The sequence below is a fragment of the Oreochromis aureus genome, linkage group 10, assembly GCF_013358895.1.
Source record: "Oreochromis aureus strain Israel breed Guangdong linkage group 10, ZZ_aureus, whole genome shotgun sequence".
NCBI classification, from domain to species: Eukaryota; Metazoa; Chordata; class Actinopteri; order Cichliformes; family Cichlidae; genus Oreochromis; species Oreochromis aureus.
In genome coordinates, this window is record NC_052951.1 from 23,135,191 (window position 1) to 23,279,369 (window position 144,179).

At 38.4% G+C, this 144,179-nt stretch overlaps 4 protein-coding genes and 1 long non-coding RNA gene across 11 annotated transcripts; 2 read left to right on the plus strand and 3 right to left on the minus strand.

Moving 5' to 3' along the window:
- Positions 1–979: 979 nt before the first annotated feature.
- jakmip2 (janus kinase and microtubule interacting protein 2) lies at positions 980–29,461 on the minus strand. 4 transcript variants are annotated; one of them, XM_039618858.1, is made up of 24 exons: positions 29,326–29,461; positions 15,787–16,034; positions 15,335–15,589; positions 14,945–15,187; positions 13,158–13,367; positions 12,653–12,751; positions 12,388–12,534; positions 12,140–12,280; positions 10,498–10,554; positions 10,057–10,179; positions 9,693–9,821; positions 9,001–9,084; positions 8,817–8,879; positions 8,626–8,724; positions 7,488–7,589; positions 7,303–7,356; positions 7,154–7,219; positions 6,997–7,065; positions 6,397–6,474; positions 6,136–6,186; positions 5,564–5,716; positions 5,371–5,436; positions 4,971–5,047; positions 3,334–3,420 (listed from the first exon to the last, which is right to left on the minus strand). In XM_039618858.1, the coding sequence occupies exons 2-23, from the start codon at positions 15,913–15,915 to the stop codon at positions 4,997–4,999; spliced, it is 2,469 nt and encodes an 822-aa protein (XP_039474792.1). In that variant the 5' UTR covers positions 15,916–16,034; positions 29,326–29,461; the 3' UTR covers positions 3,334–3,420; positions 4,971–4,996. The 4 variants fall into 4 exon arrangements, with proteins under 4 accessions (XP_039474789.1, XP_039474790.1, XP_039474791.1 ...); XM_039618855.1 differs by lacking the exon at positions 4,971–5,047 and having other exon boundaries at positions 980–3,420; XM_039618856.1 differs by lacking the exons at positions 4,971–5,047; positions 29,326–29,461 and adding an exon at positions 16,303–16,375 and having other exon boundaries at positions 980–3,420.
- A 2,440-nt stretch (positions 29,462–31,901) lies between these two features.
- Positions 31,902–45,877, plus strand: LOC116309373 (sodium- and chloride-dependent GABA transporter 2-like). The gene is made up of 14 exons (XM_039618859.1): positions 31,902–32,194; positions 32,300–32,434; positions 33,033–33,173; positions 33,343–33,424; positions 33,720–33,852; positions 36,214–36,348; positions 36,457–36,560; positions 36,668–36,792; positions 38,157–38,269; positions 38,361–38,495; positions 41,605–41,707; positions 41,881–41,981; positions 42,188–42,358; positions 44,679–45,877. Exons 1-14 carry the CDS (start codon positions 31,999–32,001, stop codon positions 44,811–44,813), a joined length of 1,809 nt encoding a protein of 602 aa, XP_039474793.1. The 5' UTR covers positions 31,902–31,998; the 3' UTR covers positions 44,814–45,877.
- A 1,534-nt stretch (positions 45,878–47,411) lies between these two features.
- Positions 47,412–65,847, minus strand: p4ha2 (procollagen-proline, 2-oxoglutarate 4-dioxygenase (proline 4-hydroxylase), alpha polypeptide 2). Of its 4 annotated transcripts, none has more exons than XM_039618705.1 (15): positions 65,706–65,847; positions 59,999–60,098; positions 58,120–58,216; positions 57,812–57,963; positions 56,542–56,679; positions 55,833–56,072; positions 54,161–54,357; positions 53,161–53,337; positions 52,735–52,805; positions 52,037–52,136; positions 50,302–50,355; positions 49,660–49,725; positions 48,862–48,930; positions 48,384–48,480; positions 47,412–47,942 (listed from the first exon to the last, which is right to left on the minus strand). In XM_039618705.1, exons 2-15 carry the CDS (start codon positions 60,078–60,080, stop codon positions 47,872–47,874), a joined length of 1,611 nt encoding a protein of 536 aa, XP_039474639.1. In that variant the 5' UTR covers positions 60,081–60,098; positions 65,706–65,847; the 3' UTR covers positions 47,412–47,871. The 4 variants fall into 4 exon arrangements, 3 of the variants coding, with proteins under 3 accessions (XP_039474639.1, XP_031581820.2, XP_031581819.2); XM_031725960.2 differs by lacking the exons at positions 49,660–49,725; positions 65,706–65,847 and adding exons at positions 49,787–49,846; positions 65,123–65,248; XM_031725959.2 differs by lacking the exon at positions 65,706–65,847 and adding an exon at positions 65,123–65,244.
- Positions 65,848–89,196: 23,349 nt separating this feature from the next.
- On the minus strand, positions 89,197–95,415 carry LOC120442265. The gene is made up of 3 exons (XR_005614606.1): positions 95,294–95,415; positions 92,803–92,925; positions 89,197–91,388 (listed from the first exon to the last, which is right to left on the minus strand). It is a non-coding gene; the product is annotated as an uncharacterized LOC120442265 (long non-coding RNA).
- A 167-nt stretch (positions 95,416–95,582) lies between these two features.
- Positions 95,583–139,082, plus strand: pdlim4 (PDZ and LIM domain 4). Its single transcript, XM_031725937.2, has 7 exons — positions 95,583–95,829; positions 105,248–105,399; positions 115,456–115,537; positions 126,701–126,966; positions 128,853–129,010; positions 134,995–135,133; positions 136,645–139,082. The coding sequence occupies exons 1-7, from the start codon at positions 95,737–95,739 to the stop codon at positions 136,847–136,849; spliced, it is 1,095 nt and encodes a 364-aa protein (XP_031581797.1). The 5' UTR covers positions 95,583–95,736; the 3' UTR covers positions 136,850–139,082.
- The last annotated feature ends 5,097 nt before the right edge of the window (positions 139,083–144,179 follow it).

Consider the following 144,179-nt stretch of genomic DNA (forward strand, 5'->3'; position numbering starts at 1 on the left):
ATACAAGCACAAAGGGGAGTTTCATTTAACTTATTTAGAAGTGTTTTCCCCTCTTTTATTCAGTTATAGGAGACAGTTGTTCAGTCAGATGATACACTAAATATAAAAGTGACCTCTGTGTAAGTGGTGAAAGGAGGACAGATAAAAGTGCTTTCATGACAGATGTACTTTGGCAGAACAAAGCCTGGCTCAACCTCTGTTCTCATCAGGATTGTCAAGAACAGCCATGACTCCAATTTTTTTTTAAAAAGGCAGACTCCTAACCCGGACTGACTCTTCTCTTTGTACCATACAGCTTAGAATAAGCTTAGAGTATGAAAAGCCTACTATTTAGTAAACTAATGAGGAAACTGGAAAGCTGAAGCCTTCAGTGTCATCTTCTTTAAAGTAAGAAAATGACTCAGCAATGCTGAACCAGACTTTTTACCCTTTAATATTAAACAACTTAGAGAAGCTCCACTAAACATGATATTCTGTCAATGATTTCTGTCCGTTTTTGAGCTGTACGTGCTCGGAGAACAAAGATGTGAGAAAGCCACCCACCAATTACAGCTCAAAGCCTGCGCTCTCTTTTTATGAAGGGGAAGGAAATCTTGTTACAAACAAAACCAGTGTGAGAAAAAGATGTTTGACACGATGATACGGGGAGATATAGAAATTCCTGACTTTGGAAATAGTATGGAAAAAAGAAACAGCTTTTGCTAAACACTTAAAAATATTTGAAATACATAATAAAGCAACAACTAATTGAGCGTGAAATGGCAGATTACATGTCATTAAAAAAGGAGTGTAAAAAAAGCAGCTGTTTTGCATTTTATATTTTTTTTTAACAAATTCAAAGCAGGAATACAGTGCATAAATAAAGAATATTTTAGCAGTCATTCCTCTTGTAATGTACACTTTCAAGACAACATCCCAATCAGTGTTTGCAATTAAGGTGCAGAAAGAAGACAAATTAGTCTTCAAGGTCATAGGCCATACTTTTTTATTAGATTTTTTTTACAGCATTACTTTTTTTTTTGTTTATCAAATAATCTAAATGAAATTAGGAGGGATTATATATTCTCCTTGGAAGACAGACAGAAGAAGGAGAAAAGAAAATCTCTGTAAAATAAAAATAAAAATGAATACACATTACATGTAATGTCATGCATTACATTCTCGTAATGTATATTTGTGAGATACATAAATGACCTGGAAAAGAAAAAAATAGATTAAACATGGAAATACGGGCAGAAAAAGGGGGGAAAGTGCATTTAAGGCAACTGCTGTTGAGTTTGCACAATATTTTCAGTCACCCCCCTCGATAAGTTAAAGTGAATGTGCTGGGCTGTAGTTACTGTGTAATGAGATCCAATGAGAAGATACCCTCGGCCTTACAATAGGTGATTCGATGGCAGATACAGTAGCTCGGGTAAAAAGGGGAGCAGGCAGAGTATTAGTAGTAAATATTTTAGGGACTGGGCAGAGTCAGCTTGGCAGGAGAGAAGTGAAGCAGGTGTCGTGTTGCATTCACTTTCTCCTGTTTCTTTTTGGGGGAAGTGGACACCTAAGTGGCCAGCAGAGTTTAGCAAAACAGGGGCATTAGTATCAAAGATGTTTTGGTTAGTAGAAAAAGAGGAGACCTGCAGTTTTCTTGGGATAAAGGAAGGACTGATGTTGTAGTGCTGTTTTATCATTTTTTCCTTTCATCCTTACAAAATTCAGAGTATGGAATGAAATTTTGCCCAACAAATAGAGACAACATAACTGTTACATGTTGTTTTGTGACCAGAGCTCATCGGAAACCAGTTTGAAATATTTACAAGTTTGGTAAAAGGTCATGTTTCTTTAAAGGGCGAATTGGGAAAGTCGCACAGGTGACAGCAGCACCCCCTGCTGGCCAACCGGAGCAACACAATATAGACAGTAGGACAACAAATCAAATACACGGTATGTGATAAAGGATGGGGGGAAAAGGAAAGGGGTGGCAAATATTTATATTATTCCACATTCATATTAAAATTATTTTTTTCATTTATAATTTTCAAGGAAACAATGTTCATCTTTGCAGCCATCACCACAATAAAACAGAGCAATTTACACCCTTGTCAAGTCATTTCTGAACTGCCAAGTACATCAACTGTTCAAGCTGCATCAGAGAATAAACAAAAGTTTCCACTATTCACAGAAAAAAGGGGAGACTACATGAAATTATTCAGACACATGTACATATTAACAATGTATATATTACAATACAGAATGGGGATGTTTTCTCTTGGGCTGTCAGTGGTAGGTGCTGTAAAAAAAAACCCAGAAAGGAGGAAAAAAAGACAACCAGGGGGTAAAGCTTTTACAGTCTGCTGGCTTTTGAGAAAAAATGAAGATGCAGTTTGACAATCCTTATGTTCTCCTGTACAGATCCAGGCTGAGTGGAGCTGGATCCAAGTGTGGCATTTCTCCCAAAATCTATTTTCACCTTCCTTCACTCAAGTCTGTTATATGTGTCCAGTGAAGACATGTCAACCTGAGTGTCCCGTATCTCCCATTAGTGTCTGTACACACCAGCTTCTGCAGTGTAGCTGTGTCCTTTTGCAGACGTGACCTCTGGAGAGTGCAAGCAGTGTGTAAGCACCATTCTCTGAACAGCAATGTCAGGGCAGTTGGTTGAAGAAACCAGGTCCCGAAAGTTCCTTGTTATAATCTGACCTGAGACCAGCACTGTTTAAATGGCCTCTGCGTGCGTAAGGCCCTGAGTTGGCTCGCTTCAGTTCACCGGGTGGTTGCATTCAAGAAGAACTTCTTTTCAGGTTTGAACGCCAAAAAAACAGAGGGGGAAAAAGAAGAGCGGCCTGTGGTCTGGTGGTTTGTTTTCCTCGTTGTTTATGAGCTCTCTGTCTGTTTATATTCCCACTGGGGCTAAATGTTGGTCAGTGATGTATTATTACCCTGCATGGCAGAGAGAACATATCCCAGGCTTTGGTTTTTAAATTGTCAAAGCATGTGTTTGCATCTGCATATATCTGTAAATGCATGTGTGTCTGAAAACTATTTATATGTGTGTGTGTGTGTGTGTGTGTGTACGTGTCTGAATGCACTATATCTGTTTTCCCAATTGCCTGCCATTCCTTGCAGTCTGTTACAGTATTCTCAGCTGCTTGGAGAGATATTTAATGTCCAACACGGCTCTAAAAATATCATCCTGGGCAGCAGGATGAGAACCAACCTCACCCGGTTAAAAAACAATATTAATAATAATAATAACAATAATAATAATAAATCTGAAGTGTGATCCGACCAGCACACAATACATCCAGCTATACCGACAGCAGTCTCTGATGTTATGACACGAGCAGCCACTGCTACACACACCGTTTCACACTTGTCCAGAAAATAAATAACACTGCAGTCACAAACAAGATCCCCAAGCTGACATACCACCTGAGAGAAAGAGAGAGACAGAAGTCATGAAAGATTAGATTAGAACACACAAAAACGTGCAGCATGTGGCACATTTTTATCATATTTAGATATCGGTATGCTCAGTCAGTAGCAGTAGAGTAGCCCCTATGTCCTAAAGATTATAATCTCTGTACTCAGCTGTCTCTCATGAGAATATTAGAATTTTACTACTAATTGTTTTTGCTTTACACTCTACGACTAAACTCACTGGCCACTTTATTAGGTATGCGTTTCTAGTGCTGCACTGTGGTCATAAAACGATGGATATGGTAAGCAGCAATATTTAGGGAGACACTTGCGTTGAAGCAATCCTCAGTTCGTACTATAAGGCAGAAAGAGTGTCAAGAAAATATCCCCCACATCATTACACCATCAGCAGCAGCCTGTACTGTTGATATAAGGCAGCATGGTATGGTTTCAAGTTGTTTACGCCAAATTTTGACCCGAACCTCCAAATGTTTCAGCAGAAATCGAGTCTCATCAGATCAGGTATTCTTCTACTGTCTAAGTTTGCTGAGAACGTGCAAGATGTAGCCTCAGTTTCCTGTTCTTAGCTGACAATAGTGGCACCTGGTGTGGTCTTCTGCTGCTGTAGTCCATCCGCTTCACGTTTGGCATGTTATACACTCAGTTCAAAGTCATTCGAAGTCACTTAAATCACCTTTTTTCAGCAACCTGATGCTTGATTTGATCGTCAGTGGGTCGTCTTGAACATGTCTACAAACCTAAATGCAATAAGTTACTGCCATGTTATTGGAAGATACGTCACTTGTGTTAATGAGTGATTGAAGAGGTGTGCCTAATAAAGCGGCCGTTGAGTGTTCTTCCCAGTATTCTTTCCAGTCAAAGTGCTTTTCCTTTCTTTTACACCTCTTGTAAACCAACTGTAAAATTTCTAACCTTCCATGCACAAACAGCTGAGCAGCAGAGAACAAACCAGAGCGAAAAGGTTAGTGAACACTGGACTTGTTATCTTCAGCTAGATGGGAACATGAATTTTTTCTCCATATATTGTTTTTACATCAGCCATAATAAATTAATTTAGTGGTAACTTTAGTTTTAGTCTATAAAAAACATGAATTGCTGGGTGAAAAACAATCATCTAGAACAATTCACAAACCCCAAAGGGTTTCTGCAATGCAGGTAAAAACAATGGTTATAACCAAAGAGTTGACAATGAAGAAATATATGATGGATGGAAAGGTGCTCATGGTATCTGCTACCAAGACGGTAAAAATGGAATGAAACACAGAAAACATGGAAAAAATACCACAAAACTGTAACAAAACTACATAGGTGGAAAGATGACGAGAGTATAAAGAAAAAGAAATGACAGATGAAGGAACGGTGGGAGAGTGTGCAGACCCGGGTCAAATCTTTTCTTGATTCTGAAAGACACAGAGCCACCCAGTGGTCAATTTGTAAAACTGTTTGAGGTTTATGGCTTTCCTCAGTAAAATTTTTAACCAAGGTCAAAAAGAGGGATGGCAGTGATTTGAATTTTCTACCGAAAGCCCAACAGGACTCACCTCTGCTACAGGACACGCCAAAGACTTCAAGGCCAAAGGATAAAGGCAAGAGAAAAGAACAAGAACAGAAACAGAAACTATAGGAAGGAAGAAAGATGAAGGAGGGACAAAGGAAGAGAAGAAGAGAATTAGAGGAACACTTGAGACATGTTAGTCACAGCAGGGACAGGAACAGAGGTTCACTGTGCAGCGGGCGTGGCTCATTGTGAATTATGAAATCATATTTATGAATATCACATGCTTTGAGATTTGAGGCAGATTCCCTCTTTATCTTTTCTCCCAAACTATCAAAATTCAATTAGTGTTCCTTTATGAGTGTATAGCCAAGCTGCTGATCATGAGAAACTAGATCATTTCTGCATCCAATTGTTTTCACATTAGGCCATCAAACACATCCTACCTTTTCCTCCAGGTCTTTAATCTGCCTCCTCTGGATTTCTGTCTTATCTTCAAGGTCACGAATTCTCTGCAATCATTTAGAGAGGGGAAAAAAATAATAACAATACCAGTATAAAGCATGTGACCTACAAACCTACTTCCACACAAAGCTCTACTGTATCATCAAACAGCCACATTTACAGACAGCAACAGACCTGATGGGCCTGGTGCAGAAGTTCCATCCTCTCCTGGAGGATCTGGCAGTCGTATTCTCGACTCTTCCTCAGCATCTGCCTCCTCAGCTTCTCCACCGCCGTCCGCAGCTCGTCCCTCTGAAGCTCATCCAGAGGCTCGCCGTACTTTATCACCTGGTGAAAAGAAGACAGGTGTGAAGCACAAATACTGGATTGTGATTGATTTGAAAGACTCCTTACACCTCCAATGTTACTGCTCTTTATCAGCTTTAGTGAATCATAAGACTCCTTGACGGCTTGTAGAAGCCTTTTTTGTTTCTTTATCTCTGTTAATAATCTCACACCAGTCATTTGTTTACCAAGAACTAGCTGTGCCAACAGCTTTGATGATCCAAATTAGTTGGGAGGAATTTGGCATTTCTTATCTTAATTAGATAAACCTCACCCACTGTATCAGATGACTGTGGTGACATTTCAAAAGATGGGTGAGACTCAACAAAGCTACAACTGTTTTTGTTTTCTTTTGCCTTTTTTGGGGGTAAAAATTTATGGCTGTACGGCAATGCATAAATACATGATGGCAAATAAAAGACCTTGTCTTGCTGCAGGGCGTTGTATAAGGTTGCTTCCAACTCCTGAATTTGCTGTGAAGAGAAGCAATGTAGAAAAGTGTTGTTAGTTAAGTTTGTAAGAACTTATTCACTTATCTTCAAACGGCTACACACCTAACAATACTGTCGCGATTCTAATCATAAGAATTATGTGTCACCTTGGGAACTGAAATTTAGACCCCAAATAAAACGAGGCACTGTTTTCTCAGCCCCAGATGTACATGAGACAAAAAACACACCCACCATGTATGCCTGATCCAAAGCCTGTTTTCTGTAGTCCAGCTCCTCTTCCAGATATCCTTTCTGTTTGCAAAACATCTCCTGTACACATGGAGCATATTAGGACCAGTGTTTAGCAGAGAAAGAAGTGATAACATAAATTTAAACCACATCCTAACATGTGGTTTAATTGTTTGAAACTATAGGATATGGATCTGTGAAGAAAACCAAACATCAATGGCATATTTTTTGTTTGTTTGGTTTACTAGTCATAACTTACAGGAAGGATCTGGGTACAATGTGGAATATTCAATAAACCATCGTCAATATTTCTCTTTTTTCCTTTCCTATTTATTCTTTTTTTTTTTTTTTACTGAGCCCAATGCCACTAAGTAACATTTAACGCCTCCCTGTTAAAGTGTGGTGCAATGGTGCAAGTCTAGAACTTGATGTGCAGCAGGCACACTGTGCTTCAAATACTGGTTATGGAGACTCTTCGGGTGTGGTGTGACTTTATCTAAAGAATGTTAATTAAATGGCTTAAAGGCAGAAGGTTAAGGAGAAGAATCAGTCATATCACTAATCATAATCATGAAACAAAGTCTGCCCCTTGTTGTGTCCCACCATCTCTATCTCCAGGTCCATCATCTTCTGGTGCAGTGCTGCCTCTGTCCCTTCAATCTGTTGAATCCACTGGAAAATAACAAGCAACAAAACATGATTTATTAAACCACAGAACAATCTGATGTTAATTTGAACACAATGTAGCTTCCAGCCTTACCTTTTCCGCAAGTGACAAAACAGTGCTAGCCTGAATAATAGCCACTTGCTCCTCGTTCCTTAAGTTCTGCACAAAAAAGACAATCAAACCTTAATAATGTAAATGTTTTAGTGACGGAAAATGAAATGTTAAGTTCTCTATGAATTTACCCCGTTGTCTCCGAGGATATCCAGCAGTTTGATGAGATCTGGTATGCATACATCCTGTGGAAAGAACATAATAAAACTGATTAGGGGGTAAATACATATAATTTCCTTTAATATTTAATCTTTACTGTTTTTAGCTACTTAACAATAAATTATGATAAAGCATCAGAGTCCTTCTCACTGCGCACCTTAACTCCTTCCTTCATACAGTAGATCTGCAGTGCACTGACTCCCTCAGAGAAAGGATGCATCCTCAAATGGTTGAATGGAGGAGACCTCCTCTCACGCTCCTAAAACAGCAAAAAAACCTTTTTTATTATGCAAAAAGTCTTCTGCAAGCCTCCTATGAATTATAACAGCATTATAACATAGTCTCTATCATAGGAGCCTAAAATTAATATTTAAATCAGGAGAGAAAAAAACAGGACAAGTGACAGTCTTACCCAGAGTTCTGATGATGGATTATATCAGTCCCTATCAGTGATTCTCTTTGCATGCTTGAGGTTTAGTAAGCGGCACTGTCTTTGTTCAACTACAAAGTTTCTAACTTGGTTCACAAGTTCATTGCAAACGCTGTCATCTGACTAATGACATGCCAAACCTGACAGCAGTGCTGGAGGTTTTTAGTTGAAACCGAGGCTGAATCACTTTGATGTTGCCAGAGGTGAAATCAGGTGAATGTGCACAGCACGTCCGAGCAAGAACTTTTCCTCTGTGTTCACTAGGTGGCAGCTAAAGCCTTCGTAAGGTGCTGTCAGTCACTGCACCGAAGCGAAGCCAGAACACAGAAACCGCTGTCAGCTGGTTATCGAGCTTGGAAATCAGAGACTCTTGGAGCCATTCCAAGACATGAGGCATGCACCCTGTTAAACAACGCTTCTGCTCTTCTCCACAGTCCTCGAGTTAAAGCAGGGATTAGGTTGTGTTGTTCTTTTAAAACGTCACTGTGTCCAACTCAAAGTTTACCTTGTACTTTTACAAAACTATATAATCCCCAGCCTTCAGAAAAAATTTGATAATTTCAGACAACATTTCTTTTCCCCTGTAAAGTGGCTACAGTCTCTCCTGATATGCCATGAAATATTTCACTGTGGTTTAATTCACTTTAATATAATCTATCAAATGTAAAACCAACGTGGCTGCTTTAATCATCAAAGTGTTGTTTGTGTTAATTACACTAAAATCACTTTTTCTCAGCTCTTGGGAAAGCAAAATGTTTCTAACTCAGTAAAAAACACACAAGTTATTTAGGCTCACCTGATTATTAGGCACAAACATTCACAGACAACCCTTATATTACTTGGTAGAAAACCCTTTGTGACGTACCTCTAGCTCCAGTATCCTAAACTCTAACAGTTCATTTTGGTCTTTGGAGTCTTGAAGCTCCTGCTGCAGCCGATTACAGTCTGAGTCCAACTTTTCCACCTGGGTGCCACAAAGTATCAAAATGAATGTGTCTGTTTTTATTTCCACTTTTTTATTGTAAACTGATTATCCAAAAAAAATGTGAGTCCAACCTTTTCTAACAACTCCTGATTCCTTCTTAGGAAAAGCTGCTTTTCTTCAACCCATTTGGAGTCCTGATTGGTGGAAAGGTACACATCATTTCATATGTTTATTAAACAAATATGGTTATTTTTTTCAATCCCCTCATACACACATGCAAACACCTTCATTCACACGTGTGTTTATGCATCCTACCTGTCCCTTCAGGGTTAGTTCCTTCTCCAAGTCCTCTATCTTGGCTTTATACCTGAGAACCTCTGCTTGGAGCTGTTCGTGAGCCTGAACCAGGAGCAAAACAGATGTTTTTCAAATCTTGTAAGATTTTAATTTTTGTCTGGCATTCACTCCTGACTGGAGTTAGCCTCTATAATGGGATCTGTTTAAAGCCACACCTAAAATTTCAACCCAACATACAACGTACATAATGTCGCTATATGCAGACATTAAAAGAGAATGACTTAAACGTCTAAAAGAATGTTTTGTGTCCTGGTCAAGCATGGGACATTACCCAATCAATGACGGCAGCTGAACTAATTAAAAAGTACATCTCACATCCACATGATGTGGCCACGAACAAAATGACTCTTTCACAGCCTCATACAATAGAATAAATGTCAAAAAATGATTTTTTAAATTGTGTGTTTAGATGAATACTTCAGACTAGTGGTAATCAAATTCTCGATAACTGAATTTCTCACTACTAAGGCAGCCAATGGGCAGACGTAACCTTGAATGAACCGTGTTCTCAATTGTTGTATCTCCAACTTAAATAATCCTTGGGGGGACATAAGAATTTTTGGGGCATTGTAACTTTACAGTTTCAGACTAGATCAGAGGTTTCCAGACTAACTGAGCAGTAACTAATTAATTAATCTTTATACATGTACCTTAGCTTCGATTTCAGCATCCAGTAGGCCTCCTTTCTGTTCCTGCAGCAGGGCGTAAGCTCGCTGTAAGGCCTGGTATTCCCTAGTGAGCTGACGGAAACGTAGCTCTGATTCCTCGTTGGCTAGACTCTTGATTGATACACACAGGAAAAAGATCAAAGGTTATGATTCTAGGAGACAGCATCATTATACTGATACATCTGACGAGCTAACATTACCCAGCTGGTATGACTGAACAAATTCGATGTTGATAGCAGAAGTTTAAAAAGTTAAAACACAATTGAAGGCCCTGATGTGAATATAAATGAGAATACTGACATTAATGCTAGACTATCTTTTGGATATGATAAATATAAACTCATACATCATCCAGGTCTTCATCAGGAGTAGCAGGAGTTCTGTCCATTCGAAATGAAGCCACTGAGGATGTCTCTGAGTCCATAGACTCTTCATCATACCCAAAGAAAGTATCAACCACGATATGCCTCTGCAGAAAATAAATACTAAAATATTTCCAGACCCCAAAATCTTTCACGATAGAGCAATCAATACACTTTTTTTTTCCTTTTGGTGCTTCACATTTAACAAAAAGCCCCATGTTTTGCATTAAATACTGTCAATTTTTAGTCTTGTTTCCTGCATTATTAACAGGTCCAGTGTTTCCTTCCACTCATTCATTTGTTTAATTACAGTCTTATTGAAACAATCTGCTCAAACAGAACTGACTTCCATACTTTTTTTTAAATGCACACTTTCTACACACACTTTAAATTAAGCAGCCATTAACAAATTTAATTTATCCTACCTTTATCGGCCTTGAACTTCTTTTATGCCTTTTCTTTCTTAGGAGTTTTTCTCGGTCCTGGAAAATCAGACAGATGAACAACACACTTTAACACTACGACTAAAGACACAGTTACTTTTTTTGATTTTCTTTCTTTAGGCTACATCATCAAATTTATAGAAGCAGCAAAATTACAAGAGCTACCCCATAGCAAAAGTGCTATAGGTGTGCAAAAGTCATGAGCCACCCCTCATTTCTTTATATTTGTATCCAAGGAAACAAAAAGTGGTCTTGAGCAACAGTTCTCCAGGCTTTCTGAATATCTGTGAATGTTTCTGAATGTTTACACATTAGTTTTTAACTTATTTTCAGTCCAGTACTAATTATTTTCAGATAAACTTTTCGTTTGTTTGTTTAAACACTTAACACTGACCTAAGAATCATCCAAGCATAGAAAAGGCACCTAACTCAATGGACAAACCAGTGATGCATTTCTTCAGTTGAATATAATAAAAACATGATGACGATAACACAGTTTGATAATATTTTTACACCAACGAGGTGATTCTCAAAGAGCTATTAGCAAAAAACCTAACATATCTGGGCATGGTGTACCGACCGTGTATCCTTGAAAGAAATTAGGCAGCTGAACAAGTGAAGGACAAAAGAAGAAGTGGCAGGCCTAAAAAGGTTTCTGCAACAATATGTGAAACAGAAACAGATCCATCAAAGACCTGACACAGGATCTGAGATCCAGCTAGTCCTTCAGTTGATCCATCAAGCCTCATCAGAGACGGTCTCAGTGGAATAGCAGCTGTTTCCTTCTTAAGGAAGGGAAAGAGAAATTCCATCAATTTTGATTATGAATTGATGGAATTATATAACTTGAAAAGTATCATCGATATTTTTATTTACCACGCAATACCACCTGGAAAGGCTCAGACTGGCAAGAGCTTAATTTTATTTTCAGCATGATGATGATCCCAAACACACTACCAGTGCAGTAAAAGCATATTTAGATAGAAATGTTGGCCTCCCCAGAGTCCGGACCTCAACATTACTCCAGCAGTGTGGCATCATCTTGACAGGTAAAGCAACAAAAGGCAGCCAAATCCATAAGAGATTTGGGATGTCCTTCGAAAAGCTTGGAGAACTATTCCTGAAGACAAAATGATGGGTGGCTCAAGACTTTTGCAAAGTAGTGTACTACAGATGTGAACAACAAATATGTGGTTTTAGAATATGTGTGATTAAAACACCATCAAAATCAATGATTGTAGACAAAAAACTCATCTGAAATTCCTGCTATGGGTCATATTTATCAAACCCAAACATATAAACTGGGATAAGCTCTATACTGTGCTTGATTTTCTAGTTTTCTAGTAAGGATATGGTAATACATTTTCACAAGATTAACAAGCATTACACCAATTTTCAGCAAACTATGTCCTGTTTGGAACAGGTCCTTAGTGTGGGTCATCTTGACCATAATGTCGTAATAGTTCATTAACCTCTGAGAATACTTTCTTTTCATATGAATCTATCTGACCTAAGCAGAAAGATTCAGTGTTGTATCAGACCTGCGTCAAAATGTTAGAGCATCACAGCAAGAAGCCTAACATGGCTTACTTGATAAATTACTGAAACACTATAAGAAACATACTCTTGTCAGTTCATCAATCATGCTTTGCTGCTCCAAGACTTGAAGCTTGAGAAAGGCTATTTCCTGGTCATCATGGGCTTGGTCCAGGTCATTGAGAGACTTTAGCTTCTTCAGTGGAGGATGAGAGTTTATCCTCTCCTTCTGCAGATTCACAAAAAACACAGAGAAATGTCCACTGAGATCACACTATCCAACTGTAAGTCAGCGTGTGTATATACAGAATGAGGCTACTGATACTTTGTACAGACCATCTCAAGGTTTTCTTTCATCAGGCTCTTGAGCTTCTCCTCCAGCTTCTGGATCGTCTGGGTCAAATCGTCATTCCTCTTACTCAGCAGCTTGTTCTTGTCCAGCAGGGGCTTACACTGCTTCTCTGACTCTCGAACACGTTTCAGCTGGTGGGGGAAAAAAAAAATCATAAATTTAATTTAAATGGTGATTAAGGAAGCTGGGAACTTTCAAGGAAAAGCAGAAACATTAAAAATGAATTTAGTTTCCTGAATTTCATCGTACCAGTTCATTCCTCTCATCCCCCAGCAGCGAGTTGCGGTCCTCCAGCTTGCGTATAGTCGAGTTGAGTTCAGCCATACGCCTCTGGTTTCTCCTCATGTCCTGAAACAAACAAAATGCAATCCTTTATCATTTGATCAATCAAGTCACAAGTGTGAGGAATACGTGATGTAATGGACTGCAAAACAGCACAGTCCATCCTGTCTTGTAGTGGTTTTGTTTTGCACTGATTAAAATTAAATTATAACTTGGAGTTGATTCATGTGTGGACCGCCCCTCTCTTATAGTCTTTTATAGTCTGGCACTTACAGAAATGCATAAGTGTGTACATGACATGGTTTCCATTTTGACTACTAGACTTTTAAAACAATCTAAACCAAGTGCACTCAAGTGCTTCAGCAAAAGTAATGAAGTGAATTCAAGAAGTAAGACAGTTTCTTTTAAATTAGCAGTTTAATATTATTTGTTTTAATTCCCTGAGCTGCTTCTCGATGGTTTCTCTACTTACTGGGCTGCCACAGTGCTCTGCACCATCTCCAGCTCTGCCTGGAATTTCTCTTTTCGGGCTTCCCAGGCCACACTCAGCCTCCTTAACAAGGAATAACTGTTCATCCAGGGCATCCTTCTGAAGCTGCAGCTTCTGTAAGTAACCCGATGTCGATTCCAGCTCTTTTTCCAGAGCGAAAATGGTGCGGTTCTTACCTTTGATTTCGTCCACCTGTGGTGTATGAGAAGGAAATGGAAACATCATTAAGTAATGGCTGAAAGGAAGGCGTTTTATTTCCGATGCTATCCTAATTGTTCCCATCACTGTTTATGACATTATGATCAGAATTAGGGTTTTAAATGTTAGAACAGAAAGATTACTATGATTTTTGCTTGTATTTTCTTTTAATGTATCTCTAAAAAACTAACAAACAACTGTAGAGAAACCAGACCCACTTATACAAGTAGAGAGGAACAACAGACCCATAAATGTTTTTATGCTTGTACCGTGAAGTAATTACGAGAAAATTGACATTTTTTGCAAGTGCAGTGTTTATTGAGGCTTCTGATGAAATTTTAAAATTAAATAAATATAATATAAATTTGAATATATGACTTTTAATTTGTATTATTTTTGCTACATTTGGCATTGTCGTGCAATCTATCACTAAAAGAATTTATTGCACAAATTATTTTGCAATTATTTTGTTATTTTGTTATTTTCAGGGCTTAATCAGTATTTTTAAAGCTTGTTTTAAAGGTGTGAGAGGATTTTATGCAGATATTTTAATACCATGTTGTTGTTGTTTTTTTATTGGCTAAATAAAAACTAGTTTTAGGCATTTCGACTGACAGATAAATTACAAAGACTGCCTTGATAGCGATTTGGAGGGAAATTTACAGCATTAGATTTGTCCATAACTAAACTCTCTCAGCACCAGGTTTCTACGTTATGCAGGTTACAAATGAAAATGTTTTCCCTGCTGCTCTTTTGTTCTTACATAGGTTGCATTAAACACAAATGTAGCTCATTTAAATAGATAAAAATCTACCCCGCTTTTCTCTATTTCACTCGCACTAAAGTGCGGACTACTGTATACTCTGTTGTAGACACAGACTAGCTGGAAAAACTAGTCAAGTAATGATTCCTGTTAAAATTCTTTGAAGACTTCTCGAAGCCTCCTGAGGGGCTGAATGCATTATAGAGTTGTGTCTACTAAAGCTCAAACAATAAAAGATTTTAAAGAGTATACCAACACGGATCTTTGGTGATTTAAAAATCAGTTTTTTTTCTTTCAAACACACAAAACATAAATAGATTTCCCTAACGTTTTTTATGTGTAGTTATTTATGAGTCCTAAGATAACATGACAATGCAATTTTAAAATCTTCTTGTACAGTAATAACACAATAAGTCATGGGTTACTCGTTTATGGTTTTTATGACTCTGCTCAGATCAGCTGGTTTTGTGTTGCCAACACATTTATTGATTTTACTTTATTAATTTTCATGTATCGAAGAGTATAAATGCAGATACCAACATAATGGCAAATAGCAAATATCGGCTGATATGTCGTCTGACATATTGGTGAGACCAATATATCAGCAGGACAAATATATCAGTCAGGACTCTAAGGTCAATGTACATGACTCTGCATAGTGACAAAAAATTAGCAGGCTTTTATTGACACCTGTAAGTCACAGACTCACGGACGCAGAAATTGTGACATGCTCATTATTCATATGTTGAAGATATATCTGAAACCTGTTACTAATTTTACGGTGGTTATTTGCAGTGGCTGTTCATACCAGTCTGCGGATGTCTCTCTCACAGTCCCATTTGATCTTAGAGATCTGCTCCTGGTGCTGCTGGTGCTCCACCCGCAGGTCCCCAGCCTTCATCTTGTCAGCCTGGATCATGTTGCTGAGAGCCTCGTCAGTCTGCTTTTTAGCAGCCTTCAGCTCTCCTATCTCCTGCAGGAGTTTAACTCTCTCCTGGTCAAAGAAACGACGTGCGTCCTCCTTGGCTTCAAGAGTCAGTGCTGTGCGTACCTGAAAAAGTGAAGGCAGAAAGAAAAAGGTTGACTAGGTTGATAAGGGTTTTATTTATTTATTCTTTTTACATTTTTCTGAAACACAAGTAAGTGTAGGGTGGAATGAAAATCTTAAAATCTGTTTAACGGACATCTTTAAACTCACCTTCTCTCCGCTGCCATCACGCATGGCATTCAGTGCTGCTTTCAGCCTCTGGTTTTCCTGGTCTTTGATTTTAGCATGGCGGGCCAGTTCTTGCTCATGCTGCCGTGTCAGGTTTTCCCTGAGAGCCTGGAGCTCCTTTTGCTTTTCCTCATGCCACTTTGCCCGCTGCTCTGTTAGCATGGCAGTATGGCGGTGCTGCTCCTGCTCTCGCACCCGCTTCACCTCTTGCACCTTGTCTCGCTCCAGTTTGCTCACCTTGAGAGGAGCACAAAAGGAAGGGTTTGGTTATTTTTCATAAATGGCTACTATAAAAATTTCTTAAGCTGTCCTTGATGGTTCTGAACATTTTATCATTTAAACTTTAAGGTTTTAAAAATACTGTATTTACACAGAAAGTGGTCCAAGAGATAATAGTCCAGATAAATATACGTATATGAGATGTAGTACAGTACCTTGCATTTTTCTTGGTGCAGCTCTATCTGAATGTCAGTCAACTTGGACCTGAGATCTTCATTAGCTGCCTGTAAGGCAGAAATAAGGGCTTCGGGCTTCTCGCCCTTCGTACGCCCTTTCTTAGCCATTGATTCAAGAACTAGAGAGGCTGTTCCAATGCTTTCATTGAGACTTCATATAAGCTTTCCGAGGTGCTCCCAAGGTTTCCAGTTCCTCCTCTTCCTCATTCTCCTATTAGACACAAGGGCTTGGGGTAGGAGCAGAGACAAAAGAGTGACAGAGTTAGACAAAGCAAGTCCAGATTTACTTTAAACAGAGTATGAATAAGATTCTTGTACTTTGAAATCATAAAATCCTGGAAACATAGCAACAAAACTAATGTTTTGCCCCGTCAGACTTCAGACAAGCAAACCAAAAGGTATGAAATCACTGTGGGAATCACTGATTAGGTGAAATACAGTGCTTTAGCAAGCTTGCTACACTGTATAAGCCCAGATAAAAAACACTGGTCTCACCAGGATTAGGACAACCATGCATTGTTAACACCGCAAGAGCACATGGAGGAGAGAAAGGGAGGTGTTAATGCTAGGCTATAACCTAGCTAAAACCTAGCCCTAACGCTAAGCTCCTGAAACCCATTTCCACCACCAACTTGCTGGCTAACGAAGGCTATTTCATTTTTAGGTAATTATATAAAAATGATGAATGAAGTCTAATCTTATCTAATTTAATCTGAAATATTCAACTGAAAAATACAGTAACAAACTTGGAAACAGTGCATATTTGGGTTAAATCCTAACGCCAGTTAACAGGCTCAAAATGAAAACATGCACCACCTTAGTTTATTATCTTAACAGTGATAAACACTTATTGTTTGGTAGAAAAAACAACAATTATTAAACGTCAGTATAAATGGTAAAAATATAAATACACTACAATTTTGTTGGGCTTTTCAAGTCTGATTGACCACTTGGGACTTTTTACTGTATCTATCTATCTGTATCTATATGTCATCTGTTCAACATGCAGACACCACTGATACAGTTTTAAAACTACCAGCGTAGTAATTAGTGGTCAACCTCTACTTTCTGAGTAACAGTTACCCAAACAGTCATGGACCTACTAAACTCATTAGGACTCCCCTTGGGGAGACCCAGCTTTCTTGCAGTTTGGCCACATGCAGTTGAGAAGTTGTGGAATTAACATGGTAATCCTTCAAAGCCACACTGCTAGCATGGCATAAAAAATGGAGATGAGGGTTTTTTGAAGAATTTAGTTCTAATTTGTTAATATTCAGATCTGCCAGCAACCCATTTAAGGTTAGGGGTAGGATAAGGCTAATATTAGCCCCATGTTTATGGAATTTTGCACTTGGCTTACCTAAATGGAAAAGCTCATAATTATGACAATATTAACTTGAACGGCAACATCGGTTACTTTCTGATCTATATGTTTGAAACCTCCTGTGAGCAGTTTCCTCTGCACTTATGCAGATTTATCTCAGGAGCTCCTGCCTTTCTGCCTTCAAAACCATGTGAGAAACCTTGTCCTTTAACTGGGACCTGTGAAAGGAAAGCCGGAGTTGGTCCCTGTTTTTTTTCCTCACTTTGTGGCATAAAGCAGTTTGATGCCACTTCCTAGAAGTGTTTTGCTCTCAGCCTTATTGAATCTGTTATATTCAATATTTTTTTATGCCTGTAAATTCTGCATGTCCATAAAAAGCTACATAAAACCTTTTAGAACTGTAGTTCGTTGTGACTGTTGCTGGGTCAGCTTCTTTCATGTGCATTCGATTTCTTGTTTGACTACAACTGTTACTTACCTAGTTATAGTCACGGAAGAAGTTATACTCACTCATTAACATAACAAAACAGCAGTATACACAATGCACACAATAGAAACATCCTCATAATTTTTTCCTTTCAGTATGATGACCTACACATGCATTATGTTATGGTAAATCTCTAAGGTCATACAGATCCAGACAAAGAGAAGCCAATAATGACAATTTCTGTGGCAACAGATTTCCATTTGAGAAATTTCACGGTGTAAATAAAACCTGAACAAGCAAGTAGGAAGTGAAATTGTCCTGATCATATTGGCTGATTATCAAACCGAAGTGGTTTTGGAACAGATGGTTGTCTGGATATGCCGAGTCAGTGGTAATCCTTCCTGCCCCACAATCTGACTTTTGTGCTGTTTGTGCACAGCCTGAGGTCAGCTGAAAGCCAATGACCTGCTAAAAGCCACAGATAGACTTGTGCAGCAAATATAGGACATTTGGGCTAAAATAAGACTATGAAAGACTTGTCCTATCTGTTTACTGAACCCAGTCTATTTTCACACATCCTCACCGTAACACATTCACACACTAGTCCGGGGTAAAATAATGCTCAGTTCATTTCAATATTATTCATATAGGACCAAATCACAACAACAGTCACCTCAAGAAGCCAAGGTCGCCTAAAGATGGCAATGCAGGCCTACCGCACTTACTGCACCTGCATGTAAGATGTACAGTAAGGCTTCAATGTCTTGCTCAGTGGTAGAGAAAAATAAATGGTAAACTCATGAGCCAAAAGGACGGCTTTTAGCTCATATATATGTTGTTTTACTGATTAAAACAGACATTGTTCTTATGGCAATCAAATTAATTACATAAGAAGGTAAATATAGGCTTTATCTCGACCAATCTGTCTAGAAAAAATAATAGATACACAAATTACCATTTGGAGTTGCAGTCTAAAGATTACAGGTTTGGTGCCTTTTCTAATGTATTATGCACATGTTAACATGAAATATGTTAATTATGAAAACCAGAGTATGATGTATTGTGTGTGAGTGTGTGTACAACACACATGTTGTATTTAATATTAGACATAAAAATTTATTCTTCAAATTGTCTGTGCACTTAACAGGGTTTATAGAGTATTTTGTGAGACTGCTGAAATTTTAACTTTACTTTTAATACTCTAAAAGAACTATTTAGCTGGATATTTGTTTTATTTTGTTAGATATTTTTAATATCTAAAAATACCTTATGAAGAACACAGAAATAGATAGTCCCTTGATGATTTGGATGATGAAGGTTAGCAGTTATTAGGCTCATGTAATGGCTTTGCTGCTTTAATTCTTCTTAAATGGCATATATATACATATACGTATGACTTCCAACTATTCGTGACTTTGCCTGTTCTATGCAGATTCAACGACAGATTTATAGATTAAACTGGTTCTAAACTCTTTGGAAACACTGTTAGAAGGTCACGGTTTTATCACATTTGTAGAGACATGCAGACTGTTTTCCTCTAATACACTACACACAAAATGTTCATATGAAAGTGAAAAAGACTGTGCATCATCACAATGACTCACAAGGAACTGGACTACATCCCTCATAATCTGAAGTGGAATGACATAACATTGCTTAACAGATTTGACGATGCAGATTAGAGATGAAGTAATCATCACGTCTAGTCCACATGGGCTCCTTATTTTGCAGTTAGTTTACAGTGCGGCTTTTCAGAAGTACTGCTGACGTTATTAAGAATCACTTCAGGAGGCTGTCCAAAGTAACACTAATGAAGTAGCAACAAGTAGCAACTTCAAAAATGATTTGCAATAAGAGTTCAGGACAGTTATGTAATGTACATTAGCATTTTAACACCACTGTCTGTAATCTGTGAATGAATTTGAAAATGTTTGCAGAGGAAACTTGAGCTTATTTGAGTTTGCATCTGCAGTAGATTTCTAAGTATGATGTGAAAGAGTAACCAGATTTACACCCTTAAACATGAAATATTCCAACAGACATTTTTCCTGCCAATTCAATTGTATATATATATATATTTTAATATTTAATTAATTAGATCGACTATTATGAAATAATTAAATATTTGGCCATATTAACAAGTCTCTATAACAATTTTTCCAGAGGCACAAGTGATGTGAAAAACACTTTATGGAGGATTTATGTAGTTTTCATGTTGTTTCGAAGGGAAACCGGGTTGCTTCTTCACCCATTGCGTGTGTTTTTGAACACAGAAAAAGCAAATGTTGACCGGAAAATATACATTTGATATAAATTTAAATTGGTGTATTGTACACAAGTTTTTATAATATGGAAAATACTAAGGCAGTTGAGGTACTCTACATTTACAGAAACACTTCCTGTTTCTTTGATACTCACCATGTTGTTATACAATGTACAACACTCTCCATGGTGGCATGAGTGCAATACCCATATATCAAAACTCTAACAGGCTGTTATCATTTCATCAGAGTCCACGGATCTTCATCTGACAGGATGTGTATTTAGAGTGGGTTTAACATTTTAACACACAGCGCTGAGCGAGCACAATCCTCTTCCATTAAAGGAAGTTTTACCCCAAGCCTGCCCCTTTTGGGGCGATCTGGCAATAACCATTCCCATACTTATTTCTGCTATTTCAAACATTTGTACACCTGGTGCTCATTTAATTTCTAAAAATAAAATAAACATTTTTTTAAATCTGTAAAACATTAGCCATTTTTTAGACAATTAATATACAAATAAGTTAAAATGTACCACAGGTATGCTGGGGGGGCAATAATAGTAATGCTGATAATTCATTGATAAGTCATCTCTTGTCATTTTGGTTAAGCTGACTAGACCATCATCATGCAAAGCCAACCGCCTCACCATGACTACTAATACTGTATTAACCTACAAACCATCCACAGAAGCCAGATACTGTTCTGGAGGAGTAGGCTAGATATGTATTTGCGATGAGCCTAACTCAATCTGATTGAGGTCACATTCCCCAGCAGGGAAATGATCTGTTGGCTAGCCAAATGAGCATTATTCACCCACACAGAGGCATTATAGGTCCCACTGCTCAGTGCAACACAAGTACCCACTTTCTAACCTTACAGACTTCTACTTCTAGTTTTCAATATATCACTTTCAGTATCAGGCGTCTTTGGTGACTCTTAACAAGATTTTTAGGGAAGGATTGTGATTCATGTTTCCTTGCTTGTTAACAAATAGCAGAAAAATCCTTCAGAGCTGTCATTTGTGATCTATATTTCCCTCAGGAACACCCAAGTAATATTCTTACTCAGCACTGTCCTCTTTTCCAATGAGAGCCAGTTTAATATTTAAACATGGGGTTTTATAGCGGGAAGCCTTGCATATAAAGTAAGAAATTTTTTTGGAAGCTGCTAAATGGCAGGTAATGGACAATTTAAGCTAGTATGAGCAAGCTTAGAGGCATCTCTAAGACTTATTTTAGTATTATATTATGATCAAATTATAATGCTGTGATTGAGGATCATCATCATAAAAACTGTAGCTCACTAGAACACTAAACTCTAAACCTCTATCTTATATTTGGACAAAGCTGACTGGTTACAAGCCATTTAGCAAATAATTCATGTTTTATTTGCATAAAAAGTTTAAATAGATTCAAATGAGGAAATAAATAAAACAATAAAGGATGCTAAGACAACACAAGACTCTTTTGTAAAGAGACAGATTTCAACCCTAATACTGCAAAAAAATTACAACTTGCTATGATTTTAAAAAGTGCAATATTTATACTCAACATACTTCACACAACACAATCACTCAAAATCTTTACAACAATATTAGCAATCAACATCACACAAGACTAAGAAACTATATAAAAGAAAATCTTAGAGTATCAGTACCTTATACAAGCTTCCTGGTAGCTGTCAGAACTAACTGTAAGAAACCCGACAGCTACAGCAGCCTCTTGGATAAGAAATGACATAACTGAGTAACACTTTATGGACTCACAGACTAACACAAGTTAATGAAAATGCATCTTTCATGCCAAGAAGGGTTTAGGGAACCAAATCTTTCAAACTCTGTTGACAGTATTCCTCTAAGAACTAGTGAGCACTCAGCAGATCAAGAAGATCAAGCATCCATCACAGTAGCATCACTTCAATAATACATTTTTAACTATAGAGATTTAACCATTATCTCTAAAATGTATAACTCATGTGAGCAAACCAGGATGCTAATGCTATGAGATCAAATATATGTGGTGAACATACCTCTTTAATCCACAAAGACCACTATTTTATGCATTTGTGACCCATCACGTTCACCTTCAATGCAGTGATGATATTTAAAACATGTTTCTTGGACTGCTGTCTATGTTCCCAGTGTTTGTAACTTATACAAGGATATCTTTATAGGTCAATACTGCATGGTAAGCAATCGACTTGAGTTATGTGGAAATGACAGACATGGAGATGCCAACCAAGTATAAAAAACCCCTTTAAAATACTCAACAGCAATTTCTCCAACAATTAAATGGTCCGCAATTCTAATTCAACAATTGTTTAATTGCACTTGAACAAAGATGGACATTTATTTATTTTTGTGTCAGTTGATTATTTGAAGTTTTTAACAGGGTCCTAAATATTGTTGATATAATAAAAATATATGCTTAATATCGATTAGAAATCAAACTTACCAAAATATTTTGTCTCACAGACAGATAGCAAAAGCAATTATTTTGTGTCACGGTGCTACTGTACACCTGACAAGCAGAGGGTAAAGTGAGATTTGGCAGGTGTGAAAAGATTGCGTGTAGCAGTGTATGGGGAAAAGAACCACCTAGAAATAAGTCACAGTAATTTTCATTGTGAGATTTGTTATGTACAGGCTGTCATCGACTGACCAGTCCTGCTGCTGCTTTCAGATTCTCTGCTCTTTGTGGATTTAGTCAACTGAATTCAACCAAATAAGCAAGGTTACATGAGCTCTCGTGGCTGCTTTCCAACACCTAGACAGCATAAAGCTAGTGCAAAAGAAAGGATTTGGCAAGGGAATCTAATCAGTGTCATCACCTTAAATTTAAAGTGATGTCTGCAATCCTAGATGTAACCTAACACTGAACATGAACACCACAGCCACTCTGCATCCAACATATAGTGGTGCATTACTGGAAACTTCACCGCAGTCTTTCAAGCTAGTGACTTCAGCCTGCTCTAAACGACAACCTCTGAAAAACACAAAGTTCTTATACTTCACTTTGTTTGGAATGACTTTCACAATATGAAAAAAAAAAAGAAATTTGCAACATTATGTATAGATCCGAACACTACAAAATGAATTAGGACATTACAAGAAGCTTTAAAATTCCAGTTTTTCAAATGTCCTTGCAGTCTCTACCTTTGAAAACAATCTCTCATCTTTCACACCTTTCCTCACTTTCTTACATCTTTCTCCATCCCTGAAAATGTCACAGATGTTGTAATGTAATGGATTTTTTTTTCCACTCCCTGAAAAATAAACCGACTGTACGTCTACCTAGCAGACCCGCTGTGGCAAGCTCCATTAAAACATGTTTTTGTGTTTCGTGATATTTGCTTTTTTAAAAGTTGCATATGCATTTACCTTACCTAAGAAAAACTCCTTTTACTGTATTATCCATAAATCCCCCTATCAGGTTTAGTTGCTCTTTAACTGAAGGTGCCAGAATGCCATTAATAACTACAGTGGCTTGCAAAAGTATTCGGCCCCCTTGAACTTTTCCACATTTTGTCACATTACAGCCACAAACATGAATCAATTTTATTGGAATTCCACGTGAAAGACCAATACAAAGTGGTGTACACGTGAGAAGTGGAACGGAAATCATACATGATTCCAAACATTTTTTACAAATAAATAACTGCAAAGTGGGGCGTGCGTAATTATTCAGCCCCCTGAGTCAATACTTTGTAGAACCACCTTTTGCTGCAATTACAGCTGCCAGTCTTTTAGGGTATGTCTCTACCAGCTTTGCACATCTAGAGACTGAAATCCTTGCCCATTCTTCTTTGCAAAACAGCTCCACAACTGCCCTGTGATGGCCTCAGAGGTTGTCTCAGAGAATATTGGGAGCAACAACACCATGAAGTCCAAAGAACACACCAGACAGGTCAGGGATAAAGTTATTGAGAAATTTAAAGCAGGCTTAGGCTCCAAAAGATTCCCCAAGCCTTGAACATCCCACGGAGCACTGTTCAAGCCATCATTCAGAAATGGAAGGAGTATGGCACAACTGTAAACCTACCAAGACAAGGCCGTCCCACCTAAACTCACAGGCCGAACAAGGAGAGCGCTGATCAGAAATGCAGCCAAGAGGCCCATGGTGACTCTGGACGAGCTGCAGAGATCTACAGCTCAGGTGGGGAATCTGTCCATAGGACAACTATTAGTCGTGCACTGCACAAAGTTGGCCTTTATGGAAGAGTGGCAAGAAGAAAGCCATTGTTAAAAGAAAACCATAAGAAGTCCCGTTTGCAGTTTGCCACAAGCCATGTGGGGACACAGCAAACATGTGGAAGAAGGTGCTCTGGTCAGATGAGACCAAAATGGAACTTTTGGCCAAAATGCAAAACCCTATGTGTGGCGGAAAACTAACACTGCACATCACTCTGAACACACCATCCCCACTGTCAAATATGGTGGTGGCAGCATCATGCTCTGGGGGTGCTTCTCTTCAGCAGGGACAGGGAAGCTGGTCAGAGTTGATGGGAAGATGGATGGAGCCAAATACAGGGCAACCTTGGAAGAAAACCTCTTGGAGTCTGCAAAAGACTTGAGACTGGGGCGGAGGTTCACCTTCCAGCAGGACAACGACCCTAAACATAAAGCCAGGGCAACAATGGAATGGTTTAAAACAAAACATATCCATGTGTTAGAATGGCCCAGTCAAAGTCCAGATCTAAATCCAACCGAGAATCTGTGGCAAGATCTGAAAACTGCTGTTCACAAACGCTGTCCATCTAATCTGACTGAGCTGGAGCTGTTTTGCAAAGAAGAATGGGCAAGAATTTCACCCTCTAGATGTGCAAAGCTGGTAGAGACATACCCTAAAAGACTGGCAGCTGTAATTGCAGCAAAAGGTGGTTCTACAAAGTATTGACTCAGGGGGCTGAATAATTACGCACACCCCACTTTTCAGTTATTTATTTGTAAAAAATGTTTGGAATCATGTATGATTTTCGTTCCACTTCTCACGTGTACACCACTTTGTATTGGTCTTTCACGTGGAATTCCAATAAAATTGATTCATGTTTGTGGCTGTAATGTGACAAAATGTGGAAAAGTTCAAGGGGGCCGAATACTTTTGCAAGCCACTGTATTAGTCCAATATCCACTTTCCTTTTTTTGGTATAATTTTCATCAATTCCTGGAAGAGAAAAAATCTACATCTCTAGTGTCTAAATGCTCAACTATGGTTTCAAGCTAGTTGCTATTTTTGTCGGCTATTCGGTCCTAAACAAGTTCCAGGTGAGATTGAAGCTTCACTAAGAAATGCATATAAAACAGAAAAAGTCACAGCTGTACTGAGTGACTGCTACTGCCTTTTGAAGCTGTATGGTAAATGTGACATCTTAAAGACTTCTGGTATTCATTTTGAGGCAAATTTTAGACCACCTAAAAAAAATAATATTGTAACTGTCCAATTTCTAATGCAATACTGAGAAACAATATGGGGATCTAAATGTTCATGCAATTTGTTGCTGAGCAAGCAGAACAACAACCTTATGTGAGCTTTTTAATGATAGTAGGGGTCAGAAGCTTCAAACGGAGTTCATTAGAGTGTCACGACTAAGCCATGCAGTCAATACACTACAAAATACATTAGAATACACAGAACAGAGAGCTAAAACGTGAAAAAGCTCTAAGGAACTGCACAGCTGGACAATGGCCTGGGAGTTTTAAAGTGTGATGGCAGCATTCAGATTATAAAATGTCCCTAAGTTAGGCTTCAACAACCACTGGTCAAACACACACTAAAAACAAAACCATGTAAGTGGAACACGTTTTGTAGTAATAGTACTGTGATGACTGGGAGATATGATTGGTAAGTCTTAACTAAAACCATCCACGCTCACAGGAACTGATTAGCATGGACAGATTTTTTTAATATGAAAAAAATAACTAAGAGTGAAATAGAACTGATGGCCCATTTCCTCTTTGCACTCTGAATGAGAGTGTATGTGCATGTATCATGGTGTTGGTGTATCAATGTGAGCTTGTGTGCATTAAATACTATAACACGAAGCACACTGGCACCATGACCCACTTTTGACTCCTCAGACATTAAATTTGGTTGTTAGCACTGGATTTTCCAGCAGACTATCAGAGGGAGCATTGGAAATACAACCCGCAGCTTCAGTGTGACTGAAAATAGAGTTAAAACACAGAAATGATTGATGGTCACAAGGACGCATTTTTGCTTTGTTTGAACAATTGCTAGTGATTTAATGTTAACCTGGACTACATGCTGATTCTGCATATAGCAGTGTGTGTTACAGTTTTGCCAAATTCATTTAAATCAATGGCAGCTAATTCACTGCCATTGATTTTATGTATCATAAAGAGATTACATACATTTTTTTGCTCCAAAACGGTACCCTACTGATTTCTGCAAACATTTATTTATACAGTATGTGGTAAACAGTGCTCAACCTTGAAGATGACTGAAATAATCCCTGTATATGTAAACTTACTCTTGTGGTAAGGGCATGTAAAACACCTTGTCTTTTTCAGAAAACAGGTGTCACCACTACTTGTAGTGCATATCCTCACAGTAGTAAACAAATAAAGGACAATAAGCTTTTTACAGATGCGAGAATTCTGTGGATAACATCCTGAAAAGGTTAATTTTCCCCATATCGTGATTTTCTCAAAGCCTAGCCAAGCATTTCTTCCCTAACCCTGTCCAAACAGTCACATGGTTGGAAGTCTTTTGTTTAATATGTGCCACCACCAAGTCTTCCACCTATTAATGTGTATTGTTACACTGCTTTACTATGAACACTCGTAGTGCAAAACTGAAAACATACATGCCAGCCACTTTTTAGGTACACATTAGTAGTACCAGATTGGACCACTATTTCATGCAGAAAATATCACATTAGCATCACACCACCACCAGCAACCTGAACTGTTGAGGATGAATGGATCCATGCTTTCATTTTGTTTACATCAAATTCAAACATTCGACAGTTGCAGCAGGAATCGAGACTGATCTGACCAGGCAACGTTACTTCCAATCTTCTATTGTCCAATTTAGATGAGCACATATGGGTTGTAGCCTCAGTTTGCTGTTCTTAGCTGACAGAAGCAGCACCTGGTGTGGTCTTCTGCACCCACAACCCATTTGCTTCAAGGTTCAAGGTATTATATGTTCAGAAATGCTCTTCTGCATACCTTGGCTGCAACAAGTGTTTATTTGAGGTATTGTTGCCTTTGTTATTAGCTCTGTCTGTCCATTCTCCTCTCTAACTTCTGGTCCAGAGAACTGTGAATCTGATAATTCAACTGTCTTGACCATGTCTACATGCAGGTATGACGATGTGTTTCTCATATACATAATTCTCTGCCAAGTCAAAGCACACAGGAATAAATACCCTACTGTATGTTCAGTCATTCAATATGATTCATTAATGTCACAATCCACCTAACAGTTATCACTTAAGACTCAGATATATGATATGATATATGTAATATGATTTTGTAAACACAGACGGAACACTGTTGGCAGCTCGTGTTCCAGATGTGAAGCAGAAATCCAACCTCCTCCCTAATACCAGACCTAGACACACAGACTGATCTCTTTAGCAATGTTATGTCCACGTGTTTGTGACAGCTCAACCAACTGTCACTTTCAGCTTTATCTTTCTGTCATGTTCATTTTTCAGCAAACACAATCTTGCATTTCAGGACTATTTTTGATTTAGTTAATCCCTGTTATGCAACCCTCTCAGTAAAAGTTAGCTGGACCAATGCCAGTATTGCCCCAACATCGAGGGGCAAACTAAGTTTAATCATTCTGGTTTAGAGCTGTGACATAATCTGGTTCAAAGTGCCATCACTTTGGCTAAAGTGAAGAAGAACTGTTCTTCTTGTTTTTGGATTACATTTCAGTCCTGACCAAAAGATGCTTTCTAATCCATTTGCCTGAGGTCAAAATACCAACCCTGTGTATAAGCAGAGCTCTGCTAATGCTGGAAATAGTGCAGGAAATGGATCTAAATGACTATGGTGTACATCTGCTCCATGTTTAAAATACTTGGTTTTCTTTCCATTTTTTTATTTAATAATTCATATTTAAACAAATTAAAGTTCGAAAAAGTAAATATAATTCTAAAACAATAGTTGTATTAATAAGAGTGGGAAATAAGGTGTATCTTGCAAGATTAACAAATTGGAAAATACATTTGTTGAAACAGAAAACAGAGATGGTGGTTTGTAATATTTCCTGTATGCCTGGCTAAATGTCCACAAACATTATAACATCTACAATACAGCTGTAATGTAGTGATGCCTTGCAATTATAGTATGGTGTTAGCATTGACTGTTATGTTAAAGCTGCAAGCTTCTGTAGTTGTTCGGGATAATAAATTCCTCTTTATGCCCAAAGTAATCCTTGATGATGCATGGATAAGATCTGAAAATAGATTCTAGACTTAATGATACAGGGATATATATAACTATCTCACCTCTGCTCAGCTGGTTCTGACAACAGCAACATATTTAACAAATTTATAGAGCATTATTATTAGTAATAAGCCCACAGGTCAACCAAAGAAAAAAAAGGTCTCATCTCATTTTTTCCTGTTTTTGTCATCTCCTTTTGCCACATTTTGCTATCAGTGTTTTCTATTGGATGACTCTTGCATTTATAAAGCGATCTATAAACAATTAGCTTGTGGTCAGTCATTAGCCTGCATCTGCCCTGGCCATAAAACAATACTGTGACAAACACCTTCCCAGCTGGGGTGATGTCTGTTAAATCAGGCCAGTGTAACACCCTGAGGCAGTTGTAGGCTACAGACTCTGAGCCTCGATCTGGAGGCCCTGCCAACCCACTGTGGACTAGCATCCTCTTGCAGCATCACTGCAGCATCCTTTCCTTTTACGACACGGCCAGCAATGTGTAACGATCTGTCAAGCAGAAGAAGAAGGATGAAAAAAGGAAACCCACATCCAGAATTACTACACGTGCCTGATAATTATAGAAAAGGATGCTTATCTGGCTTTACCCAAAGGCACAAGCAACACCACCTGGGATCCTCACTGCACAACAATCACGGCTACCAAAAGCTCGAAATATGCTCGATGCAGCGTGAGCATCCGGCTCTGCATGGCGAGGAAAACCCCGAAGCGGACACAGGCTCCATCCCCGTCATCTTTAAAGGGTTTGCTGGTGTAGGCCGAGCTCTGCCACTTCCGACAGGCAGGCTAAATCTCTGCTGCCGGGCTAAATAAGACATGCTTTAGGGTTTTATACCACAGTACGCGATGGTGGCCTCTCCTCGCTCCAGTGTTACATTTTTTTTTTTAAAGCGGAGGTGAGATTAAACAAAAAACAAAAACAGTCTTAACATCTCTCGCTTCGCTTCTGGGATGATCAGTGTGAGTCAAGCCAACAGGCCCGCTAGTCTCAGTAACTCCCAGTTCAGACGGTGATAAACCTCAACTACAGCAGCCACACTGCCGACAGATTCCATCGCCTTACCTCACAACATATTCCCATCCAATGTGAAGACCTAACGGGTGAGAAACCACATCCATGGCATGCTTCCGTTACTAAATAAGAGAAACACAATCGCCTGCTATGGTCTCTGCATCAGCAGCAGCCCCGTACAATGAAGTGATGGCCGGTGGTGATGATGCTGGGAGCCCCGCCCTCCTGTCAGCGTAGCCAGAATGAGCTCACTGATTTTCAGCCCAGCCGGCTCCAGTAGCGCTGCAGTCCACCAGTGCAACAGCACTGCTGTACAAAACCTGCAGCTTTTCTTTGCCTTTAATTTTTTTTCCCAGTAGTTTGTTTCCCCGTATTTGCCAGATGACATACAACGCTTAGTTAAATTACATGCACGTCTTAAATACACAAATGTCTGGATGACTTCTAATTTTCTGCTTCTAAACTCAGACAAAACTGAGGTTATTGCACTCAGCCCTGAAAATCTTAGAAACACGGTGTCTAACCAGAGTCTAGATGGCATTACCTTGACCTCCAGGAACACTCCAATTAAACTTTGAGCCATTTTTGACCAGGCGATTTTCATTTTGCATATTAAACAAATGTGCAGAACCAAAGTTTAATTTAATATCCTTCTGTTCAGTTACCAGGTCTTGAATAATCACACTCCATTATATTTTAAAAACCTCATAGTACCTCACTGTACTAAGTTCTTTGCTCTCAGACTGCTGACTTACGTGTGGTTCCTATAGTTTCTTAGTGTTTAATTTGCAGCAGAGCCTTCAGCTTTCAGGCCCATCTTCGGTGAAATCAGCTTGCAGTTTGGATTCAGGACACAGACACCTTTACTTTTATGATAAGGCTTAAAACTTTCCTTTTGGATAAAGCTTATAGTTAGGGCTGGATCCAGTGACACTGAATCGTCCCTAAGTTTTGCTGTCGTAGACTTAGACTGCTGGGGGCTTAGAGTTTCTTCTTTGTTCATCAGTTTTTTACTTAGTGAATAATTTTTAACTCTCTTTCATAGTTTGTCTTTTCTCCAGTCTACCTCTGCTCTGTTCTTTTTCCCCTCATCCCCATTCCAGCGTGGCAGATGGCTACCCCTCCCTGAATCTGCTTCTACTTCTTGATTTCTTCCTGTTAAAAGGGAGTTTTTCCTTCCCACTGTCACCAAGTGCTTCGTCCCTCCCTGCTCTAACACACTGGGATCTTTAACCTATAATATAAAAAGGTAACTTTTGAGGTGACAGCTGGTTTTACTTGTCACTATATAAATACAACTGAATTGAATGATGTGGCATTTTGCAAAAGTACACAGTTGGGGTGCTTCAGTGTCATCTTTCTGCCTCTGCATCATTTTCAGATCCTTGGTATTGAGTATTAGTGCAGTTTAAGAGTAAGACAACTTATCTGGATCAGAAACTGCCAACACATGATAATTCATGATAAATAACTATAATGCATAACAAATAATTCTGCCCTGCCTTAAATATTGAATTAATTTTAAGGAGTCAAAGTTCTGAGGCTTATTGAGTTAGAGTGTTGCCCAAACTTTTTTTCTGAGTTTGCAGGAGTAGTTGCTTATTTTCTCTACAATAAATAAATACATAAATAATGTCAAGATGCCTGTTAAAGTTCCAGGGCATGTCTAAATCTTTACATTACTTTATTTATTAGCCAAACCAATAAAATAATCAGAAAATTAAATGCATATTATTCTCAGTGTAACATTTGGACTTTTTTGTGTGTTATAGAGAGCTGTGTGGTACGAAAAATAATGTTATAAATAGTGCCACCTAAAGGTCGATCTAAGAATTGTGCGTAATTGGCAGAAGTTATGCACAATTCTTAGGTCCATTAGGAACCATTGGCTGGACTCCGATTTTCTTATACAGAAAAACAAGACATTTAATGCTAAACCAAATTACTATGATAAATGTTGCTAAAGTCTTCAGATGTCTGCATCTATTTTTGACATTTTTTTTGAGTCAAAACAGCTTTAAATGTCTTCTCTGAGTTCGAGATCCAAGTAAAGCGTAAAAACCTGTTGTTTTTTCTGCATTTATTTGTTTACCGTACTATGAGTTAAGATGAGGCCATATAAAATAATAATAATAATAATAAATAAATAACCTCCTGAGAACCAGTCTATTCATTTATATCATCTGTAATGGACATTTGTTTTTTGTCTTTATCTTTCGAGTTATTTGAGCTACCCTAAGTCCATAGCTACATACTAAATAGAGGAAATCCCGGGATTTCCATTGGTATCTGATTTTGTGTGTCTTTTAGCTCCAAAGAGGAGGGAAATAACAAAAGAAAATGTTTAATTGAAAATATTCTTTTTTCCTTTGTTCTCAGGAGGATGAATAGTGTGTAGAAATGTTCAGTAGGCTACCCCAGGGTTTGTTTTGCTGTCGGTGTCGGATGAATTAAGGCGGAGCAGTAGACCCCATCACCAGCTTCTTTCATCACTCTTTCCCCCCTGCACCCCACAAAACACACATTTCTCTGCAGCTTAAGTAGGCGAGTACCCCTCTCAGCCAATACAAGTCACAGTAACAGGGCCAGCGTATCAGAGCCGCTGCCACATTAGGGCATCTTTAGCTTCATATTCGTGTGACCAACCCCGTGTGAGGTTTAGTCCAGTGCGCGGGGAACTTTACACAGAAACAAAGGAAATCTGGCACCAAGTAAACCATTTAAATGGGGGAACAGATGAACGGCAAGAATGGCACCTCCACAGCTCGTGTGCCAAACAGTCACCCAGAGAAGGCTGAAGAGGTGGAAGGAAGGGGGCACTGGGAAACCAAAGCCGAGTTTATATTGACTGTGATGGGTGCGATCATTGGACCCGGGAATGTGTGGAGGTTCCCCTACCTGTGCTACAGAAACGGAGGAGGTGGGTGATACTGTAAAGAAACGCTCTTAGTTGTCAAGCACATTTTGTCCAACGGTATTTTTTTCCTCCTTGTGTAAACAACGAAAAATTCCGCCTTTCTTACAGGTGTGTTTTTCATCCCATACATCTTGTTCATATTCACGTGCGGGATCCCCCTCTTTTTCCTTGAGACTGCCTTGGGACAGTACACTAGCCAGGGGGGAATTACTTGCTGGAGAAGGATTTGTCCGCTCTTTCAAGGTAATTAAAATGAACGTCCCCAAACTTTTCTCCGAAATGTCAGTCATAATTTATACATATTCAGTGAGTCCTTATATCTACCAACGGGCTTGTATCCTAGTCTATTTTTTATGCGTGCTCGATTATTCCCCTAGAAACACCGCTGAGACCGCCTCCGTGTCCAAAAATGGTCTCGGTCCAACAACAAACAGTGTTGAGGCAAGGTGCCAGAGGGGAAGTTGTTTACACTTCCAGTAGGAGGGTAATCACTGCTACTGGAAGAGGAAGAGTGATAAATTATTTATGCTCATGTAAAAAGATTACTACACGCATGATTGTTAAGTGTATGAACCACATGAATGCATTTCATAAATATGTTGGTTACATTCCAGTTATACTCCTGCTTTATCGCACAACGACCTTATTTATATACAGTAGACCTATGCGAAGAGAAAGTGTTTACACAGTGTTTCGACTGACATTACACTTTTATATAGCTTACGTCTGCGGTGTTTCCTTTGCGCACCTTTTAGCTCTCAGACTTTAGGTGCTGTGCAAGAACAGAACTGTTTCAATACTTGGCCCTTACCAATTGTATTTATTTATTTGTTTATTTTAGGCATGGGCTATGCCAGTCACTTAATCATCGCATTCAGTGCAACATCTTATATTATAATCCTGGCATGGGCGTTCTTTTACCTGTTCCAGTCTTTCAGTGGGGATTTACCTTGGGCCACATGTGGACACTACTGGAACACAGGTACTACAGTACTGGTATATTCTAAAAAGCAGTGGCTATTGTATGCCTGGCATGTTGTGTGCTGTAAGAGTTTTGAATATAGAATATATGAACTATAATTTGAAGGCTACACCTTTGACACTGTAAATGGGCATTTTTACCTTGCTGATGTTTTATTTCCCTATACCAGACTCATGCTTGGACTTGAGCCATCTGAATCTGAGTATGATGTCCAGACTGAACACTACTCTTCCTGTTGTGGAGTTCTGGCAGTAAGCATATAGTCAACTCACACAAGTTAAACAGAATGCCTTTTTCCCCTTTTTCACTCCCCTCCCTTACTTGTCTCGTTCCCTCTCTCCTCCTTTCTTTATGATCATTTTCAGATGTTTTCTTTTAACTCTCCACTTCCTCCCACACTGTTTTTTTGTCATCCGTCAGTCATCCAATCTGGCACTCAGTTTTCCTCCCTCCCAATTTCCACATGTCCTTCCCTTTCACCTGCCGTTCATTTGTGGTCTCCCAGTCTCCCTCTCACCCACATCATTGCTCCCTTCATTTGACCAGGCGTCGGGTTTTAAAGGTCTCTGGTGGTATTGAGGAAGTCGGGGGCTTGCGATGGGAACTGGTCCTTTGTCTCATCCTCAGCTGGATTATCTGCTACTTTTGTGTTTGGAAGGGTATCAAGTCGACAGGAAAGGTTAGTAATTTAAAAACTGAACATTTTATTTTTAAAAATTTTTTCCTTTAAAAAAACAAACAAGAAAATTCATAATATCATATCATAAAATCATCCTAAAAAGATTTTAAAAGTCCTGATAATGTGGCCTTGTGAAAGAATGTACACTAAAAAAATAACAGAGGTTTTAACCTAGAGCCTTGTGGAGCACCGTGCTTGTGGACAGCAAACAAAAAACGAAAAACAGTGACTCAATACAAAAATCCAAGATGTCTGAATTAGCAATAAAAGAGCCTTTATTAAAAATCAAATCAATCTTTATTAGAGGGTTGCAGAAGGTATGTATTTCCACATAAAATTTGTATAAATCATTGGGTTGTTTTATATTTGAAGGCTAAACCAAGGTTATTAGAGCTAACTAAAACTAAACTAAAAACTAACATGAGGCAGCTTAGTTAACTAAAATAAAAATAAAAACTAGGCTTTTGAAAAAAAAGAAAAGAAAGTAAAATGTTTTGTGAAATTGGAAATAAAAATAAAATAAAATATTGAGGGACTCACCTTACTTTTAGTATTTGTTCATTTTAAAATTTCAAACTAGCATAATAAGGATTTGATGTGCGTGTTTATTGAGACTTTGGATGTCTAAGACTGACTTTCTGAAATCTTGCTTCTGACCTATGCCTTCTATATAATCTTAAAAAGACTAAAACTAACACTAAAACAAATAAAAATAAACTGAAACAAACAGAACATTTTCAACATTTTCAAACAATAAAGACTAAACTGAAATCATCAAACCCATTCTAAAAACCAAATAAAATGCTATAAAAAATAGAAAATGCAAAACTATAATAACTCCACTCATGCTTTAGCTTCTGGTCAAATTACACAGTATCAGCTGTATAATTGGCAATTAGAACCATCCATTCATGTATTTTTGAAGACATTTTCACATAGTTATAAAGCAAATAACTGCACTGTTGCATTGTTAATACACTAACACAGGAGGTACAAGCAACCATTTAAAAAAAAAAAAGTATTTTCTTCTGATTGTTGAAACTTTTGGCTTGTGGCTGCTGTAGCTTGCATGGTGCACGGGGTGAGTATTGCCCCATGACACAAACTGACGTCTGCAAACACATCCTGCAATTCTCTATGCTAATGCATGCATTAGAAACACTAGAATAAAGGCACACAAGCACAGTAGCTACTGGAGGGCACAGCACATTAAGTCAGTGTGTCATTACCCAGTCTTACATAGCCATGCTTGATCAGGACTTGTTTTCAAATTTTGATCTACTGCTACCCTTTTATCCACATTTTTTTCAATGTACAGTACAGTTTGATAAAAGTTGCTCAATAGGAGTTGCTCAGTAGAAAAAGCAGACAACATGATACAGCAGGGAAAAGCACTTTGCACATTCATCCAAAATTGAATGTGACAGATGTGACACCTGCAGCTTTTTCCTAACCCACTTATATGTCCAAGCACTGGTCTGTCTTCTACTCCCAGTTTTCCTGTATACCCGTATTATAAGTGTCATTATTGCCTGATGTAATTGTCTGTCATAGCTACCCATCTCATGTCATTTATCTTGAATTTTGTTGCTAGCAATGCTTGTTGTGACACGTGCTGTTGTCCTCTTTTATGAAGAAGATGAAGGAACTCTTTTTCTGTCTACATACATGAATATACACAGCCAGATTGTCTCCAAATAGTCAAATGAAATAGTCTCTTCCTTTACATTCAAGATGCTCGCATGAAAACCATCTATGAACTCATTTGAATTAATCTGATACTGAAGTGTATGGTTTTCGAACTTGTCATCATGTAATTTATGAGTAATGGAGACAATATTCACTGTTATGTGTGCAGGGTGTGACAGATTTCTTATTGTAAGATCTAAATGGTGCAAAACCGATACAAAGCATAACTTGGCTAGGGTTAGTTGAAGTTTCTTTCAACTTTCCAAAGAACAGTTTTGGTAAAGTATTTAGTAAGCTTTAGACCATATTTTAAAGCACTGATTAGTAATATTTGAGGCTGGCCAGACACTCGTGTTCAGAAGAGCAGCTATAAAGAAAAGCTGTTGGTGTGATTTTTATCCTTTCAAAAGGTAAGTAATATTCACGTTTAAGCCAAACATTACACTGGAAGTTATAGTGATCTGATTAACGTTGTGGGAACTGTTTATTTCAAGAGTAATACACCCAAGATGCTACTAATGTGCCACACCAAAGCTGCATTTAGGAAAGCAAGCATGCGATACAGTAAAACTAAAGGAAGAAATATGAATAAACGAATGAAATGAGAGGTCAAAACAAACTATAACTTTCTTTACACCTTTTCTTTTCTCTGTTTTATTTTATTTTTTTCAGGCAGCCTACTTTACAGCAACCTTCCCCTATGTCATGTTATTTGTTTTGCTTATACGTGGTGTTACCCTCCCAGGGGCAAAGGATGGGATCATTTTTTACCTCTACCCTGACATCTATCGCCTGTTAGATGCCCAGGTAAAGAAAGCACATAGTATTCTGAGACCAGAAAAGCTAGAGGTTTTACAGTGACATTCATACACTACAGACAGACACACACACAATGATTTTGTTTGACCTTTCCAGGTGTGGATGGATGCTGGCACTCAAATCTTCTTCTCTTATGCCATTGGCCTTGGTTTCCTCACTTCTCTTGGGAGTTATAACACTTACAACAACAACTGTTATAAGTAAGTCCAGTACTAACTGTCATAAAGATCATTATGATCATCTTTTAAGTTGAGCATCAGCATCTACAACACCTGTATTTCTACTTACTATATTCATTTTATTGCAGGGACTGTTTCTACTTGTGTCTGCTGAACAGTGCCACGAGCATTGTGGCAGGCTTTGCCATTTTCTCTGTGTTGGGTTTCATGACATATGAACAAGGAGTGGATATTTCTGAAGTAGCAGAATCAGGCATGTACTGTTTCACTTCAGTTCAACTATATACTGGACATGAGAGTGGCAGTTTCATACATTTTCTTTGAGGCTTTCTGGTGTTGTAAAAATAATCAGGAAACCTGCCCCGGGAGGAGGCCCCGGGGCAGACCCAGGACACGCTGGAGAGATTATATCTCTCGGCTGGCCTGGGAACGCCTTGGTGTTCCCCCGGATAAGCTGGAGGAGGTGGCTGGGGAGAGGGAGGTCTGGGCTTCTCTGCTTAGGCTGCTGCCCCCGCGACCCGGCCTCGGATAAAGCGGATGAAGATGGATGGATGGATGGATGGATAGATGGACCTGCACGGCAGCAAACTTTTCACCCTTTGGGAAGATCTTGTGATGCTTCTTTTCTTTCTTTCCATCATAAGAAGCTTTCTGGCAGAGCTCATATGTCGCTCTGCCATTTTTTTTCTCTTTTGATATTTTGGCTTAAACTTGAATCATCTTAGTTAAGTGAGTCTGATTAATGCTAACCAGTGGAGAGTAGGAATGCAGAGCTAAATAGGCTAAAAAAAGAGGCTAAAGTTGGCAACCCTGTATTATTATCAGCAGATAATAATACAGGGTTGCCAACTTTCAGGCTTTTTGGGAAGGTGGCTAATGGTTGAGGCATGTAACTATATTTATTATTGGCAATTAATTGGCATTAATTCATTTTTGGTACATATATATATAAAGAAATAATCTGGCTCATCAAACCTTTAAATGTTTCTTTTTGAGGGAGTCAGTAAGACAATAATGCCAAATTTGTTTCCACACCTAGTACACCAGTATGGCTAGACAATAAAAGACTCTATGACGCTAGAGACATGGTTGAGCAGCTGAACTAAAATAACAAGCGAAAACTGGAACTTTAAATGAAAACCCCCCACATATATTCATATATATTACAAAGTGCTTCCTTTAATCTGCTGCAACACCTGTTTCAGGAGCAAGTCTGCAAATCCTTTTCCCATAACTAAAGCATGAGAGATGGCAGCTGTGAATAATTATGATTTAGATTTTAGGAATCATAAAGCAGTCCCTGGTATGTGATGATGTATATATTATTTTGGCAACCAGTCAGAGCTACATCAACACCTGTTTATACTCATATGTGTAGACTATGTGCAGGCTTGTGTGGATTGTACTGCGGACCACAAGGCAAACTGCTGTGGCTGACAAAACAACAACAAAAAAGGATGTTTTTGTAAAGAAATTCATGGATCCCTTGGCCTCTCCTTTAGCACCACAATATTGATAAAAATCAATAAGACAATATACTGTAGTTTCCACACATAACAATTCCTGTCTGTGTCCTATAATTTACATCTATGCTGTATTTACATTATTTGTTTGTAGGTCCAGGGTTGGCATTCATCGTTTACCCACGTGCTGTAGCCATGATGCCAGTGCCCCAGGTGTGGTCGGTGTGTTTCTTCCTCATGATCATTCTGCTTGGGTTGGATAGTCAGGTACTAATCAACCTTAAAGTATGTATGAATGAAGAAATGAAATACTATGTGACTAACGAACAAACCGTGTGTTGCAATTGGTTCCTTACAGTTTGTTGGTCTGGAGTGTCTGATGACATCACTGGTTGATCTTTTTCCTTGCCTGCATCAAGGCTATAGACGTGAGCTGCTTCTGCTGGCTGTATGCTGTACCTGCTGTTTGCTGGGACTCTCCTTGGTCACTGAGGTACGTATTCAGTACAGACGGAGCTACACGATAAGAAAACATTAAGGAAGTTTTTGATACTATTTGACCGATATAGCTCTTAATGTGATTTGTAGTGAGACTGAAAGAACTATATAAGGTATGTAGTCAACTACTAACTAAACCTTAGTTATTGACACTACATGTTTTAGTGTACAGGTAGAATCAAGGGAAGTGGCCTCTACTGGAGCATATTTAAAACATAGGGATGAAACAGTGGGGTTAAATCCATGTATTCTGGGGGGCTAAGACAGATCTGATGAAAAATAAATGAACAGAATTAACTTATGCTTTAAATCTTATATCTAAACATTTAGTTTTACCTAAAAATGAGACCGCTATGGTGTGCTAACTAGAATACAGTTCGTATTTAGGAGTTTTTTCCCCAAGGATCCAATTTCCAAGTATGGAAAAATTCTTTTACATAGCAAGAACACGTATGTGCTCCAGATGTGAGTTTGATCAATTTTGGTTTTGGTGTAACACTATAACCCGCAAGTGAAATCCTTTACTCTTGTCACTGTGCAAAACAAGTATTGCATGTTGCATTCTTGCTCTTTTATCTCCAGGATTACTGCTACAGTGGTGTATACTTCATGAATGACGCCTTTGAGTTGGGGGAGTTGTATCTGGGGATTGCGTGGGTTTCGTTTGGCCACAGTTTCCATGCTAAGTAGACCAGATGCAGCTGTCATGACTGGTGGTTGGGTATCACTTACCTTTGTAACACTGCCTTTTTATACTGGGACCAGCTTGGTATCTTAGCAGGGTTCCCACTGCACTGGAACCTCTACAGCTCCAGCTGTGACTAACGTTTCCTTCTTTTGACGTTCCAGCTCTAGGAAACAGCTGCATTTTAATTATGTATTTGGGTCTTCTGCTCATCTAAGGTTCCTGAATATGTTGCTGTAGCTTCTCAGTACTTGCCCATATGTGTCTTGTTGTAGTGATGCACTTTCACCAGCATGTCCTGCTTGCCTGACATTCAATGCAAAGATTGCGGTTCGACGCTTTAGCAATATTTCTCTTGCTCATGTTTCAGTGTAAGCTTGTGCATTAATCAAGGCTTTATTGTGTTCTTTAAATGAATTAATGGCTTTGCTGTATTATTTAACCTATTTAACACAAGCTAAAGTTACATTTAAGGTGACAGTTAAATATGACATATATATGGTTCTTAATTATTGTTGTTATTATTGTTTAGCCATAATGCACAGAGTCACAGCTGTCAAGCAAGTCATGAAGTTTACATTACTTGCTGGAGGAGGGGTGATGAATCAGGCTTGCTATGCAGCTACACACACCTTGCAGTCATTGAGCAGAGCATGCCGTAGTATTTTAGAGTCAATGTGAGACCACCTTGAAACTAAAGCTTGGCTGAAACTGGGCCATGCAACAGGATAATGATTCCAAGCACAACAACAAATCCAAAACAGAATGGCTGACAAAGAAAAAAAAATCAAGACGCTGCAATGGCCCAGACCTCAAACAGACTGAAATGCTGCAGCGGAGCGTTAACAGAGCTATGCATAAATAAATGCCTGCAAACCTTAATGAACTAAAGCAATGTTGTAGGGAAGACTGGGCTAAAATTTCTCAGAATCAGAATACTTTATTAGTCACTGAGGAAGACTGGGCTAAAATTCCTCCACAATGACATTAGAGACCAATAAAGAAGTTATTGTTACTAAAGGTGGTTTTATAAGCTGTTAAATCATGGGGGTGCAGGCTTTTGGATTGAGCACTCATAACAAGCCGGATGATCCATTTTTTCTTTAGCCTGGAGCATGTGGTGTCTGTGTTTTCCAAAAATTTCAATTCATCTGACCACAGAGCAGTTTTTTACTCCATGTCCATGTTGAATGAGCTCTGGCCCAGAGATAACAGCAGTGTTTCTGGATTGTGTCCACATAAGGCTTTTTCTTTGCCTTCATCTGCATTTGTGGGTGACGTGGCAGACAGTGATGTCTGGAAGTGATCCTGAGACTATGCAGTGATCTCCGTGACAGAATCATGCCTGTTTTTAATGAAGTGCTGTTTGAGAGCTTAGTGATCTCAGGCATCTAATATTAAGAATCAGCCTTGTCCATATTCAGTCTTGTTGACAGACAACATGTTATGTACACATAGATGATAAGTTGTTTACAGTCTTCACAATTTTACAATTTTCAATTTGAAATTGTGAGATGGAACAGTTGGAAAAGTGATGATGAAATTTTCTTGTTGAATCACTGAATATTGGAGAAGTAAAAATGTTTTTTAGCTGAAAGATCCGGTCTTTTAGGGCAACTAAACTGGCCAAACGGAGCTCCAACACAAGCGTAATGTAATTAGAGTACCATACCTGGAACGAATGTAGAAAAACATTAAAAGAGATGTCTGTTATCTCAAAAATCTCTTTAAAAAAAGACCACAGGAGAGAAGTTTCTATGATGAAGCACAATGCAGAATCTGGTAGCTAGAAAATGAAAACCACCAGCTTTACTAGGTAGCTGTTACAAGTGCTAAATTATAAGAGATGAAAGCTGGAAAATGGCCTAATCTACATGATTTTCCCCTTACCATAGGGAAACTAACTTTAATGATGCTCTGATTTCCTAAATTTTAACAGAAAGAAAATACACTGATCATCGGAGATTTCATTTGATAAGGTGGATTTCAAGATTCTGGCAAAAGGTCTATAATATTTACCCCTTTCTTGGAAAACGACATAATTAGGCAACATACACGGGAGCTACAACAACTTATTGTTTTCTGGTGTAATATACAATTTTACAGTATTACCATGGCAACCACAATTAGAATAAACATCAGGATTTTTATAAGTTTGCATCTAATAGGTATAAAACCATCAAACTGCTTTAGTAAAATTTTAATTACTCTAGTAAAATGTAAATTGCTCCAGTAAACCCTTAAGGAAGAAAAAAATGCATTAGAAAGTCATGCCAAGGGACATGACCAAGCATGCTTGTGTCAACTGTTGTGAGTGAGACTGAGTATGTTTGTGCTTAGCTTTATTTCCTGACTTTCTTTTTATCATTTGATTTGTACGACTGTATATTATTCCTTCTGTCCTTTTTTGTTTTTTTAGGGAGGAATGTATCTGCTCCAGCTGTTAGATCATCATGTCTGTAGTGGCACCACTCTGCTGCTTCTCTCTTTTTGCCAGTCTGTGAGCATTGGCTGGGTGTACGGTAAGTCACAGACAAATAGCCAACCAATTGCAGACTGTGTTGTGACAAAAAAAAAAGACACTGCTCAGATTCAGAACAATTTTCATTGAGACACAGACCAGAGTGTGCTTGTTTGGTATAATTTAGTTTGAAATAAATGGCTGGTCTTTCTAATAGCTCTCTTTTACCTAAAGGTGCTGACCGTTTTTATGGTAACATCTCAGACATGATTGGCTATCGTCCACACCCATTCATGAAGTACTGTTGGCGCTACATCACTCCTTTCACCTGTTTTGTAAGTCATGTCAAATAATAATGTATAATTTGTGTTTCCCTTTTTCTTTTACACTGCATTGCAGTATTTGCATGTCACAGTATGTTTGAGTTCAATTTATAGAGAATTTTAGATAATGTTCAATTTCATAGTTTTGTCACTGCAGAGTATTCACACTTTTCAGTTTCACACTGAACAATAATCCACTTTGTCTTTTCTCATCACAGGGCACCTTTATCTTCTCCATTGTCAGAAATTCCCCGCTGAAGTTCAGTAGCACTTATGTTTATCCGCTCTGGGCCAACATCTTGGGCTGGTTCATTGCCACAGTCTCCCTCTCCCTCATTCCACTGTTTCTATTATATAAAATAATCCAGGGAAAGGGCACTCTTCGACAGGTGAGCCTTTTTTTTTTTCTCAAAAATGATGAAATCACTGTGAGGTAGCTTATATTTGATGGGGGAAAGGATTGATTTCTTTCTGACAAAAGAAAATCTTTAACTTAAGACAGTGGTTCTCAAAGTGGGGGGTGCGGTATGAATAATAATTTTAAAAAAAAATGCTTGGACACTGCTAGCATAATGGACAGGTTTTTTGACGGGGCTCCCACACAAACGCAAAGCAGAGGTTGAAGCATCGCCAAATATGCTTCCAAACCAACTTCCTTCCAAGCCAAAGACTAGAACATATGATGTTGATGAAGCATATCTTGCCTTTGGCTTCACCTGCACAACAGCTGTCATGCCAAGGTAGGGATCCCCGACAGAATTTGCACACGTTGGGCTGTCCAAATCACGGACAAACAGTATCCCAAATTCTTGATTTTTAGTTCACAAACACTTCTTATAACGACTAAGTACTCCGGAAACTTTGGAGGTTTTAACTCTTTATACAGTAAAGTTACAGGAGGATAAAAAATAATTATCAGGCAATTTATTAATTATCAGTCCTTCGTTTGTTAAAATAATCCCGTCCAATACCATGTAAGAACAATAAATATATAATTTTCTGTTGTAACCCTCAAACTGAATGGTAATGTAACAACACTCATTTTTCACCTTTTCACAACACTAAAACATCACTACTTCCCAGGGGCGTAATTTCCAGGGGGGTTAGGGGGGTTATGACCCCACCAATAATCAGACCCAACCAATATAACCCCCCCAATAAAATTATGAATTATCTTGCATAAATAGGCTGTTGATTTTCTTTACTCATTTCAGGTATTCCCAGCAAAATAGTTGCATGTTTAATCATCTAGGAATTTACCCACAGTTATTTATTTATTTAGACAGAAATCTTGATCCCCTCAATGTTCAGCACAAAGTTACACTGATGCTACTTCCACGTCTAATTCTCTGTAATGGAGGCGGAGTAAACTGGATCGGCACTCCGTGCCCAGTGAATGCTCGCGACGCAAGGGGAACAAATTTTGTTAGTGACACCTACCTTGGCACAACACTGATCCTGCCACAATTTGTTCCCCCGGTTCAAATCACGGACAAACGGTATTCCACAATTGTTTTGTTAAACCCATTTTGCACAGAGAGACATTTTTTTGAAAAATGTATTGATAGCAATGTTGAATATTCTTACACAGTAAAAAACAAACAAGCTATACGTAAAATAATTACACCATGAAGATGGTTTGTTTTTCTGTTATTTAAAAGAGGTAGAGGCTTATTTAACTGCAACCTGTAAGTTATTGCGGTTAACTTTTATTTGTTTAATTGTTTACAAAAGGTTTGAGGTGTGGAATAAACTGCAATGGAGTTTGAAAACTAAATATGGGGGTGTGTGTGTGGTTGGAGGATGTGTTTGTGCGTGTGGGGGGAGTTCTTGTAAAACAAGGGGGCTAGCAAAAAAATGTTTGGGAACCACTGACTTATGACATACATTGAGTATTTTGGTGAAGTAATAGCCATAGAGGAGGGGGTTTTTTTATCAGCTGTTAAATGTATGAAAATGCAGTTAAAAATCCAATACCTGTGACCATGTTCACATTTTCCAATGTGAACATGGAAAATGTCCAGTCTGAGTTGGAGACTTTGGTTGGCTGATTCTGGCCCCTGGGCCATTTGTCTGAGAAAAGTGTTTGGATTTTCCCACATTATTCAATTCATTGTTTGACTATTTTGAAAGAGTTTTGATGAATGACGTAATTGAATGTATTTGTGCTTTTTTTGTTTAAATCTGGGCAGTTATACAGAAACAGAGGTCTTAAACTGGGTATGTTCAAGAGTTGTTAAGTACAACTTGGACTGTATAAACTGAATCCCTGGCCTTTCACCAGGAGTATCAGCAGGAGATCTCAAATCATCTTCCATAAAAATGGGTTTATAGAAAACACTTGTAGAATTAATGCAGGGAAAACAATGGACTCTTTTTTTATTTCTGTTAAATTAGCGAGCCTTACTCCACCATAATGTGACCGTGGCCTCTGAGTTTCATGTTAAGTCATACTTATCAGCACACTAAATGTATTTTACCTGTTTTGTGTTTTATTACGTCTTTATGGTATGTCAAATTATAATATCGTAATACTGAATTGTTCTTTTACAGGAAAACTGAATGCAATTCTTTCATTGGTTGTAAAGTTTCAAGATTGCATTTAATTGCGCCTCATATCTTCCAAAAATGTTAATCAAAAATATATTTAAAAATGGCTTTTTTTAAATACTTAAAACAATTACAATCTACAATTTTTTCTTTCCTCAGCGTTTCTTAGAGCTCTGCCAGCCTGTAGACGAACTGCTGTTTGATCAAAAACTTCTTCCTGCTTTGGGACGAGATGGTATAGCAGACCACACAGAGCTCGCTCCTTTATCATGCAACGGGGAAAACGCTCAATGAACACAATAACATATCGGACATTGTAAATTACTTTGTGCTCTTCTGAGCTTTTATCCATCTAATGAAACTTAAAGAGTGCTTTGAAAAGAACAAGCATGCCCTGAAATTTTTACCTACAGCTTTCACATTTGTACCTTACCTTAGTTTACCTTTATCTAATTATATTTCATCTTTAAGCTTTAATATCTTCAATAGCAATAAACATATACTATCAAAATATATTAGAACAAGCTTATATACTGTTTGTATAGTTTGCCTTAAGCGAGCTGAATAATAGAACTGCACACACACACACACACACACACACACATATAATTTTAAGCTGTGTTACCATTTCATATGAATAAATAAATCCCATCCAGTGATGGGATCAAAATGCTGGCATTCTGATCCATGAGAAGGCAACTCAGTAGTCAGTACTACATTATTCCATGACTAAAGTACTCATGTAGTACCTATCTGCAAACTCAGGCATAGTTTTGAACTCATATGTTAATTCTTGTAACTGTATCTTGACGGTTGACCAAATCTGCCCAGACAATTGTTACTATTAATTTAATTATTATTTTTTATTATTTTGTATCGGTATTTTGTTTGTTTTGCTTAGTCACTTTGTTCATTTCAGTTCAGTTTCAAATATTTAAAAGTGTTTGCTTCTTCATTTTTTTCATAACATGGAGGGTTTTGTATTAAATTCAGACTATTATTTGCAATAATGACATCCCAGTCTCAAAAAACACATTCTTCTCGTGGTGTTGTGTTGATAATTTTGACCAAAGGGACAGACTAGAGCTGAAGAAATTTTCTGTATAATATTATTATTTTAGTTTAGATTCAATAAGATACAAAAAGTGGAAAAAGCAGCCAAAATCTACAGAAAGGCTGAAGACCACTTAAAAATTCTACAAGAATATTTGGCTCCTTGTAGGGTAGGTAACTGTATTAATCCCACAATGGAAATTGTTGTGTTACCGCAGCAGTATAAAGAATAGGAAGCAAAATATGAAGAAATGAGGAGTGGCTTCCAACGTACTGTAAGTTGTTCTGTTTCGCAATTTCTTGAATAAAAAATTATCCCTATACATTTTTTTGCGCAGTAAAGCAGATTATTAAATTATTTTATTAAAATGTATTTGAAGAGAAAATAAATATTTTCCACTTAGTGAACCAAACTATAATTTTTTTTATATATAATTACAAAGTGTGTGTCTGTTGGTAAAATAAGTGTTGGACATGTCACCAGTTTTCAAAGTAAATATATTTCTAAAGGTGCTATTGACATGAAATTATCACCAGATGCCAGTAACAACTCATCCAATCTACACATGCAAAGAAATAAAAACATAGATGTCTATAAAGTAATAAAAAAGTACTGAACACACTTCCTGAAATTTATTTACAAAAGCCTTTGTTGGTGATAATGTTTTCAAGATCCTGTATGGAGAAACTTGTCTCATGCATTCCCCCGAATGGATTTTGGTCCATTCTTCCACACAAACCATTTATACTTTTTTCCACTCCTGCACAGTGGGCCTGGACCACCCATCATTTTGTTGCACATATAAAATGACAATAAAGGGCTACTCTATTCTAAATCCTGACTGTTCTGTGGATTCAGGTGACTGGCTGGGCCATTCCACCAGCTTTAATTCCTTCTCTGAAACCAACTGAGAGTTTCCTTGGCTGTGTTTGTATGGTGAACTGGCGTTCTTTTCACTTCCTGGATTATGGCCCCAACAGTGCTCACTGGAACCTTCAGTAGCTGAGAAATTAACCAGTAACCAACACCATCAGTATGTTTTGCTACCATAAGGGTGCCAAGGTCTTGAGAGAACTCGCTGGTTTAACCCATCATTAGATGCTTCTTGTGTGTGAAACCTTGGTATTTTTTATAGCCCATCAGTTGGACTGAACCAGCTGATAATGATTTACACTGAGTGGCAGGATTGCTTTCTAATGTGTGGATTAGATGGATTATTACTGACATCTGGTGAGAATCTAGTGAGAATTCCATGTCAAAAGCACCTTTTGAAATATATATTTACTTAGAAAACTGGTGATGTGTTCCCTACTTTATCTATTTCTATATCTATATATAAATTCCCCACTCATCCCTGTAGGCAGTCCTTACCCTTTAAGCTCAGGTTCTCTACCCGAGGCCTGGGAAATTGAGGGTCCTGCACTGTATCTTTGCTGTTCTTAGGACTGTGCTCTTCTGGACAGAGATCTCGAGTGGTCCAGTTATCCCTGAAACCCCTTTTCTGGTGAGCCTGGTGAATGAAAGAAATGGGCTGGGGCTAGAGGTGCCAAATTCCACCATTCCCACCTCCCTCCATTGTGATGACCATCTCACACAGGCCCAGAGAGCAAATGTTGCTGCATTGCAACAGCATTTTGCAGATGTGTTCTCCCCCCTGCCCGGCCATATAAATCTCATAGAGCATCATTTTGAAATGCGCCATGGCCTCCACACGCTGCATATGCTGCCTTCTTGGATGACCTCATCATCCACAGTGACACCTGGGGCGGAGCATGTGCACTGGGTGGCCACGGTCAATACTTATGCTGGAAAAAAAAAACACAACCCCCCCCATAAAATACAGCTTTGTGTTTTTCAGTGTTTATTTGTTAATTCCATTTCAGGACACAGTTTGCTTCAGTCTTAATTTAAATTGCCCATTTAATGATGCGTGGTTGGCATGACCATGCGCAACAAAGATCTGAGTTATTTTTCAGTAAAAAAAAAAAAAACAACAACAACAAAACAAACAAACAAAAAAAATCTCAAACCTCCCACTCAGACTTGTAAAAATCATTTTCTGGGACAGGATGATAAACAGAGCAGTGGACACACAGTTAGACAGCTGGACTGACCAGCAAGTGAGCGGGTGAGTCAGTTCACAAAATGCAATCCATGTATAGAACAAACAAACAAACAAAGCACAAACAAACAAAACCCAAAGAAAGAAACAAAAAAAAGCAACATTTTACAACTTCAACCTAAAGCGCTCTATCTATGCAAGATAGCACGGGGTGCTGTGTAGGAGTAAAGTCAGTTTCAGTCCACTTCTGTCAGGCCACAGGGTCTTCTGAACTCTTGACCTCGCTCATGAATCCACTTATTTGAGACTGACAAAAAGACAAGACAAAAAAAAATTAACCAAGTAAAGCAGCTTTAACATGCTGTCTAATAGCTTTTGACATTTTAAATCATATGAACACTTTTACTTTTTTGTAAATAAGCTTGCACATCTCAAGTACCTAAAGTAAACCACATTTAAGCCTGCTGGATTCTTCTCTTATTTATAATTAATTAAATATTTATACTTGTACAAATGGAAAAGCTAGCAATTATTAGATTTTATTTTTTACAGTGTATTAGGGAATTAGTTTTGCTTATTATAGTGCTGTTTTATCATTATTAGTTTCATTTCCTAATTGTGCAGCTGTAATTGTCATTGACCTCCTGTTTTCTGTTTTCTTGTCTTTATGTATAATGAGAACGTGGCCGTTTCCAAACCTATTTGATGAATCACAAATGTGGCTTTATACATCTGAACTACAGCTTACCCCATTTGCTTCCTACTAGGACAGGACAGGCTGCATGTCTGGTCCTATAGTCTCCCTCTCCGCTCCTGAACAAATTATACCAGAACACCGATGTTCCCTGTGGAAAAATAAATAGAAGGCAAATATGATGATAAAGTTGAGTGTCCAGTAAATAAGAGGTTTAAAAGGACTTGGAGTAAAAATGGCTTACTGCTCATGGTATGGTAAAAAGTCAATGGCACCAGAATAATTCTGGACCTGAATTAGCTTTAAAAAAAAATTAAAAATCTTTTTTTTTTTTAAATGCCTAGGAAGTGTGTTTGTTCAGCTGTCTTTGTTAGATCGTAACTATTTCTGATTTTGTTAAAAAACAGTTTAACTATAAAGTAAACACTAATAGCCCGAGGATAGCAGTAGTATAAAATAAAAAGACGAAGGGAATAATGCAGGTCTTCACACAAGCTCGCTCACAATCAAAGAAACATACAAATGTCATCACCTTTCTAGGCCAAATTGCTGCTCCAAAGTCAGGGAAGACTGTGGCACCTCCTGCCTCAACATCACTCATCTGAAAAAAGACAAGATAATTTATAATCACTTGTTATCACTTCTCATAAGATGCTATTCCATACTACACCATGTCTCAATAAGTTACATAAAAAATAAGAAAGTGTGATTGTTCATGTTGTGAAGTTCTTCCCTCAATGCGGTTAGTTTTCTTTCATCCTTAAACTTGTTTACCAATTGTTACCAATTTACAGTATAGATAAATATGCACATTGTATGATGTATGAATTTAAACCGTGAACGGGGGTGGGGAGGTGGGGTGCAGCAATCCATACACTACATGCTCTACATCATTCAAAATTAAAATCTTGTCTCATAGGCAGCTCAATGTTAGCAAAGGCAAAAGAAGAAAAAAAAACAAAAAAACCAAGGTTCTTTGTCGGCCTGTTAATGGCGCGCGGACAACAAAACTCTCTACAATATGTACCAGAACTGATTGACAGGTAAACATCATTTTTGCTATGTATTGATATTATTCAGTATTATTGCCAAAGAAATGTTACAACCTTTTGCACTAATTCTTGATTGTGAACTTAAAAATTATGACAACACACTGCAGGTCAATTAATGCCATTATCAGCAGTGTCTATGAAAGTCAATCAATCCAAGTCCAACATTGAGCCAGAGCTTTTGCTTATGCCCATGAAGCCGGAGTGAAACGATGGAGAGTGGATGCCAGGAGACGGCCACCACTGCCTTCAATCAGCAGTGAACAGATACGTGTACTTACGTAGTTTAAAAAAGTCGCCACACGATTTCCAGTGCCTAATCTTTTGAAAGCATCTGGCTCATCTTTCTATAAAGATAAAATTTAAGAGTGAAGATACATAATAACAAACTGCACACACATTACTTACGTAGTTTAGGAAGGTAGCAAGTCTATTTCCATCGACGTGGAGGTTGCTGTCAAAAGGACGCTGCAACAGATGTTTATTTAACCGATCACCAAATAGACTCAAAATTAGAGCCTGCCATTAAAGGCACAAACTACATTCAAATTAAATGTATTATTTATCTGTTATTTGTCAGACGTTTATGTTTTTTGCTTTAATTTGAGTTAAAGACAACTTTTTATATATTTAATAAATTATGTCTTCAAGGGAATAGAAGAGAATCACTCTTATTATTTAGCGCATTCTTACCCTCAACTAAAAAAAAAAAAAAAAAAAAAAAAGGTATATATGTATATGGATATATATACACATATATACACACACTCTCATGTATTAGTCATTCTGTAACACAAGTAATTCTGTTCACAAGTAAGACATATTTAAGTTAAGTTTCGGAAAGTGGGAAGCATGCCAAGACAAACCACGGAAGTTTTCACATCCACAGTGCACACAAACTTTCACCTAAAAAGTGAACTCACCCTGGAGAAGTCAAAATGTGGCTCATACTGTCCTCCCACGCCATAGTTTGCAACCTGGTCAGCCAATGACAAAAATGACTCTTAGATAGAGGTGATAAATTAACTCTCCTGTCCACTGAGAACTGAATCAGTAACTCATTTTGTTGCTCTGTGTGTTATTTAACTTGTGCAAAACAACTAAACTACACTACATAAGACTACAAATCCAGAAGACACAAAGTCTCAATAATGGCAAAAATAATTAATCGATAAAGGGAAATTTTCCCAGCTAATTCTGCATCATTATTTCTAACACACTTTTGAAACTTTTTTATTAATTATTTATATCTCATCTTTTAACATTGCAAACTCCTTTACAATACTTTTAGTGAGTAAGAAACTTTGATTCATGCAACCTTGTTAAAGGTCGTCTTTATTTTTTTACTTGATTCATTTGTTTGGTTTTATTCACATTATGTGCCAGAGGGTTTTTTTTTTATTGTTTGTTTGTATTTAAAGCCATGTAAAGGTTATTATTAATTCATATAGAACATATTTATAACTTGTATAAATATGAATTTTACTTTGAAAAGTACATGTCCTGTGTGTGAAGCTGTTGCATGTTTTTAGTATCGGTTTGATGGTTTCATGAGTAAGCTCTGACCACTGTCCTCTAGTGAATTTGGCACTTCAATCAGAATTGCTATACCTCCCTTAGAAACTATGAAAACAGAAAATAACCAACTTATGGAACGGTGATGGTTTGGATTCGTCTAAAGACACTCTTAAATAAACCAGATCAAATCAAGTAAAAGTAACAGCATCATTATCTTTTCTTCCATTATTTAAGAGTTAGCATTTAATTTACAAGTTTAAAATAAAGTACAGTAAGTATATGTAAAAGGTATGAGCAACTCAAAAGGAACCCCATAGAGTGAGCCCACAGGCTGCTGTGAGATAAAGCAGATGTACGATGTAAACATGGTCAAAGCTGTAAGTGATTATCTGGGGTTAACGCCTCTATTTGGCAAAGTCACCGGTCTCAGTGGAGCCTTTAGGAGTACAGTTACCTCTGATTTCATATGGGACTGCACATTGACATGAAAAACCATATGATGAGATAAGAACATCTGAACTGGATAGCATTGTTTACCTGTTCCTCTTGAAAGAAAGTGATATTTCATTATAAGACTATTTCATATTATTCATCTGTGATTCATTTTCTGCACATGGGGAAAACTAGTCGCGCCCATCCCCATATTACATGCAGTCACTTTAAGGCTTGCAGAAACTAAATGCTTCTGTGTAAAATTGGAGTAAAAGACAAAAACTAGCTCTCAAAGAGATAGCGAGGTTAGAAATAAAAGACAAGACCAGAAGTCTCCTGTTGGACTATCTGTTTGTAGTTTAGATAATCTCGGTTTCAGCTGGAAAAATGGATCCAAAGAAGTGATGGTGCACAGGCAAATCTGAAGTGAAGACTTAATTATTTAGAGTCTATTCATATATCATTAACTCTACTTTGGGTTACGGAAATCTAATTAAAGAGAAATGCTGTAATAAAAAATAAACAAATAAACAAACGAACAAAAACATATTCTGCCAGGTGAAAGTACCAACTATTTATTTCTATTGAAGTTAAAGAGTAAAAACAGTATTTTTAAGTGTCTGAGTAGGATTTTTGACTTCCTGAGTCAACACTCACTAACTACACAGGTTAGGCTAAATATCAAATGTGTGAAACAGACTCGATTACCTGCAATAACTCTGCAGTTTCTACTGTGAGACCGGTGATGGCTTCTATTCTCTGATTGACTCTGTCAATGACGGGGTCCTCCTCTCCTTCTAACCACGCACTGAATAAACAAACATGTATTAAACGTGGCCCACACACACACTTAAAAACAATTGGGAATTTAGAGAAACAAGACTTGATATACAACAAATGAGGGAGATGACAAAGTTTTACTCTGACCTTGTTGTATAAAGTACTCTGAGTACACGAGTAGAGTAGAAAAGCATTATATAAGAACCAGTCCATTTACCAAAGCTATTAAGATTTAGTCCTATTAAAATATGTTTGAACCATCAGCACCATTCACTTGACACATGCAGTATCGCTGGTTCAAGACCAGCAAGAGACCCAAACCTAGCCTCAGGAGGATACAAGCTAGTGTATTCCTGGAGTCCATCATAAGGTATGCCCCATTTCTAATAAATGACTCATCTTGCACTTGAACTCCTACTGAAGACACAGGTGATGTTAACTGAAGTGTTCACTAACTTGGCTGCCAAGAGATTTTTTTCTCAACTTCCCTGCTCATTACAAGATACTGCAATTAAACAAAAGTTGTGTATTGTGAATTAATTTATGTACTTAAACTATGTAGTGATTACGAGAAACTCAAAACAACAAAACCAAACCAAAGGATCCTTTTTTCCTGGATGCGTTACCTTTTCGAGACTCTGTAGTTGGCTGTGGTCAGGACACCTGTTTTGGGATCACGGACGGTGGCTCGTGCAAGCTTGAAAAAAATAAATAAAGTACAAGAACAGAAAGAAATAAAACATTAAACATAAGAGTTAATCCAATCATTCCAGTTTTACGTTGTGGTACCACTCTTCTCATCCACTCTTAACTGTTAATCCTACATACTTTACAACTATTTCTTATTTATATGCCAACCAATATTTTTTTTTTTAAATTTAGTCCATGTTTTGCTCTGTATAGCTTAGCTTGAATGAGTTTTTAACACAAAGAACGTGCACTCTATCAGCATCCATAAGAAGGTAATGTTCAAAAGCTTTCCTCCTGTGCATTAGTCTCATTAACCGTTAAAGTACTTCAATATTTTGATCTTTGACGAATATTCTGCTTACCCTGGGTTTTGCCAGCTCTTTGATCTTCTCAATCTCCTCATCTGACAACAAATCCAGGTAGCGCACAATGTGGGGGCTGTCCCACTCGTCCTCTTCTTTAACAGGCTTCAGCAGAAGGTGAGGGTTTCTTTTACCGTCATGGTAGCGACAGAACAAACGGCTCCTCCTCGCTTCAGTCTAGTAAAAAAAAACAAAGAAAATTTTTAATTTTGTCATTCTTTTCAATTTTATAACTAACTTTAATGAATACAATGTGTAGTGCCATGCATTTATAATGCAGCCTCATAGTAGCACAGGTATCTGAGCTTGGTAGCAGGGTTGACCGACCTCTTCGTCATTTTAAGCGTCTAAACTTTAATAGACTACAGAATTATCTCTGTTGTAAATGACTCTGTACTCCGTGCGTGTGGTTTTTCCTGTGGTCCTGTTTGTTTATACAGAGAGCAGCCTAATTTTGTTGTTTAAAGCAAGAGTTGTAGCTTAGGTTCCAAAAGGGTTACTAAATCCCCATACACTAGTAAAAACACTAATGGAATCCAGTTTCTTTTGATTCAGCCTGCTGACAATAAACACATCTAATTATGCAATAGGTTTCCAGTTGCTGTCTATAAACGTTTCTGTGCTCTTATTGTGCACAAATAATCACCATGTTTAGACAATTATACTTTAATCCCCCTTTATAGTTTGGTTATAGTTTGCACATAGAAAAATCTGCAACAAAGTCATGGTAAAACTAGTTTCTTATGTATTGCTTTTCAAGATTAAATACATCTTAATTCAGGGCTGACGTTTTTGGCTTGGCTAGTGCTGATTTTACATCAGAAAACAGCCTAACAAGTACGTGTTGTTTACAGTTAGCTTTTGACTTGCTTTGCCATACTCCATTTGAGATTACATGCATGAATGTCCATAAAAATCAATGAAAACACATAAATACTCAATTTAGGATTTGGTTTCACAAAATAGCAACTCAAGATAGAAAGTCTGCAGGATGGCTCACCATTTGGATCCCCTCTCCTCTGCACAGAGCCTCGTAGGACTCTCTCTCTGGGAGATGGTCTTTGGGTCTACTGTAGGTTCCCAGCTGAATGGGCTCCTCAGATGGAGGCTGGTAGTCTTGGTTCATCTCACGGAGCTGCTTCATCAGTAGCTGCTCAAAATAACGGAGGTTTCCTCCTGCCCTCTGGTGGCTGGGATCTGTCAATACAACAAAAGTGATTAACAGAGGTAGAAGAACATGATGATATGAAACACTTTGGAGCCGTGTCCCCGTTGTGTGCTAACAACACATTTCAAACAGTAGTCATGGTAGGTAGACACTGAAAACAAACAAACAAACAAATATATAACCCTGCAAATATGCCTGTTTTCTACTTTATTTTGTTAAGACTTTGTGATATAGCTGCATTTACTCATTTGCCAGCAACAGAACAATTCTGAAGTTTTTTACTTCAAATTCATCAGCTATAATGTATCTAATGGTTATTATTCACATAAAGACAAAACATTTTTTTTAATCTTGAAGGTTTTCTTAGTGAATACAACACTAAGAAAACCTATTATCAAAAAACTTTCCCTTTGTGTCTTCCTCTTGTTATTTGTTGTTCAGTTACTAAAGTAACTGAGTTAAATAATGGAAAAAGTGCACCCTCTTGTGGAATTTACAGGTAGTGCCTCTTCATTGAAGCCTAATTAATTTAGTAGCAACGTCAGCTCATTTACAGAAACAAAGAAACTTTAAGTGTATTTTAGTTATTGTGTATCTTACCTGTTGATTCAGTCGTGGTTCTTCTAGGGGGTTAATGTATTTGCAGTTTGCTGGGTGTAGTTTTACACAGGACTGTAAGCATGTGCGCTTACAGCATTACACATTTAGTTAGGAAATTTCCAGAGTGACTACAACCTCAGGATCTCCTGATGGAATTAATATTACTGCGGGTTATGAGACAGTGAGAACATCATGTTTCTCTCCTCCATTTCAGATGTGCTCTGTCTTGTATATATATAGCCAGGTATGTGCTGGAAAATGTCCCAGAAATGTGTTTTCATGCTGTACATTTGTGTCCCACTTTTACGGGCGAGTCACATACTGGAGTATTTCTGTATGAGGTGTGTTATTTGCAGGATATTTTTGCAGCACTTGATGGCATACCGTTTCACCTCTACAACAGCTCAATTCATTTCACTTGACAAGTAAACAAGTATACCACAACTTGAAAATGTAGCTGTAGCCTGTGACCTATAGCTGTCAGAGCCTGTGATACAGAGGCTAAAATAACAGTTTAAACCCACAGGCCGCTTTTTTTTCTCGAATGGACAACACCCAGCTACTGTGGTGAGCACAGAGCACCACAACAGTCAGAGAGGAGAATGAACTTTGGTAACTAGTGAAACCAGAAGAAAGCAAACTATTAATTACAGCACAGTAGAGAAATTGAGTTGTAGAAGAAGGTGTAATTAGAAACAAATGAAAAAGACTCAGCTTAAATCTTTAAACATATTTACATAAAACATTTGATCTAAATATGTGTCCCATGAACCCCATTCATCCAGTTTTTATATTTGCAAGGAAGACTACATCTGTGTCCGACTCAGGCTGGAAATAGAGTGTGTGTGTGTAATGAGTGTTGGTGTGCAGGCAGAATGCTTCATTTGCCTATGTTGTATCTTACCAATAGCTACAAGCCGTCGCGTTAGTTCAATGGCTCGAGGGAGGTCACCCATTTGGTAAACAGAATAGCTGAGGTAGTCCAAAATGTCTGCCTTGGAAACCACAGCTTCCTCGCCATCGTCCAGTTGTTTCAAGGCCTGCTGCAACCACAGCACGGCATGGTAATAGTCTGCATCGTTGTAAGCCGTCTTTCCCATGTCGAAGCAGTCATCCACGGTCAGCACAGCACTGGAGTGCACACCTGATGGGAACCACTCAGTAAGACTAAATGACTGAACAAAATGTACTTAACACATACCATTTTTTTTAATGTGCACCATTTATTAAGTTATTAACTAAGTGATAGCATAGATGTGTACCAGGCAGACAACATTTTACTTAAGAAACTGAGACCTGAAATATCTGGTAACTTAACAGCTAAGAGATACTGGCTTGGTTTACTTTTCAGGAAATGCACCTATTTTTATGAGAAATTAATATGAACTAAACGTCTTTTAACCTGCTATAAAGTAGTAATAAACAGTGTGGTGACGCTGTGGTTCAGGAAGTAGGACAGGTCATTTGATCCGTTTCTATCAGCACTGATGTGCATGATAGGTCAAAACACTTAAGTGTGAACCAAAAAGTAACAGACATGACACGCTTAAGTTACTCTTCCCTTTGTGATATTTTAATGCTTTTTTTATATTCAACGCACACTTCTTGCTTACCTGGCAGCTTTCCTTTGGAGAAGGCTTCAGAATCCAGTTGGTACGTGTCCTGCAGGCGCATCAACGCCTTGGCTGCACCCGTCTCATCTTCCTCGTCTGGGAAATATTGTCTGTGTACGGACATGTTGGAGACGAACCCTGGACAGAAATTAAGAATGTCTTTCTGTACATCTCATTTGCATGTATCACATGAAACACTGGCATATAATTCAAATTTGGGTCACTGTAAACTTGTTGGTACTTAATTGTTTATTTACACATGCAGAACAGCAACATTATATTGCTCTAGATGTACCAGCTCTAAAGGTGTAGCTGGAATGTGTTTTCGCCTTTTTAGTCAGTCTCTGTGTGCGTGTCTTCACAGACTGTACTACGCAATAGCATCACAACCGTGCAATACAGTTACTGAATTCTGTACACTTATGCTAGGTTTATCTGCCTTACACAGATATGGTCCCGTGTCTAAACACGTACACACTTTCAGCTCCAAGTGCACAGAGACAAAGACACACACACACACACTCTTCATTGCCAAAATATGCAGATATGAGGAACAGCTGCAGCTAAAACATGACAAGCTCTGTTCTTGATCACAGCATGTGGACTAAGCAGCACAGCAAACATTTCCACTCCCCAGCAAAAGCTGCATTCATTCTCCTCACATCCATTCTGGAGCTTATATTTGCTCTGTGCTGCTTGCCTTTTGGTTATGCTGAGAGAGATATATTACTGTATATATTGTGTCATGGTGAAAATACATAGAATAGGTGAATACAGGTTGCCAGGTACAGTGGTTTGATCAGTCAGTAAAATTACAAAAAACTTTTCTAAAAGTTTTTCCCGTTGGGTTTTGCTTTAAAAGCCAATAAAAAGAACGCTATTGATTTGGGATTAATAAAGGGTAACATACAGATTTGGCCAAGAAAACATATACTGAAGTATTTTTCCTATATTTTGCAATATGCATTAAGTAAAGTGGCAAATGAATTGCTCTAGACGCAGAGGTAGGCACTGTTTAAACACACAGAGTATGCAAATACCTGTATATCTGTATCTGCATGGACACAAAAACTCTAGAATTCACATTTAATCTACAAAAACATAAAAAAAAAAAAAATTTCCCATTTGTCTGATTCTAGCATGCACGTGATGATCTGCAAGATCTCACAGACCACACAGAAAACATCCCAAGTTTTCCAAGCAGAGTTAAAATCATGGCACTTCACGAGTGCTCCTTTAGGAAAATACTGTTTTGGAGATATATCCTTACCATCAGCGGGATTCTGAAGCACCAGGCTCTCCAGTTCAGACCACTCAGTGTTGAGTCTCTTCATCAGTTTATAGGCATTCACTGGGTGAGCCAGGTAGCCTTCTGGGTCAGCGGTGGATACTCTGGTCAGGGCATCAAGTTTATTGGCCCAGCTAAGAAACGGATACAGGGTGATTCTACTACACATTTTATATAGAGACAACACACTTCATATCAACTTACCCTATAAATGTGAGAAAGGATTAAAGGCAAAGTAACACACAGTCGACAGACTAATAGGGGGTGATGTCTGAGAGTTCAGAGTGTACCTTTTTACAGCGGCCAGCTTGGACTCCTCTGCTTTGATGTACTCCCTCAGAGACTGAACCAGCTCCTTTTCTGTGTAGATCAGGTCTGTCATTTGGCCTGTAGGCACACACACAGATATGAAGATAAATTAGAGGTTTCACGGAGGACAAAGTCAACATCAGCTTGTTCATTACTACAATTTCAGGCAATTTGCAGGTTTAGTGTTTCGGAGGCAAAATGACTCATTTCACATTAAAACTCCATCAAGCGATACTTGATGACATGTTGGTGCAGCGCTTAGCCTGCTGATCAGACGGTCGAGAGACCTTTCTGTTTGTTCAGCATGTTCTCCATGTGGGATTTTCCTCTGGGCGCTCTTGTTTCCTCCCACAATGATCACAGGCATATTAGGTTAATGGGTAAATAAATATTAGCTGTAAGACAGGCACATTGGTTAGACTGTATTATAAAGAGCTGTATTAGTGTGCGTGGGAATATGTGAATACGTGTTGTCAGGTACTTTGGTTTGAGGAGTCAGTAAAAAAAAATAAAAAAAAATAAAATAAAATAATAAGCTATAGAAATGTTTTTCTCTTGTATTTTGCTTTAAAAGCCAATGAAAAAAAAATGAATCTATTTCTGGTAGCACTTTCTCCCCACCACTCCCCTCAGACTTAGGCTGAAAATAACTCTTGGGCCAAAAACTGCGGGGCTTTAATAGTATAGAATTACTCAGCAAAATTACAGTTAAGCACCCACCCATGAGCCTTGGAAGAGATAGATGGGGTGTAGTGTGCTTAGTAAACATCCTCATGGGATTGCTCAGCTTAACACAAGTTTTAAGAGACAGAGGATGACAAGCCTGCATTGTTTTTGCATGCAAACAGCATATCTGACCATCTAAGTGCAATATATCATCAGAACAGCATAGCAGTATACCTTTCCAAGCAATAAGAACTAACCTGTTGAGCGATGTGACACATATTGTATACAAAAAACATTTTCTGTTTGCCAACAATGTCTCTGTGATTGCACAAAGCAAGGACATTGTGTAAGAAAAGCTTTTTTTCCCTTTTAAAGTGGTTCAAGAGATTAATTTCTATGGAAATCATGCTGAATATCTGAGCACTGATTTGAAAGAAAGAAAGAAAAAGGAATCAATGTACCACAACTATTTCTCCATATAGTTATTATTAGTCCTCTTCTGGCCACATCCTCCATTTAATACAAAGTGCAAAGCACAGATGTGCATTCTTGAGCAATTCAGCATCCTATTATTGTGGTCAAACGAGGCCGATCTGATTAAAAATAACACACAGTTAATTGGTAAGGCATCAGTCAAGATTGTTTTTTTTAAATCCAGAGTAGCACTGAGCTCTTGACCCGTGGGCTTGGTTTGATTAATCAATTGAATGAATGAATGACTATTCATGCAAGTCTTGTAAATGAGTCCCAAGTAATTCCAAACACTTGATGACAGATTAAAGGCTCACTCACTAATGCTTTCTAGTTTCTGAGGTTCTAACACTAAATGTTTAAAGAACTGACAAAGTTTCTTTAAATTATCTTGAGGATAATTGTTGGAACAGATACTGATGTTTTATTTTCTATTTGTTCTCTTGACCTTTTATAGAAAATATTTATTTTATTTTGACGCCTTCCAAAAGATGGGATTTTTTCCCCACAATTTTATTACCCATTGACTTATAATACAACAAAAAAGAGGCAATACAGGTAAGCAGCAATATCTTTCACATTCTACCAGTCTCTCTTTCACACACAGGACACCGATCGGCCTGACTCATTTTTAAGAGTCAGGCCCAAGGACACTTCAGTATGTGAAGGAGGCAGCGACACTGTGATAAGTGGACTAGCTGCCCTGCCAACCAGTAAACCTACCAATGGATGTAAAGATCTCTGCCCGTGTGGTCCGGCAGCAACACAGCAGGACCGAGGAGACAAAAAGCAGGAGTTTGCTCATTCTGCCTTGTTCAGTAACCTGCAATTACATAAAAAACATAATCACATCATTTCACAGTGGCACGCAAAATAAACTAGTTATGCCGAACATTATAAAGCATATAAAGAGATTTTTTATCCACTGCTCTCTATAAAACTCTATGAATAAAGTGTCTTTTTTGAAGTATTCCTCCTTAAAGCCGTTTAACACAATTTGTAAGCGTATCATACATAAATAGTTTCAAATTTTCAGTTTGTGTTACACCAAGTCTGTAGTTTATTCAGTGACTCTGTGTTTCCAGACCAAATTTGCAGATTGCCAAACAATTCTCAAAGTTTCCAGCACGTTTCCTACAAATGAGTCATGGTCTATTGTTCCCAGTTCTCACTGAGAAGGGAAAAATAGGGGACACAGCTGTAACTGAACAGTATATTTTTAATATGTTTATGTGTGTAATTTTCTCATTTCTCTTTCCATCAGGGTCGCGCCAGGTCGGCATAAGTTCATTTTCAGTCTCCTGCTCTACAATTTAACATGACAACCAGAAAATTTATTTTGGAAACGAGCTCGTGCACTGAAGATAATCTTATGTACCTATTTACTTACTTACGTGCCTTGCTGTTAAAAATATAACCTAAATTTTCATACAATTAGATGCATTTGACACACTAAATAAAACACAATAAGGCACAAAACCTCAGTGTTTATTCATGGCAGACTTTGCCACAATGCATTAGTAGTGTTATGAGGATTAAGTATCGGAGCCAGCTACAGGGCTGAAGCAGAAAAAGTAGAAGAAAAGTAACATCAGTCCAAGACTGTAAAAAGCAACTGCGTGCTACTTTCTCCTTTCCTTCTGTTTTTAAAACACCACTTCTCACTGATGACTGTTTACTACAGTATGTTTAAAACATAGACATCTATAATTCTAACTGCAAGCACAGAGACATTGATGTTTGAATAAATTTGAGTAAAGAAATAGCTTAATAACCTCCTGGAAAGAAAAGAACTATTTGACTGACACCTTCTGGGCAAATACAGTGATTTTCTACAGTGACAAGCAACATGGTGTCCAAAAGGAACAAGCGTAACAAATTTACAGGAAATAAATGTCAGTGTGTAAGCACCACATCTGTCTGCCAGTGATGGTGTGAGGCCTTTGTGAAAATAGACACAAACACAGGTGGTATGTGGCTCATATGTGACATCCTGACTCTTCTGATGGGGTAAACATCTGACACAGACATGCCGATGCTAATCCACAGAAGAAAGGCTGAAATCTGAAATCTCCTTCACGTGTATAGGAAAGAACTATTTTTCCTCATCGTCTCTTTTAACATTTACAATTACAGCTATTACACTGGAATGTACCACAGAGGGTGTAACTTTGTAGCCGTATGATCAAAAAAATGATATGACTGGACCAAGATTCAGAAGAGATGAAGCAGCACACATTTAGCCACACTGTTCATTTTGGGATTGAAAGAAAAAGTTACACATTTTCAAAACACAGAAAAAAAACCTCCCACTGTCTCTTCCTGAATGTATGAGAGCTGTAAATCAGTTCACAAAGAATATGATTAAATTTGCATTGTACGCAGAATAAATACATTTGCATTTGAGTGACATGACTGACAAAAAGCACAACCCTTATGCTGAGATGACAGATGTATATTGGCTGAAAACCTTTATGCTGATCTCAGAAAGAAGGCTAAGACATTCTTTAATGCAACTTTATGTGCATTACTAATATATTACTAAATATACCTCTCAGTATAAATTCAGCTTCTTGTGTGTTACCTTTAAGCATTTGGAGTTGGCTTAAACACTGGCTAGATAATCATCACCAAAGTCTCAAACTAAAAAGTAAACGATTGCTTCTCTCGCCTTGTAATTTACAGCCAGTATCATTGCTCAGCTCAAACAGAGTCTGGCCTGTTTCTGCAGGCGGCAACATTCCTGAAAAAGAGGTCTGTTACACTTACTACCCGAGTGGTGTCGGGTTTTTCTAGAAAGTAAAATGAGGCTAGGATGTCCAGAGAGGTCCTGAGAGGGCAGGTATGCACAGCTGCACTTTGTACACAGGCCAAAGTTGTGTGCATGCATCTCAGACCTGGGTAGGTAGGAAAGCAGGCAGATCTTCAACATTTTGCCATTCCATTAAGGAGCATCAGTTTTAATGTTGAGCATTTGCAAAACTGGCCTGAACTCAATGATAATAGCCTAAAAGTATATCTGCCAGCTCATACTGGGGTTGAGTTTGTTCAGACTTTCCTGCTTTACATGGAGGAGTGGCTCAGTAAGTGAGATAAGGAACCAAAGCAACACAGTCTCTGGCAAAGACATCAGGATGCAAGGTCTGCAGCGGGGCAGGGGTTCCTATTAGGAGCAAATGTTTGCACTGAGAGTAAAACGTTCAACTTCTGTGGTCCTCTTGTTCTACTCTTCTATGGAACTTTACGTACTTGACAAAAACTAAACACATAAAAGCTTGGCTGGTCAGTGCAACATCTGTCCGACTGGTGAAAACACTAAAATAAATGTGAGTTTTAAGAGGAAGAAGATTAAACATATCATTGTGCAAAGATAAAATGTCTTTCATTTAATACGTTTATATAAACATTTCATTTCTAAGAAATGCAAACAAGGGAAAAAATGAAAGCATGTATGACCTCGGGCTTGTGGAAAGAGGATGGAGCTGTCTGAATGATGCAATATTTCAACACTTCTGCAAAATACTTCTACCAAATTTTGAACAAGTTTAGTTTTTTTCCCTGAAGCTTAACCTTGAATCTGAATGGCTCATGTTTGCAGGACATATGGTCCATGACAGCACGGGTGGACATTCTAGCCAAAAGACCATATGTTTGGGTCACTTTAAAGGCAAAAAGTGCCACTTATTAATCTCTGCACCCGGTTTTTCCACTCTGACTGTTGTGTGAATGTTGTGAATGTTTGTCCACTCACAGCTACTTCAAGTCTGGTACGCTAAATCCGTTACAACTCCAAGATGGAAAGTGTGTCCAATGAGCACCCCAACAATTTTGTAATCAGTCACACATTTAATTGGGTCACGCATGGTAGATCACGTGTTGTTTTTTATTTAATGATGACATCTGTACAATTCCTCTGGAAAATTGATTATATTCCACAATGTTAAAAACAGTGACATCACCCACCCATACATAACAGAATAGTTTAAATAGAATTTTGGATGAGGAGGAAAGAAGTCGAAGAGCCGAAAAGAAATTCATTTCTGAGTAGATTTTTGGCCCCAAACACCAAATTCCAGTGTTTTGATAAACCTAGATGGGAGTAAATGCAGCTATCTTTGCATGTAAGCAAAAAAATGGAAGTTGCATGCCAGAAAACTAAAATCTGGAAAGAGAGAAGAAGAAAAAAAAATGCCTGGTACTTGCCAATTTTTTCCACTCTGGTGCACTAAGAAGAAAAGCAAGCAGTTGATGCTTAACAGATATTTTAACGACTGATGGTAATCAGTAAACAGGACTCAAACTCAACGCCCACACGCAGACATAGACACATAACCACAACACATGCATGTCACACAGTGTGCCGCATACAGCACCTGCCTGTACCATACCCAGAACAGGTGAACATGCCCAGGCAATCAATGGCCATCAGTCTAATACACAGAACTATCCTCCAGCAATGAAAAAAATTCCAGAGTCAACCTGGTGATAGTTGCTACTCTGTGCAGTTCAAATTACACTGTGGGCAGGAAAAAAAGAGATTTCTCTCTTTAACACCCAGCATAGGTTGGTTACGGTTTGTGCTTTTTAAGATCCTTACTGACAAAGTACTAACAATTTGCTCAATTCTTCAGGGCTTTTAGTATAAGCGGGCAACCCCTTCATTCAGTTTCATCTAAAGCCACTCGCACTTTGACTTTCACTTCCACTAAATGTCACAGGATGAGGTCAGCAAAGTGGAGCAATTTTGTGGTTTTATGTGGTCAGCAAATCAATCGAAATACTACTTATGACACATCCCCTACTTTGATATGGAAAGAGAGCATTCCTCATCCAAGATCCCAATCATGTTCTGCTGACCATGGAAACAGATTATCCAGAGGAAAAGCATGGAAAACTACTGACTTCTACTGTGGTTTATATTAAGGCAAAGTTGCTGGAGATCAATAATAACCCAAATCACCCTAATTTAATAAGTTATTAAATAAAACAAAAGATATTTTATCTTTGCATTTAATTGGGGATTTTACCTACTTGACAGCGAGACAGTTGTAGCATTCAGTTTAGTTGAAAACAGTTGGATCAGGACAGTGGCCGCAGCTTATTTAGTCAAAGAGTCACCTGTCTTCTGGGTTTATGCAGCTGGCAGATGTATGAAAGCCTTTTATTTGTTACCTTCCATTTATACACACTCCCATAACAGCCAGAGACAATTATTTGCATTCTACCATGGATAAATCACTGCAGGGCATCACTTAGCTACCAGGCCAGTGTATTTAGTGACGCTGTGCCATTTGTTAAGGGAGAACAAAGCCCTTTTTTGGAGCTATGCAAGACCTAATCTTTTGAACCAGAAGGCAGCCACAGCGAATTCACTCCCTTTAAAGGGAGTTAATTTATATTGCAAATACATATAACAGCCCTATATGACCTATTTCTACGACTCTAATGTGAGTATAATAAGCATTCAGATGTTACATGGTTAATTCGGTAGTTTGATAACTAACAATTGTTCGGTCATTTTCAAAGACACATATACATATCTGATAGCTGCAAAATTGATCTTTTTTATTACTCTAACATTAGATGAAACTAATATTTTTGAATTTTGTATTAGTACTTGTAACTGCCACTGCTATCCGTTTCGTTTTACATGGTTATTTGGCATAATAACAGCCAATAGCGATCAAAATAATCGTTAGTTGCAGAGCTAGAGGTGTTTTGTTTGAGATACATGAAATAGAAACAATGTCACCGCGAGGCTGGAATATGTGTCGATATAACTACTAACATCAGACCAATCTTACTCTGCGTGAGAGCAGAAATTAAGTAAAGATGAGCAAAACTCACTCTTCCTCCGCGACCGAATGTGCAAACCATCTCCAGAGGCAGAGGAGCCGTCCCAGTGACGTCAGCCCGGGACGGCTGTTTCTAGAAATTCCCAACACTTCCCTTTTTTTTGGTCCCGTAAATGTCCTGTAGTCCGTACTGTGTAGAGATTTTAATTCACTGTACCGAAAAAAGCTACACTTTCCGCTTTAAAGTATGTGTGTGTGTGCAAAACACAGAATGTTATGCTCGGTCACAAAGTTTCGCGCAAACTTTCAAAACTTTCTCCCTGTCCGCTGTGGAACATTTGCTACTCAGCTGTGTCTCGCATTATAATGTAACCTGCAGAAACAGCACGGGAATGAACACAAACCTCGCTGAATAACATGTTTTTTTTTTTTTTCCTTTAACCTTGGGAACCTGATAGTCTGTACAGTCTGGTGCACTAAAAAAAACCAAAACAACAGAAGCCTGTTGGACCCACGATTGACAACCATCCCAGCATGTTCGGGAGGCATGCGAGCTCAAGGACTCAGCCGTGATGTAATCCTACACAGCATTTAGTGCGATAGCTAATCCGGGACAGCATGTAATGTCAGCTTACCTTGATTCTCGTGGCTTTCAAACAGGATAGTCACGTTTGACAATGTGGACGCAAATCCACTTGGCACCTAGGGGTTATGAAAAGTACGGAGAGTGGAGGAAAGCGCTGCCACGTACAGAACCTCCCGAAGGGCTCACCTTAATGCTTCGAATAGATGCGCAGAGACATTCCTGCGACTTCTAAGCTGTAGGGTGGAGAATTGGCTCTTCTTATTTAGAAAGAAAGACTACATTCCTTTTTTTGTAATTAAAAAAATAGTGTGCGTGTAGATACACATATGCACATTTTTAACTTTACATGAATACGATTTTTTTTTATTTTAATGTCAGATTATATACCACCCAGTTTCATTTTACATTTTGCAATGGCAACTGTATTTATGTAGCCCATTTCATTACATGCAAACTCAGTGTGCTCAATACAGAAGAACATAAAACCTCTGTAGGTTTAGAATAAAGGCTAAAGGCAACAAAAATAACTATATATATATATATATATATATATATATATATATATATATATATATATATGAATATATATGAAAAGCAAAACAAAATCAATAAAACCAGAACCAAAAAATACTTATTGAGCCTGTGTAAGTAAAAAGGTTTTTAGTTTGTTTTTAAATGCACAGATGCAATTGTTCTCAGGTCAGCAGGCAGCTTGATCCAAAGACGAGGACCCCAGTAAGTGAAAGCACCCTCAGTACACTTAGATCTAATTCTAGGAACAGCTAAAGGATCTGCACCTGGTGACCTTAGAGGGCTGACTGGACTGTAAACACTGAGCAAGTCAGAGATTCCCTGGGGGGCTTATTACCTACTAAACGGATTTTAAAGGTTCTGTATTGCACTGGGAGCCAATGAAGTACCTTCAATACTTGGTTTGTGCTCAAATTTCCACATATCTGTAATGAGTTTGGCTGCTGCATTTTGAATGAGCTAAAGTCATCCTGTTGATGGTTTGGATAATTTTGCCTTAAAATAATCTAACCTTCTTGATGTGAATGCATGGACCAGTTTCTCAGAGTCAGTTTGAGATAGAAATTTTCTAACCTTGGATATGTCTTTTTAAGTGAGTGAAAGCAATTCTCGTAATTCTTGTATTGATGTAATTATCAAAAATGATCAAAACTGTGATGACTGTGCAGAATGATACAGAGTAATATGCCATCCAGTAGTTAATGTCATCAATGCAAATCATTAGTTTGTGAGCAGAGGATAGATGTCAGGGCTCTGTGTGCAGGCGGATGGAGAGGTGGATCCAATCGCAGGACTCAGACACTGAATTGTAACTTAAACCTCAGCTTTATTGCTGGCACGAAAACAAAACATAAACTGAGCAATGGTAGCGAGTACTGAACACTAACATGGAAACACACAGGCATAGTCTGATGGTACGACGCGACACCGGGTTGAGGAAAACACAGGGCTTAAATACACAGGGTAGTAATGAGGGAATGGGCAACGGAAGGGAGACACAGCTGGGAGAGATCAGGGCTAACGAGATGGGGGAACCAAGCTGCACACACTAACATAAGACAAAGACTTTCACAATAAAACGGGAAACATGAATTACTGAACAAGCACGCAGACTTAACACTGAGAGACAGAAAATACCACATGGAACTCAAACAATACATGAAACCACAAATCCTAAAGCACGGAATAAACAGAAACATGAACTCTAATAATAACCATCATCACCACCACCACAAGAGAATGAGAAAACAATCCAAAACACCAAGATAACTGAAACACAAAGTACCAGAGAAACATAAAGAATAATCCATGATGCAAAAGTAAACCAAAACATAATAAACTCAAAATACTGGGTCCGACGGACCCAGAACCGTGACAATAGATCATCAGAGGAAAATAATAAATACTGTGTGTCATCTGCATAAGATTGGTAGGATATATTGTTATTCTTTATGACAGTACTAAATAGGAGCATGTAAAGGTTAAACAGCAATGGAATAAGGACAGACCCTTGAGGAGCCCCTAATTAAATTTTGAGTTGTTCAAGTTGTAAATTGCTAGTTGAAACATAAAATTTTTCACCCTTTAGATAAAATGAGAACCAATCAAGAACCTGTTCTATTAAACCAACTGTGTCATGCAGCCTTTGAATTAAAATGTCAGGATCAACAGTGTTGAAAGCAGCAGTGAGATCGAGAAAAACTAAAATTCTTTGTGAGTCCCTACTGATCTTTAGGTTATTGATGACATTGATGAGAAATTCAGAGAGTATGGTTTTGGAGGGGTTAAGTAGTTTGTTAGTGGATAAGATAAGATAAGATAAGATAAGATAAGATAACCTTTATTAGTCCCACACGTGGGAAATTTGTTTTGTCACAGCAGGAAGTGGACAGTGCAAAAGTTATGAAGCAAAAATTAGAATAAAATAAAATAAGAATAAATACAGTACACAACTGTACAGAATAGAATAAAATAAAATACTATATACAGTAGAATAAAATAGAATAAAATATACAATAAGATAAAAATAGAATACAAATGCTATATACAACTGAGTAAAAATACAACGATGCCAGAAAAGATTATTGCACATTAGTGTTATTGCACATGTGTGGATGTGTGTGTTTGATCAGCTGCAAAAGTCTTTATTGTGGAGTCTGACAGCAGTGGGAGGAAAGACCTGCGAAATCTCTCCGTCCCACACCGTGGGTGCCGCAGTCTCCCACTGAAGGAGCTGCTCAGTGCTGTCACAGTCTCATGCATGGGGTGGGAGATGTTGTCCAACAGGGATGACAGCTTAGCCACCATTCTCCTGTCACTCACCACCTCCACTGGGTCCAGAGGGCATCCTAGAACAGAGCTGGCCCTTCGGATCAGCCTGTTCAGTCTCTTCCTGTCCCCAGCAGAGATGTTGCCGCCCAGCAGACCACACCATAAAAGATGGCTGAGGCCACCACAGAGTCATAGAAGGTCTTCAGGAGTGGGCCTCCACTCCAAACGACCTGAGTCTCCGCAGCAGGTACAGCCTGCTCTGCCCTTTCCTGTAGAGGGCGTCTGAGTTATGAGTCCAGTCCAGTTTGCTGTTCAGATGAACACCAAGGTACCTGTAGCTGTCCACAGCCTCGATGTCCATACCTTGGATGTTCAGTGGTTGCAGTGGAGGATGTTTGTGCCTGCGGAAGTCTACCACCAGCTCCTTGGTTTTACTGGCATTGATCTGGAGGTAGTTCAGCTGGCACCAGTCCACAAAGTCTTGAGTCAGTCCTCTGTACTCCTTGTGTCCCCATCAGTGATGAGGCCGACTATTGCAGAGTCATCAGAGAACTTCTGCAGGAAGCACTGGGTGGAGTTGTGGGAGAAGTCTGCAGTGTAGATGGTGAAGAGGAACGGAGCCAGAACCGTTCCCTGTGGGGCCCCTGCACTGCAGGCGACCCTGTCCGACACACAGCCCTGAGTCCTCACATACTGTGGTCGGTCGGTGAGGTAGTCCAAAATCCAGGTAGTGAGGTGATGGTCCACTCCTGAGTTCTCCAGCTTGTCCTTCAGAACCGAGGGAAGAATGGTGTTGAAGGCACTGGAGAAATCAAAGAACATGATTCTCACAGTGCTCCCAGCGGTCTCCAGGTGAGCGAGGGAACGATGTAGGAGGTGAATGATGGCATCATCCGCTCCAATGCCAGGCTGGTAGGCAAACTGAAGTGGGTCCAGTGATGAGCTCACAAGGCGCGAAGCTGAGCCAGGACCAGCCGCCCAGGGTCTTCATCAGGTGGGATGTCAGAGCCACCGGCCTGTAGCTGTTGAGGTCCTTGGGGTGTGAAGTCTTTGGCACTGGAACAACACAGGAAGTTTTCCAGAGCTGTGGGACTCTTCCCAGCCTCAGGCTCAGGTTGAAGAGGTGCTCCATCACCCCACACAGTTGGTCCGCGCAGGACCTGATGACCCTCGAGCTGATGCCATCTGGACCCGCTGCCTTCTTGGCTTTAATCCTCCTCAGTTCCCTCCGAACCTGGGTGGTTGAGAGAGACAGGCTGGAGCCTTGTGTTGAGTGTGTATTGGATGCTGTTGTTGGGGGTGGGGAGGAGTGAGCAGGGTGAATAGAGGAGGTGTGAAGTGTCTGAGGTGTCAGAGGTGGAACAGCAGCATGAAAATACAAAAGCAAAATTAGACTGGTTATTGTTAATGAACTGGAAGATGTAAGATTGTCTTGTTAATTTTATTTTACTGCAGTAAAGTGCATTTTTATGGCTAGATTATCCAGGTCATTTGTCACAATAATTCAGGGTTAAAAATATACATACAGGGTCAGATATATACATACACCCCCACTAATATTTGGTAAAATGACCTTTTGTAAATTACACCTCAGTGCTTTTAGTAGCCATCAACAAGCTTCTGACATAATTCCAGCTGGATATTTGACCACTTTCCTTAGCAGGATTGCTAGAGTTCATCTGAATTTGTTTCCAGGCGCTGATCCAGCTTTTAAGTATGGTCCATATGTTTTCAATAGGGTTGACATCAAGACATTGGGAAGGCTATTCTGGAAGCTTAATGTTTGCCTGCTCTATCCATTCAAAAACTACCTTTGATGTGTGTTTTGGATCATTATCTTGTTGGAGCATCCAACTGTGCTAAATCTTTATCTCATCTTATAATAAAACTTTATTTGGCTTGTCCACGTGGGTAGATGCAAATGTCAGTCGAGCTTGGAGCAGGAGTTTCTTTCTTGGTTGATGTAAAGGTTCCTTCACTGGTGTTCCAGCAACAGAACTGAGAAATCATTAAAAGCCCCAAATTGCCATGACATTCATACCCATGTTAAGTGTACAGTATGTAAACTTTTGACTAGCTGTAAATACAAAGGTCACCTCATCAAAAGTAACAGGGTAATGTTACACTAAAGAACTAAACACACATACTGAACATACTAAATAGTTGTGTTATACAACTGTCTTAAAATAAGAGCACCGAGATACGTCATCGACAACTGTACTTCACTTGAAAGGAGAGCAACAGTAACACCTGCATTCACAATTCACTGGAAGCTCCCCATGAAGGAAACTTTTTCAATGCTATATATATATATATATATATATATATATATATATATATATATATATATATATATATATATATATATATATATATATATATATATATATATATATATATATATATATATATATATATATATATATATATATATATATATATATATATGTGTGTGAAGGAAAAGGAAATGAAGACCATTTTTCCAAGGAATCCAATTACAATAAAGTCTTTTAGAATATTTACGGTAATGTGATCCCTGCAATTCGGCACGTTTACAGTTGGGTCTGGGTTTCCACAGCTTGTTCGCTGGGTGGACTAAAAACCATCTGGAGTATTTTAGCACATTGCTTTTCAATTACCTGCTATTCTTGTAGTCTTTGCCTGTATTTTTCATTTTTCCTCGCCCATTATGTTTGTGTAATATGTGCACTTTCTCTTCCAATGGAAGAGAAATTCTCCTCAATAACATTTAATAAGCCTACCTTGTAATAAAAACTTGTATAATTACAAGGCTAGAAATGGGATTGCAGAGGAATATACTGTAACACATGGAAGGCGTATGTGATGAAAGACTTGCTGAAATTGCAGCAGGCACTAGTATTGTTTCTGCAGTGAATAAGATGCTTTAATGTGCTTTGGCTGCTTGTATGAGAAAAATATAGCTTAGCTCAACTGTATCAGTGAAGCGTTTTGTATACAATATCCTACACTACAATGTGTAGATAGAAAGCAAACCTACCTCTTTCTGCTATGTGACCTATTTTATCCAGGGTTTCAATAAATCTTGTAGGAACAAATCATGACTCATCATTACTCATACGTACGTCATACATTTTTTTTAACCGAAGGAGGACAAAACCAACTGTTCCACATTCATCTCTTTGTACTTAATGTATGAAACAGCAGACTTACTCTGCGTTTTACTTAATGTAAAAAAACAAACAAACATTAAAAAGATTATTTTTAATTTCTACACAATTTCCTCGGTAAAAACTACAAAGAACTGAAAAAAAAAAATCCAAACTGTTAACAGTGTTTTTTAACATTTAAATGGGAAGAAAGAATTACAGAGATGTGGTCTGAAATTAATGATTGTACAGCTTACATGTTTAATGAATTTAAGAAGCAAGAATTGAATACATATGTTTGAACTCACCAACATCTTTTAATAAATGATGCTGAAGACTCTATGACGTCTTTTAACTTCACAAGGCCAAAGCCTATTAATTACTCATTAGCTGATTAGTTGATCATGATTGCATACATCTGGTTATTTTTCTTTGGCAGCATAAAAAGGACTTGTTTGACAGCATTCATTGGATTGACCAATACTCAGAACAATGGGAAAGTCCAGTGGATTGGGATTGAAGACTGACGATCTAAGAAGGAGAATTATAGCTTCACACAAGTTGGAAAGCCTTCTTGGAAGTATTTTAAACAACTGCAAATACCAAGATCATCAGTTCAATCAGTTGTATGGAAGTACAAATTATTGTGTCAACATTTTGCCAAGATCTGGAAGGAGACCCAAACTGCCACTCTCATATGAGAGGAAATTGGTTAAGATGTTCAGGAACAACTACCAAGTCTCAAGCCTAGTATGAAGTGGAAACTGCTCAAACATCAGTGTAACTGTTCACAGCGAGGTGAGTTTTACATCACCAAAGTCAAAGTCAGCTTTATTGTCAAAGACTATATGTACAGTCGTACACAGGAATTTGAAGTTGCAATGCTCCCATGGCCCTCAGTGTGCACTAAAACAATATAAAGATTAAACAAAGTAAAATAAATAAGTAATACAAATAAAAGTCTTATGTACAGCACAATACAATACTATAAAATGATTTAAACAGCAGTGCCCAACACAATCATAATGATTGTGGGCAAGTTTGTGTGCAAGTGGGAGTGGGCAGTCAGTGAAAGGGCAATGGTGGTGGGTCAGAATTTGTATGTTTGGGGGAGCTGGGGGTTCAGCGGGAAGAGGTAAACGCAGGTCTGGAGTTCGTGTGTGTGAGAGCATGGAGTGAAATCAGCATCCTGACAGCCTGATGGACGAAGCTGTCTCTCAGTCTACTGGTTCTAGCCCGGAGGCTCTTCAGTCTCCTTCCTGATGGCAGCAAACTGAAGAAGCTGTTGGATGGATGAGTGGAGTCACCTGTAATGCAGAGGCAGGTGCAGTAGATGTCCTGGAGGGAGGGAAGAGAAGTACCCACGATCCTCTCCGCTGCTCTCACTACTCATTGTAACTTCTTTAGTTTTAGAGTCAGATGAGACAAAGATTAAACTATTGGGCCACAGTGACAAGAGTTTGGAGGTGTAAAGGTGAGACTTTTAAATCTAAGAACACTGTAGCAGCTTTTAAGCATGGTGATAGTAGCTTCATGATCTTAGGCTGCCAGTGGTCCTGGTATATTACAAAGTGAGAAGAAGTCGAACTACATCCAAATTGAAGAGCTAGATGGTTGAAACTTGGACACAGTTCAAACAGGACAATGATCCCCAGCACCAGCCTCAACCCAGGTCTGTACTAGGAAACCAACTCATTTAAAGAACTTTGCCAATTCTGCCAAAAAAGTTAGTCAAATACCCAATTATGGCAGAAGCTTCTTAATAGCTACCAAAAGCATCTGGGTGAGGTACCACTTATCAAGCAAGTGGTACCTTAAGTCATTAAAAGTGTATGCTGTACATCACTCCCTGGGAAGGAAAAATGAGTGTATGTAAACTTTCATCCTCAGCTTTTTAACAACATTGATGCACTGTTCACTAAGGTCCACTTGGTGTCAGCAGTGTTCAATGGATAGAAAAACAAACCTGCTTTCACAGCCTCAGGTCCCTTCACCAAGTTATTTTCTGCCTTCATAGCAGGAATTAGTGCACACTCACTCTGTCTCCCAGAAACCCCTTATGCAACATTCAAGAGTCAAAACTTTAATTGTTATTTTATTGTTTTCTTGTACAAGCATAATAATATTACAGTCATGCCAGCCTCACATGCTGTGCTAACAAAAAAAAAGTATTAAATAAGAAATATAAACTATATTAGACTATCATTGTTATGAAATGACACATGAGTTTGACTGTTTATGTTGTCATGCTAATATACAGCCTTACCGTTTGCAACATATTTTGAATTCTTTGAGAAGGAGTAATGGTTCATTAGTTGAGCCAGTCACAGCTAGTAGAAATATCTAACCTGTGCCCAGGACTGACATGCTTTGTTTTAGAAACTAACAAGATTTGTGCCACCAATAAAACTGTTTTCTTGTTTTTTGGTGAACAGGTGTTGGTCTTCACCTGCTTCATAATGTGCTGGATTTAGTACACAGAAGACGCTCTCGATTACATTTCCAATTAAAACACACATGAAACAGCTTATCTGACTGTTTACAGGATAACAATACAGATTGAAACTTGCCGATGACATAACAGGACTCTTTTATTGCTAGGAAATAATGACAGCAATTTCCCCATGCTGTCATGCTTCAGCAATGAAAAACAAACCATAATTTTCATACCTCAACATACAGTTTGTTCCTTAAAAAAACAGACTGTAAAACTGATTCAGCAATTACATGAGAGGAAGTGAATGCTTGGCATGTCATACTGTCCAACAGAAACCCATCTGAGAGTATGAAGATTATGTCATTCCTTTTTGATTTACGTTCTTGAAGACACTGTGCGGAAACATTTCCTCAAAATATGTTTTCTGGTTCCGTGTGGAATCGATGCACATGATGACAAAATGACCACAACAAGCCACTCATCTACTCTGATCTATTCATTTATTTGAGATCAAGCTTTTCCACATGTTTCTTAACATCAAAGTTCATCCTCTACTAGGCTCAAGCCTGTAAGTTGTGCATCAGAAAGGCCATAAGGTGACAGAAGCTTTCTTATTGTGTATGGATGCTTTTAGAGAGAAAGCATAGCACTTGAGTGTGTGGGCTCTTTTTGTGTGCTGTATGCCTTATCTCTGGTACGTACGTGTGTGGCAGAGTGATTGAAAGTGAACACACACAGAGCAAGTTTTGGGTTTCAGCAGCTGTAATCACTCGTCATCAGCCGAGCTCAAGAGCTCGACAGTGAATCGAGGCTTTGTGCCAGTGATTTCACCCTGGTGGGAGATTAAACAATCCTGTAAGAAACAGAGAAAACAAATGTGTCTGTGAGTTTTTTTAGTTTTTTCTACAACGTATGATGTCCGGCAAATCACTACAAATTTACATTAAAAAGCAGCATTGTGTGTACTTCAGCGCAAAGTAATGACTCTGGACAGGCTGCAGTACCTGAGGATTGGATTACACAAGCTGTCTATCAACACAAACCAAATGAGCCCCCTCAGGACAGGAGGGGTAATGCGTAGATGTCAAATAGTATTTGGAAGTAATCCCTAACATTTGTTTTTAGGAGCTAGGATTCCCAAATGGATGGCGTTTGACACCAGATACCCTTAAAAAAAATTCACAGGAATGCGTTGCAAAGTTAGCTTGACTGCTGTGTTATTGACAGCTTTGCTGACACAATGTGGACCTTTTTATCTTTGATACCCACTTATCTTGTCCAGGTCAGCAAAAGTCCCATGAGAGTTACACCCTGGACAGGTCTGGCTATCTGGCAGACAAACACCATTTTTACAACTACGGGTCATTTAAGGTCAACAACAAGTCCAACCCATTAAGGCTGGGTGTCTTTCAACTGTGCAGACCATTCTGTCCAAGTCTGCGAATGATACCAATGAAAACAAAAAGTGGCCTCAAGGTGTTTTACTGAAAAGAACAGCAATAAATCAATAAAGGTTAAAGGGAGTGCCAGACTAAATACTGTTCAGCATGAGAATCAGTGATTAGTCAATAAAATACATCAGAAGAAGCAGTTAGAAGAACTCATATTAATTTAGACAACCCAAAATTAACCAATACACTTGAGGATAACAGGAAAAACTGGAAATAACCCTAGAAATTTGGGAATGGGCAGTATTAAAGCTGCAAATAAATGAATAACTCTGGTAAATCATATAAATAAAATGAAATAAAGGAACACTTTTTATTCAGTGAATAGCATGAAATCAGTTAAACTTCTGGGATTTTTATAAGGTCAGTTAAGTAGCAGAGGAGGTTTTTAATCAGTTGTTAATTAGCTGCTTTTGTGTTAATGAAATCAACCCTAGAAAGTTTGCTGTGTCTCCCAGCACAGTCTCAAGACTGTGGAGGAGATTACAGGAGACAGGCAGTTACTCCAGGAGAGCTGGACGGGGCTGTAGAAGGTCCTTAACACATCAGCAGGACGGATATCTGCTCCTTTGTGCAAGGAGGAACAGGATGAACACTGTCAAAGCACAACAAAATGATATCCTGCAGGGCACTGGTGTAAACCTCTCTATCAAATAATCAGAAACAGATGGATCTCTACAGGCTAGGCAGCAACACCCTGACTGTCATTAAGTATCGGGATGACATCCTTGAACCTACTGTCTGACCTTATGCTGGTGCAGTGGGTCCTGGTTTCCTCCTAGTGCATGTCCTCATGGACTAGAATATGCAGGCAGTGAAGTGATACCATTTACTGGCCCCAATATCCAATAGAATAAACAAATCCAATAGAACACCTCTGGGACATCATGTTTCAGTCAGTTTGATGCTGCACTCATTACCCAGTCAATATCAATATAAATAACCAGTGTTTTTTTTTTCTTCCATTGAGATCTGATGTGTTTTCAAAGAGTTTCTTTAATTTTTTTGAGTAATTGATATTGTCGTTTGCACTATTCTTTTGAACAATTTCGCTCTTGTTTTTATTTTTCTTTAACTTATTTTTTTTTTTTACACTAACTCTTATTAAAAAGTCTCCACTACAAACCTGTGGTACTTTTAACAATGATGTTTTAATTGCTGATTATTCTATCTATCTTTCAACAATACAAATTTAGGAATAATCCCGAGAAACCACAGAGGTCACACGTTAAATACACACAGTGTTTCGTTGCTATATAACTTTCTGTACATTTCTGTCTTTCTCTGTCCTTCCCCCTCCTTTATTGTGGGTACTGTACAAGCATGTAAGTGCGTTTGCAAGTGAATGCACTGAAGCATATGCGTTAGCACACACCTCATTTGACTCCTCAAATCCTCCTGTCATGGAAGCATTATCTAACCATTCAACATATCAGTGAATTACAACTTCACTAATATTGACACAGCTCTTTCCAATGAAAGAACAGGCAGCTTAGGCAGATGCACCAACAGGTCGTAACCTATTATGGTTGTGAAATACAAGAGGAAGGGCACGTGGGTGAGGCCTTCCTTGACCTACCAGGCTCTAGTGGATAATATTTTAAAGAGACTCCCTTCAAGATGCATGTTATATGACTCAATATATATTGCACTGACATTAATGGGAAATTTGACTCAAACTTGTATTTTGTTGGGAAAAATAAAAAGAGATCTTTTTTAATAGCATGGATGTGCAATAAAACACATTAGCTCTTATTTTAATTTATCTTTTTATGGCTTTAGAAACCACAGAGAAAGTAGGGTTATACTTTTAATATTAAAAAAAATTAAACAATTTCAAATTTTAGCAGTTGGCCAAATGAAGAGCAAACTTTTCCAAAGGCCAGAGGATATTTGCAGAGCAAGGCAGCTACTTTTTAGAAGTATTTTAGGCTATTTAGCTAATCATTTATACTCAAAAGTAAGAAGAATAATCAACATTAAAATTATTTATAAAAGTATTTAACGCTCTGCTGCATCTATTTTTAGTATAAATCTTTCATGTAAACTGTATTTTTGTGTGCCTAGGATCACGATCTGGGCCCACACTGTGAAGAAAGCATGACAAAAAGAAATAAACAAGAAAAAAGCCCAACAAAACAGATCATGTTTCTGCCAGTAAATAATCTGCTTCCTTTTTTCATTAAAATAAAGTTTCTGTTAATGAAAAAAACAATGATAAAAGTGAATTTGTGGTCAAAAAGCTTATGCAAAAATATCCACAAAAAAGTAAGTTAGTTTATTACATGAACAAAGCAGTCATCGTCTGGGGGAAGACCAAGTAAACCTTTACAAACATGACCCAAGAGGTTGTTTCTCTAGAGAGAACAACTCTTAGTCCACAGACGGCCATTGGTTGCACACTTAATACCGCACAAGGACTGGAAACCTCCCTTCTGTCTGCTGTTTCATAAGTTCCCACAGCAATAAAAGACACAAATGAGAAAGGCAGATTAACAGACGCTGGCTGGCTCTTTTTTTTTTTTTTTTTAACTTTCCTTCTTGTACTGGTAGGTGACTGGTGTTCCATGACCCAGTTGGCTGTGTTGCCTCTCCTGTGTTTGAGTATTTGTTTCATTCGTTATTAACATGTTTATTGTCTTTATCTCATTTTTTAAGTTCCATTAACTTAAAAAATGGCTACATTACACTCAGAATGTGAGTAATACACAGTCTTACGAGATCATCTTTGTGGCTCAGGACTACACAATTAAACTTGACTCACAGCTTGGCATTCAAAATGTTCCGAGTGAGCAAGGTGGTCAGATCATCTCCAATGTGTAAATTATGAGTCCATTAAATCCACAAAAGCATAGTTTTGAATGACCCTGGATTTGTAGCACTGCTGCTGGCTGTCAGGTTATACTGACATCCAGAGCACTTTGTTCTCATTTAGAAGGGTGCTTGACTGGTAACAGCACAGAGAATCATAGAAAAATACGCTCCCTCAAAAATGTGCTCAAGCAATCAAGGAGCAGAGGGAGGATGGCAAACTTTCAAAGAGTAGCTTGTGCAGAGAGTAAGACAGCAGGCCCCTAGGTGTTCTTCGGATTTCATGCAAAACCAAACTGCTCACTTGAGTCCAAAAAACTGTGTGTGCCTTAAAACTATAGCCAGTTGAAGAAAGTACGGCAGATTTCTGGGAGAATGACAGCAATAGAGTCAGGCAGAAGTGAAAGAGAAAGAAAAATGTTTGAATTGTCCCAATCAGATATCTCATTCAGCCAGTTATATTTAGGTACTTTCTAGTGTTTCTCTATGAATAAACGCTTAGAAGCAGAACTGAAATTATTGTGTCTGTCTGCAGTCCTGATTTTTTTTTTCTTTCAGAGTTTTAAACCGGAGCAGACATGATGTCACCAAAATCAGCAGAACCATCTGAAAGAGCTAACCAAAACAACCCAGAGGGCAAACATTACCACACCTGTAAATGAGTTCGCTTTTCAACGTAGAGAGAGGGGAGATTCAGTTATATCATTACATCTGGGCGATTGTGGCTCAAGAGTTGGGCGTTTGTAATCGGAAGGTTGCCGGTTCGAGCCCCGGCTCGGACAGTCTCGGTCGTTGTGTCCTTGGGCAAGACACTTCACCCGTTGCCTACTGGTGGTGGTCAGAGGGCCCGGTGGCGCCAGTGTCCGGCAGCCTCGCCTCTGTCAGTGCGCCCCAGGGTGGCTGTGGCTACAATGTAGCTTGCCATCACCAGTGTGTGAATGGGTGGATGACTGGTTGTGTAAAGAGCTTTGGGGTCCTTAGGGACTAGTAAAGGCGCTATATAAATACAGGCCATTTACCATTTACCATCTTACTAGAAGCCTGCAATGGACCTAAAGTGGCCTGAGTGTTGGGGTCTAGCTACTGAGTGGTTTCCAAAAATTTCCAGTGAGTGTGAGCATTTTCCATTTTTGCATATATGTATGAAGCACATTTTTGGGGGGGAAAAATCGTTTGGGAAATATATTTGACTTTACTGGAACTTACTTAAATTTGAAAAGTTTCATCCCTCCTGGGGAATGGTGCAATAAGAATGGGTTGTTACTCTTGGCAGGGGCTGATCCGCCACAATACCCAAAACTCAGCTGGCCCTTTTTACTCTAAGTGCTGACTTTGACTGACAAAATGCTGACTTACTCATCGGAAAGGAAGCAGGTTCTGTACACTCTGCATGTAAGCCGGAGAAACATCATTATAATCAGATTATAGGGGGAAAAAAAGAATATGTATTTGGAAAATGTGAGCACAGGAGAGTGTTTTACTCTACACAATAAGTTTTTTGAACTATGGGAGGAAGATGGGGTAAGGTTCACAAAATAACAATTTTTGTAATTGCACAACCTCATCTTATCTCATCTATCTATCCATTTTCTTGAGGTTTTATCTGATTCAGCGTTGCAGGCTGGCTGGAGCCTATCCCAGCTGCCATAGGGCAAAAAGCGGGGTTTGTTCCCATCTCCTGGAAAAATAAAGTTATGATCTTCAAGCATGTAGTAGAAATTAGATTGAATATATATATATATATATATATATATATATATATATATATATATATATATATATATATATATATATATATATATATATATATATATATATATATATATATACACACACACATTCCGTTTCTCTGTTTTCTTGATCCACCATGAAAAACTTTAACAATAAAATTTTCTGAATGTGTCTGATGTATCTGTACGGTCTTGCTCTTTATTTTCTAGTAAGCCAAGCAGTTTTGTCTGAGACATAAATCAGTCAAACCCCAAATCTGTGCCATAAAACGTTTGTCTCGCAGAGGGATAAACTCAATGATGGACCCTGACAGGGGTATGCAGCATAAAAGAGAAGCAACACGCGATAGTCTGGAAGTCATTATGCAAAGGAGTTTAACTCTCCCTCTTTTAGTCTTCCTAAAGCCACCGAAGTCCCTGAAGCCCCCAGAAGGCTATAAACAGGTTCTGAGAGCATTCTTCAGGGATGTCTCAGAAATGTTCAGCTCCCCCCTCATCTAAACAATTCACACATCCCGCAAACATGTACGGAAGCCTTTAAACATACACTTTTACCTGCATAGTGAATGAAACGTTTGCTATGGTACCTTGTAAATATATTGGAAGAGCTCCCTTTCCATTATATAGCCTGGTTCAGCACAGGTAATGGACTAAGTGCAAAGAGATGAATGCAGATAAACAAGCTTTTAGGACATAAACTGAAACAAAAGCAAGACTGGGTAATTTCCTGAGAGTTTGTGGGTATATGTCTTTAGATGTCTGTGCACTGTTTGGTCATCTCTTTCATGTTTCTTTCTCACTACTGCTATTTGGCATTCCTGCAAAGAGTTAGGCTAAAGTAGTCAAAAAACACATATAGTAGGAAGGGTAGGAGGTAGATTGTTTATGCAGTCACATTTATATAAACAATTTTAGTTTCCAGGTTTTTTATCATAGACCACACAAATCCTTTCTTTTTGTTTTAGCATGTTTTGGCCTGGATGTTTTTGGGAAGCCAGGCGGCTCATCTAAACAAGAACTCCCTCAGTGTACCACTATGGTCTGCTTGTTAGTGGGTCTTGTTATTGTGTGTTTGTGTGTAGTGTGTGGGTGATGAAGGTGGGTTTTAAAAAGCAGCTGCTGACCAGTAGCTGTAATTCATCCCACAGACAAGCATTCCTCAGAAACTGCAGCACTGACTGGGCTATTCCCCTCACTTACATGTTGAATGTATACATTTGTTAAAATATGAGTCATTAAGCGGTCTTTTGGGGCATGCTCATTTTCCACAACATGACCAGAAAAGGTTTATCTAGAGTTCAGTCACAAAAGTGGAAAAAAGGAATACTTTTATTCTGCACAAGAAATTAAATACATTATATTATGTATGTTTTATTCAAATATGTATGTGTGCCCAGTTGTTTAAATCAAAACACATTTTTTCTCTTTTTTTGCCTTTGTAACAATTTAATTTTTACTCATCATACACTTTCTGTAGATTGTTAAGAGTCTGCAGAGGATTCCATTTGAATTTAGACTACTGTGGAAAAGCGTTGAGTCACTTCCACTTCTTTATATTTTTCTAGGAAACTGGGAAATAGGTACAAACATTAACAAACAGTAAATAAGGCAAAAACAGAGCATGGCCACCTTTATTCTTTAACACTGTCTGAACTCTCTAACGTAATAATAATGTAATGTTTCAGCGAAAAGTAGATGGATCACCTGAAGACCGACTAGGCCCAGCATCTTTCATGTTTTTGTGTCACATCTTTGGTGTATTTTTGCCACTTATTTCTTGTGGACATGACTTTTAGATGCTGTTGATCTGCTGCAGTTTTCTTTTTTAGGTCTGTCATATCTTCTGCTATCCTCCATTTGCCCAGTTTCCTCAAAGTTTTTAAGGACACACTGCACACTATCCTTAAATATAATAGCTAATAGCTCTTACAGAATCACCTTTCTGGTGCAAAATATATATATAGTTTTATCCCTGGCAGGACCAAATCATCATAACACAGTCTTGAAAGAGGTAGAACAGGAACTGCTATAAATAACTGACTGTTGGTGTCAGTGCCTCGTGGGAAAGACAAATTGTGTGTGTGTGTGTGTGTGTGTGTGTGTGTGTGTGTGTGTGTGTGTGTGTGTGTGTGTGTGTGTGTGTGTGTGTGTGTGTGCAGATCTATCCATGTGAAAGTTGCTCCGGCATCCAGGTCTTGTTGTAAAGTCTACCATATAATTGCTTATCTGATATTCATGACCATACTTGCAGAGAAAAGTGGAGGCGTGTGTGTGTGTGCAGATTTGTTTGTGTGGGTGGTCACGCACTGTTGAGTTGCACTAGTGTTGTGATGAAATCAGACTCTTGTGTTTAGAAGCGCTCTGCTTCTAAACACAAGAGGAGCAGAGCGGGCTGCTAGATCATTAACATCAAAAATATCAACTCCTACATAAAACTCATCAAATGAGAATTACAGAGGATGTTTGGTTTAACCTTTAAAAGAAGCATGAACGTTTTAGGTGTTGCGGTTCCAGACTCATATTACAGTGCTGATCATTCATATACCACATTTCCAAGACAATTAACTGTCTAAATGGAACTATAGCAGCCCTCGTGAGAAATCTTTGACAAGTGACTTCATAAAACTAAGCTGTATTTAGCTGCAAAACAGGTGACACAGACTAAGCTCTCTCTCTCTGTAGGAGTGTCTTCAGAGAGCTTATCTTTGGTTTACGTTTTTCCTTTTCGTCCTACTTTATAATGCTTACTCACTCAAATGTGCAATCCTATTTATCCCTATTATATATTCTGTATTTATCTATGTGTATACGAGTATATATGGTATCTTTATGCTTATATCCTTACTCTCATTCCCCTTATTGTATCTGTAACATGCAACTTCTGTCGGTGCTGTGCTACTGGAAACTGAATTTCCCGGAGGAACCCACCCGAGGGATTGATAAAGTTTCATCTAATCTAAAGAACATTTTCAGAATTTTTACAAAACACTGTCTTAGGAATACAAGCAGCCAAACCAATATCTCTTGTGCACAGTTAAAGAGTGAGTTTGGTATCATTCCCACCCCCCATCCCCACACCAAAATTTCCAGTTCACTTCCACAGCTAGCCAAGTGATTAAAGAGTGATTGGAGCTTTGAGGTTGTAAAATCTTTGTTTGTAAAATCTTTGGTTGTAAAATTTATTACCAGGGAACAAACAGCTGTAGAATGAAGCATATTTAAGATAAATCAGTAACTTTCTGTATTATTTAATCTTTACTATCGCACTGTTTAATGCTTAATAATACAGGTAATAATAAGGTGTATCTTTATTTTGAAATATAAAGTTATCATAAAGTAATTATAAAGATCCACAGATGTACACACACTTTGCATCAGACAACTGTATCATTATTTGATTGCACTCATTTACGTTGATTATTTAATGAGTCAAAATGTTGTATGTAGTGTTGTGTTATGTGTTATATGTGTGTCATATATTCATCTTAGTATACAGTTTGTATACATGCTCATATACAACATTAGAAGTCACGCTAAATATGCACATAAACAGACTGACAGTCAAAGAGGCAGGTTTGCCAGCTGGGATCAATAGCTCACTCTGCAGTATTGTCCTACTGGAAGTAGAAACAAAGCCGTGAATGTGCTGAACTCAGCTGTCAACAGCTGGCACGTGCACACATGGAAAACATGTGTTTGTCTTTCCCAGATCAGAAACGTCCAGCACAGGACAAAGAATGCATTGTTAGTGTGTTGATCAGGTCTAATATCTGCATGTGGGGCATTTGCTAATGATTCATTTAGAGCGGAACCAGGATCAGATGATTTAAAAGGCTAACTAGAGGCCTGGAGCAGAGTTTCCCTTCATTTAATTTATCTTTATCTCAACCAGCAGGGGTCCAGTTCCTGGTTTTAAGTGAATTTTACTTTGTTCCGGAGTCGGGCATCTTCCACATGGAACCACAACTGCATTCAATTATTTGTGTAGTAGATAAAATCTGACACTGAGATGCAAACTGTTTATCTCTGTAGGTAGTTTGTTTTCCTCAATGTCTTTTCAAGACTACTCGGATAAACTTTACTCATAAACTGGGGCTGGTTGTATAAACAGAACTCTGGTTTAAGTCTAATAAACAGCCAAACTACACACAAATATGTGTAGATTGACATTTACAGACAGCATGCATACTCCTGAAAATTTAAGTAGTGCTAGCTGAAATGTAAAAAAAAATTTCCAAGTGCTTTTTTAACAACACAAGGGAGAAACTGGCTTTTTTTTTTAATTGAGCCAGAGCACAAACCACTTCTATGCAATGATGTGATGTAACATTGTGATGGCCCAATCTTTTAAAATCAAGTCAAAATGGAGGGTTATCTTCCAATTTACACAAAATATAAAAACTTTAGCAAGGGTTCGAGATGTCACTTCAGAAAACATCATGCTAAAAACAAAAGAAATCCATTTAGACTTGAAAAAAGAAATGCTGATGCTCACAAAGCAGAAGATGGATATACATGGTTATCATTGTTTCCAAGTGTCAAGAACTTGAATGAGAAGTATCATCAAGAAATTCAGAGACAGCCACATATTACAGGACAAGCTTGTCAGAGGTAGGAAGAGCAAGATTTCAAAGATGCTGATAGAAAACTAGTGAGAAATGTGCAGATGTAAAGGCCCAAGAACAAGTGGCAAGAAACCAGTAAATGACTTAGTCAAGTCATGAACTACCTGACAAATAATCCTAAACCTGCACAGGAAGGTGACGTTGCAGATGAAGAAGAACTCCACCAATGAAGATACACGTATAAGCCAGGCTGAAGTTTGCAAAGGACACTTGGAGAAAAAATGCATACTGAAAGAAGCAGTGCTTTTTGGCCACAGAGACACTATTTATGTTTTGAAAAAGAAGGGAGAGGCATACAACCCAAAGCGCAATGTCCCCACTGTGAAACGCGGAGGAAGGAACATTATGCTGTGAGGATTCTTTTTAGTGCATCTGGATTCAGGAATCTTCTCAAGGTGGAAGGAACCTTGAAGGATATGTGAAGATTTTGAAAGAAAACCTCAAGAACCTTCTCTTGACATGACAGAACACGCTTACTTCACTTCTGGTGAAAACCTACCTCCAGAAGACTTAAATGACCATTACTGAATGGCCTGCACAAAGCCCTGACTCGAATCCCACTGAAAATGTGTGGGGTGAATTTAAGACCAAGGCCCAGCCTGGAAGACCAATACAGCTGGAGGAGCTCAAAAGATGGGCTGGGATTATTCAGAGGAGACACGTGTGAGACTTGTTGAAAACTACAAAAACCAACAGCTAAAAGGATACGAAATTGACTATTAGCATCAGGAGCGCTAATAATTTTGACTAATTTTGATTTCTGTGAAATAATTTGCTGTAGGGCTCAACTATACCTGCTGTGCTAACTGTACACAGGAAATTATAGCACTGTCTGATGAGTGGTTTAGATTGGCTCATTTAGGTACAAAAAGTGTCATCTTGGTGTCAATTTGTAGTTTTTTCTTTGTGACTTTGTAATAATAATAATAATAATAATAATACATTTTATTTGAAAGCGCCTTTCAAAACACTCAAGGTCACTGTACACAGTAGAGTAAAAATCAACATAAAAGCAAGGAGTTTACACAATCATAAAAGCATAAGACATAAACAAATTTAAAATGGTCGAATGGAGAGGTTATGTGGGATAAGCTATTTTGAACAAGTGGGTTTTGAGTTGGGACTTAAAGAGAGAGAAGGTAGAGATATTTCTTAAGTCAGGAGGTAGGGAATTCCAGAGTCGTGGAGCAGAGCAGCTGAAAGCCCTGCTCCCCATGGTGACAAGACGGGGGGAGGGGACGGAGAGTGCAAGGGAAGAAGAAGATCTGAGACAACGAGATGGGGCAGTGATGTTAACCAGATCAGAGAGATGTGGAGGAGAGAGATGATGAATAGCTTTAAATGTGTACAAGAGTATTTTGAAATTGATACGATATTTGACCGGGAGCCAATGAAGCTGCTGCAGGGAGTGTGTTTTTGTTTCCATTAATATAATTAATATTTCCTCTAGTCTTCTAGTAGTTGACAAAGTCAAAATCCAAAGCAAGTACTGGCCTGCGTTTTTTAATATAGTCCATCCATTTCTTCCATCGTGATACAAACAGGTCCCTCTTGTAGTTCACGTCTGCTGTCATTTTCTCCATTCTGTAAATATCCATTGTGATCTTCATCCACATGTTCATCGTTGGGCTCTCAGAAGAAAGCCATTTTTTTGTGATAGCTTTTGTAATAGCACACTCCCTACATGCCCTTTTTTTTTAAAATTTATTTATTTTTTATTCCTTTTATATTTTTTATTTATTTATGTATTTTCTCTGTTTTGTTTCCTTTTCTCATTTTTTTTTCTTATTTTTTTTTCATTTTTTTTTTCGCATGGATATTTTAGTTGTTTAAATATGGAAAAAAAGGAAAAAAAGAAATAAATGTAATGACAAATTGCCGAACTTGATGGTATTGTACAGTGATTCCAAAATGTTAATAAAAAAAGAAAAAAAAAAAGAAAAAAAAAAAGAAGCTGCTGCAGGACATGAGTGATGTGGTGGACAGAAGGGGTCCTGGTGATGATACGGGCAGCAGAGTTCTGGACGCGTTGAAGCTTGTGGATGGATTTTTGAGTAAGACCAAAAAGAAGTGAATTACAATAATCAATCCGGGAAGTAACAAGGCTATGGACAAGAATGGCAGTGGCATGTGGGGTGAGAAAAGGACGGAGACGATTAATGTTGCGCTATTGAAAATATGCAGACCGAGTAACATTACTAATGTGTGAATTGAAAGATAGAGTACTGTCGAGGATGACACCCAAACTTTTCACAGAGGAAGAAACGAAGACCGGCAAGTTATTAATAGTAATAGAGAAACTGTTGGTTCTGGATAATGTTGATTTAGTGCCTACTAAGAGGAGCTCGGATTTATTATTATTGAGCTTGAGAAAATTAGAAGAGAACCATGAATTTAGTTCAGCTAAGCAGAGGGTGAGGGAGGATGGGGGAAGAGCAGAATCAGATTTAGTGGACAGATAAAGCTGGGTGTCATCGGCATAACAGTGAAAATGGACATTGTATTTACGGAGAATGTGTCCAAGCAGTAGAAGGTAGATAATGAAAAGAAGGGGCCCCAGGACAGATCCCTGGGGCACACCAGTGGTCGAAGGAAAGGGCTGAGAAGTAAAGAATTTGAGTTGAATGAACTGAGTGCGATCAGACAGGTATGATTTAAACCAGGCTAATGGAGTATGGGAGAGACCGATGGAAGCTAGCCTACTGAGAAGAATGGAGTGAGAAATAGTGTCGAAGGCAGCGCTCAGATCGAGGAGAATAAGAATGGAAAGTAAACCGGAGTCAGCTGCCATAAGAAGATCACTGGTTATTTTTATAAGTGCTATTTCAGTGCTATGGGAGGGGCGAAAACCAGTTTTTTTTAATATTGGGGTGATGGCGGCAATTTTGAGGGAAGCAGGAACAGTTCCAGTGGTAAGTGAAGAGCAGCTGATAGCAGATATGAGGGGAAGCAGAGAAGGTAGGCATGCCTTAACCAAAACTGTAGGAATGGGGTCTAGCTGACAAGTAGAAGGTTTTGACTTACAGATGAAATCTGAAATATCATTAACTGAGGGGAGCTGGAAAGCAGAAAAACAGTGTGATGGAAGAGGAATTACACAGGAAGAGCTAAATGGAACATCGGAAACCAGGTCTTGGTGTATTTTGTGAATTTTCTCAATGAAAAATAATATTAAAGAATCACAGAAGGAAGACGAGTAAAGGTGAGCAGGTAAAAAATCTGGTGACCTGAAAGAAGAGTTGAACAGTGAAAACAGTATCTTGGTTGAGTCATCTTTTGAACAGATAATGGTGGAGTAGTAAGCAGATTTTGTTTGATTAATACACTCCTTATGATACATAATATGATTATTAAACATTTCCTTGTGGATATTCAGACCAGTTTTCTTATAAAGGCGCTTGTAGGTAAGTTATCTGAAACTCATTTCAGTGGATAGTTGACTGTAAGCATATACATGTGTATATTCATCAGATACTCCGTATGTGAGAAAAAGGAAGTCTGTGCCATCCACATTTGCAAATCATCACTGAAAAAACAAAACAGTTCAATGAGTTGCCATATGATTCATGGACAGCTCCAACACAAATCAAACAATGATTTGGATTAAAGTTATTTATTTACTGTCGAGCTAAGTAATAACAATATGATTAAAGAAGGGGAACAAAACTGTATAGAAAAATGCAAAATGGTCTGGTGTTTGCAGTTGAAATGCTTAAAGAAAGGTAACAATTTTTCCTCCTGTCTACATAAGGTAAACGTCCCAACCACCCCGTCTCATCAAACTTTTCTAACAGCCAGCTTTATTATCATCTAAAATCATGGTTAATGTATTTCATCCAACTAAAACTAAATAATAACATAAACTAATCTACATGTGAACACCCCATTAACACACTGCCGTACTGTTAATATTTATGCTTGCTTTTGTAATAAGCTTGAAGTATCTGACTACCCACAATTAGTGGCTCAGGTCCTGATCTTCCATATTCCTTTGATTGCTTTACACCCAGCTGTTGAGCCCTGCCTGTAAAGAACAAAACATGGAATCAGTTATCAAGAACTTTTCATTTGATTGTCAAATGCTGAGCAAGACAAATAAATGCTACAGGATTAGATATAAAGGAATCAAACTATTATACCGCAATACAAATATCATAAAAAATGTTACAATAAACTATTACAGAATTATAATTTATTGTTTAACTGAAAGGTCGTTTGTCAAACTTTGCCTCTCTTGTTTTCGTGCCAGCACATTGGCGGATGTACGATCCTTGTTCACTTGTAACTCATAATTTTGGACAATCCTTTCAAAGATCCATTCGCATCTGTTTGTTATTTCCAACAACAGCAATGCACCAGATCAATTATTCATTGCCAGCATCTGGTCAGTGTGCATGTGTGTGTCCAGTAAATGTAGCCAGTTTGATGATGAATTACTTTGTAACATATCCTTTAACAACTTTCTCACGAGCTTGGCAAATTAAAACCTCAATACTGAAATGCTTTTACAAAGTGAAGTTGCATGAATTTGAGTTCAATCTGATGTCCATCATATCACATTTTAGCAGCATTTTATATAAACGCAAACACCTGCTCACAATTAGCCTCTCAATCAGAGGGTTTAAAATTTTGATGTAAGAGTACACGTGGAATAGGCATGTACATCTTCAGATATAGGTAAAAATACATGCATTTTCTGTGTGTTCATATCAACTTGCTAATGTTAGGTGTATAGGTCTGCAGCATTCTTTTGAGGCAGCCATGGGGCCGCGGTGGTCTTTTGTTATAGCGTCATCTGTTTTTCATTTCTGACTCAGCAATATTGTTACCACATGAATTAAGCTTCATGATTTCCTTGCAGCTTTTTGCTTTCCCATGAGGCGCTCCAGCACTGTACGTGTCACCATTGTTTCTAGCATTTGCCATTACAAAGCTCTAACCATTTTCAATGCAGGGACATACAGCTACCAAATGTGGTGTGATCTGAAAAGCAGGGTCAAACTTTTTCCCGTGAATGCGGTAAATCTGTTACCAATCAGGAGCTACATCTGCTGCAAGATTTGCTTGCAGGAATTTTTAAAATTGTGGTTTTTCTTTTAAAGCTTGCCTCATGAGATTCTGGTATTAAAATAATACATGCAGGTTTTTTTTTAATGAGTGCTAAGTAACTCCTAAAAAAATAGAGAACGAATAAAAGTAATGAATGCTGAAGAATATGGGGTGAAAGTAGAGGGCAGATAGTTAAGGGTTCCAATGCAAAGACAAAGACAAGAAAAACCACCAAAAGAAAGAAAGAATACACCTCTTCCTGTAGAAAGGAAAGGATAATATGGGTAACACGAACCGTCATTCACTGACAGTGATTGCTTCTATTTTTCTAGCTCTCATTCACCTTCTGCATGGTGGGAAGGGCTGGGTGTAGGTGACGGTTTTTGGCAATCTTGGGGAAAAAAAGAACCCTCCAGCCTTTCAGTGTATGTAATTCAAGTGGTCTAACAGGAAACTAGACTCCTGCACCTCCTCCCCTAGGCACTTTATTCAGGGTATAGAAAATCGAGGCCATGACGTAAGATTTTGGCCACTCATAGAGCATAAGATTTTGTGGCGCAATGGTTTAAACCAAGGAGTTTCCCCTCGGGAGAGCTGAGCTTGAACTCAAAGTCAGCCTCGACTTATTAGGATGTGCCCTTGCTCATCTGGGGGGGAAGGGCCTGTTATTAGCTTTGATTTTCACTTTGATCCACGTCTCGAACAAAATCTAACATTTGTTTTCATGTTAGCCCTGTTTGTTGTCCATCAGCTCCTGGGGAAAACATCTGGCTCTTTAGCCGCTAATTGCTCCACTATGTCCACCAGCTACATATTAACTGTCTTCTTACTGTGTGGTGTTGGGCAGGTTATGTTCTTTTGGTTTCTCAAGCTTTTCATTGCCAAAATCAGCTGTGCTGTGGATGCTGCATTTAGGAAAATAGTGAGATTGAGCCAAAGAGGAATAAAATAGTCCCTAGACTTAAAGAAAACAACTAATTTGGTTGATGATTTGTCTTATGCATGACTTGTCTCACATTACGAGTTATTATAATAGCTACTAGTTGAGGACATAATATCAGATATCATTAATCCAACCTCTGGTTTTGTTGTGTTTTAAAGTTTAAATGCAATTCACAGAGTTATTTTCTTTGGACATTCAAACCAGTGAAAGATGTGTTCTGTTAAAAAAAACAACAATAAGAATAACAACACAAAGGGCAAAAAAAACCCTCTTTTACTAGATGTATTTATCACTTCAGAGGAACATATTTACTGGACATCTGTAGATATTTTCTGATAATAATCCTAATTATTATGCTCTAACTATTAATAATGAAGGAGCTGTGTGATTGTGTAATAGCACAGATGACAAACCTCTCCCAGACTGCAGAGAAAAAAACCAGGTGGAGGAAAACAGCTCATGATTGCATCACTGCTCGTCTTACCTGCTTCCCCTCAGGTACTTCTTAGCTTTGTAAACAAAAATAAGAGAGTAAATAGATTTGCAGTGATTTTAAAGGGCTTCTTTGACTCTGCAGTGGGTATGTCAAAACGATGACCATCCAGGGAGCAAAGAACAGAGAGATGGAAGCTCTTTGTAGTTTGACTCAGATTTACTGCAGACGGGCTTTGAAGAAGATGTCAGCCTGCTGATTTGCTCAATAAATCTACAGTCGTCTCGGCCTTTCTTGGTTTTTGGTTAGTCATCCTTTGATGTGCCCTGGATAGCAAGTAAAGAGCAGTCCATGAATGCTGTTTGGTGAAACATTTCAGAACATCAGTACTTTGTTTACAAATGTATGGACATGAATGGCTATCACCAATACATGGTTTGATTTTTTTTTTGTGAACCCAATGAGTACAATATCTTAGGAATACCTTGATTCAGATTTGCCACAAATGATGGATGAATTGATTCAAACTTAGTGGTTTAAGGGTCGAAATTCAAGGTCGTTATCACTTCACAAAACACTCTGTGGCCTTAACTCAAAAATTCATGTGCTAGTATGACAAAATTCTCTCCGATCATTATAATAAAGAAGCAGAAGGTTATTATGATCTCATATCTGCTCTTGTCTTTTGAATCTGTCATATAAGGTGAACCTGCAGGAAATACTGTCTGGCTCTAATATCCACCTGGATTCAGAAATGAACTGGTCAGAATTTTGTTAAAAGCAGAAGTATTTTGTAATTAGGTTTTGTTTTGACTCATTCTGACTTTTTGTTTCTACTTTTACTTTTTACTTTTAGTTTCCTTTTTAATTTGTTTCAATCTGAGTTTAAGACTTTTTAAGTTTTAATGTATGTGGTGCATATGTCAGATGCAAGATTTAGAAAAATCAGCATAAATACTCCATTAAAAACACAGAAGTTCTTGAGGGCAGGTGACTCGCAGACTTGTAGACACCCAAACTCTCAGTAAACATGTGAACAAAGCCTCATCAGGCAATTTAAGATGATACATTTTTACCAAATTACCAGATACTAAAACTATTTCCTGTATTTAAATTTTATTTTTTTTTTTTAAATTTTCCACGTTGACAAAATCCAGACAGTTTTCACATGTTTAAATTATTTATTTATTTATTAGTTAACTGTAACTAAAAGTAAAGGTTCACAAAACGTGTTTATAGCTTTAACTCAAAACTCCATATGTTACACAGTTATTAGGTCACTGTGACCTTAGATCTTTGCCTCTCCTGAGAATGTCAGACATTGTAGGAAATTGTGTGTGGGACAAATGTCTGACGGGACTGAGTAATGAAGTAATTATTTTGAATTTTGACTAAGATGTTTGGCCTTAAATAATTTGCATGTTAGTTATGCTCAAAAGTTTCTTAAATAAATCTTTAAATCTCAATAGAATAATATATTCAAATGTTCTGTGGAACATAATAGCAATCAATCATAGATGCCTTCTTTTTTCTCATGGAAGTCCAATGAATGCAAGTTTCTTTAACGTTCCTGCGGGAAGTCCCCTGGCTCTCACGCTTTCTCCTTTTCTCTCTTGTTAAAACAATCACACACCTTGCTTCATTACGATCTGCATACATTCTGCTTTTCACGACTCTGTTACATCACAGCAGCTCATTGTGCAAAGTTTACACAGGCTTTCAGAAACAGTCACAAAATACCTGATGCTGAGCTGCAGTTGTGCTGACATCAGTGCCACTTTGTTACACAGTAACCAGGATAGGCTGGTGTCTGATTCAAGGTGACTCAGATTTTCAGACAGAGCTCCACATGTCTACAGTTGTCTAAAACACACATTCCCAGGAATGTCTATGAGATCATCCCCTCTGCAGCAGAAAAATCATAGTCTAGCTCAGTGACTCACTTTTTAATTGGCTGGGGACATGAACGAATCAGAAAGTGGGGCAGAGAAGATACTAGTATATCCATTGACAGATGGGAGAGATCTTTTCCGCTAGTGAGGCATTCAAGTTACAGCACAACATCTCTATTGCTACTCTATGACGCATCAGGCTATACAGAATTTTTTGGAGGACCCAGATAAGCAAGTTGTTGGCTGGCCTTAGTTTTAGGTGCACACACAGATTATCCTTCAATGACCTAAAGGCAAGGATATTTTGTGAACTTCCCCAAAAGCTATGTTTTGTTTTGCAAGCAAATATCAACAGATGCCTACCTCAACCATATCAAATCAAACAGCTCTTGGATGGATTATCTTAAAAATCTTTTCCTTGGGATCAGATCCAAACATCAGTCTATCCAATATTTTGGTTAACATGTTACCTGGTAAAAATTAGGTTTTTAATAACTGTGAAAATTATAGTAACACTCTGATATGTTAAGCTCAAGCGTAACCTAATAGATAGTTTCTCACAGGTTTAGACATATTAGACAGAGCTTCTAGACTGACTTGGTTATTGTGTGTTTTTAAGCACCTTTTTATGCATGAAAAAGCAGATCATTTACAGTAGCAATTACTTATAGAGCAATGCTAACGTTAAAGCTTGGTACAGTTATAACTATAATTTGTTGGACAAAGATACATTTTTTGTTTGTTTTTGTCTCTGTGAACCAACACAGACAATTTTAAATCAAAGATGTCTATATGTGATCAAAGAGCAGACTTTCAGCTTGAATTCGAGGGGTTTTATTTAAAAAAAAAAAAAAATCCTTTAATTGTTAAGGAATTACAATTTTTTACAAACACAATGCCCTTTTCAGGGGCTCAAAATGAATTGGACAATTGACCGACTGCATGACAGCATGGCCAGGTGAGGCTCAATCCCTTGTTATTTCAATGGCAAATGAAGAAGACATGATATCTGAAGTTTATTCAAACTGCTGAATTTGTATTTTATAGCTTTTAATTTCAAGTGATGTCAATGCAAATTAGGGAGGCCATTAAAATATTACAAAGTAAACCTATCAGAGAAACAGCAAAATAATTAGGAGTGGTCAAATGAAATATGGTATATTCGTAAAAAGAATGATTGCAGTGACCAGCTCAGTAACACCAAAAGCCCTGAAAGGCCACAGAAGACAACCAAAGTGCATAATCCCATTTAAGTGGTTAAGTAAAACAACCGCATAACATCTAACCAAGTCAAGTCGAGGAGGTAGGCAAATTGTGGTCAAGGTGAACAATCAGAGACGCCTTCGTGAATGTAAATACAGAGAGTTTACAACGAGGTAGAAACCACTGTTTACACTCAAGAATAACAACGCCAGATTAGAGCAAGCCAGAAAACATCTGAAAGAGTCTGCACAGTCTCTTTCTTTGTGTAAATGAAGCCCAGACCTTGTACCAGAGTGATATAAAACTTTGGAGGAGAGAAACAGTCTGCCAAACATGGTGTAGACAATGTTACGGGCATGCGCATGTAAGGCTGCCAGTGGAACAGGGCCACTAGTGTTTACTTATGATTCCACTATTGATAGCAGTGAAATTAGTAGGATGAACTGTGAAGTGCACATGGCTTTCCTCTCCACTCAGATTCAGCCACATGCTGCACGACTGATCAGACGATGCTTCACGGTGTTAAAGGATAATGACGGAAAGTGTAAACGCAACCCAAAAGTTTCTCAAGGCAAAGAAATGGGATATTCTTCAATGGTCAAGTCAGTCACCTGATCTCAACTCAGCAGAGCATGCTTTTAGTTATTAAATCCAAAACTGAATGCTGAGAGACCCACAAACAAGTAAAAGAAACAGTAAAGCCTTGGTAGGTTGTAGGATTCAGGTAGTCACAACGCAAAGACTGCAAATGAAGAAACTGCAACTAAGAATGAAAAACAATCCTCAAATAGTTAAAAATGATATTAGTTTGTTCAGTTAATTTGTTTGTTCAGTTAATCTGACAATTGGAGCCTGTGTATAAAAATGGGTGTAATTCCTAAACAGTTACTGGAAAATGTTTTTTAAACCCCCTAAATTGAAGCTGAAAGTCTGCACACATATCGACTGATTTAAAATCCTCTGTGGTGGGATACAGAGGCAAATCAAAAAATAAAAAATCTGTCTTTGTCCAACAAATTATGCCTTAAACTAGTGTACTAAGAATGGCATGTATAACTGTAACTCTTACAAATGGAAAAGAGTCCCTACTAAAGAAGCAGTTGAGAACAGAAAGTGGCAGATGAATAAAGACTTACCTTTTGTTATTTTCATTGAGGTAGAGGGAGTAGAAGTGAATGAATGACAAGTCAAACACATTTAGCTGATAATGGCATGCACACTATATTCACTCCGTTTGCACAAACACTGCCTCTTATGTGACATATCACCACTGGAAGTCTCCACACGCAGCAGCCACGACACCCAGCATCGTCCCCTCCCACTCTCTCTGCTATGGACCGGGCGAAGGCGGGCACGGCAGCCCATCGTCCTACGTCAGAAGCGGCTTTGTTATTTAAACCTGAATCAAGCGAGGAGGAAAGTTTTCAGAGCCGGGGCAGCGTTGCCTAGCAGCTAGGCATAGGACTCTGGCTAGTTCACGTTCCCTGTTTTCATCCGTATATCGAGGAACCACGGACACTTCCCCTTCTCAGCCTGCCTGTCATTTATCTGATATTCTCTCACATTCTTTTTGGCAATCATGACCCAGACCGTGACACTCAAGGGACCCTCACCGTGGGGTTTTCGGCTGGTTGGAGGACGGGATTTCAGCACCCCGTTAACTGTCTCCAGGGTAGGTAATAACTTTGTCGTCTCTTGCGTCTGCGTGTTTATCCATTCATTGAGCTGTGGGAACAGACAGGGGATATTTGGCTGCTTTAAGTGAAGTAGGAATAAATAAATAAATAAATGAATAAATGAATATATATAAACTGAGTCAGGTTGGAAGTTGCTCAATGAATTAATCTTAACAGGTCTCACAGGTCTGCTATCCCTAACGCCAGTGTATAAACGGGAGCTTTACTCTCAAAGCAGACAGATGGGGGCGTCTAATTTCTGGCAGCTGAAATTGCCAGTACGGTTTAGTGAGTCATTGCAGTTGGCCGAACAACACTTATCGACGTTCAAAATCATCAGTCTCAACATAAACAGAACGACACAACACAGGGATATATTTATATAGTTTAGAAAAAGTATTTTATAATTTGAATGAAACTAAGGATAACTAATGCTAGTGAATCTATCCCTCATAGTAATATAAACTCAGTGACTTAAATACTTAATACTTATAAATACTTATAAACTATTCTACATTTGAATAACCTGGCAACAACTCAACTCAACTGGTTTTAGTTTTTTTCTTTTATTAACCTATATTTTTTTTTTTAAAGAAATACCATTTGTATTAGTTTTAAAATATATATTATTACACTATATTAATTAATTTTAATCACTATTAATATTATTTATGGTAGTACCAGAACCAGTAGATGTATTGTTGATAGTAATCACAAAACCTCCTGAACTTTCCTGACCCTCACAATATGGGTCAGGAGTCAGTGTGCTGGCAGTGGATCTGGCAGTAGCCAAAGGTTCATCCCGGCCAGGATAAACACAGCCCGGTCCTGCTGCAGGCCTTACAGAAGGGACGGAGGGGAGGCGCTGACATTTGTTTTTCATCAGAGCTCATTGGTGCTGCTGAGGGATTCCAGGTGTTGTGCTCAGCTGTACCACCAGGCCTAAAACGACCCTTTAACTACAGACCTGCAGCACCTCAGACAAGAGGTTCAGCTTTTAGATTTATGACGGCTGATAAACAACTTTGAGAGAAGAAGATGAACTCCAGAAGGTGACCCAAAGCACCCTTTTTAAACCTAATAAAATATTCTTTTTTTAAAAAAAAGTTGTAATACAATGATGTGGCATGCTTTGACTCAGAGGGTGTCATAAAACCTCGAGAGATTTACTTGCTAACTTGACACTTTCGACTCTGCAAACAACCTTAAAAGGTAGTTGAACTCTGCAGCTTTAAAAAAATAGACATCAATCATGATATCAGCATATATATCAAATATATAATATCTTCAGTAATCATCAAGTTTACTGTAGACAGAGCACTATGTTGATCTTTATGTTTCCATTTGTCTCTTTTCAAACTAGTGTAGTGGCCAAGGCAATAATTCATTTGGGAAGGATGAGAGTTAACAAACCTGTTGCAACCTCCTTGAGTTGTTTAAAATATTTCAATGGCATCTCAGGCTTTCCGATGCATGCCTAACTTCTTAAATAATTTGTTCAGCAAGCAAGTTGTGGTTTCAGGGTAATTAATCACACAATTTCTCACCAGATTAATCTGTGCGTGTATATGTGGGTGCCAGTGTAAAAAGCATGGCATGCATTGTGAAAGAGTTTCATAACTCTGCGGTGATGACATCAGTAAAATTAATTGCAGGTTATATTTTACAGACAGAGATGGCCATAAAAAACTGCTCACATGGAAGAGCTGCAGCAACAGCAATAGGGGATTTTTGAATAACTCCAAAAACTTGGCTTGATATTTAGACAAGGAAGCAGCTGCTGAGATGTAAGCATATTTAGCCAAATATGTAATATCAGAGGCCTAAATACAAAGTGATTTGGCTGAAAGTCTCATCATTACACTGCCACTTAAAGACCTTTATTTGTTTCTTGCCGCTCATTACAAACCCCTTCAACGTCCAATTGACACTGGCTTTAAACATAAGCAAAAAAATATGTTTTAATAACAGAACTTGATCCTTCAAATTCAGAGTGATGTAAAAACCAGAAAATATGTGACACTGATTCTCTGGTGCGGAAGTGTGTGAAGTGATTCATTGTTGCTGAAGTGCAGGAGTATCTCGTAAACCTGCAGTTCGTCACATACTTGTTGCATTCTTGCTGGACGGTGCATGCCCAAGACAGCAGTTTGAATGCACTGAATGGTGACACAGAAAGAGTTATAGAGGAAGAGCATGTTTGTGTGTGTCAGAGAAAGATACTTCATGTAGTACAGTAACTAGAATGCCTCCTTAGAGGGTATTTAAGCACCATGTAAGCATTACACAGGCTGGACTATTCAGATAGTTCTTAGTATGTCGGCTTTCCAAGAAAAAAAGAGAAGGCCGAAGATGAGAACTAAATATTAGCAGTTTTTGAGTGTTAGATTATTTTACACAGCCCTCCCCTCATCTGATGTCTTTCAGCAAGTATAAAAGTGAATGTCATGCAACACCTGCACACTGAAAGTTGTAAATACCAGAAAGCAAGTTATGATGGCAGCAGCTGGGTCTTTGCGTAAGGTGATAATCTTCCTGGATAAGCTGATTAGTCCCCTGCCAGCCCTTTAGGACTTCAGCTTGTTAATGGGATATGTTTATTTGACTCTAGAAACATTTGCCCAGATGGCATGTGTAGGCATGGTGGATCTGGTTGTCAAATGGCTTGGTGTGGATGAGAGACATTAAATAGCTGAAAAAACATTCCTTGATATCTCTGTAGAAGCATTTAATGACAACATGTTGAATGTGAAAGCTGTGGTATTAGCCCTTTTGTTAAAGTTACTTCCAGACAGAAGGTGACGCAGGACACTTGTCAGATTTGCCAGCTGGAAAACAGTCACCTTCCTGGACAGGAATTCACAACCGAGCGTTGGGTGAATAATGATCCAAGCAGTGCACAGTGTCCCTGCGTTCCTTCTTTTTGCTCAACCTGCTGCATATCCTCTGCAAGATGAAGTTTTCAGACAAGTCATAGTAGGGATTTAGTTTTTGTTTATGAATGTAAAGGCCAGTTATTCACACATCAAATTCTTCTTTTAGTTGTCACAAAAATACAGATCTCCAAGTTAAGACTCTTTAATCTTCTAATGTCTAAGGCTTTATAATTTAAAGTTAGGCAACCATAACCCTAATCCAGCCTTGAACTCTTTTTTTAGACAAAAGCAAAGTTTGTGATCCTTATTTCATTTGTTCCTGACTGGGATAAGATTATAATACCAATAAAAATGACATATTCTGACTGTCAAAGATGGGTTAGAGTTGGTGTTAAATCATAGTTCACTCGCAGGAAAACTAATATGAACTGCAGCTAGTCACTTTCTGTATTTGTGGCTGGTGTCTGAAGGACTTTACAAGATAAGGGGCACAAAGAGAAAATCAATCATACCATGCGTCATTGCTCACATTCTGCAACACTATCACAATCCTTTAATCAGCTGTTTTTTCTGGAATATGATTGAGTACATATTTACTCTCAGTGGACTAAATGACTCAACCAAGTCATGTCATCCCACAATTGTTATTCTGCTTGTATTAGGACACTGGAATTACTGAAAATGAATTAAGAGTGAATGCAATTTCGGTGCATTGCAGGTATATATCACAGAACCTCAACACCATTTGCACCCTCTGAACTTTCACTGTACATCTGTCACATAGCAGAGGCAGGACATGCGACCTACAGCCACATGGGCTATTTCTCAGACACTGCTGTGTATAATAATCAGCTTCAAGCTGCTGTCTGGGAGCCTTTTTTTTTCTCTCTAGGCTAGAATTACAGATGCTGCATTTCCACAACAAACTGAGCGAAATATAACAGATGGGTACCCTTGAAGAACTTCCTGTTGTCAGTGAAGCTGCTGAGCTCTTAAAACAGTATAGGGCAGAGGGAACAATGAAAGTCCTTGGGTGGTTTCTAAGTTTTTCCTGTTCATCTGGTTATCTGATGTATGAAAGTGGCTTTCAGTGATTGTTGGTATTATGATATCCATGCTGCAGTTAGACTTCAAGTGTTCTCTAGGGGGAAAGAACTGGGCGACTGCTCATATACTCAGAAAACATGTTTGTTTCAGTGTATTTGCTGCGAAAATTGCAAAAGAATCTTCTGGTGGTCTCATGATCTTGTACAACATGTTCAAGCATCACATGATGAAAGGAAATTTCAGGGAAAGCACAGCACATGTGCAAAAAAACAGAAGACAAAACAGTCAGTTATTCTGCTAATCTGATTACAAATCAGATTGACTGGAACATCTCTGCCATTCTAGATGCACTTGAAAGCATTATAAAGTGTAATTACTTTAACAGGGCTCTCCCATTTACTTGGCTTCTCATTTAAGTCTGACCCTGCATCTTTAATCATCAACTTCAGTGTTGCTTATTGGTCTTGGCAGATTGAGCCTCTTTGTTTGAGTGTGAATAACACAAACCAGTTGGAGCCTCACACTCCAGGCGATGTATTGGCTTTTCAAGGTCATAACCATGGTTCTTATCTCAGGTCCAACAAGAAAACAAAGGCCTGAGACATTGCCAGAAAATTATTCTCTCTGTTGCTAAGATGTGCAACTCGGCAGTCCCACCCAGCTCAAAGTCTCTCTGTGGAGTTTATACACGAGTACAACATTTGAAAATGACAGGCTCTTCTCATTTAAGTGTCGATCTGGTGATTTGCAGGTGAGGAGACATTTAGATAGAAAGCTCTGGTTGAAACTTCCCAGAATAAACAACTGTTGCTTTAGCAGTATTGAAATAGCTGTAATTCATCGTGAGTCACATCTTAATTACACAGCTTTTTAAAAGTTGGTGGAACAATACAACAGTCTTATGTAAACTATTGTCTGTGTACTAGCTCTCTGATCAGTAATCCTGTAGGTTCCTGTAGGCCACCACACCTTATTATCTGTGAATCTTTATTCTACTTCTTTATTCTACTACCTGGTCTGAAAAGACTTGTGATTGGCCCAAGTAAGTTTTCCAAAGACTGAACTTGAATGAGAATATGATAAAAGGGTATTATTTGTGACACCCACTCACTCCAAACAGTTTTGCGTACTGCAGCTTTAAGTATCACTACAGAGCAAATAGGAACTTTTCAGGAACTAAGACAAACACCAAAGGACATTTTAAAGTTCCTGTGTTACCTTGAGAAAACAAAATACAAAAATAACGTCATAACCTGTCACATTACTTCATCATGAAGATGATGTCACACTTGAATGAGTTTTGATGCAGCACATGCAGCGCGTAATGTGCAAACACACATAATCAAACATTTACACATTTACTCTTTTCTTTCCTGTGTTCTCAGCCTCATTGCTTCTCTCGAGTGCACGTCCACAGCAAAACCACACTCCAGCATACTCACCAAACCTCAGCGTGCCACATGATGACTCTGTGTGACATGAGGCTGTCATTTGCTAACCGCTGTATCTGTTAGCATTTAACTGTGTCACTGTTTGTGGAGTAGCTTCTTACGGGAATGGGGATGAATGTTTAGATTGCCTAATAACCAGTTGCTAAAGTTTCTTTATGCACTGTTGATGCTTCCCTTCCATCATGACTGCCTGTCTTATGCTTGAACACCTTAAGTGACCTTGCCGCAATAACAAGTGCCAAGTTTCTCTCTACTCGACATATATCGTACCACTTTTTTAGTTTAAATCTAAGTTGTTCTTTACAGATGATAAAGAAACATACTGAGGAAAAAATACGATGACTTGATTGTGATTCAATCAAATAGCAATTTGATGTATTTCCAGTTCACTCACTACCTGGGTAGTGGGTAACCATGCATCATTAACAGCCCCACGCAAATATGACCGTGCAGGAAGAGTTGTGTTAAGATAATGCAGATTTTTGTAGACTTGGTTTCAGCACTACCCTCATTGCAACAACATATGTCAAAGTAATCCATTGAGGTCATAACAGTTTTTTCTCAGCTCAGCTTTCCCCTTTAAGGATGATAGCGTTGTAGATAACTCATGTGACTGTGACATTATTCTCTACCAGAAAGGTTCTAACAGGTGGTTAGTCTTATGGTTTCTTTCTAAATGTAACCAAGTGGTTTTGTTGCCTGTAAGTTACAAACCTGTGAAAGAAAAGGAAAAATTATAATAAAGAAAAAGTCCAGATCATGTTAAGTCAACACTGATTTTTGGTCTCACTTGCAATATAAACCTGTCTACTTGGTGAAAATCCTGCATTTGATCCATATGTCAAACACTCCACTTTCTAATGGCTTCACCCAACTTTCTAAAGCCTGTATAATAGTTAATTGACGCATTTAGCATAATCTATGGAAACTAAACTCTAGCAGCTAAGAATACAGCACTATTGCTGTTGTTTTTAATGAAATCCTTAGATATCTGTGGGACAGGAAAGTAGGTTTACTGGGTGAAAATTAGATTTGAATTCACACCAAATGATATAAAGCCTCTAAGTCAGGTCATTTTGTTTAAATGATGTCTTTTCTTCCCCTCCAGATTGTACAAGAAACCCCGTTTCATTGTTCACAACAAATTTGGTCACATCATTTTTGAGGAGATTGATGCTTTTCATCCTTGAGTTACATTTTTTATTGTTATTTCTGCCAACATATGGAGCAATAGGAAATGGATCACTTAACTTGTGGTATGCTGTTGTGAGTAAGAAGACCACAATGATATGACATAGATGAACAAAATATCCATTTGTTTTTTAAAAGCTGTTTCCCAATCGTGTAAACTTTAACGCTCTGTAGATCTAAGTAATTACATCACACACAGAGTTAATATAGCACATTATGCGTATGTGTGAACTGTATAGCTCTACATCATCTTAACATTTCCTTGCAGATGGGAATCTTTTTCTGTTAGTCACTCCATAGTCATGCTGTTGTGGTTCTTGGCATACTACTATATGTATTTGTTTGTAGGTGTACTAGTAAATGTATTTGAGTAATTCATTCGCTATGCTGCATGGCCTGACGCTGAGGTGACGTTACTCTGTTGTTATTACATGTCCTTTCATTCCACTTTGACACAATCCAGACATAAAGCAAAGACACACACAAACATCTGACATGCATTCTCACAGGGGAGGTTGTGCTAAATGACAGGGGAAAACTATAACCTCCAGTTAGTGTCTGTGAAAACAGCCACTGACAAACAAGAATTATGTTTCCAACTCCAAGAAAAGCTTTGTTTGTGCCTCTGCTCCTTTGAAAGGATCTATCTTGAATTTACAGAACTTAGATTACACTTGCTCAGTTGTTTATGCCAGGCTTCTACAAGAAGCAGCTTATAAACAGTGGAAGCTTAGGTGGGTTTGCATTTCCCAGGGACTCACCGAAACACACAAACCTACTCATACTCCCCACAGTTTACCGGAACTGAGTCAGGGACATTGGGCGGTCAGAGGCTGTAAATTAGGAATTCCACATTTGAACCACACGACTCAGCTATTAGTGCTTCGTGGAGCGTGAACTTGTATGCCTTTGCTCTTGAAATGCTCCTCCCAGTTAGTGAGTCTGCTTCTCTTTTACATGCAGCTCTCTTTGGATTCTGTTTATTTTTCCAGACTTTCAACCAATCATATCTTTATTTAGCTTTAATTAGATTACTGAAAAGTGCTTGTGAAAATGTGTTAGATCATGGTTTTTCAGCCTCCAGAGACAGTATATCTTAAGGTTTAGCTGTCATTGCAGTAGACATTATAAGAGGTGTGGAGTTAGGCAGAGAGTGGTCTGGTATGAAGATGAATGAGCTCAAAGAGTGATGCACTTACCAGCTCGCATGATGAAACAAAGATTAGTCACAGACCCTTGATGTACAGGAGTAATAACAGGATGCTCTCCAAAACCATCAGTTTCCTTATCTTCTTATCCTGATAAATGAAAAGCAGGTTTCTGCTTTTTAGGTTGCCTCATAATTTCTTTAGGATAATAGGGCTAGCAGGCTAGTGTGCAGTCATGCACTGTAGCTTTTTTCTTTTAGTTAATTTAGAGGAAACAGACCATTTCTCCACCCCCTCCAGGGACCAATCTTTTGGTTTAAGAGAAATAAGAATTTCAGTCAACCAAGATTTTGCTTGGTTGAGTACAGCCCTTGTGATCAACTGGAAAAAGCAAGTCCAGATGATATAAAAATGTAACATATTATTGCTTAATATTCCCCCCAAAATGGTGCAGCTACACAAATCATCATCATCATCCAGCTGCAGGAATCTCACATTTAATGGCTGGGAAAATACAGACAAACTAATAGCCATGCAGGTCACTGTTCACAGCACATTACACATGCAAAAAAGACTAGAGACATGATGACAACTGTTCACTTTGCATCATGATTTTTGTTTCACTGCTATAAAAGACTTTTTTTGCTCTGCAGCCTGCCAGATGACAGCGACTTGTTTTACTGCGGAGGAAATAAGCTGCAGTTTCTTCTTATTAATGTCAGACAAAACCATATGATCAGTCAGAGGCACATGTTTGTGTATGTGTAATAACGGAAAATTGATATCACATGTGACTGCCCTCCCCCTTACTCTCCGTTGGGGCTCAAATATCCACTGACCAGGAGAGTTTTTAGGAATGAGAGATCACAGAGAAGAACCTGCTCTCTAACCCTTGAAAGAAAATCTACATTAAAGAGGTGGGGACATGCTGTGAAGAAATAAAAAAGACAAAAGGAAATGCATGAATTATATAAAGAACTTATTGCACAGATGCCTGGAAATGAGTCTAACATTACACAGATACATTGTTGTTCAAGGTTCATGTGCAAGCCCGGTTCAAAAGTAACATACTCCCCAGACTTGAAACTGTTCACTGTTTCAACTTGAGCTGATTATAAAATTACACATGCATAGCCTCAGTGAGGTATTGGAAATTTCTTTTTTTTTCTTTTTGGCAAAAGCTACAACCATTAGGTTAGTTAATGTAGCATATACCAAATTATCTGCTTATTGGCCTGCTGTTTAACCATTCTACACATATGAAAAAGAAAAAAAAGGGGGAATAAAGAACCAAATCAAATACTCTTAGCCATTTGTTTCATCTTGTGCACATAGATGGGGTTATATTGCATGGATGGTGCTACATAACTGGAGTTCATTAAATTCCCCCAACCCACACACACGGCTTAGCATCTTTTCTGATGAAAACCCCTGATATGGATTTACTGTATTTCAAAAGGCTGGGTATATAAAGTGTTACCCTTCCTTCCAGGTATTTCACCACCTTTAAAAGTGAGAAGAACATTCACTTGTGTCATTGTTGAAGGCTTTGTTGACACTCCCAGGAATTCTCTTTTTCATTTTTCTCACCAACAATTTGAAACCACTTATAATGGCTCTTTATTTTCTCTTTTCTTTTCTTGGGTGTGCTTGGATTGTTGTGTGTGTCTGTGCATATCCGGTATGTGTGAATATTGTTAGGTGACACCTGGCAGCAAGGCGGCCCAAGGTGACCTGTGTCCAGGCGACACCATTCTGGCTATCAACGGTGACGCGACAGAACACATGACTCACATGGAGGCTCAGAACAAGATCAAAACCTGCACTCAGCAGCTTACACTCAGCATCAGCAGGTATGGAAACATGAGACTACCCTCACCGGAAAACTGGTGTGTTTAAACCATAAATTGACCTGTAATCACACTCTTTCAGTTGGGGGAGTGGTTATATTTAGGGCCGCAAAACATTGCAGAAAAGAAAAGAAAGCGAATCTTTGAAGAAACACTATGTTGTACCAGCTGAATAGTAGCTTACTATTAGCCAGCTAACTGTGTGGCATCTGTGAGTTGTGTTCATGTGACACACTGTACATTAAGCGTATTTTCCATGAAGGGCGACCTCACTGGAATTTTAAGGTTCAGAATAATTGGATATCAGGAAATGCTGAGCTTTCTAATCAGTCGTCACTGCTTTGAACCTTATAAGAAGCAGCTTATGAGTTTTGCTCTGAGGCTCATTAAGAAAATTGAGTTGAAAACCTTGACAGATTTTTTTTTTTGTATGACTCAGGTCATTTATTGCCTCTCATCCAGAAAAACATGTTGGTGATTGGTCTGTTCTGCCTGGCGCCGTCGAGTTACAGTGACACTTCACCTAGAAAGCGCTGTCAAAATCAATGAGGCTTGTACATACAGTGAGTCAAACTGTGACCTTTTCAAATGGTATTCTCAGGTCGATATTGTGCATTGGTGCGCTTCATGAGTTGGAAAATGATCATCGTTTTCGACCTGGTATGTGAGGATGTATGAACTGACCTCAAGTGAAGGTCAGGAACAACAAGTTTCTGTCAACATAGCAGAAAAAAGATCATCCATCTAAACATTTAATGAAGGAGTGGGGTGGGAGACGGGTAGGTCAGGGGTGGTTGGAGGTTAAAACCAAGGAAAATCTGAAATGTCAGTCGCTTCCCACATTTCTGTTAGATGGTTGCTTTGGGTTGCCAGAGTACTGGAAAGTGCAGAGCGAATCTGGCAACCTCTAAATCCCATCCCCTCAGATGGAGAACACTGTGTGGTTTCAGCCTCAGTTACAAGTGACAACTGCCAACTGGTGCTTCAGCTCTCTCCTTTTAGGGCAGAAGACAACGCAGTCTCTCTCCCTCTCTTTCCCTTTGTCTGGTTAGAAACATGATGGTTATTCGCAGATGGGAGTGTGAACAAGAATTATTTCTGAAGTAGTAAGACCCATCAGATCAGAAAAGACTCTAAATTCAGATTTTTTTTCTGTTTCTGTACTGTATTTGTGTTTTACAGTATCCACTCTAGCATAACAACTCCTCCTCCACCCCCACAGCCTGTAGTAGGAACCATCTACCCATATATCAAGCTGAGCAACTGAGCGTTAAGTGGTTTGTCCACAAAGGGATTGTAAATTTATTTGAGGATACATGAAATAACATACTGCACAAAGACTAACAGAGATCATCTGTAGGTGTGGGAGCAAAAACAGGCCACTCTCACTGTTTTACTGGCACCCTAATGTTCCTAAATTCAGCTTAAACTTGCCCTAAAGTAACCAAACGTGATTAACGCATTAAGAAAGTAAGAAGTAATTTAGTCATTTAGCTTGATAAACAGCAGGAGCATTTGAGAGTGATGGGTGAGACCCAGCATACAGTAGAATAGATTCCATTACTTGAATCTTTGCCTCATGCTCCTTCTTTTTTCTGTTTTTTTTTTTTACCACATTGGCCTAGCTACAGGATGTTTACAATGGCTATCAAATTTTAGGTGTCATTTTTTTGTGGCCGTACATAAGTGGAAAATGTGTTTTTTGTACACATTCCCAATGTTTTGTAGAATGCATTTAGCCATTATTTAAATAGATGTAGTGCTTAAACATTGTAATGGGTTGGATTGAGGTTAAAATGATTTGAAATGAATGTGTCACAGTGTCTTTTTAAGAGTATCAGAATCAATTTAATTTAAATTGAGTTTAGTTTTGTAGATCTATTCTAAAAGCAAAAAGTTTGAGCTACAAGATTTTTATTGTTTGTTGACTGTTTTTAACTAACTTACTTTTAAATTAAACCCACAAGTGAACCACAAGATACAGCCATGTTTGCTCATCATTCCGCCTTAATACCCCTTTGAACTGATAAGATAGCATTTGGACACAGAGCAATATAATAAGAGGCTGGACGAGACTAGCTGCTGGAATGTGACCTTTGTGCTGTTATTGGTTAAATAATTACAATGTAAGCTGCACTTCTGGTGAACAGGAGGAGGGCAAAGCAAGTATGAGAGATAGGCATGCACCCTTGGCTGCGGTGCACAGAAATGAGCTGCTGGTGAAGTGGAGGCAATAGGGGTTACAGCAGAAGAAAACAAACACTGTAAAAAAATCATGTGAAAGTTTAGGATTGTGAGATAGAGACTTGATAAGAGATGAGAAGCGGTGTTAAAAGTTAAGATGGCTGGGAAAGATAGTGTGAATTTGAGAAACAGCAATAAGCTTGGAGGTTAAAGCCAAAAAGAAGAGCAGTGAATCAGTGAGAACAAGAGAGAACTGCCTCTACGCTTCCAAGGATGCTGTTTGACAACCAGTACTTTTTGCTTTATGTATTTCTGGTAAACACAGTTTAAACACAGTTTAGCTCAGAGAACCTAAAACCAGAATTATTCTATTATTTTTTTTCTTTTGTTCTTTTCATCTGAGAGAATGACACTGCAATCAGTTATTTAGTTGGCAATTCTTTTTCCTTTTTCTTTATTTTTATCTTTATCTTAATCTGAAAGCTGTCATTTCCCACCATGCATTTCTCTACTGGTAGGTTAAAAAGGTGGCTCTCGTGGTGGTCCACAATATCATTCAACTGCTTCATGAAAATGCAGTTTCATTACAAGATGAGGGGCTCATTGGAGAGGTAGCTGATCATTACGTTATTCATTTCCCTCAAAGTAGACCTATAATTGCATGAATTATTCATGTGTGCTGAGCTTGTGCATCATCACTGTTTCCCAGGAAAAATATTGTAAAAGGCGTCATGTTAATAAGCAGCATCTGTCACTATGACAACAAACAAAATAGAGCTGTCTTTGAAAAATAAAAAAAAAAAAAAAAAAAAAAATTCATCAACAGGAAAAAATGAGAGATTTTGCCAAAACTACTAAGAAACCAATCAAAGTAAACAATACAGAACAAATCACAAATATTGGACTGAAAAAATTCCCAGATTTAGTGAGCTATAAAAATCAGCCACATGGTAGCCTGTTCTCTGGCTGGTGAAAAAGGTTAAAGTGGTTAGTCAAAATGTATCCTTCAATGGGGGTGTAATGTTCATATGTGAAAGATGTCTGTCATTTATTGCAAGAGATTTGAAATATGGACCTTTTCTGTTTATTGGAAACACTCCTCAGTTGTGGGCTACAGAAATAACTGAGGATTATTTAATTGTAACCATTCATTTTGGAGTCAATAGCTGCAAATGGGAGTGACTCGAAGAACCCATGCTGACTCACTAGAAAATAATATTTTAGAGGACAGCAATTCTTAGACCTCATTAAAAGACTTCTCCATAAAATACTCCAAACAGTCACGAGAAACAGGAGACCTGTAATTTTGTGCTGCTGCCGATGGACAAATATATGAGTCTACACGTCTGCTGTGAACCAAAATTACAGTACACTGCGCACATCTGAGCTTGAGGTCTCGTGTAACACAAGAACGTTTCTTTCTAATGTGTTCACGTTTATAACTTTCTTAACCCCCATTTATCACAATTTCTATTATGGAGCCTTTTTAAAAGCACTCAGCTTTAGGGAGTTTCTTGGTAGGTGCCTCTGGGGACTCAGAAAAGCTGAATAGGATGTAAAGGGTGATTATAGAAAAGAGATTAGAAGTTCTGGTTGTGCAGAATTCCTTTACAGTTTGTGGTAAATTAAATGTTTGAATTTGTGCTTTTATCTTGATTAATATCTACTTTTATTGCAGATAGTAATTTGTTATATATATATTTTTTAATATTACTAAACTTATTTTCCCTTAAGTATAACTAAATGTGGTACAGGTAACCTTGGACATCTCCTGATTTCATTTAGTGTCATTATCATGTAATTCTTAATGTCAACACCTTATTTGTCCTAACGCGGACAAAACTAATGCTTTTGCATTTACCTCGGAAGTCAAATGAGTTGGGAGTGGTGTTACTGGAGTAATAAAACTCAGAAAAGCAGAAAAAAACAGGATGAGTTTTCCTTCTTGGCTAGGTAGAACCATTCATATATCACTAGCAATACAGCACCATGGGTTTTTTGCACACAGATGTAGCATGTTCATGGCTATAACCTGGTCAGTGCATTGCATATAGCTTGTTTAGTGAATCACAAATATGCAATACTGGCAATACTGATGAAAAGTTTGACAGTTTTGTGATGATTTACGTTCACAGCTGCCACTTTCGATTGTTAAGATGGGATTGCTGAGGTTACTCCGACTTTCCAAGTTGGAAATCCAACTTGAAGGGGGGTTTCAGTTGAAAATCTTGACAAGTAAAAGCAAGCCATGCAAATTTTATAGCTTAGTTGTGTTTTAGCCTTTCAGCACTGATATATTTATCAATTACTTTGGGCTAAATCATCAACTCTTGCATGTTAACAGGTTTAACCGTGCTTCACTGTGGTTTTACTGGCATAGTCTACATTATTTTCTCTTCAGACAGCAAGTGGATGCTGCAGCTCTGTTCTCTTAGAAAGGATGTGTTTTTTAAAAAACAACATTTTATGTAGATTTTAACATATGCGTAAAAATTAATTTCAAAAGAGTTTCACTTATGGCTGCTTGTCTGTATATTCCAAGGGTGTCAAGTACTACAGTTTGGTCAAACCTGCTCATGTCATAAATATGCACTGGGTTCATGGTACTAGTTACTTAGTTTCTCATTCTTAAAGAATGCTTGTAAGAGACTCCTTAAAATGGCTACTGGTTAAGTGTAACTTTTGAGCGTGCGAGATTAATGTTTTAAAGTGGCAGATTTAAAACTAGACCTTACTTTGCCTGGATGGTGGTGGAAAGCACTGGCTCAGACAAATCTCTCACTGTTGTCCAGCTGCATCAAGATGATTACCATGAAGGCTGCAGCAAGCGAATGTTTTACATCATTTTCATACTTATCAAACCTTTCATTCAGCCCCCGTATTCTGGATGTGTCCACATTTATTACATCACTGCAATATTTTACTGAGATGTTTTGAGCCATCTACCCACTGAAGAAAAGAATTACACTGCAGTGGAATGTAGCCTAAAATTAATGTGTGCTCTCGTGTGTATTTCTGGCATCATATTGGCAGAACTATCAGTTAAACAGGAGGAAAGATTATTGAGATTGAATAAAGTGGACAAAGTGGTGAGAAGAAAAAAGAACAGAGGGAAAATTAGGAATAAAAAAAAAGGTAACACGTGGACAAGGAAGCAAGGAAGGTACTTCGAGGTCAACACTTACACACAGCTTTCCATTTTCCAGCAGGCCTGTCAATGCTCTGCTGTGAGGCAAAACACCCTTGCAAGTTTTTCTCAGTTCCTTTTGTTCATATGGAGTCGTGTCATCTCAGGGTAGAGGAAAAATGGCTTATATCGCCTCCACAGACATGCAGTGTCCAAGTTCATGTAACGTCAGAGGACCTGGCTGACTCATGAGGCCCATTTTGGAGTTTGTCATGTCTGCTTTGACCAGACATAAATAGAATCTGCGAATACATGAACCAGCTGTGGAAGAAAGCTTCTCCTTGCTTCTCCTTTTTCTCATGCTCATTCTTCTTTTAACCTCTCCACGTCTTACCATCCTTGTCCATGACCTCTTGTTACCATGCTGTTATCTCCCTCTCAAAACCTAAATCCCACTCAACTAATCCACTTTTCTTTTTATTTCTTCACTTTGTTTTTTCCTTCTCTGTCGGTTTCATGGAGCCTTCTCCTCCCTGCAGTTTCCCTCTTTTTGCCAGAGCTTATTGGAGAGAACACTTTGGCTTCAGATGCCTGGGAGACAGATGATGGTGGTTGGGATTTGTGTTTTCCACTATTGGTCAGGCTATTCGGAAAGAGTCGTGCTGGGATGGCAAGTTAAATGTGCTGAAAAATGAGTCATGATTCCTGGGCTGCATGTGTAATTCTGACTGTGTCTTGTTTTGCTATTGTAAAACATCTTCTGAAATATATATGCCCTGTTGCACTTATTTTGAACTGTCAGTGTTAGAAATAGGTCCAGGTGCGAAGAAAAGCTGCACCACTGATGGTTTAGACCTTTAAAAGTCAGTTCTTCCAAATAACATAAAAGCAGCATTTCCAAATGTGTATATAGTTTCAGCTCCTTCATCTCTGGGGTTTGGCTTCCACTTCCAACAATTGTGGTCAATTCAGTTTCACTTGTGACAGAAAAGTTGCGGCAGCAGCTGAAAGAAAAATATCCTGGTTACTGAGAAAATACTTTATACAGAGAATCATAAATACGTTCTGTTGATCTTCTTTTTATTGACATAGCTGCAGAAAATTCCAGGGCCAAGTTACAAAGGTTTTTTTAATCTTGTGTTTCAATACTTAGGTTCGCATACACTTGTCAGAAAAAGAGTTGTAGCGAGTGATGGTTGATTAAATAGGTCCAGGATTCACTTACTGGGTTTTTAAAAGCTCACAGGCATACTAGACATGCACCATCAATGACTTAGTAAGTAAGTAAGTAAGTAAAATTTATTTATATAGCACTTTTTAAGACAAAAAGCTGTTACAAAGTGCTTCACATGGGAATGAAGGCATGTCAAACAAACAATATAGCAGTACAGAAGCATATCAAACAAAGCAATAGTACAGTATAAATATAGAATTAAAAAAACATATTACACACGAACATTACCCAAATGCCTGTCTAAACAGATGTGTTTTAAGCACTTCCACTCATGCTTTGATGCTTTTGGGTGTGGTTAAACATGCAATGGTGTCGTATAAGGCTATGATTAGGGGAATAAGATGGGTAACGCATGTAGTATGAGTGCATATCTCAGCCCTACAGATGCAATTAGATGTATATATGTGTATATATATATAATTCTGATCATGATCCGAAGAGTAAAACCAAAACAAGAAAGAGGATTTGAATTCAAACAGAGAAATCAGGCAGAGAAAAGACAGAGAGTGAGGTCGCTTTGGTGTAGAATTTGCCCCTTCCTTCTCACTTTAACTTAATGACCCGTGATTCACAGATGAAGAATTATGCACAAGGCTGCATGGGACCAAAGGAGCACAGGACTCCAGCAGGGACAAAAACAAAAAGAAACCTCCAAAGGAACCAACTTGTCTACACCCCTCCACTACCAGGGCTGTTTTCTCCTGTTTCTTCATCTCATCATTCCTCTCACACTCTCCAAAGGTCTCCTTTTTTGTGGTTACAACTGTAACATCAGTGGAGTTCGGGAGACTGTGTTGCACAAGAGGTGAAGGGACGATTGTTCCTCCCTTTCCCTCTCTTCCATTGATCTTGTCGGTGCACAGATGGAGATTTTTTTTGAAGTGTCCCTTTGAGATCTGCCAATGAGACCTCTAAAGCTGCACTTTAGAGAGTTATTGCCTCGTCTTAGATTCTACAGAAACAACCCCCACTTAAGTCCTTAAGAAAAAGGACATACGGCCAGGTCCAGTGATGACCAAAACAACTTAAAATTGTCCTTTTTCAGATGGCTTTGATAATGGAGTAAGACTCTAAGTGAACCCTGAAATGATCAGTTATCAGCCCCGTCTTAATTTGAGGGTTTTCAGCCGTCTGCCCCATGCTCCTTTTTGAACATTGTGGTCATGTGCAGCCAAAGTAAACTCATCTGCTGTTCCAAGATCCAGATCTCTCCAATCAGGAAATTAAACCTGGCAGGGGGAGGTCAGGCAAGGGAAAATATGATCATAGGAAAGAATAGGAAAATCATTGTGATGACTTTTTTTTTCTTTTGATGTTCTGCTTTCTGTGTGTTTCCATTTCCGCCCTTCTTTCATTTTTTTCTCTTTCACTTTTATCTCTTTTTATCATGAATTTTTATCTAACATCTAACTCTTCATTTTTAGGGGGATTTTGTGTTTCATGCTTTCTTTTTTAATTTTAATCCTATGAAAATAAATCCATGGGATCTAAAAATTCTTTGCCTTTGTATTGAAGTTGATATATTGGAGGTAAGAATATTCACCCCTATCCTTTGACATCATGGTGCTTTTGTGACGATGAGTTTATTTCAAAGAATATTTCCAGACAGATTTTACTATCCAGGCCTGGATCAGTCAGACGCATGCGCACAATCAGTTAGAGTTAGAGAGACAATCGACTAATTAATGAATGTTTAGCAGAAGTTTTTTGGATGTAGGATCCTCATGGCCCTGGGTAATCTGGGTGTCCTCATCACATCACACTTGTTTGCAACAGATTGTTTGTGTGGCTATTTTTTATATTACATAACATACATTATGTTACATTTGACATTGCCAAAATAGTTTCCAGAAGACAAAACGACAGCTGTGGCACAGTTTTGTTTCAAGTGCAGTGCATATTTTTTAACTAGATGGTTACATGATTTTGACATCCCTCTTCAGAGTGACCTCTAGTATAATGACCACTGTCTGCCTCTCATACTTTCCACTTACGCCTCTGCATTCAAAACTCTGTTAAGATGGATGTACGGTAAATTCCTTGTCTTTGGTTTTCACCAAATACCAATTCAAATAGGCCACTTCAGACTGAACTCCTTTCAATAGGGTGTTTGTATGGTAGCTATCGCAACCAAACATTCTGGATACATGAAGGCTTTCGATTTCTGAAACGTGGAGGAATTGGTGGAGGAGGGGGGGGGGTGCAGGGTTCATCCTACGCAGTAGCGCTTGTCCATCTGCAGACACTCGGCGCCTCATAAGAGCGTCCTTGATAGCAACACCTCCATGGTTCATATCTGAAGCATTGGCTCAGCTCATGCAATGATGTGCCAGCTGCCAGCCCAATGACCTCACCTCTTTAGACGTCAACCCTCCCCCCTGTGGGGGTCAACAATGCATTCATGCACTCGCACTACTTCTGTTAATGGTTTTTATGTCTTTGTAGATGAATAGGAAAGAGAAGAAAAGCACACACACACAGAGACACACACACTGCTGTCCTTCAGCGTCATGTCCGGGTGTTACTGCTTTGGAGGTGGGATGTTTTCCCACTTGACGGCCAACACTATAGCAACAAAAGCCAGATGAACTAAAGAATTCCCCTTGATTCTTTTATGTGACCGGAAAACTTCCACTAGTTGAATGTGAAACTTGAAAGTTAAATAGCATTGCAAGTGAACCATTAGTAATGCCGTTGAAAATGAATAGCACCAGTTTATCAGCTGGAAAATAAGTTGCACGCCCTTATTTTCACCAGAGTATTTTATTTTGGGTCTTTCAAAAGAAGAAAAATTGCTGTGTGCCCCTGCTTACCATGTGCTTTCATAGAGGCTCATTCAGCAGTGCTATAAGTAATGTGTTTTATCATTGCTGTCAGACAGTAAGTCCTTTTACTTTTATGTAAGAATATGCAACTGGAGTCAATTACTGATAATCTAAACAGGAGAGGGGTAAGCCTCAGATTCCAGTAATTCAGCTATCGCTACTTATGACAAATCCACGGCCCAACATATAATGTGCTCTTCCAGTGATAGTTCAAACAGTGGATTTATGATATAATGATGATGACATTATCTTGGTATCAGTGGGAGGAAAGTAGCTTTATCTCATTAAAAATGTGAAACCTGCCAACTATACATAGAAATCCACATATACATGCATGTTCATGCTCAGACTTTACCTTGAGTACTGTGAGTGTTTTGGCACACAGGCATCCTGCACTGCTCACATTCAGTAACAGTTATGGGATTTTGCGTGATCCCAAAGCTGTCATCTTTCCCATCTTACATCAATTCTAAAACAAATAGAGCATACAGACTACTTTCATTTTTCTGGGTTCATTTTCAGACATTCACAAATACTTTATAGGTTCCTTGGGAAAAAAAATAAAAAGATGTCAGCAAAGAAAAATCCATACTCTCAGCAGAAATCATTGCTTCAGCTTGGGTGTCAGATGGCATTGGATTTATCTGACACTCTCTTTTTTTCTCTCTTTCATGGGTATTGTCTTTCAGATCAGGATCGGGAGACAGAGTGTGGTCACCAACAGTTAGTGAAGATGGCAAGACAAGCCCTTACATGGAGCCCGACTCACAGGTAACCACTGTTTACAGTGGATTTCCCCAAGCACAAGTCACATGCATTTCTTAAGATTTGAATTCACATGAGGTGGGATGCGGTCAGAATTCTCGTTGAATTTCTCATGCTGCCAACCAGAGCGATGGCTGTAACTGCATCATGACTTTGAAGTACAGTTTCCTGGGTGTGAGACCCAATTCTCCTCAGTGACAGAATCCATGGAAACAGGCACAACACTCAATCTTGAAATTGCATGTGCGCTATCATTCACATGATTATAAATGAGATAATGCATCCCACTGTTCACTGGAATAGTTTTGAAATAGTATCTTGATTGTTCTCCAAATATATGAGCTGCCAAAAGGACATTCAAGGCATGATGAACTCTAGCAGATGATCTTTTCCAAGTTTTCCATTGCTGGCAGGCTAGCAGGTTTCTGAGCATGGAGGAAACAGGAGGTGTGTGAGTGTGTGCACACATAAGCTGTGAGTATGGATATTGTGTGACTGAGGCAGACAGACAATGGGAATATTGTGCTTCGGATATGTGAGAGATGTCCATTCGTCAAGTATTGTGTTGTTGTAGTTTTGGAGTTGCGATTGATCTGTCTCAGCCCTCGTTGTGGCAGCATATCCGTGCTTAAAAGGGTGGGACAGGCATACAAAGAGCCGAAGTGAAATCTATCTGCCCCCTCATGACGGAATGTCTCGTATATTACAAAAAAGTATTGTTTTCAGGGTAAGAGCCAGTAGTTACGGATGTAATTTATCAGCTTGGTTTTTGGTTCTATTCTAATTTCTTTATCTAGGATTTTGATAGTTTATTGGAAATAGACTTTCCAAAAGGTTGGGTTGCTTGGTAAATCTAATTAAATAATTTCTCGGTTAAAGTAAATGTCATTGTATATCAAAGGTTAATTTACATTTCCTAATGCGTTAAATGTTTTCAGTGAGTGACAGGTCTGGACTGCAGGCAGGTCAATGAAACGCCTGACTGTTTTACTAATGAGCCACATTGTTGGAATACACCCAGAATGTGGTTTGGCATTCTCTTGCTCAAATAAGCATACTTTCCTTACAGACATTGCCTGAATGGCAGCATATGTTGCCCTATGCCATATGTGCTTTCACAAATGTGCAAATTGCCTCATTTCATGTGTGATCATGCACCTCCATACGAACTCTGCACTGATACGCTGATTTTTTTAACAATTTTAATTGTTGATTTTAATTTGTCACCAAAGAACAGTTTTCCACTTTAATTCCGTCCATCTTGAAAGATCTGAGATAAGGCAACTGAGAAGGTTTTATATGTATGGTGTTAGTCAGAACCTCCCTGACATCACGTCGGAGCGCACCCTCATACTCAAAGTGTCATAGCTTTTAATCCAAACCATTATATTCAACTCAAGCAAGTAGTTTAATGCCTTAATCTAACCAAATAAAAACTCAATACTGAATCAAAGCTCTCCCATGCAGGATACAAAAGTTCAAAAAGAAAACTCCCACATGGAAAAATGATGCCGCAATGCTCGATACTGCAAAGCAAAGAAGTCATCCAGCTGAATCAGAGCAAGTCATACTGGCTTCAGAAAAAGTTGGCTGATGTTTGAAAGCACAGCCTAATATGGTGTCTTTGGTTAGTGACCATAGAAGTGTGATGATAGCATTAGGTCCATAACATTCTGTTATTTTGTGTATCCAAATAACTAACCAGAGATTGTTGCTTGTTGTACATTTAAATTCATAGACAGATCAAATTTCATGTTTTCAGCACTACAGGTTATAAGGCAGAACTCTGTGGTAACCATTTAACAGTGGGGCTTCCAGCTCAGGTCTTGCTTTGAATAAAACAAGAAAATACGAAGTTGGAGTGAGAGGAATCAACAGCTACAGGAATTTCTACAAACACAGACATGCATGACAGGAGGGCTTTGCGTGAGGGTAATATGAGAGCGGCAAATCTGTCTTCCTCATGCTTTCTTCTCTCTGTTTATCTCTTCTCTCCATCTCTCTTTACATCTTTTCCAGTCCTTCTTTTCTTCCTTACTGAAGTCTAAAAATGTTCTCTGGCATCTCATTTTATGAAGTAAACGCGGACAGCTGGAAACCTCCAAGTCAGGGCCGCGTTATTGTCACGCTCAGGTGGAACCTTCTGTGCTTTACAAGAGGAAACATCCACTCCCTAGAGTCACATAAAGAACTCACTCTTTCTTTGTTTCCTTCTTTCTGTATTCTGATTCAGTTTGACCACGTGACAATACTGATTGTTCATGAGATACTTTAGAAACCGTGTATATACCATGATTTCTGTCCTGACAGAACCAGTTTGTGTGACGTGATGCTTGAGCTAGTGTGGACAGCAAAGCAGAAAGTCACTGTTTCAGATTGTGTTGGTAAAGACTGGAAGCAGTAAATCCATCATTCAAAACCTACCTTACAGCATGACACTTAACTTGCAGCATATTTTATGCTGAAGCATGTTTGTTTTTGGGTGAGAATAAAACCAAAGAGGAACACTTAAACTTACATATTGTAATAAAAAAAAAGAAAAATCACCACATACCTCAGTTAACTAAGAATGTTTCAAAAGAAGGACTATAAATTTAACCCAGTCAAGTTCACCAAATCCAGTGATGGCATCCTTCAGGCCTTTTGAAATTGAACATTTTCCTTTTTATTCATGAACTCCTTGACCAACTGGCTTTGGTGGAAATTCTAGTCTCACTGGTGGGAATTTTCTACTGAGCAGGAAGTGACACATGGAAGGAATGAAGTGTTTCCTTTCACCTTGGGAACACGGGAGATTGTCATAAAAGTCAGTGTGCAAATGATGTATTTTCGGATATGCGCTAAGCAAGCATATGACTTAATACTGTTGTATGATGGGGCTGTTTTGGGAATTTTGGAGGGTTTCTTTTACTAGTTTCAATGGGACAAGGGAGTGTTTCCAGGGAGTGCTCATGTCTTGGCAAGAGTCTCTACAAACTACCGGATACCATACACAACTTCCTGAAATAGAAATGATTGTGATAAAGAGTGGAGAGAGAGATAAAGCAGTGATGAGGTAACTGTCATAACAGAAGAAATAACATGAGTAACTATGACAACCAGTTTTTACCTAAGCTTTTACTGTACAGCTCTGGGAAGGTTGGTGAACTATAATCAGATACTTGGCACAACTTCCAAATTTCATGCAAAATGAAAGGATTAATATAATAATCTGGCTACAAATCAAGCTCCATACTTGGAAAAAATAATAAAAAATACCTTTTTTAGTTCATCTTCAAGGTGCCAAAAGAATCTCAGTCTCAGTTTTACAGTGTTTCACTTCTCATCCAAGAGGCTTCTTCAATTCTAAAAGCAAACTCATTGCCAGATATTTTATACCCTATACCCTCACTATGAAAAGCCTAAAAGCACTTTAGCCAAGATGTCTTATGGCATCTTTTTTTCTTGTCAGAAACCCATAAATCTCTAATTAATAGCCTAGAAACACTTTGATTATTTCGTCTTCATGTACAATATTGACTCAGTGCTAAATAAACTATATGGACAGAAGTACTCAGATACAGGGCACCAATTTAGCTCACTGTTTGAGCAGGCACCCATATGCCCTGTGGCTAAAACTGAGCACTTAGGTTTGAGTCCAGCCTCCTGTCTAGTCTTCACTGCTGAACTATTAAATAAAGACAAAAAATCCCCCACTATAAATCTAAAATAAATACTGCGACACATTGCACGCACAGGAGGTGCTCTGCCATGGAAACCCGTACCATGAAGCTCCTGGAGCATGGTGTTGGTGCTGATGTTAATGCCAGAGGAGATTTTGAGCTCTGCAGTTATTGAGTCAGCGGAGAGTTGGCGAGTTTTATGTCTCAGCACTTGGCGACCACGCTCTGTAACTTTATGTGGTCTGCCATTTCGTGGCTGAGTTGCTGTGGTTGCGAAATGCTTCCACTTTGCAATGGTACCATTTACAGCTGATCGTGAAATATCTAGGAAAGAAGAAATTTCACAAACTGGTTGCAATGATGGCATCTGCTTAAAATCAGCGACCTCTTAAGAACGACCCATATTTCACATGTGTTTGTAAAGGCAGACTGCCTAGCTGGAGACTATATTTCATCCACCTGTAGCAATAGGACTGAAAACACCTGAATTCAAAGATTAAGAGTGGCCCAGATGATGTAGCTTCATCAGAGTAAACAGTCCATCCAATATCCAATGTATCTTCAGTAGTGCAGGTATTTATTATCCGGCTCAAACTGTAAGCCCAGCCTTACTTTTAATCCAGCTGAACTGAAGACAATTTGATTTGATGGCCCAAGTAAGATAATTAATGAAAAATAATTAATTAAAAAATATATATATAATTAATGAAGCCAAATTTGATGTAAAAGTAATATAATAGCAGATTTGCATACAAAAATTCAATCACCTTTTCCAAAAGAAAAAATGCCTCTTTTAAATGGTTATCTAACCTTACGTCTGAATTTTAGCACTTGATTGTCAGTTTTACTGTTGGAACAGTTTAGTGGAGGAGTAATGCAATACCATGGGTTACTGACATTTTGGGTTTTCAAAATTCCATCCCTTAAATCACACAGTGGCAGCTTCAAGTAGGTGGGAATGGCTCGCACTCAATGTTCGTCTAACAGTATTATTTGGCAAGGCAGTATGTAAATGCCATTCATGGCAACTGGCCTATTATTATAGTGATAGCTATTGTGGCTGAGTGCTGTGGCCCTGTGGAAAGAATGAGGCTCCACAATGCGGAAGCTGAGAGGTCTGGATCACACGTCGCTCGAGCTTCTCAGGAGCTGGCAGCTGAAACTGAAGTCTCCAAGTTAACATTAACAGTGGCTGACAGATAGAGACCTTGCATGACTTATAGACCATAATTCCTTCTTGGTTTGGAACTGATTTTACTCTTTATATGAATATTTTTTTTCTAATGAATGGAACAAGGCTACTGTTTTCCAATTAAGAACCATTAAGAACAATTTGCTTTTTAAAAACCCAAATATAATTTAAATGTTAAACTCTTCACATTTATACTCAGGTAAAACAAATTGTACTAGATTGATATATTTTGTGAACACAAAGTAGATTTACTGCATAAACATTCTGAATGTGTTTTAACAATATGGAGTTATTACTTGATTTCAGCTATTCTCATGAGTTACCAAAACATGTTGAATGGGTCAGGTTTTACTTGATCCCCTGTCGGGAAAACTCAGATCAGCAGACCAGTAAAGCATTAAGAGAAAGTCATTTTAGCAGCTCCACAGGCATTTTAGATGTCAGGCCTGTGACCCCACCTATTTGGTTGTTTGTGTTCACTAATCAACCAGTGATCCCCAGAAATGTCAAATCAGTCTCCAGGTTTTCTTAATGGAGCCTTTCCTGCCCCGCTTGGCTGCCGGCATATTGAGGGAATGAAGTCGTTAAGCCTTCTTTGCTTATGGTCCAGAGAGACTGCAGGAGTCTTTGGCTCATTCATATTTAGAAAATTGAAACTGTATCAATTTTGTCAAGGAATAGAGCAACATACCTGTGTGTGTTTATTTCTTTTTAATTTTCTGCTGATTTTTCAAGGCCTCATACTGATATCAAGATAAGTATGGAGCTTTCATATTGAGATCATTTTGATGAACTTTGATGTGTAAATGGTTAGCTATGAAAAGTACTGAACTCAAAATGGCAACCGAAATGAACAAAACAATCAACAGTGATAAACCTGTCGGCCTTTTTTTTTTTTTTTTTAATTAATTTGATCATATGATCATATGAAGTCCAAAAATAACATCTTCTAAAAAAAACAAACTTGTTTAATGATTAAAAAAGAAAAAAGAAAAACAAGTATTTCGTCTGCAAAGCATTTTGTTGTATGGAAAAAGTCTCTTACAGCTGCCTGCCTTCACAGCTGCCTGTGCTTTACACAACAAAGTTAGTTTCCTTACTCAAATCATTTGACTTTCTCTACGAGATAAACTTATTCCAAACCAAATAGTTGTGTTCCCTTAATTGCTCACATTTGAAATAAGCTGCATTCACCTGATATTTCTGTCATGCATTACAATGCTAAAGTTAGCTACTTCATAACAAATCTAATTTCAACCCAGTGTGCACTGCACAGAAGGTAACGTGGACATGACATTATCTCAATAGTTTAATTTAATAGCACAAAATTGGTAAAAATATATCACATTTTTATGATTAGAGCCTTACATTCCACCATTTTTAAAAAATCTTTCTCCAAGCTCTCCCACTCACCTCCTGCTCCCTGATACCTCCTCTTGGGCTTGCCTTCCTCCCCTCCCAGTGAGGCACCCACGACCAGGACAAGGGAGCCATTAAAGGGCTGGTTTGTGTCTGACTAGTGGTGCAGAGCGCCATGTGAAAAGCTTAATTTTGAATGTCCAGGGGGATTAAACCCTGCAGGAGGGAAGCAGTACGCCTGTGTGTGTGTATTATCAGGAATTTGAGCATGTGTGACTGGCCTCGGCCCTCAGTTAAAGACATATGATTTCAATTAAGGCCCACAACCTTTTTCCCCTCCTCAACCCATCCCCCTCTCGTGAGTCTACCACTTTCTAGCTAATATATAGTTGGGACAGGAGGTAAAACCTCTATCATCTCCCATTCAGTCTCTTATTAATCACAGTAACTTTTAATAACAGTAACAAATAGCAGAACCCAGCAGTGTTCTTCAGTGTTCTCTTTTCTGCCTATCTTTATGCTTTCTTTACTTTTTTGGCACATATCCTCTTACATGGCCAGCCGTCCTGAAGCATTAGCCATGCTTGGTTACCACTAAAAAACAGGTCAGTAAAATCAGATGGCAGCCTGAATTTATGAGCATGCAGCAATAGATGATATTGGTTCTTACAAATAGTTACTGTATTGGTTCCTTATCAGCATTCTGTGTTTCTGTGATTTCTCTTCCTCTTAGCCAAGAGGAATGTAGTCAAGCCTTAGGAGAAAGTGTGGCTACTCTCAAGAGAGAAAAATTTCATTCAGTAAATGTATTTTGTTGAGGTCTAAAGATAGAAGAAAGTTGCTCATATTAATTTTAAACTGTTATGACTAGATTTGAAAAGCAAGAATAGAGAATTCGCAGAACTGGGGTGATTAGGCATTCAAAAGATTAATGCAGCTATCACTTTAAGGCAAAATCTCCATTAAACCTCTAGTACACCTTTGAAATAGAAGAATAAATCGCAGTAATGGGGAAGTTGGCTTAAATCTGATATTTGTAATAAAAAGAAAATCAAGGCACTATACAGAGGAACATGAAAGCACTAAAAGGTTCTGAATGTTACCAAACTGGCATTTTTATAAGGCAAGCCCCAGATGTGCAGCCTTATAAATCTACCATCCATCCAAAGGAAATATCTGTGGAACAGACGTGCACAACCAGAGAGGAAAGAGTGTTATGAGGAGAACAAAAAAAGACAAAAGGAATGGCTTGGAGTATGTGGTTCAGTTCCCTTTGAAACAAAAGGAAGCAGACCATATCAGACAGGGTGTTAGGGTGAAAATGGGTAAATCTGTACTTGCTTCTGACAAGAGAGAAATCTAACTAAACAAGACTTTTTAAGAACTTTGGCATTGGTTTTACTCATTTCGGAAATGTTATGACCCATGTGGGACTGGTTTTAAGTTTCTGACCCCCCTTTTCACTGAGATAGTATTCTCTTGGAAATTATACATCTTAGCTTGATACCTAGCTGGACAAAACCAGCTCATTTTACATCCACACATTTGCATGATGTGAGGAGTTTCAGGCATCTGTTAAGATGTCTCCTGGGCACCTCCCTTTGGAGTTTTTCTGGGCACACCCAACTGGGAGGAGACCCTAGGGTAGAGTCGCAACCTGCTAGAGAGATTATATATCTCATCTGTCCTATTTGTTAATGTTTGGAATGGATTATACACACCTTCTGGCCTGTTACTAGGTGTGCTGTGCTTAATTTGAAGATAATTATAGGGTTGGCGATGACTGACAATGGGTATTTAATGGGCTGATACCATTTGAAGAAGGTGATTGTTTTAATCTCTAGTATTGTTATTTTGTGTCAAAATGCAGTGCACGAAGCATGCACCATGCACCATGCAGACATTTGCTAACTCCATATTCACATTTTTTCGGGACATTAGATCTGCCGACTTTGACTCAGTTGGCTTTGTCAGAATTTGCAGTCGTACTTCCCAAAACCTGTTACGTTCTCAGATGTGAAAAATCAGTTGAGTATTTCTTGTCTTTAGGCCAGAGGGTGTTTTGTGCTGCACAGATTACTTATCTGTGACAAGATTGATATTTGAAGTCAGTTCAAAAAAAAAGAAAAAAAAGAATTGTTATCATTCTGATAGAAAAGATAACATTATACATTAACATGTGGTTACCTATCCCTCGCATCTCACTTGTACACATAGCGTCATAACTGTAATGCCTTTACTGTCATTCTGCTGCAGGGGCATGTAACGTAATACACTCTCAGGGATTTTCCTTTACGTGTTTTTTTTTTCAAATTTCCTGAATCACCTACATGAATGAGCTTGCTTGTTGAAAGTTATTGTTCTGATTTTTATCTACAGATTTAGCCCCTGAATAAATATGAGAAATGAATAATGAGTTCTAAAAAAGACATGTAGCAACAGTGATTTCTGAAGAACTTCACCCTCGTAGCACTTGGTATGTTCTTAAGAAACAATAAGTTCTCAAAGGGTTGAAATAAAAAGAAAGGCGGCAGTAAATCATCGTATTCGAAATTAAAAAGAAAAACCTGTCAAAGTGGAAGGAGGGAAGGGATTCAAGCACCCGTGTGATACTGTAAACCATTAAACAATAATTGCAGTCATCGAAACCAGTGTTATGACTATATTTGTAGCTGACCTCTTGCCATACTTTAAATAGAACTAAGAACTGAGTGTAAGTACTGCAAATAATACAGTTTCTTTCCAAGGGAGTCTTCGTTTTTGTCAGAAATACAGAATCTTTGGAGAAAGTGTGTTACTGTACCCCCCCCATTCCTTTTGGATGACGATGGGGCATGCAGCACTGCACATTTCTGATTGGTTGAGTGTCAACAAGGCTGGTCATTCCTCAGATGAGCTTGTGAAATTGGTTTGCTCACCATAAGCCTTTTGTGTGTTTTGAAATTACTTTGATTTCAGTTGACTGTTTACCAGTAACCACATTATTTAAGTAATAAAGTATGGTAAAGAGCACAAGTGTAGGACTCTTCTCCATGCTTACTTGCACTGTCGCCTGTCTGTTGACAGTCATCTCTTCCTACTGGATTGAACTGGTCTACGGTTAGGGAGTTTAGGGAGTTTGCCTCCTCTTCGCAGTTCTTTAGACCACTGTGGATAGACAGACAACCAACGATCTTAAGGAACCTTTTAGTTTGAGCTAAGACGAATGAGGGTAACTTTGATTAAATTCCCATGAAGTCCCCCATCTGTACAAACAGGGCTAAAGATAACGACTGGAATCTGGTTTGGCTATTCCACTCAGTGGTAAGAATCAGGCTTCAGCTTGTCTCGTTTGCTTGGAGAGAGAGCCGCAGAGAACTGGGTGTTTCTGACATCCTGACCAAAGAGGGTTTGGCTCTTGGTTTCTAAGAGTGCTGAATCTCCTGTCTGCTTGTCTCAACTTTACCATGAATGGCTATCTGCTAGCACTTTGCCCAGAGAGTTACTGTGAGAGTTATATTTGTCTTTATTGTCCATGGTTGTTGGGAGAGTCAGATGAGATGTTTTAAATTTCTTGAAAGTCATCGGTCTTGACTGCAGGAGTCAATGACGAAGTGTTTTCACAAGACCAGGATGTGGGGGTTGTTGGTGTCGAAGAGGCGCTGTGAAGTAGTAATTAGAAACTGTGTGTGTTGTGTGTGTGTGTGTGTGTGTGTGTGTGTGTGTGTGGTCCAGGCGAGGGCAGAGAACAGGATGACATCTAGCAGAACCCATCTGTTGAAATGACAGGTGTCCTGTTTGCAGAGGCGGTGAACCTCCACCACCTGTGGCTAAGGCCCTTTAAACTAGCCCAGACATAGGCACACATACACTTGCACACATGCATGCACTCAAACTCAATTCTAGTGTCTCACAGTCAACAACAGTCTGACTGTCTCCCTTACTGGTGCATTGCTTAACTTGTAAACAAGTCATTTTATTCTTAGCTGAAATATGTACAGTCTAAATTCATGCATATGCGTGGGCCTCGTCTTTAGTAATTCAAGCTTGCTATTTAGCTCTCATATTCAAAGCACTAAAACACCATAAGAAGTGGTGACATCATTGTAAATGTTGAAATAAAACCTTATCTGTAAAGTTCACTGTCTGATACGGACGAGCCAAGCTGGCAGTGGGTGTTATCACTGAAGCGTGCTGATAAACACCGAGTGTCTCACTGTTGTCAGTGTTGTGTTGGTGCAAATTCATGAAAAGGGCGTTGACCCAGCCATAAACACACTTACAGTGGTGTAATTGTAGATTGTAATTGTCTCTGCATCTGCCCTGCATTAGTCCGGCACATTCTTCCAAACACGTTGAACACAGAAATTATATGGCAAGAGTCTAGAAAGTCTGCTGCAGCATGTCAGAAAGATAATAATATAATCTTCTGCAGTATCTCAGCTCTGTCATCAACCATGAAGGCTTTAGCTCACAGAAGTAGCCAAAAAGCAGTACTTAAAATACACAAGTTAATCTGTTTTGACAGAAACATCTGCAGGAAATCTAATGCGAGCTCCTTCTTAATAAGCCTTGGTATTAAACAGGGAACAACACAAATGAAGTGGAAAAAGTTTTTCATTTAAACCTCACTGCTGCAAAGCCTCATTCGCAAACAACTGTTCATTTTCTCTCTGACGACTTGTGGTTTTCTAGTCAGGACACCACCGGGTTTGTTTTCTCTTTCATGTTCTCTTTTTATTCTCATTTCCTGAACCAGAACATAATGTTGTATGAGCTATAATAGCTCATTATCCTTTTTTCCCTTCCTTATTACATTAGCAATTCTCCCTTAATGTAGGAAACTTACCAAAGAATCAAAGTTTCTCTGTAACTGCATATATTTTCAACCATAAGATTGTGATGCTTTCCTGTGATGCTGGCATCTGCTCTTCCTGTTTGGTAAACGTGTCTCCTCTTTTCTTTCCTTGGTTTTAGAACTTTCGTCCGATCACTAGCGGATATGCCAGTTACACCCGTAAACCTTCATATACCGCTGAACCCCAGTCACCTCAGGTTCCTCAGCCCGCTAACCTGAATAACGGACACTCCAGACCCAACAACGGACACAGCTATGGGTATGGCAATGGAACCGGGCACTCTCAGTACAACAACCCTGCAGGACTATATGCTCACAATGGAAGCAATGGGGACAGATCACTGCCGAGCAAGATGGGAGGTCTCAGCATCAGTGCCACACACAGGTGAGACAGCAAAACCGTGTGTTTTCCAGGACTGTAAATCATAAGCATCCAGCCACACCTTACTGCACTTTTGACAGGATAATCTACAGTTACTGTAGCGCTTGTTATTTTCAGATATTTCCCCTCCTCTTTAAAAAAAATGCAGAAGCAACACCAGTTTAATTCTGAATGTTCTAAAATCCAATAAGTATAAGTAAATAAGTATAAAAAATCTTCAAATATAGTTTAAAGTCTATTATTATAATGCAACAACATTTTCTTTTACTTATCTTGTGCACTTATCCCAAGTTTCTGGTTACTTTGCTAGCTAGAAATCCAATTTGTTGTTGTGTTTACCTTAACAATAAAAAGAAATCAATGAACCACGTGTATATAATAGCTGTTTATATCAGATTTCAAAATATCCCCCTCATGAGTTTTCATGGACCTTTTTACACACATTATATCTGTGGGAAAATCACACAAGGAAATAGCTTTACCTTTCCCTCCACTGCTTCTAAAAACAATCATCCTATCTATTATTAAAGCCTCACCAGTTTCCTCGCAGGCACTTAACACAGAGACACAGAAACAAACACACTCTGGATGTCTTTTGATACAACTGCACAGATAGCCTTGTGGACTGTAAAAGGCATTTGCTGTCTTGTATCCCCTCAAGCGGGCAATAAATGTGCATGTTCAGTCTCCCGGTGAAGATGCTTTTGAGCACTCCCAGACACAGTCCCCACATACGCACACAAAGATGCACTCAAACGTTTTAACACTATCTCTGTTGCCTGCTGTCAGTCAGTTTCTCTTACACACTTATTACACAATTCTGTCTGCTCTCGCTTTCTCTCAATCACTCTCACTTTCGTGACAGCTCAGGCTTTTTCTCTCAGACACACAGTAAGACTCCTGAAAGGGCATCTGGAGACAGACTTGTATTTAAGTGTGTCTGGACTTGCACACATCTGTCAGCAGTCCTAGTCATCTTCCAGAAGTTAGAATGTTTAAACTTTTCCAAATGAAGGGAAGCACTGGGAATAATTTGATTGATGACATAAGGAACAGAAGTCTAATACAAAGCTGTTTTGATTAAGACTTCATGCCTTGAGACAGAAATGCAAAAAAATGATGCGCTCTATATATGCAGTTTTAATTAGAAAAGAAAAATACTGTAGTTCTTGCATACTCTTTCTCCTTACCTCATATGGCTACAGCCATCTGATACTTTTATTCCTCCCTTGGTCCCAAAACATATTTTGACATCACAAAAATATGAAGTGGCTATATTTGACATCTGCTTAAAAACAAAAATAGATTTTCCCAGGATTCACAACTTTATCCTTTAGGGAATACTTATTGTTTTGTTTTTGTTTTTATCCTAGTATTTAGAAGATGGAATCTCCATATCTGTAAAGTTAAGCCAAAGCAGTAGTGGCCTGGGGAAAATCAAGAAAAATTACATGCTAAAAGTATGCTACTTCTCACTTCATTTGTCACCTCAATAAATAGCAATCAGTTATTTCAGCTCGTTTTTTTTATCATATTGTACATTCCCTTCTGATGTTGCATTCCGAAAAAAATAGATTATTAGGGTATAATTTCATTATTGGATAACTTATAAATAAATTATAAGTGTGTAGTATCCTTGTTTTTTTTCATCCGAATCCTTACCTCACTCATTATGTTTGGTTTTAAAGAGAAATCGTGCTAATACGCCAAGCAGAAGGCTTCAAAACAAAAGCCAACAAAACAGTAGGTGAGGTCATGGTGGCGGTGTCCTACTTTTATGTATAGTCTACAGTCTTGATTGATCACTAAAATAAATTTATGTTTCATGTCTTGTCACGGTTGAATTGAAAATGGGTTATACTGAATATTGGTTTCATTGAATCTTTCAGCCCAGAGCCTCCCATACAGTCTCCTGTGAGCCGTAACGGATTTGACACGCAGTCAGACGTCTACAAGATGCTGCAGGACTACGAGGAACCTGTCTCAGAACCCAAACAGTCCGGCTCCTTCAAATACCTCCAGGGAATCCTGGAGGCTGAGGATGGAGGTATGGATTCATGTGATTGCATATTTGTGTGTCTGCTTATCATGTGTGCAAAAATGAGGCAGAAAAAAGCATGTGAGTGTTCACTCACTGAACCTTTTAAACCTTGTTTGGAGAGATCACCCATTCTGCTAAAGATTCTTGTTGACATTATTGCACCAATTAACTTTATTGGGAAAGTAAAGTCATTTTATCTTGCTGATTAACCATTTTGCCCACTAAGTTTCCAAAAATAGCCCGAGCAATTCAGTTAGACTTGTTGTTCAACACTTCAAAGCAAAAAAATATACATATATATTGCATGAAAATGAGTAGAAAAAATTCCATCCAATATTTGCATCAAAAAAGACTTGTGTATATTTTTTCTATTTATGACAAGCTGTTGTGCAAGAAACCAAACAAACAACATTAGATTTATACTTTACACCAATGATAATATCAGCTGTCATAATACTTGTCTGTGCCACATACCAAACAGGTAAAATGCACAAAGTATCTGCACATGCCCATCTGCATTGGTGCATGACTGTTATGTAATATAAAATAAGTATAAATGTAAACGGTGGAAATTTCTGAGTAACTATTTCCTCTAATGCAGATGAGTCTTGTGGTTCCAGTTAAAGGGACTTCTTGCACAGGCAGTTGTTCGCTGACTGTTATGAACTCATCTGTCTAAGTAGCATAGTTTTCCTTTTATAGAAATACACAGACAGCAAGGTTAGGGGACAGATAGGAAGACATAGGGAGGAAAACAAGATAGAAAGTAAAAAAACCAAAACAATCCAAAGACAAAGGAAGCAGGAGAAAGATGAAGTGCTTTAAATAGCTTGCATGCAGATTGACAGGGGGAGTTTTGGTAGGGCAATTTACTGCAAAAACAACTTTACAAAGGACAATAAAGTGAGAAATATGGTTTTCCTGTCTGCCTTCTGACCGCCTGGAATTCCAGCATTTGAGAAGGGAGTCATATGATGCTGACAGCAGCAGGGAAAAGCTAATCCCTGGAACTAAAACCTTCTCTTCACGTTCCATGTTTACTGTTAACGCAGCGCAAGCCTGTTGGTATGTTCAAACACTAATAGCATGGGCCTCAGAGAACAAGATTTGTCACCAGTGACTAAGGATTTTCTAAACCTCAGATACATAAATAAATAATTGTATTTTGTCAGGATCTACAAATCAAAACAGAATTTAAAATGGCAATAAAATGTTAAAATAAAAGAACAAACAATTCTCTGCTATCAGATGTGCTGGGTTGTAGAGAGTTACTGCTTGAGGTAAGTATAGAGTATTATTTAATTGTAATTTTAATATTTTTATTCAACAAATTAAAAAGAAAATCCAGTATGGATGTAGATTTCAATTCATTTGTACCATGAAAACGTCTTCTGTTTGTTTTTTTTGTTTTGTATTTTTCATCAAATGCAAGTCCATGTTTACTAGATAAGATTATATAACTCACAACTGCTGCCTTTAATGTGCAGGGTAAATGATGTTGAGGGCTGTGTTCTAACCAAAACAGGATCATTTCCACCTAAGTAGTTTTTGGTGCCTTATTTATCCAGGAAGTGTAATCAAATAAGAATGAAAAAGTAAACTAATCAGCAAAACACAAAACTCCTAAATGAGACACAAACCTCTTTTAGCTGGCGGGCAAACTCGTGACTTATTCTTTTGCAACTCCTCCAACCTCCAAATGTGGACGTTTTTAATCTTTAAAAGAAGATTATCTCACCTTAATGCCAGGGCTAGCGCAAAAGGGCACCAAATCCGAAGGAAGACTAATCAGGACAGCAGTATGCACTGGATATTTACTACAAATAAAACACAAAATAGTTTTTAAAAAAAACAACTTGTCTCTGAACTGGCTTTATATAATGATTAAGAGTTTTAGATAATTTAGAGTAGCATGATTTAAAGGTTTTCTTTCCCTGTAGAATACTCTGTTGTCTGGTTATTACATCTCTGGATCTGCCTTTGATGTGAGAGCTGACAGGATAATTAACAGCACAGGGAACAATGTAAACTTCTTCTGTGGGGAGACCTGGATCAGAGCCAAACCAGACTGTTTTCATAATTTGTCACTTCTTATAGCAATCAAAGCAATAAGATGCTAACGACAGATGAAAGAGGTTGGATGAAAATGCAGATTTTAGGACTGGTGGATTAAAGAGATTAAAAGGGGCCTCTTTTGTCTGCTGTCATCTGCCTTTCAGCTTGAGTGACTGACAGGTTGATTGACAGACTAAACCCTCGATGAAACAGAGACTCTAAGTTTCATCAAGCTATCTGTGCCTTTGTTGATTCAAAAGCTACCCGTGTCTTTGTTTTTATTCTGTGTTAGAGTATTAAATCCTTCTCCAGATGCTGCTTGTTTCCTTTTTTTTTTTTTTAATGAAACAAGTAAAAAAAAATACTGCATTTGAATGAATTTCTTAAATTGCTGGAGTTGGTTCCTTTTTGGAGGATGAAGCCAGTGTAAAGGCCGTGTTGACTTTTAAGGGCTTTTAAAGTTAAAGCAAACAAAAGTGTCAGTTTACCCAGAATTCCACAGAGTCTTCCATGGTTTGGTTGCTATGTGGATGGAGCAGTGGTGTGACTGTTAAATAGGAAAGTTGGGGTGTTTTAGGAAATACTGCAACAACATTACACTTGAGTACATATCCTGTTTTCCACAAGAGGACATTGTTTTAGCAGCAAGGACACATACAAGCACAAAGATGTGAAATGTGGAAAGATAAAAGCAAGGAAAACAACAACATGAAGAATTAAAGATAAGAATACTCAAATGCTAAGCTGTGCCACAAACCAAAATTCAATCTGCACTGTTGCAGATTGAATTTTATAATTTTCACGTTTAATGCTGATCATTTGAGGCAAATTTTGAAGGAAGACAGACCGGGGAGTGTTTTGTTTCTTTAACAGTTGGAAAAAGAAATAAACACAGTGCCAGTGACCCCTGAAAAATACTCCAGACTCAAATGTTGTTTGTTTAAAGAAATTTCCAAGACGGGTTCAGGCTGTGTCCTTTCTCAGAAAAGACCTCTCAAGAGCACATCAATCAGCAGGACTGTTTTACTTTCAAAGCATAACATTCATCACATTTCTGATTGCCTCTTGGGTTACACCACTAATACTTTTACTTAACATGTGGGATATTTAAAGGATCTCTCCAAAATGACCACAACTGAAAAGGGTAAAATGATGAAAATGAACATAACACCATTTGGGGTCCCAATTAACCAGGGAATGTCAAAAAAGAGGGGGTGGGGGGTGGAAGAGAAGCAAAATGCATCTAAAAAAGAGGGTTTCTAGTCCTCTGTGGCTAAACATGTGATTCTAGCAGTGTGAAGCGGTGATGTGACGTGAAAAAAGACGTAATTGATATTTGGTGTTAACAGCCCATTGTAATTTATTACTCTTCTGTCAGTTGACTTACATTTAAATATACTTTTTATTTTTTCATCTACATGTGTGGCCCCATCTAAAAACAGCAAATCTTTCTAAAACATTTCATCTGATCTTTCTCGTCATATTTTTCTTGGCATTATTTTTGACAGATTATTTTTGACAGAATCTTTCCTTTTAAACATCTTGGATGAATTCAAACCTACACAACATATGTTTCAGGAACAAATCAAGATGTCCTTTAAGAGTTGTAGAAACAGTGCCTCTCAGTAGCCGTCTAAAACGACACTGATTCCCACTGCCTTAAATTCTGTGAAGCTTCGCACTCTGCGTTTGACATGGATGGTGGGCACAAGTGTGCCTGTCTGTTTTACAGTGTGTCTGCTTGACATTAGTCACAGATTATAGGACACACACACTGCAGTGTGAATGTTACATGGGGTGAGATATGTGCTGCAAATGGCCAACTTGTCACTGTCGATCAAATGATACATTAGTGTGTTTGGCAGCGAAATATAACAGGCCTGTGTGGAATGGCTTTTTTTTAAGTAAAGCAAGAGCTGAAAACCCTTTTTGCACTTATTTTTGACTGTGGTACAAAAAATGTATTAGCCTTCCCGTTTGTTAGAAAGTCATGGTTCCTTTAGAGTGCCTTAATGGGCAATTGAGGCATTCATCCCAGAAATAACATGCTCTGATAATATCATCTCTTAAACACACTATGGAGCAGTCAGAGGCTAACTGACACTGAGGGACAGAAATCACTTTGAGGAAGGTGCCAGATGTTCGGTAATTATACTGTGGTTAGTGGTAGTCATAGGTGGCCTGTTGGCTTGAACGGCCTCTGCTGGCACATCATCAGCGAAGGGAAGTCATGTAGTGGCTGTGCTCCACTGATTTACTCTGCTGCACTTGGAAGCATTGTACTGGCTCCAATACCCACTATAAAATATCCCCTTTCATGCGTTCCAGTCAGGCATAACTAAATACCTGATTGTCTTAGAATTCACTTCTAATAAGAAATGACAACCATGGGAAGGTAGTAACACACATCTACCACAGTACCACCATTTAACCAACCTAAAATCTTTTTAAAAAAATCATAACATAAATTAGTATTAAGCTTTATCTTGAAAGAAGACAATTCAAAGCATGCATGTCAGTCTCAGTATTTTTTTAATATCAATACCAGTTATGCCAGAGCTGCCATAAATGACTGTATTGTTAATTAACAAAAAAAATTTTTATGTTTCTTTACTTATCCACCAGTGTGCAAATGCTCTCTGATCAAAATAATATTTTTTTAATGCTAAAATATAATTATTGTGATTGTCCGTGATTCTTAAAATTCACTGTTCTACAGTATTTACTTGCACTCCTGAACAGGAAAAGTAGTTTTAATAGTTAAAAAAGTGGTTCTTGAATAACTTCTTCAGTCTATTTTATGTATAAAAACGTGAATTCAGTTTGTTACTTGACTAATAAATAACAATAAGTTTTAAACACGTTTTTCACAGTTTTTTAAAAGAGTTGCGTTTTTTTTTCTATAACAGATGGTAAATTTGTTAAGCCGTTTGTAAGCGGTATGATGAATCTCTTCACAAACCACTTTGCGTCTTTCACATGCGTCGTGTGATTGTAGCATATCGATGTGATGTGATGAGGTTCCATGAGGTACTTTCCTTGCTTGGTGTCGAGCCAGGCTGACTGATGAATTCCTCCCAGGGAAGGCACTACAGAATGTGACACTTGAATGGGGCTCACGGGAAGGTGCCAGAGACACAGAAGAGGCACACAAAATGGAAAGAAAAGAAGGAATTCTGTGAATGTGATGTAAGGAGAACAGACAAGCAGAGCCCATATTAGGAAAAAAAAAACAGAGAAAAAACTGGCAAATGTTTATATCAGTATGTCTTGTAGGATTACTGTGTACTACAGTTTTTGCAGTTTCAATAGAACGAGGCTGAAGAAGAGCAAGAATGTTTTTTGTTTTCTTATTAAAGCTTTACCATGAATTGTCCCCTGGTTCCTGCAACCATGAAGCAGGGGTTCAGGGCAGTTGCTAGGTCTTTGCTGTGTGGTTAATGCAGTGAATGTTGTTCATTTCAGTGTTTCAGTTACACTTCTTCCAAGTATATCTCACAAGGGCGCTTGAGAGTCACACAAAGTGAAAAATGGTTGAGTGGTGAACAGAAACTACAGACAACTCACGTAGCATTCCCTTTCAGGAACTTATGTGACTTTTCACCTTAATTTAACAGAGTAGCGCTAACGTAACTTTAACTGAAAGAAAGCCAGAGAAATATGGAGACATACAGTCTGAAGAGATAAAAAAGATGGCGACTGGACTTTCTTAAACTTTAACTTAAAGAAGTTCAGTCACTTTCTTTTTCAAGCTCCCAAAACAACCATGACCTGAATGAGTGAGAACCTACAAACACATGGAGACATATATAAAATACGCTTACCAGAGGGATACAGAGGAAGCGTTGTGATATCTCAGTGTCTAGAATCCCTGGAGCATGATGTACTTGCTTATTTTTCAAGTATGTCTCTTAACGACATATCGTTTTTCACAGGTGTGTCACCAACAGAGAGAATGAGAAACTTAAAGTCTCCAGTCAGATCTCCAATCCCCAAGTTGGGAAGCCCCATCCCCAGCCCTATGTCTGGTCTTCAGAAACTACCCCAGTGCACACGGTGCTGTAACGGTATTGTGTAAGTATTGTGCAAAATCTGACTTGTATATCCTAAGATGACAATAATATGTAAATAATGGGGTCATATTGGCGAGGGACTCTTTGGACTGTGTGTAACATAAAAACATGTGCATAAAATATAAAAAAATGTACTTTTACATTTCAAGAAGCCATAAAAGTGATTAACTTGAAAATTTGCTGCGGTACAGTACAGACAAAATAAACATGACATTGGAGATATAATCGATTTTCTGTTGAAATGCTTCTGAGGTTCAGCAGGAAGTTATGCATCTCTCACTTATTTTATCATTCTGTTTGCTGCCATAAAGTTTAAGAGTATGCGAGGTGAGTCAAGGTTCTTCCCCGATTTTGAAAACAAAGAAGTGATCTTTCACTGGTCGACATGCACCGACAGGCCTTTCAATAAGTCCTCAGAAAGCTCTGTTCCCATTTATCATTTTAATGATTAAACCAAGCCATCCTCCACACCCTTTCCCATGCACACATTCTTCGTACACATATTGTGAATTGAACACACCTTTTAACAAACTAACCACATACACCGGTAATCCCCTCTCTAAAAAAGCAGCTGAGGTTAAAAAAATGTTAAAAAATGATGTCATAAGCTCATTTTCAGTGTTAACAAGAGAACATTGTGGAAGCTTGTGCAGTATAATACGACTGCTGTGACCTAAGCGCTTTTTACAGTCTTTAAAGATGTATTGAACACTGTGTCAGGAGTTAATCCTGCGAGTCATGCGGCCACTTTGGAAAAGCAAAGCACCAAGTTTATGATTTAATGGTCGTTGGCCCCAATCTCAAGGCCAGACGGGAAAATCTAATTGGAAACTATGAATGAACAACGTCCCTAACACTCCTGTCACCGTGCAGCTGACCAAAGTTCTTCTAAATTCACTGGTGCCAATAAGTAGCCATGCAGCGGAATAAATGTCTACTGTTTAACAGCGTGTAACCTTTCTGCCACCTGAAGCTGACACATGGCATGTGATGAGCTGTATTCAAATGCTTGCATAGGTACAGTGGCTATAAAGTATAATTCCTGATTTGCATAGATAATGCAACATTTGATGAACAACTGTGAGTCATTCATTTCTGCTTAACCTCTTCTGTGATGAGGACATATTTTTTTTAAACTGGCCATCAAAAAGTCAGCCAGCCTTTAAAGGAAAACTGCATTGTGCAATTTGCTTATCTGTCCAGTTTCCGATCATGCATTTATGCATTCATATCTTCCTCAATAGCTAAAAAGGTGAGATATAAGCCTTGAACACAGTTTGCACTCTTATTTAGGACATTAATAAAGGTTAAAGGGCACGACTGAATAACAGGCTTAACCAAACTATGTAATCAGTGTTTATCATGATCCAATAGAAACTATAAACATATTGCATGCGACATTATTCGACTTCAGAAACTACATTTTGCAGTAATCCACTTCTGCATATCCAGGATTTTATAACTTGTCACATTTATTTACTCTTTTTGTTCTTCTTTTGTCTCTACATGTAGTGGCACCATCGTCAAGGCCCGGGACAAGCTCTACCATCCTGACTGCTTCATTTGCGACGACTGCGGCATCAACCTAAAGCAGAGAGGCTACTTCTTTATCGAAGACAATCTGTACTGCGAGACCCACGCAAAGGCCCGCGTCCAACCACCCGAGGGCTACGATGTTGTTGCTGTGTACCCCAACTCCAAGGTGGAGCTGGTCTGAGATAAAAGAGGGGGGGCTATACTGTAATACAACTGGTAAACCAAAATATTGTAGAATGCGGCTACTGAGTTTACTCACCTACACTAATCAGGGTCTGTCAAGCAGGAATGCTTATCTTGGGTCAGTTCTGACTTTAGGAGAGTGAAATTTGCAATTGAGTGATCCCAGATCAGTGCTTCCACACTGACAGACTTGATGAATGCTTTTTATATTGAGCATATCGAAATCTGTTGACAGAATACAGCTTTGGTAAGATAAGCATCGCAAATCTCCAGACTGTTAAAAGGTTAACGTTGTATGTTAAAGTATTTAATAAACTGGCAGCCTTAATCTCGAAACCAGTGTTTTACAGGAAAAATGCATATGCACATTCACATTGGACACATAGTAGCAGAATATTCAGTGCAATGCTGTAGGCAATAAGTACACATAGCAAAACTCATAAGAAAACAGATATGACTACTCTTGCTTTTTTACCGATCAGGTTTTTACAAACATAATGTCCCACTTAAGCCTTACACTAACTTTAAGACACCATGTGCATTATCACAAAATATTTTTGAGCTGATTTGCTGGGATGTGATGTGATGAGCTGTGCAGAGGATGTGGTTATTAGCTTTTAGGACTAATTTTCACAGTTCTCTTCTCACTACATAATATTCCAAGTCATGTAAGGTATTCCAATATATTGTTCAAGTCCTGGTTATGGGTTAAAAGGCTTTTTTTCCCTTCGCTATAATTCAGTAATATACTTATTTTTGGATGGATTTTAGCATTTCTAACTCACATTTATGCAATTTAACGTTTCTGTTGCAAAACCGGGGAACATTTCTGTTTAGTTTCCACTTTTTTCTTCTGCTCACTTGTCAGTTATGCAAACAAAATAAGCAATAGTTCACTCGAAGCATATCTCTAACAATGTCTGGAATGTGTCAGTATGTTTTGGTGACTGGGTTTCCTGAACCTCTGCTTGTAATAAATGCCTCCGTTTGCAGCTATGCAAGCACCACCTTCTGAAAGGTAAACAAATCCCTGCTGGAAACATCCTGAAAACTCTGAGAGAAACTCTAGAACTTGCTGGGATGCAACTTCAAAAAATGATTCCCCCCCCAGATGTGAAGAAATGCGACTTAAATGCTAAAGTAAATTAGTTGAATGCAGTGCATGCATTTTGACATTTTAAGCGGGTGTGATGCACATCTGCGAATACAGTGTAGGTAGGTGGTGCTTCTGGCTTATGCACCTGACTGCGAGAGGAATTTCACTTCTCACACTGAAGAATTCCTGTTCACAAGAGCACAGAGTTCACTGGGCGCTGAGCCTTCAGGTTGACATCAGTACTCTCTCCACCTCTCATGACAGCTTTTAAAAACGACTGTGTGCATTTGAGACTGGAGACATAGCCACAGAAATCTGTTAGGACCGTGTAAACTGGGACTTCACAACCTACAACATGTGGGAGCAATACTCACTTTGTTTCTTTCTTCGTTTTTTTGTGACCCTACTACATACTGTAAATTCTTACAGTTACTTTTTGGAAGAGAGCAAAAGACAGAAGTTCCCGCAGTGGATTCAGATTTCTACAGCCAAGCCCTTAAGGCTAATGAAATATATTTCTACATTTCCTCAGAGAGAAGGGGGGAAATAAATTTAGGGACTGAGGTAGGGTGAGAAAGAGAAATGAGGGGACGACATGTATTTTGTTTTCTTGACAGAAAAACTTTCTGTAAGAAACGTGTAGCAATCAGTCTTAGCTTATTGTGAAATAATGTAATGTGTAGTAGAGTCAACGTTGTGCAGAGGAGCGATGATGTCCTTAATTTTAGAAATATTGCTAACAAAAATACTTCTTTAATTTGAAATGGGAATAAATTTTTGCATCGCTGATTTCCATTCTGTTTTCCAGATAGTAGCAGTGATGTTTAGCTGCTGGTATCTATCCAAGCTAGTTACGTGTAAATTATGTGAAAAATATATTGCTACCACATTGTTTCTTTGGTATTGTACATATTTGTTTCATTGTGATTGCTTTAACATACAGTATAGATCATGTCACTTGCGTGCCTTCGCAAACCCTGTGTCTACTCTTTAAATAATTTCTGAGACACGAATCCTCTCCTTGTATTTAACTTATTGTTCTACCAACACATGTTTTTGTTCTGGATCTTCTTATTTGCTCTTTTTTTCTAGGTTCTAAATAAAATGAAAAGTGCTTTATGATGGCATGATCTTTCACATTCTTTCCTGGGCTTAACTGCTGGATTTTACCACAAAAATGTACAAAAACACAAGAGACTCAATTTGTCTTAATTTTACACCCTAGCTCTGGCATGGTCCTTTCTTCATATTGCATGTTAGACCACAAGGCTGCAATATGTATGCTTTCTACCCAAGACCACATTACAAAACCCTTAAACGGAATATAAAAAAGAAGAAAGTCTTGATTTAGAAAGGCACTTTTACTTTTGTGTGACTTTGAGAAATTTGGGTAAGAGAAGCAGCTTCTTAATTATCGAGTTTAGTTTTAATATAATTTCAAATGGATATTTTATCACATCAATAATGCAAGGATGAACTACACTCGCTGACTGGATACACCTAAAAGGATATTTCCTGTGGTTATATGCCTAGTTCGTTGCTTTAGTAAGCCTCCATCATTGACACCTAATGTGAATAGCATTGGTCATTTCATTACAGTGCTGATACTGCAGAGAAACTTTGGCTGCTAGCATTCATGTGGAAAATACTTTCTCAAAACCCTCCTAAATCCCCAACCAGTGCCTTCTATGTAACAATGTACTTGTTTAGAGAAAACACATCAAACAAAGTGACTCATCCTCTAAATGTCTGAAATCTCAATCCGATCCAACATCCAGTGAGATGTACACAGATGCTACACACAAAAATATACCCAGAGGAGGTTGTTCGATGTTCATAGACAGAAGACCACTTCCCCCGTGTCACGTGACTGTGTCCTGTGTCCTGTGTCCATACCTCAATGGTCTATTTTGGTGTCATAAGGGAGACCTACAGAATGTCAGGCAGGTGGTTCTAATGTTGTGGCTGATCAGTGTACTTAAAGCATAAACATGTAGCTAAACAGATTTAATGAAGCCCCTTTATATGTATACATAATGGCTCCCAGAGTGCCTCAAACAGCTGAAGACAGACAGTGATGAGGAACAGGAAGCAGAACTATCGTGGAAGACCAAGCCCTCATGGGGTATACCATAAACAAATAGGGGAGTGACTGACATCAAGCGATCCTTTCACTGGCTAGAAAAAGGACAGTAGAGCAGATCTGATCATGTCACAAAAACAGACCTTAACCAGCAGATCCATACAGGCAGAGATCTACCACAGCCAGCAGGACCTCAGTTGCAGACTGTGCAAAGGTGCCCAGAGACTGTCAACACATAGCAGGATGTAGGATGAAAGTTGGGACAGCGTACACTTTATGGCACAACCAAATGGGACAGGAACATTTGTGCCACATATGGACTAAAAGTCCCCAAGTCCCAATCGGAGACATTAGCAAAGGTCAGTGGGAACAACACAGTTCTAAACAGACAAGCTGATGCTGGCCAACCAACCAGACACTGGTGGTTGACAAAGAGCAAAAGATCACAGTTGTGATAGCTGTGGCAATACCATTAGACAGCAATGTGAGAAAATAGTCACAGGGCTGAAGGAACAGCTGGAGCAGATGTGGAAGCCCAAAGTGGTCTCTATCCAGTAGAATGCAGTCATAAGAACAGCTAAAACCTAATACACGTGTGCAATATATGTATCTATGTTGTGTGTGTGTATATATATATATACATATATATATATGATAGAAGGTGAAACAAATATATTTGTGCCACTGCAAGGGTTCAGACACAGAGAAATTTATGAAATAAAAATTAAAATGACCTCAATTTTGGTGCAGACTCCCTTCACACTAAAAAACTTCCCAGACCCACACAGTGAGGTGTAATGAAAACAGGCAGTGAGATATACAGCTGTTGCGTGCTAAGAGTTCTGCTTCAGCAATAAACATTCTTAAAGATAAACATTTCAAGTTGCTCAGAAACACAGCTTGCTTTGCTCTGCAGGCTGCAGCATCGCAAACTAAGCAACTAAAACTGTGAAAGCTGACTAAGCAGTTTTATTACTTACCAGATCAGCAATCTAGCCAGTGTCGGCCAAGTTTATTGTGTTGAACTTCATGGAAAACGCTTCCACATACAGTATAGACATCTCACAATAAGTTTGTGGATAAATCAGAATAGACTCGGTATACTTTTTTATGGTGGAACAATAAATCAGAGTTTCATGACACGCCCAATGCAATATATTTAATCCTTGGCTGCAATAGTTAGGGGCTATGTCATTCTGGAGCCCTCTGGTAGAAGTACTGGCTTGACAGCTCTTTCTGTACATATACAGAAGCTAATCATCATGCGGGATCTACCTCATACATCATTTTTCATTCTCTACACGTTCTCATATAGATCCATTCTACCCTGTTGTTTTCTGTACTTTGCTGTTGGAGATATCAATGAATTTCAATCACACACTTACCTACAGACGATTCTTCTTATAATTTACATTAGGTTTCAGAAAGTTAATAATACAGTGCATCCTTTGTGTTTACAGACAACATCTGTTTGCCTTATCTTCTCTTTTATAATCTGTGCACTTCATTCCTTCTTTATTGAGCATAGTGTTCATTCCAAGTTTGCACTCCACAAATATCACTCTGTTGCTTGTGCCAGCCATGATTTGCAGAGTCTCTCTGGACGACTACCCGAGCTGCATTTGGCTTTCAGAGACTGCGCATGCAGCAGAACAACATTCTAGCCATTCCCTTTCCACAGATAAACTGAAGATGTTCCATAATTCAAAAACTCATATAAAGACCACACAATAACTTAATTTATTAAAGTAAAGTTTGGCTTTGGTGGAAGATTAGAGTGTGATGAAAGAGTCGGCAGCTTTATGAAAACACATGCACTTTGGTGTCTAATAAAGCACTCAAAGCTTTGTTACTGAAGCTGATGCAGCGATATTAAGACACATGACTGTTTCTGCACTGCAACAGAAAGGTTCACTGTTGACCCCTTTAAAACATGAGAAGAACTTTAAAGTCAGAACTGGCACATTGCAGCATTTCTCTTATTTTGATGTCCAACCACTTGCTGGCCACATTGCACACATTGCATTGCTGTCTGTATAGCGCGCACGATTCTTTTAGAAGAAAATCTGCTGCTCTGTGAAAAAGCAGTTTTTACACCAGTTTCTAGACTTTTATGTTTGTTTGCACAAAGTAATTACAAGTAACTTGCAAACATCTTTGAATGTAATTGTTTTCATTCAGACTTGGAGAAAACCGTGTGCCTTAGTACTGATAGACTTCAGGACCATTTTTGTTACTCATGAAAACATATGAGTTTTTTAAATAGGGTATAAAAAGAATAAAGGATAGTAGGGATAAAAATCTACACAAAAGCATGAAAAAGCCACACAGTTTGTGTACACCCATGGTTTGTTTTGCAGAGATTCTTGTGCATGGAAGCCTCTCAATCCTCTTAATGTTTAAGTTGGCCCTGAAAAGATATTGAAGCTTGGATTACGCTTTGCTTTGATTCTCATTAAAAGGGGATTTAGAAAGAGACAGTCGCTGATCTTGAGACAGCAACACCATGACCTCACTGTCACTTAGCTACTAGATGAGAAATAAGTCTGGACTTCACACTCAAGTGAGACTGAAAAGATCCTCCTGAACCAAACCTCAGGAGGATCTTTTCAGTCATACAGCTTAGCGAAATAATGTAAACTGTTTTGATAGATCTTAGTAAAACGTGGTAGAAAGTAACCAAGTAACACATGCTTCACTTTTGAACACTTGTTTTTTTCTCATGAACTCACTCCAATAAAAAAGTTCGGCATGTGTTTCATGGATGTTTCTGATTTCAAATAGATTAAATGTATCAAGTTTGGTCATTTGTGTAGCCTTTGTCAGACATACCTTATGTGCTCTCTGACTTATAGCTACTTAAGCTAAGTTGCCTAATCATATGTCACCCCGCCCTGAACTAAACTGCTTATACTGAACTGAGCTAACACTTCACATTTAAACAAAACAAGACTGACAAATTAATTTTGCAGTAAAGAAACATAAGGTACTTGGAAATCGTGTCAACAGCACGTCATTTGTGTTTAAAGATTTGGACCTACTTGACTGGACGGTAACAGAATCCGCAGTGTGCCGCAAACAGATGACATAAGATGGCATTCGAAGACAGATCGGGAATTAGCCAATATTTGTTCATAGTGTTAAAGATATGTAGGCCATATGCTACATGTAACGAATACCCTGCGAGGTTTTTTGTTTATTCTGAAGAATATAAATGGTCAGAGGAGCTGCCACGCAGTTGCCAAGAGGGCTTTACTAGAAGATCTTTTGTTTTTCAGAAAAGTGCAAAAATATCTGCCCTCTTGAGTCTGTTTAAATAAAAGTGAACATAAAAAGCAAACAGATGACTCTATGTTTTGGATACTCTCACCAAAACTTGACTGTGGATGAGGTGTTTTTACGACAGATGGAGGCAGTGGATCGGTTTCCACATCAAGAGTCCTTCTTCATTAAAAGAGAGTCGTTTTATATCAGATATCAGGATTGCCTAAATTTGTATTTTGTCTTCTGACTTTTGTTTATGGATGAAACTAAGCTGAAACCATCTCTTGCAATCCAAAAATGTCATATTAATGTGTGTTAAAATGAGCTGTATGTAATTTAACAATAACTGTCTGTGTTAGTCCTGTGATAGACTGGTATACAATAATATTCATCAGATTCTACTTAATGTCAGACTGGTTCAAGGTGCATACAGCCTCTCACTTTATTTGTTTAATCTTTTGATCACTTGCCATACTTGCAGTGAGATTGCATCTTTTTTTTCTTATCCCTCTGAGTTAAACAGACAAAGTTGCCTTCAGGTTACAGACTGGTCCATCCCATCAATGTATCAGGGATTTCATATTTCCAACCAAATGTGAGAATATTAATTTCAAAAATCAAGAAAAAAGAAAAAATTATAAACAAAAACTATGAACAAAAGACTGCACAAACGGGTGACTGGCAATGATATGGGTGGAAAGGGCAAGTCTGAGCAAAGATGGAAGAGAGACATAAAGTAGATACACAAGTTCAGCAACTCAAAATAATACATCACGTACCTGGAAAGGTAGACCAGAAAGAAAATGGAAAATCTAATGAATGGATGAAGGTGAATGTGATAAAATGAGGTCATCCAGCTTCGCAAGAATCCTTATGTATTTAAAA

Bases quoted from the DNA above. Each gene is read 5' to 3' on its own strand.
- LOC116309373 (XM_039618859.1), top strand. From the start codon at position 31,999: ATGGGGGAACAGATGAACGGCAAGAATGGCACCTCCACAGCTCGTGTG. The intron at 36,561-36,667 runs GTAAGTCCAGTA...ATTTTATTGCAG, and splicing joins TACAACAACAACTGTTATAA to GGACTGTTTCTACTTGTGTC. The intron at 41,982-42,187 runs GTAAGTCATGTC...TTCTCATCACAG, and splicing joins TCACTCCTTTCACCTGTTTT to GGCACCTTTATCTTCTCCAT.
- p4ha2 (XM_031725959.2), bottom strand. From the start codon at position 65,152: ATGGTTTGCACATTCGGTCGCGGAGGAAGA. The intron at 56,073-56,541 runs GTAAGCAAGAAG...GGTTCCCATCAG, and splicing joins CTCCAAAGGAAAGCTGCCAG to GTGTGCACTCCAGTGCTGTG. The intron at 50,356-52,036 runs GTAATCGAGTCT...TTGGCTGACCAG, and splicing joins AAACTGCAGAGTTATTGCAG to GTTGCAAACTATGGCGTGGG.
- jakmip2 (XM_039618855.1), bottom strand. From the start codon at position 15,915: ATGGCTAAGAAAGGGCGTACGAAGGGCGAGAAGCCCGAAGCCCTTATT. The intron at 10,555-12,139 runs GTATGTTTCTTA...CTGATTTTCCAG, and splicing joins TGATTGATGAACTGACAAGA to GACCGAGAAAAACTCCTAAG. The intron at 5,437-5,563 runs GTCTGTTGCTGT...AAATGATTGCAG, and splicing joins TTCTGCACCAGGCCCATCAG to AGAATTCGTGACCTTGAAGA.
- pdlim4 (XM_031725937.2), top strand. From the start codon at position 95,737: ATGACCCAGACCGTGACACTCAAGGGACCCTCACCGTGGGGTTTTCGG. The intron at 105,400-115,455 runs GTATGGAAACAT...ATTGTCTTTCAG, and splicing joins CTTACACTCAGCATCAGCAG to ATCAGGATCGGGAGACAGAG. The intron at 135,134-136,644 runs GTAAGTATTGTG...CTCTACATGTAG, and splicing joins CGGTGCTGTAACGGTATTGT to TGGCACCATCGTCAAGGCCC.